Here is a 142,484-nt window from a genome sequence, read left to right on the forward strand (position 1 = left end):
CTGCCTTGGAGGCGAAGGCGAAGAAGCTCCGCCGGCAGCAGCCGAAGAAGGTTCCGGAGCAGGCCGGGTGAGTTCTCTTCTTCTCTCTTGTTTGATTCCTTTTCTTTCCTTACTCTTTATGCTTATCTTTTCCTTGTTTGTCCGGCTAGGGCCCCCATCAAGTTTGCCCAGGGCGGCGGCTCCCGGCAGACTCCGCGCGTTGTGTCGCCGCCTCCGCGCCAAAGGAGGGAGCCGACGCCGCCTGCGGGTACTCCGCCTTCCGCAGGGGCGCCTTCCTTCGCCGTGCCGCTGGCCTCAGCGCCTGATCGCGGCACGCGGGCCGAGCCGACGCTGGATGACATGTTCCCGCGCCGGACTCGTCTTCTGGACCCAGCTGCTGGGGCCGGCCGGGGCATGCCGCCTTCGACCGGAGCCGGAGCCGGCAGGACTGCACCACCCGCGACCGGAGCCGGAGCCGGGCCAAGCGTGGTGGTGCTGGATGAGAGCCCGGAGGGGGCACCTCAGGCGCCGGAGACGGCTACGCCGGCTGGGCCATCTGCTTCGCCCGGAGCGCCGCCACCGCCGGAGCCGATGACGGAGGAGCCGGCCAGGCAGGAGCCGGCAAGGGATGAGCCGGCGCGCACGGAGGGCGCCGACTCGCGCGCGTTGGTGAGGACGGGAGCCCCACCGGCGCCGCAACAGGGCCTGCATGTGGCCAAGGGCGCTCTGCTGCTACACGTGCCGTCCGCCTTCGACTCCAGCCTTGGCTCGGCTGGCACTATGGAGCAGGCGTGGCTCCGCGCCGACTCCTACGAGGTGACCAGCCGGGAGGGGAACCCCGGCCAAGCATCGGTGGAGATGTTCTTCTCCAGCCTGCAGGCCAACCTCAAGGCCAGGGCTGCCGAGGCCGCGGCCAACGTTGCCAAGGTGGAGGAAGCCAACAAGGTAAGCTTCGTCTGTTTTTCGATTTGGTTATCATCCTGGTAGCCCTCCGGGGCATGGGCCGGCTGCTTGGAGCCGGTCCGGGTTTCGCCTAGCATACTGATTTTTCTTTTTTCCTTAGGCTGTGGCGGATCGGCGCACCACTCTGTACAATCGCGCCGTGACCCACTACCACAAGGCCAAGCTGGACCGAGCCGCCTTGGCTCGCGAGCTGGAGGCCGCCAAGGGTAAGATCTTGCTTCTTCCGACTCGATGTCTTCTTTCTTTTTAGTCTTCGTTGGCTGACGTTTCTCTCCGGCTGCCTCGCAGTTGAAGCCGCCAAGGTCCCGCGGCTGGAGGCGGATCTCCGGGCTGCTCGCGCCCAATGCGCCGAGAGCGAGGAGGCGGGCCGATCTGCAGCCGCCAAGCTCAAGGTGGCTGAGGGGGAGCTGGTGCGGCTGCGCCTGCTGGAGCAGAACCATCTCACTGAGCTCGCCTCCCTTAGGACGGCGGAGAAGGAGAAGGTGGAGGATCTGAGCCGGCGGCTGACTGAGGTGGAGAAGCAGCGGCTTGCGCTTCAGGAGGAGGTCACCACCAAGTCCACGGAGCTGACGGCTACTGCCAAGCGCTGGACGGACGAGATTGGCGCGCTTGACCGTGGCTTGTCGGGTGAGTGCATTTCTTTGCTCCTTTCCCTTTGCCGGCTTTCGGCTGTCGGCTGCCGGCTATCGTTGGCAGCCAGCAGCAGAAACTCTGATTTCTTCGCAATCTCCATCTTTGGGCTGGGGGCAGTCGGTTCTTGCCGGCTGCCGCCAGGCTTTTCCTTTTGTCTTAGGACTTCGAAAATTTGCATTTTTCAGCTTATTTCGGCTTCGATGATTTCTGACTTGCTTCTTCTTGCAGCGGCCTTCCCGGAGACGCAGGATGCAGCGTTAGCAGCCGTTGGCGTTGCGCGCGAGTCCAGGAGGCGGGCGACTGGCGAGGGCAGCTCGGAGTACTTCACCATGGAGGACTATATGGCGTCCATGGCTGCCCGCGTCGAGCCCATCACCAAGCTTGGCTGGGAGCTCCGGAAGGCGGCTGAGGAGCTGGTCCCGATGCTGTGGCCCGCGGAGGCGGTGCCGCAAGATATCTCCAGCCTCACCTCTTTGATGGAGCGGGCGCCGGATCGCTTCCTCGACTGGAAGGAGTCTGCCACGCGTGCTGGTGCCGACATGGCGCTGTCCTTTGTCCTCTCCTGGTACAACGAGGTGGACCTGGGGCAGCTCGAGTACCGGCGAGCCGACGTGGAGGACAAGCTCCCAGCCGAATACAAGGCCGCCCGGCTTGCCCGAGCCAGCACCATCGCCGACTTCGTCGACAAGGGCGTCTTCGTCGCGGACCCGAACCCTCACTCTGATGAGGAGTACGAGATGGAAGACGAGGAGGCGGAAGATGCGCCCGAAGACGACCCGGCAGCCGGCTCCGCTGACGCTCCTCCGGCTGGTCCTTCTCCAGCCGCTGCTTAGTTACCTGTCTCTTATGTTGCTTTTGCCAAGACAATTTATTAAATCCCCGGGATGCCGGGTGCATATGTATGAATATTATCATCCTTTTATTATGTCACACTTTAATGTGTTTGTTAATCATTTGTGTGCCGAGTTGCTTTCTTTCGACTCGTTCGCTTTTTCCCATCGGCCCCACTCTTTGGCTGTGCTCTTGCCGGTCGTACGTCCGACTTGCGATCCGTCGCCGGATCAAGAGCGGGCCGCTGGGTGAGGCCGACAATATTTCAGTCGAACGAGCTGAATTCGGCAATCTGGCACTTATATGAAAAGTTGCAAGTCAACTCGTTTTTACTCTTTCCCTTAGTCGTTTTTCGCGTGCCGGCTCCCTAGGCCTTACTCCCGCCAGCCGGACAGCCGGGTTGCGGTCTGTAGCTGGATCGGAAGCCGGCTGTCGGAAACCGGATCACGTTACTGAGCCGACCGCGTGAGAGGGTTCAAGCCAATTGGCGAAACAAAGTAGAGTACGCGAAAAACTTGTCGGAAATGGCGCTCTTGGCGCGTGCTTTTTCATAGCTTACAAAAGGGATACAAGTGATACATACATTCCTGCTCTCATGTGTAAAATGGGCGGAGTAAGTTGACATTCCAGGGACGTTTAGTCTCTTCGTCAGCCTTGTTCGGCTTGTTTTTCTTAGCCTCTTGGGCATCTATGAGATAGTAGGAATCATTGCCTACTGCCTTGCTCACGATGAAGGGACCCTCCCATGGGGATGACAGTTTATGCTGTCCGGCTGTCCGCTGGATCAGCCGGAGCACTAGGTCTCCTTCTCGGAATGCTAAGGGCTGGACCTTCCGGCTGTGATAGCGTCAGAGGCTCTGCTGGTAGATAGTAGATCTGGACGCAGCCAGTAGCCGGGCCTCTTCGACCAGGTCAACTCCATCTTCGCGAGCTTCTTTGGCTTCGGCTTCAGTGTCCAGCTTGATCCTTGGCGCGTCGTGTTCGATATCAGTCGGCAAGACGGCTTCGGCCCCGTATACGAGGAAGAATGGTGTGAAGCCGACTGAGCGGTTTGTCGTTGTGCGCAGACTCCATAGCACATTGGGCAGCTCTTCAATCCAGCAGCCGGCTGCTCGCTCGAGCGGCTCCACCAGCCGGGGCCGGATGCCGGCTAGGACCAAGCCGTTAGCCTTCTCCACTTGTCCGTTGGACTCTGGGTGCGCCACAGAGGCTAGGGCCATCCGGATCCCCATTTCCCCGCAATAGCGAGAGAAGATGCCTTGGGAGAAATTGCTGCCGTTGTCGGTGATGATGCTGTGGGGGTAGCCGAATCTTACAATGATTTCCTTGAGGAATGTGACGGCTGTGGAGCCGTCCAGCTTCTTGATTGGCTTGGCTTCGATCCACTTGGTGAATTTGTCAATCATCACCAAGAGATGTGTCATGCCGCCTCGCGCTGTTCTGAATGGGCCTACCATATCCAAGCCCCATACGGCAAATGGCCATGTGATGGGGATGGTTTTCAAGGCGGAAGCCGGCTGGTGTCTCTTCTTTGCGAAGCGCTGACAGCCGTTGCACTTCTTCACCAACTCTTCTGCGTCTCTGAGCGCGATCGGCCGATAAAACCGTGCCGGAAGGCTTTGGCCACTATGGCTCTGGATGAGGCGTGATGTCCGCACTCTCCTTGGTGGATTTCCCGTAGGAGTTCAATCCCTTCAGCCGGCTCGACGCACCGCTGGAACACCCCACTTACGCTGCGTTTGTACAGCTGGTGGTTGATGATTGTATAGGCCTTGGCCCTTCTCTCAATCTGCCTGGCCTGGACTCTATCATCAGGCAGCACACCGTCGGTGAGGTAGGAGAGGAATTCTTGTGCCCATGAAGGTACGCATCTTATCTCGAATACGCTGACCAACAGGGCCTCCTGCATGGGAGCTTCCGGATTCGACTGCATGGTCGCCGGGTTCGGCTTGCTAGCCGGCGGGTTCGGCTTGCTAGCCCCCGAGTTTGGCGATGAAGCCCCCGGGTTGGACTGAGAAGTCCCCGGGTTCGGCATGGTAGCCGGCGGGTTTGGCTTTGAAGCCCCCGACTTGGGCGATGAAGCCCCCGGGTTCGACTGAGCAGCCCCCGGGTCAGCCGGCACGAATATTGAATCCGAGTCCGGTGACGGTGTGATGGACGGCTTCTTGAGAACCGCCAAGGCGATGCCCGGCGGAATGGCTTGCCGGGTTGAGCCAATCTTGGACAAGGCGTCGGTCGCCTCGTTGTTTGCTCGTGGCACATGGTGGAATTCGCAGCCGTCGAAGAAGCCGGATAGCTGCTGGACATGGAAGCGGTATGAGGCCATGTTGGCGTCCTTCGCGTCCCAGTCGCCAGATGCTTGTTGTATGACCAAGTCGGAGTCGCCGAAGCAGAGTATGCGACGCACGCCAATCTCCTTGGCCAGCTTCAGCCCATGAATGAGCGCTTCATATTCCGCCACATTGTTGGATGCGGCGAAGTGGATCTGCAGGACGTAGTCCAGCCGGTCTCCCTTGGGAGAGGTGATGACGATGCCGGCTCCCAAGCCGTTGCGCATCTTCGAGCCGTCAAAGTGCATCTTCCAATGTGTGGAATCCGGCACAGGCGGCAGGTATTGCATCTCGGCCCAGTCGACGAAGAAGTCCGCGAGGATCTGCGACTTGATGGCTGTGCGTGGCTCGTAGAGGATGGTGTGGGCGGCTAGCTCCAGGGCCCACTTGGCAACCCGGCCATTGGCATCCTTGCTGCCGATGATTTCCGCCAAGGGCGCTGTGGCAACCACCTTGATGGGGTGCTCTTGGAAGTAGTGCTTGAGCTTCTTGGCCGCCATGTAGACGCCGTAGGTGACCTTCTGGTAGTGGGGGTAGTTTTGCTTCGACTGGGAGAGCACTTCGCTAAGGTAGTAGACTGGGCGCTGGACCAGCTGCTCCCTGCCGTCTTCTTTGCGCTCCACCACCAGGACAACGCTAACCACTCGATTGGTGGCTGCGATGTACAACAGCATCGGCTCCATTGAAGCCGGCGTTGCAAGGATTGGCGCGGTTGAGAGCACGCGCTTCAAGTCACGGAAAGCTTCATCCGCCTGCGGTGACCAGACGAATTTGTCCGCCTTCTTCATCAATTGATACAGGGGTAGTGCCTTCTCCCCCATCCGGCTGACGGAGCGGCTCAAGGAAGCCAGGCAGCCAGCGAACTTCTGGACGTCCTTGAGGCATTGCGGCAGTTCCATCTTCTCCAGAGCACTGATCTTCTCCGGGTTGGCTTCGATCCCTCGCTGAGAGACGAGGTAGCCAAGGAGCTGGCCAAACGGCACGCCAAATGTGCACTTAGCCGGGTTGAGCTTCATCCGAAATCTTCTCAGATTGGTGAAGGTTTCTCTCAAGTCATCAAGGAGGGTAACCGTCTCCTTGGTCTTTACAACGACATCATCCATGTATGCGTGAACGTTTCTGCCGATTTGGTCCTGCAAGCATTTTTGCATGCACCTTTGGTAGGTGGCGCCTGCATTTTTCAAGCCGAACGGCATAGTCGTGTAGCAGTAAGCCCCGTACGGGGTAATGAACGAAGTCTTTATTTGATCATCTGGATTCAAAGGAATCTGGTGGTAGCCTGAATAGGCATCTAGGAAAGACAACAGTTCACAGCCGGCAGTCGAGTCTATGACTTGATCTATGCGCGGCAGGGGGAAGGGATCCTTCGGGCACGCCTTGTTCAGGCTGGTGTAGTCGATACACATGCGCCAGGAGCCGTTCTTCTTCAAAACCAGGACCGGGTTTGCCAACCAGTCCGGGTGCAGTACTTCCATGATGAAGCCGGCTGCCAGCAGCCGGGCGATTTCTTCACCGATGGCCTTCCTTCTTTCTTCGGCAAAGCGCCTGAGAGGCTGCTTCACCGGCTTGGCTTCAGGCCGGACGTGGAGGTGGTGCTCAGCCAGCTCCCTCGGCACACCCGGCATGTCTCTTGGAGTCCATGCGAAGATGTCCCGATTCTCACGGAGGAAGCTGGTGAGCTCGCTTTCCTATTTCTTGCTCAAGCCGGCACCGATGGTGACGTACTTGTCCGGCTGCGCCGGGTCCAGCAGGATCTTCTTGGTGTTGTCGGCCGGCTGGAAGTGAGTCGTCCCAGCCGGGTTGCTGCGGCCGGCATGTCCGTCTGCGGCTTTGGCGAGGGCGACGGCGTCGTGGATGAGCTGCTTCTCGGTGGCGATGACCAGCGTCTGGGCCATCTTGGAGCTCTGCGTGGCGCAGTCCATGGAGCGGCGATAGTCGCTGGCTATGGTGATGACCCCCTTGGGGCCAGGCAGCTTCATCTTCAGGTACCCGTAGTGGGGCACCGCCATGAACTTGGTCAGGGCCGGCCTGCCCAGGAGCGCGTGGTAGGGACTCACGAGGTCCACCACCTCGAACTCGATTCTCTCGGTGCGGAAGTGGTCCGGCTTCCCGAACAGCACCTCCAGCGTGATCCGGCCGATCGGCTGGCAGCAGTGGCCTGGCACGATACCATGGAAGACGGTGGGGGTGGGGCGCAACTCGGCCTCCTGGATGCCCAGCTTGCGGGCGGTGTCGCGGTAGAGGATGTTGATGCTGCTGCCGCCGTCAATGAGGACGCGCGAAAAACGCACGCTGCGCCGGGTTGTGCCGATGGTGGGGTCGAGGACCATGGCGTAGCTGCCCGGCTTCGGCAGGACAGCCGGTGTGTCGCGGCGATCAAAAGTGATGGTGCTCTGACCAGTTTAGGTACTGGGGGACCGGCGGTATGACCGCGTTGACCTCGAGGGAACGGCTCTGCTGGCTCGTCTTGTCCTCGGGCTCGGAGGTGAAGATGATGTAGGTAGCATCTTCGGCCAGATATCGGCCGCCATGGTGCACTTGGTTAGCCTCGTGGTGCTCGAGGTTGGCGTTCTCTGCGCCGGCTTGGCCACCCGGCCCGCCAGCTGGTGGAGGCGGGGGTGGAGGCGGGAGGGGTTCACCGCTTGTCAGCCGCTTCATGAAGTGGCAGTCGCGGGTGGTGTGGTTGGAGGGGTTCTTGCCGCTGTGGTACTTGCACGGCGAATCGAGCATCTGCTCGAAGGTGTACTTCGGCTTCCACTGCCGGTCTTGCTTCTGGCGGCGGCTGCCGCCTGCCGCGTTGTCTGCCACGGCGGCTACATGGGCGGAGCCGTACCGGCGGTCCGGCTGGTCGCTGTGACGCTTGCCGCGGTAGTTGTCCCGCCGGCTGCCATGAGAGGCGCCGTCTGCCGGCTTGTGCTCAGCTGACTTATTGTTGTCTCTTCTTGCTGGGGCCGGTGAAATATCAGCCGACGCCTTGCCGGCTTCCTCAGCCAGCGCGTACTTGTCCGCGATGGCCATCAAGGCGGCCATGGACTTGGGCTCGCTGCGGCGCAGCTTGTGCCACAGCATGGTGTTGGGCCGGCAGCCGCCCATGAAGAAGCTGATGGCTTGGATCTCGTGCACACCCTCGCAGGAGTTGCGCATCTCGCACCAGCGCGTCAGGTATGCGCGGTCCGTCTCGTCCGGGCCCTGCTTGCACATCTCAAGCTGTTGGGGCCGGCCCGGCCGGCGGTAGCAGCCGGTGAAGTTGCTGATGAAGGCCGCCTCGAAGTCCAGCCAGCCGTTTATGCTGCCGGCTGGCAAGTTGTTGAGCCATGTGCGGGCGGAGCCGAGCAGCATGAGGGGGGAGTAGCGCACAGCCCAGCGGTTGTTGCCTTTGGCGATGCCGACTGCGGTGGAGTAGTCCTGCAGCCAGTCCTCCGGCTTGGCAGTGCCGTCGTACTTGGGGGTGTCGCGCGGGAGCTGGAAGCCGTCGATCATGGGCTCGTTGATGATGCGTGGCCCAAAGCACTTTGGGCCGGCTGGGGCTTCTTCTTCCGCAATGCGGGATTCGACCAGCCGGTCGAGGCGTTCTCGGGCGTCGGCGGGCTCGATGCGCGGGCCCAGCCGGGAGCGTGCCGGCTGGCGTGCGCCGCTTGCTTCTGGAGCCGGCCGGTGTTGGCGGTGGGGCTCGGAGTCTTGCTCCTGGTTCCGGCTTGGAGGAGGCCGGCTGCGGCTGCTGCCGCCCGGCTGGTGGCTCGGCCGGCTCGAGCTTGCGTGCGTGGCCCGGGAGTCACGGTGCCGGCTTGGTGCTGGGGAGGCGGACTCGGCCGTGTCCCTGGCGCCTTCCCTGTCGTTGCCTGCAGCTCCACGAGCGTGAGAAGCTGGGGGCATTGACATACACAGGGTCGGCCGCCTGCCTGGTGGCTGCGTTGAGCAGCTCAGTTACCCGCTTGGTCTGGCGGCGTAACTCTTCGCCTTGAAGGCGGTTCAGCTCTTCTGCGGCGGCTTGTGCCGCGCGCATGTTCTTGTCGGGGGTGTTGTAGACGGGTAGCTCCGCGGACGGAGCCGGCGAAGGAGCGCCGTCGCGGGCGATCTCGGCGCCAAGGTCGCGGCCCCTGCGGCGGATCTGGCCGGCTCGGCTTGGCTCGTCGCCGCCTGGAGTGAGGCCGTGGGCGCGGTTGTACTCGCGCTGGGTGATCTCCATCTGGCGCTTAGCAGCAGCCAGTTCTTCTGTTTGCTTGAGGAGGAGCTGGCGGTGCGCCTCCAAATCCGCCTCGATGGCGGTGGGGTCGCCGCCAGGCGTGAGCGGGGTGCTCAGTTTTGCCCGGACTTCGTCCAGCCGGGACGGTGGTGGTGGCGCCTTTGGGCCCGAGCCGGAGGCGTTGGGGTCGACGTTGCGCTCCAGGTTGGGGCCGCGGGTGCGCGGGTTCTTGGTGGGGAGCTCCTCGCCAGCCATCATGACTTGCACGACGGCGGGGCTGGCAGGAGCGCTGCTGCCGGCTCGCGGAGGAGGGCTTGCGCAGCGCAGCACCTGCCGCGGGTAGTGCCGCGGGTAGCGCGGCGGTGCGACGGTGGCGACGTAGACGTCGTGGCCGCCGAAGGAAATGACGCTGCCGCCGGCTGGGAAGGGCCGGTCGGCGAAGCAGCCAGCGTTGTCGCTGACGCAGTCGAGGGAGCCGAATCTCCAGATCAAGCCTGAAGCGACTCGCTCGCCGGTGGTGATGGTGAGGCCCGTCCGGATGAAGACACCGGCCGAGGATGCTGAAGGCCCCACGGTGGGCGCCAAATGTCGTGGTATCGTCACGGCATATGCCATAGGGTGGCTAATCGAAGAAGGTTCCTGAGAGATCTCACGGCGGTATCCGGATGCGGGTATGGGAACGAGCGACACGGCGACGTACCCAGGTTCGAGGCCCTCCGATGGAGGTAACACCTCTACTCCTGCTATGAGTGTATATGATGATCACACAATACAATGGTGCTCCTAGAGCTGTGTCCGGCTGCTCCTGGGAGGCTAAGGGAGACGATGGTCTCTCTCACAGGGCAGCGCTAAGGGTGGAGTGAAGTGAGAATGATCGATCCCCTGCACGAGAGGGGGTAGTGCGGCTTATATAGGCGCCGGCACTTTACATATAAGACCCTATAGTCTACTGGCCGGCTTGGCCTGCTCCGGCTTCCGCTCCTTCCCGAGGCGGTGACGTCAGGAGCCGTTGAGGCCTCATGGCCTGTCCCATCCGGCTGCCAAGGTCAGCGGTATGGAGAGGAGGTGTCCCTGTCGCCGTCAGCCACTGTAGCCAGTACGGCTCGACGTAGACCATGATGGCCTGTCCGGCGCGTGGTACTATTGCTCCACAGTGCCCCGCGCTTTACGGAAGATGAAGTCAGCGTGGACTTTGGGAACCCGGATCACCAACCCGGTTCCTTCTAGTGCAAGACTCGCCAGCCTCGAGTCGGTCTGAGGTACAAACCCCCAGTCGGATATGGCTTGTAGAAGCCGGCCCAGCTACAGCATTGGTGGCCGTAGCCAGGCCGACTAGGACCTAGAGCCAGCCGGCTTCCGGACCAGCCGGCCACGGCGCCAGCCGGCTACTCCTCAGCCGGCCTTTGCCGCGAGCCGGCCAGTGGCCAGCCGGCTGCTCCGCGTCCATTGCCCTACCCGGGGTCTTCCCCCCGACAATTGGTTCTTGTGAACTTGAAGATATTGATGTGGTTATTCGGCTAGCTAATAGAGAAACTATCTCTCCAATTGGTATTGTTCGAGATGTGGAAGTTCTATGTGGTAAGATTAAATATCTTGCTGACTTTTTGGTACTTGGTTCTGCTGCTAGTAAGTATTGTCCTATCATTTTTGGTAGACCTTTTCTAAATACTTGTGGAGCTGTTATAGATTGCAAGAAAGAGAAAATTTTGACTAAATTTGCTGGTGAATATTATGAGTTTAATTTCTCTAAATTTTCCAAAACTCCTTATAAAGCTGATTCGCCTAATAATGATTTTAGAGTTGAACAGTGTGCATCTATTGCTCTTGCTCCTAATAATCCTTTGCAACAACATCTGGAGAATAGTGAGAGTGAAGTTTTGAGGGAAGAAAGAAATGAGCTTGATGAAATTTTCCTTCGTCATACTATTCTTAAACATGATTTACCGGTAGAAGATCTAGGTACAACACTGCCACCAAAAGAAGATCCTGTTTTTGATTTAAAACCATTGCCTGATAATCTTAAATATGCTCATATTGATGATAAGAAAATATATCCTGTTATTATTAGTTCTAATCTTTCAGAGATTGAGGAAGAAAGGCTATTGGAAATATTGAAGAAACACCGAGGAGCTATTGGCTACACTCTTGATGACTTGAAGGGGATTTCTCCCTCTATTTGCCAACATGCCATTAATATGGAAGATGATGCAAAGCCTGTTGTTGAACATCAGCGTCGTCTAATTCCTAAGATGAAGGATGTGGTAAGGAATGAGGTATTAAAACTTCTTGAAGCTGGTATTATATATCCTATTGCTGATAGTAGATGGGTTAGTCCTGTGCATTGTGTTCCTAAGAAAGGAGGAATGACTGTTGTGCCTAATGATAATGATGAGCTCATCCCTCAAAGAGTAGTTGTAGGGTATAGAATGTGCATTGATTATCGAAAAGTTAATAAGGTTACTAAGAAACATCATTACCCTTTACCTTTTATTGATCAAATGTTAGAAAGGTTGTCTAAAAATACTCATTTTTGCTTTCTTGATGGTTATTCTGGGTTTTCACAAATTGCTGTTAAAACTAAGGATCAAGAGAAAACCACTTTCACTTGTCCATATGGAACTTATGCTTATAGACGTATGCCTTTTGGTTTATGTAATGCTCCTGCTACTTTTCAAAGATGCATGTCTGCTATTTTTCATGGCTTTTGCGAGAATATTGTGGAGGTATTCATGGATGATTTTTCCGTCTATGGGAATTCTTTTGATAATTGCTTGCGGAACCTTGATAAAGTTTTGCACAGATGTGAAGAAACTAACCTTGTTCTTAATTGGGAGAACTGCCACTTTATGATTAATGAAGGAATTGTATTGGGACATAAAATTTCCGAGAGAGGTATTGAAGTTGATAGAGCTAAAGTTGAAACAATTGAGAAGATGCCCTATCCCAGGGATGTTAAAGGTATTCGTAGTGTTCTTGGTCATGCTGGGTTTTATAGGAGGTTTATTAAAGAATTTTCCAAGATTTCAAAACCTCTTACTAATCTTCTTCAAAAAGATGTACCTTTTGTTTTTGATGATGATTGTAAGGAAGCTTTTGAAATTCTAAAGAAAGCCTTAACAACTGCTCCTATAGTCGAACCTCCTGATTGGAATTTACCATTTTAAATTATGTGTGATGCTAGTGATTTTGCTGTAGGCGCTGTTCTTGGACAGCGAGTAGATAAAAAATTAAATGTTATTCATTATGCTAGTAAAACTCTTGATGATGCTCAAAGAAATTATGCTACAACTGAAAAAAAAATTGTTGGCAGTAGTCTTTGCTTGTGATAAGTTTAGATCCTATATTGTTGATTCAAAAGTTACAATTCATACTGATCATGCTGCAATTAGATACCTTATGCAAAAGAAAGATGCTAAGCCAAGGCTTATTAGATGGGTGCTTCTGTTGCAAGAATTTGATTTACATATTATAGATAGGAAAGGTGCTGATAATCCTGTTGCTGATAACTTGTCTAGATTGAAAAATATTGCTTATGATCCTGTTGCTGTTAATGATAGTTTTCCAAATGAACAATTGGCTGTAATAAAGGTGAGCTCGCGAGATAGCCCTTGGTATGCTGATTATGCTAACTTTATTGTTTCCAAGTACTTGCCTCCAACCTTTTCAGCCCAGCAAAGGAGGAAATTCTTTTATGACTTGAGGCATTATTTTTGGGATGACCCACACTTATATAAAGAAGGAGTGGATGATATTCTGCGAAGATGTGTTCCCGAATATGAACAACAAGAGATAGTGAGTAAATGTCATGGTAGTGCTTATGGAGGACATCACGCCGGAGATAGAACCGCGCAAAAGGTTCTACAATCATGTTTTTATTGGCCAACTCTCTTCAAAGATGCAAGGAAGTTTATTTTATGTTGTGATGAATGTCAAAGGGTTGGTAATATCTCCAGACGCAATGAAATGCCTATGAATTATACTCTTGTTATTGAACCATTCGATTGTTGGGGATTTGACTTCATGGGACCTTTCCCTTCTTCAGAAGGTAACACTCATATACTTGTCGCTGTTGATTATGTTACTAAATGGGTGGAAGCTATACCCACAAAAAGTGCTGATGGTGAGACCTCTTTAAGAATGCTTTTAGATATTATTTTTCCTAGATTTGGAGTTCCTAGATATCTTATGACTGATGAAGGTTCTCATTTTATTCATGGTGGTTTTAGAAAAACTCTTGCTAAATATGGTATTAATCATAGAATTGCTTCTGCTTATCATCCTCAAACTAGTGGGCAAGTAGAACTATCAAATAGAGAGATTAAATCCATCTTGCAAAAGACTGTTAATAAATCTAGAAAGAATTGGGCTAGTAAATTGAAGGAAGCACTATGGGCTTATAGAACTGCTTATAAAAATCCCATGGGTATGTCACCTTATAAAATGGTTTATGGAAAAGCTTGTCATTTACCTTTAGAACTAGAGCACAAAGCTTACTGGGCTGTAAGAGAACTAAATAAAGATCCTAAACTAGCCGGTAAGAAGAGGTTGCTACAATTGAGTTCTCTAGATGAATGGAGAAGTCAAGCTTATGAAAATGCTAAACTCTTTAAAGAGAAAGTTAAGAAATGGCACGATAGAAGAATTATCAAAAGAGAATTTAATATTGGGGATAAAGTCCTATTGTATCGGTCTCGTCTCAGATTCTTTGCAGGGAAATTACTCTCGAAATGGGAAGGACCATACGTCATTGAGGAGGTGTATCGTTCAGGAGAAATTAAAATTAGCTCTCTCCAAGGCGATGCCACACAAGTGGTTAATGGACAAAGACTCAAGCATTATATCTCAGGTGATTCTTATAATGAAGATGTTGATGTTATTCGAGTGGATACTCCGGAAGCTTTCATTAAAGGTCAAATTGACAGTCCGGCAGAGTTCGACTTTGAATAGGTAACAGTTCTGGTAATAAAAAGTTCGCGTTTTACATTCTGAACAATGTTTTTGCTGTTTTTGGAAAATATGAAAAATTACGAGATCGAAACGGAGTGGAGGAGACACACGAGGGCATGCCCTCATAGGCCGGCGCGGGCCCCAGCCTGGCCGCGCCGCCCTATGAGGTGGGTCCCTCGTGGCCCCTCTCCTACTCTGGTTCGACCTGGTACTTTCCTTATGTCGTAAAAATTCCTGCTATATAATCCCCCGGACCCCTGGATGTCCGTATATCGTTTTCTCGACGTGTTTTGTTTCGAGCTGTTTCTGCCAGGATCTATTTTCAATCTAGAAGCATCATGGTCTCCAACAACAAGGGCAAGGGGCTTTCGGATGAAGATATTCAAGATCCCGAGTGGAAAGAGGTGGACGAGAGCGTCAAGGAAGAAGATGAAGAAGAAGTGGAGGAAGACTCGCGTGCATACCCGCGTGCTACCATCGCAAGTATCGAGGTAGTGGAGAACCCTTTCAGTGCCAGGAGGAGCGCAAGAATTCGCACCGGAGGAAAGGTTCCACGACACTACCTAGCTCCAAAGACATCTTCTCCAGGCACCTACAACCCCTTCCGCAATCTAATTTACAATAGTCAAATTGAAAGGACTCAAAGGCAGCATTGCCTAGCAATTGGGATATAGATCGTTCTAACACTGCAGCAAGGATGAAGCCTGAAGCTGAAGAGTGGGGAAATAACTCCAAGAGTTGGGGCTCGCCATCGGACATACTTCTCAACCGCGTCGAGCACAATTCGGAGATGATCCGCAACCTCATGTACAAGATTGATGAGCTTCAGGAGCTTGTTGAGAAGCTTGTCAAGAATTCATCACCACCGCCGAAGGAGTAATTCATCATCGGTATTGGCATCCCCTTGGTTTGTTCCAAGCTTGGGGGAGTGCCGCAGTATCACATCATCACTATCTTTTACTTTTTACTATCAAGTAGCGTCATATCATGAGTAGGGAAGTTATCATATAAGATGGGTTGCAGTGTGGAAGTATCTCTCCGTAGTTGGTTGTTTATGTATCCCTTGGTGTGAGTTATCGTTATGGAATATTAATGAGAAGTCTTATCATTTACATATTGCACATCTTATTTTAGTTTACAATTTCTATTATATGATTGATCTTGTTATTAGTATTGGTATCACTTTGGGAGCATTAAGTAAATCTATTTGGTTTACTTAGCATTGATCAATAGCAACAACACTTTGAGGATTTAGTAGAAAAGAGAAATACATGTAGTTGTTTCATTGTCTTCCTTTCTCGTTAGCTCTTAGCTTATTATTCTGAAGTTAAAATTGTTTGTGCTTACAAGGAAGATGCATGATTGTTTCTATCACATGTATATTTGTTTTTTCCCTCGACTCTTATGCTTGCTAATCAACCTTGCTAGCCAAAAACCTGTACTGAGAGGGAATGCTTCTCGTGCATCCAAGCCTTAACCCAAAACTTATGCCATTTGTGTCCACCAAAACTACCTACTACATGGTATTTCCTGCCATTCCAAGTAAATACTTCGTGTGCTACCTTTAAACAATTCAAAATTTACTACCTCTTATTTGTGTCAATGTTTTATAGCTCATGAGGAAGTATGTGGTGTTTTATCTTTAAATCTTGTTGGGAAACTTTCACCAATGGACTAGTGGCTTCATCCGCTTATCCAATAACTTTGCAAAAAGAGCTGGCAATGGGGTTCCCAGCCCCGATTAATTAACCTTCATAATTTTACAAATAGACACTCCTCCATGGTATGTGATTGTTGGAAGGCACCCGAGGATTCGGTTAGCCATGGCTTGAGAAAGCAAAGGAGGGGAGGAGTGTCATCTAAATAAAACAAAAATAAAAAGGCACTCCTTCATGGTATGAGAATGATTGGAAGGCACCCGAGGATTCGGTTAGCCATGGTTTGTGAAAGCAAAGGTTGGAAGGAGTGTCAACTAAAAATAAAATTTTATGGGAGCCGCTCTTCGAGGGTTTGTTTGGCAAGGGGGTTAGAGAACCCGCTACCATTCGTTGACAACAATAAACACCTCTCAAAATGTTACTTTTATTCTCTTTATATGATTTCAAAACTGAAAAAGCTCTAGCACATGATTTAATCCCTGCTTCCCTCTGCGAAGGGCCTGTCTTTTACTTTATGTTGGATCAGTAAACCTATTTCCCTCCATCTCGAGCAAGTATTTGAGTTGTTGTGATCAAATCATTTATATTGTGATCTATTTAATCATGCCTTTTACTCTTCCTTGTTTAGTACAAGTTTTATCTGAATGAATATAGCTTTGAAAGTTATCAATGATTATGAGGAGATTATTATGATTGAGTATGCAAGTTGTGCCAGATAAACTTTAACATAATCTGTTCTCTGACCAAGAACGAAGTTTGCCATCACCAATTATGATTTCTTATGCACCTTTATTTGTGATTACCCTCTACTTGTTTCAAGTTGAATTATATGAGGAAGTTGTTCACTAGAATGTCTTGTCTGAATTAATATGATGCTTCTTGTCCGTATTTTATTTATCGACTCTTCACTCCATAAACATGTGGTCCTGTTTACCGAGTTCAGTTTCGCTTGGGGACAAGCGAAGTCTAAGCTTGGGGGAGTTGATACGTCCATTTTGCATCACTATTTTATATCATAATTTACTGTTATTCATTGATATATTTCATATTTGGAGATGATACTTATGTTATTTCATCTATTTTGCATGTTTCATGATTATTGGAGGATCGCGCACCGGAGTCAGGATTCTGCTGGAAAAAGCGTCGTCAGAATGCAATATTTCGGAAGATCAGCAATTGACGGAAATTATATGAAAAATCCTATTTTTCCAGAAGACGAAGGGAGCCAAAAGGAGGAGCCGAGGAGGGTCACCATGGGCCCCCCTCATAGGCCGGCGCGGGCCCATGCCTAGCCGCGCCGCCATGTGGAGAGGGGGCCCACAGTCCCCCCCTGGCCTCCTCTCCTTCGCGTACTTCTTCGTCCCGAAAACCTAAGCTCCAGAGGATAGTCGCGAAGAGTCACAGCCGCCTCTGCGGGGTGGAAAACACCAGAGAGAAAAGAGCTCTCCGACAGGCTGAAATCTGCCGGGGAAATTCCCTCCCGGAGGGGGAAACCGACGCCATCGTCACCGTCATCGAGCTGGACATCATCTCCATCATCATCACCATCATCTCCATCATCATCATCGCCGTCTCCACCGCTGCACCTCGTCACCGCTGTAACAATTTGCGTTGGATCTTGATTGTTTGATAGGGGAAACTCTCCCGGTATTGATTTCTACTTGTTATTGATGCTATTGAGTGAAACCATTGAACCAAGGTTTATGTTCAGATTTTTATTCATCATCATATCACCTCTGATCATGTTCCATATGATGTCTCGTGAGTAGTTCGTTTAGTTCTTGAGGACATGGGTGAAGTCTAAATGTTAGTAGTGAATTATGGTTGAGTAATATTCAATGTTATGATATTTAAGTTGTGGTGTTGTTCTTCTAGTGGTGCCATGTGAACGTCGACTACATGATAGTTCACCTTTATGGGCCTAGGGGAATACATCTTGTACTCGTTTGCCAATTGCGGGGTTGCCGGAGTGACAGAAACCTAAACCCCCGTTGGTATATCGATGCAGGAGGGATAGAAGGATCTCAGAGTTTAAGGCTGTGGTTAGATTTATCTTAATTACTTTCTTGTAGTTGCGGATGCTTGCAAGGGGTATAATCACAAGTATGTATTAGTCCTAGGAAGGGCGGTGCATTAGCATAGGTTCACCCACAGAACACTTATCAAAACAATGAAGATTAATCAACTTATATGAAGCGAAAGCACTAGACTAAATTCCCGTGTGTCCTCAAGAACGTTTGGTCATTATAAGTAAACAAACCGGCTTGTCCTTTGTGCTAAAAAGGATTGGGCCACTCGCTGCAATTATTTCTCTCGCACTTTAATTACTCGTACTTTATTCATCTGCTACATCAAAACCCCCTGAATACTTGTCTGTGAGCATTTACAGTGAATCCTTCATCGAAACTGCTTGCCAACACCTTCTGCTCCTCGTTGGGTTCAACACTCTTACTTATTGAAAATACTACGATACACCCCCTATACTTGTGGGTCATCACCTATTCGCCAAAGGTGACAAGGGTTGGTTATGGCATCGCCGACTAGCCCATGTCAACATGAGGACTTTGCAAAGTCTCCACAAGGGTGGCCACATTCTCGGACTAAAAGAAGATGTCTCCTTTTGTAAAGATCGTGTTTGTAGGGCTTGCGTACAAGAAAAAATGCATGGAGCTCCTCACAAGGCCAAGACTATCATCTCTACCACAAGATGCTTTGGAGCTCCTACATGTTGATCTCTTCGGTCCACCGTCTCATGAAAGTCTTGGAGGAAAGAAGTATTGCCTCGTCATTGTTGATGACTATTCACGCTATTGTTGGGTATTCTTCTTCAAGTACAAGAGTGAGACTCAACGGACCATGATGGAGTTTACCAACCAAGTTCAACGCAAGTACGACAACAAGATCCTCGCAATAAGGAGCGACAATGGAACGGAGTTCAAGAACTACACCTTGGATGACTTCCTCGGCGAAGAAGGAATCCAACATCAATACTCCACGCCATATACTCCCCAACAAAATGGGGTCGCCGAAAGGAAGAATCGAACCTTGATCGAAGCCGCTCGAACCATGATGATGGAATACAAGTCTAAATACAATTTTTGGGCGGAAGCTATCTCTACCGCATGCCACGCTACTAATCGTCTCTACTTTCGCAAAGGTCTTGAGAAGACACCATATGAGATCCTCACCGGCAACAAGCCAAATGTGTCATATTGCAATGTCTTCGGATGCAAATGCTATGTGCTTGTCAAAGACACACGCCTATCTAAGTTTGATTCAAGAGCTCAAGAAGGAATTTTCGTTCGCTATGCTACGGATTCTCACGCCTATAGAGTCTTCAACAAGTCAAGTGGGCGAGTTGTAGAATCTTGTGATGTGAGATTCGATGAAGATGATGGATCTTTGGAGGAGCGAAGTGCTTCTTGTGAGAAAGGAGATGTAATTCCCCCGGATACCATAGGAAGGATGGGTGTTGGCATTCGCCGACCTCAAGAGCTACCTTCTATGAGTACCGGGGAAGGACCAAGTTCCACCCAAGTGGAGCCATCCACACCACAAGGCCAAGCTTCTTCCGTTGATCTTACAAGTGCAAGTCAACCTCTACAACAACCTCAAGTTCAACCTCAACCTCTACAACAACCTCAAGTTCAACCTCAACAACTACCACAACAATCAAGTACAAGTTCACCTCAACAAGCTCAAGAACAACATTTACCGCAAGCTCATCTCCCACAATAACCAACATCAAGTGACCAAGGCCAAGCTTCAAGTTCTTCTCCGAGTGGCTCGGGGATGATCTTTATGGATAATACTATTCCTAGTACCCCCGAGTCATCCGGCTCTCATGATGATGATGCCTCCTTCAACAACAATGGAGGTCAAGGCGAGGACCTAAACCGTGATGAAGGCCAAGAGGACTCACAAGAATCTTCTACTTTAGCCGACACTCGCCGTGAAGATCCCAATACAAGACACCTGTGTCTCAAGTCTCATTCCTTGCGTAATATCATTGGTGATCTAAAGAGCAAAGTAACCACCCGGAGGCAGCTAGCAAACTTATGTGAGCACTACGCCTTTGTCTCTATGGTGGAACCACTCAAAGTTAATGAAGCTCTTGAAGATCCTGATTGGTTGAATGCAATGCAAGAGGAACTCAACAACTTCAAGAGGAATGATGTGTGGACTCTCATGAAGCGACCCGATCATTGCCGCAATGTTATCGGCACCAAATGGGTTTTCAAGAACAAGCAAGATGAAAGTGGCATGGTCATACGCAACAAAGCAAGATTGGTGGCACAAGGCTATTCTCAAGTCGAAGGCGTGGACTTTGGTGAAACATTTGCACCCGTTGCAAGGCTTGAGTCCATCTGTATCCTTTTGGCCTTTGCCTCTCATCATGGCTTCAAGTTGCAACAAATGGATGTTAAGAGTGCTTTTCTTAATGGTCCTTTACATGAGGAGGTATATGTGAAGCAACCCCCGGTGTTCGAGGACCCCCATTTCCCGGACCATGTCTTCAAGCTCAAAAAGGCCCTATATGGACTCAAACAATCTCCTAGAGCTTGGTATGAGCATCTAAAGGAGTTGCTTGAAGACCGTGGTTTCGAAGTGGGGAAAATTGATCCCACTATTTTTACTAAGAAAGTCAATGGGGAGCTTTTCGTATGCCAACTCTATGTAGATGACATCATATTTGGCTCGACTAACACAAAATTCAATAATGAGTTTGCTATGTTGATGACAAATAGGTTTGAGATGTCAATGATGGGTGAACTCAAGTACTTTCTTGGATTCGAGATCAAGCAAATGCGAGAAGGCACCTTCATCAATCAAGCAAAATACCTCCAAGACATGCTCAAGCGCTTCGATATGAAGGACGCCAAAGGCATTGGAACTCCGATGCATCTCAAGTGTCAACTCTCCCTTGACGAGACCGGCAAGGCGGTGGATCCCAAGCTCTACCGTTCGATGATAGGTTCGCTTCTTTACCTTTGTGCCTCTCGCCCGGATATAATGTAAGCGTTGGTATGTGTGCACGGCTTCAAGCGAGCCCGAAGGAAAGCCACATTGTGGTGGTCAAAAGGATCTTTCGATATTTAGTTGATACCCAACACTTCGGACTATGGTATCCAAGGGACACGGACTTTGCTTTGGTTGGTTTCACCGACTCCGATTGGGCGGGCGACAAGGTTGATAGGAAGTCTACATCCGGAGCTTGTCACTTTCTTGGAAGATCTTTGGTGTGTTGGTCCTCGAAGAAGCAAAATTGTGTCTCCGTCTCCACTGCGGAAGCCGAGTATGTTGCCGCGGCAAGTAGTTGTGCTCAAATCTTATGGATGAGGCAAACCATGCGGGATTATGGACTCGAGTATAGAAAGGTGCCTCTTTTGTGTGACAATGAGAGCGCAATCAAGATCGCCTACAATCCGGTTCTTCATGGCAAGACGAAGCACATTGAGATACGGAACCACTTCATCCGGGATTACATTGCTCGCGGAGATATTGTACTATCCTTCATTGGTACCAAGGAGCAATTGGCGGACATCTTCACGAAGCCCTTGGATGAGAAGCGTTTCATTGAGTTGAGGCATGAGCTAAATATCATTGATCCATCGAACTTTGCTTGACCGTCGTGCGCACATACCACTCCTAACCTTTATATCTAGATGAAAGGCACGCATGAACATAGGGGGAGTGCGGTTTAAACTTATTGAGCTATCCCTCCCCCCATAATGCATAAAGTAATCCTAAACATATGCTATTTGTCAACTAAGTGACTAATGAGCTTCATGTTGAGCTGTAGTCGTGAGTCCTAGATACGTCTACGCGACCTCACACTACTACACTCTTACACGGTGGCTTCGGCCACCAACCTCCTCTTTGAGGAGTTTTTCAGTTCTTAGTGTTTCTTTGTGACTTTCTTTTTTGTCCTTCTTCTTTTGCCTTCTTTTTAGAACCTCATTCAAGCTTGTTTTCCCTTTTTGGTTTTTGCAAGCTTGGTTGTGTGTTCTTTTTCTCCATCCTTATAGCTTCCTTACCCTCCCTTTTTGGTGTTCCGATGCCAACGGGGGAGAAGTTCCTATGTGGATGGGGACCTTTGTTGTTGTTTGTAGCCTTTTGGTCCTAGTTGCTTACCTTTTCTTGTGGCTACATCAACTCTATGGAGGCATCTTACGGTGAGTTTGGGTATTCTCAAGGCTATGGTATGATAACTTCACCCAATTCTCCTTGCATGATCTTATGTTGCCTCCATATTGTGCATATGCTATTTGAACATGTTAATTATCCGTGTTGCATATGTGCTTGGTTTGTAAAAACTAGGGGGAGTGTTGCCTGTAGAACATGTGTATTTGTATTCAAATACATATTCATAATATGCACATGTTTAGGGGGAGCTCCGTCGAGCTTTTGCAAATCTAAGTATCTCATCATAATATCATATGTTATTGTAAAGTCTTGTGTTGTCATCAAACACCAAAAAGGGGGAGATTGAAAGAGCAAAGTATAAACCCCGGTTTTGTGTGTTTGATGACAACACTTGATTAATCTCAAAGTGTGCCTTGAGTATCATTGTTAGATTTGCAAGTGCACGATGACCTCGCTGGACACGTCAAGATCGGAAGACTGAAGCGTAGTTTATATGTTTTCTGGTTTTGTGTGTGTATCGCGAGGTGACATGGCTGGAGAGAAAAAGGGGAGAAAACCAGTTTTTGCCAGACCGGTACTACCGGTACTAGTAGCGGTAGTACTGCTACCCCTACTAGTACCGCCCATGGTACCGCTCTGAAGTTCTGCGCTGGATTTGACCCACAGTACGAGTTACGGTACCTATGCTGTACTAGGAGCGGTAGTACCGCTCACGATAGTACCGCCCATGGTACCGCCCAGGTACCGTAGCTAGTTACGGCAGTACCGCTTCAGTACCGCTCCGGTACCGCTTTGAGTCCAGTAAGGTTTGGACCCTATTGCGGTACCTCGAGCGGTAGTACCGCTATGTGTCCACGTGGACCAGATCTGTGGGATTTCGAACTCAGAGCGGTAGTACCGCTTACCCAAAGCGGTAGTACCGCTTAGGCAAAAACTGGACATAACGGTTGGATTTGGAGGAGCCTATTGAAGGGGCCCTTCTTCCCCAACTCGTTTTCATCTCTCCTCTCTCTCTCTCCTCCATTGTTGCTGAGCTTAAACCTTGAGGATCTCCCCAACCATCCAACCAATCTTGCCCAAACTTTGAGGAGTGGTGGAGGAGACCCCGATCTATAGTTCTACCAAGAGAGATTTCACCAATACTTGCTATTCCTTAGTGGATCTTGGTGGTAGGGTTCCTATGGTGGGACATTGGAGAAAGTGCAGCTATGGAGGCTAGCTTGGTGTGTACTAGCTCCATAGGGTGTTGGGGGCCTCCTTGTGGTGTGGAGCTCGCCCCAACCTTGTGAAGGAATCACCGCCTCGACCGGGGCCTTAGTGGAGAAGGGGGAGCACCTTCGTGGAGCTCTCTCGAGGAAGAAAGTGAGACCTTCCTTCGTGGTGTGGCCGTCTAGCCTCTTGTGTGAGGCTAGCACCTCCTCAACGCAGACGTACTCCCTTTTGTGGGAGGAACTGCGGGAAACAAACCTCGCCTCGTCTCCGCGCCCTCCGGTTGTCTCGCTCCTTACTCTTACTATCTTGTTGATTCCTTTGCTTGTTGCATTTATCGTAGGATCATTGTAGGAACATCAACACCACTAAAGCTATCACCTTTACCTTCCGTTGCACTAAAACTTGAAAAAGGCTAAAACTTGACGTAGCGTCCATTCACCCCCCCCCCTCTTGTTCGCTACGATCCATTCACACGTACTGCATTGCGCACCCGGAGCACGCTGTGGCCGAGCTGGAGTTCTATGCGCAGCTGGCCACGCAGCAAGCTGCAGCGGTAGTGCTAGGCGCTGGAGCCTCTATGCCATCCTTTGTGCACTCGTCAATGGTTGGTGCATCGACCTCTGCGGCATCCTCGATCACCGCTGCCAATTCGAGCATGAAGATGGAAAACCACTGTTGGGATGATCTCGTCCACGAGGTTGATGGGCAATTATCCGAAGAGGATGATGGTTTCTAGGATTAGTGTCGAGTATCGAGTGTCTAGCGTCTACTGTTCGAGTGTCGAACTGTTAGTATCTAGTGTCGAAGTGTCAACGTCGAGTTATTAGTGTCGAATTGTGTCCAGTGTCGATCTATGGATGTATGAAGTATCTGCGTGAAGCTATGGATGTTTAATTAAGTTTCCAAGGTTTAAATTTCATTTTGAAATATGCCAAAGTTTGAATTTTTATTTGAAATTTTCAGAGAAGAGGTGGTGTATTTTACATCATCTGACTTTTGTAAGAAAAAATAAATAATGTAAAAACAGCAAAGAAAAGCAAAAATAGATGATGTAAAATACTACATCAAACCCGACTCTCATGGTCATGGAGAACTTATTTTGTACGATTTTGCACGGGTAATCTTACTAGTCCACGGAGAAAAAAAGTACTACGCCCGCCGCCCCTGGGCGATTTGCAATAAAATAACCCAAAAGTTAAATAAAAGCACAGACTGACCTTCCGGCGAAACTATTTCACCAATCTAACCCTTTTGTGTGGCGCCCCTCTCATCGGCGCCACACATGCCAGTGTGGCGCCCCTCCTGCCGGCGCCACTCTCACAGCCGACGTGGCGCCCTCGACGCTGAGCTGGTCTGCCGATCCGACGTGGCAGCATGTGTGGCGCCCCTCCCAACGGCGCCACACATGCACTTGTAATTGCCCAAAACATACTGTGAGACAATTCGTCTGGGACTTAGCCGTTTTGGCGAGCCTCTACGTGTGGCGCCGATGCCAAGGGCGCCACACTAGCATGTGTGGCGCCGATGCCACGGGCGCCACACATCCACTTAAGTGTGGCGCCCGCGCCCGCCCCCAGCCCGACCCAGCCACTTCTCTTTCTTCCTCTCTGTTTCTCCTCCCCAACCGTCGCCGCCGCCCGCCTCCCCTTCGGCCCCCCACCAAATCGACCAAGGATTCGTCAGATCTATCCGGCCAACTCCTTCCTTCTCCATTCCTCAAGGTATTCCCCTTCGATTCCCTCCGATTCATCCACTAGTGTTGGTGGATTTGGTAGATTTGGATATGAACCCTAGACATGGAAATTTATGTTGGTGGATTTGGATATGAACCATTGATATGGAAATTAATGTTGGTGGAATCTACATTGTAGTATATGTGTTTGAACCAAAGATTTGTTGGAACCCTAGATATGAAATTTTACATATATGTGTTGAAATCCTGCGTATGTATGCGTTGAAATGTTGGTTGTGTTTGAACCAAAGATGTTTGAAATGGCTATGTATGTGTTGAAATGGGTGTATGTGTGTTGATGACCTAGATTTGTGGAGGAACCCTAGGCATCAAATTTGTTGAATGTGTATGTGTAGGAATAACTCATATGCTGTTCTATCCCTAGATAAGAATGTATGTGTATGTATTTGATGTATTTGTGATGGCTTATTTGGATATATTCTCATGTATGTGTTGCTCATAATATGGTGTATTTGTGTAAACATGTATGATGGTGTGGCTCCTGGATGAAGAGTACGACAGGGAGCACCGGGCTGTTCATATGACGCAGAGGACAACGGATCTTCACCATTTGAAGATTCGTTACTGAACTTACTGAAGCACGCGTATGCTGAGGACATCTTGGACGACCCCATCGAGTTCGATGAGGTTGCGCAAAGCCAGCACGACACCTTTGCTCGCAGAGGGAGATCGACTTCTATTGCTTCGGAGCTGAACTTCGTGGTAATGGATTCTCTCACTAACTAGTACATCATCTAGATTGCCATGTGCTCGCTTCAATTGTGTATGCTATGTTTGTCACAGCGGGAGGAGATCCAAAAAATAGCTCATGAGTGCGAGATTATGTGGGAGCAGAGCGGGAGAGATGAAAAGCCCATCGGACCGTTGCGACATTTCATTAAGGTATGATCACCAACTTTGAATGTACGCTATTATGTTGTGGTGGCTTTGTAACCATGAGTTTCATGAAGCAGAACACTGCACGAAAGATGCGGCGGTTAGCCAGCTTGCTAGGTTGCCGCGAAGGCGAAATCGCTACATCTTCCTCTTCAGAAGAGCGGGAGGTATGGACTATTTTGTTGCTGCCAAACATGTTATTACTAATTTCAACTTTTGTAATCTCATGTGTTCATGTTTGTGAAGATTCCTGACGACGAGCTAATTCTGAGTCAAAGCATACCTCCAAAGCATACCTCCAAGCAAGCCCCACGGTCAGCTTACCAGTTCAAGCCAAGGGGCAAGGCTCCAAACCGGTACACTCCGGAAGATTATGTCAACCGAGGAAAGAAGGTTGTTACTGAGGAGGATGAGGGGCCGCCGCGGAGATCATCTTTGTTGAGGATGAGGAACGACGAGCCGTTCTCTTCAGAGGAGGAGCAGCAGGAGGAGCAGGAGGAGCAGCAGGAGCAGCAGCAACAAGAGCCACGACAGCGGACGAAGAGGATGGCCGTCCGGAAGCAGCCCGCGAGGACGGCACGTCGAGGACGACACTAGGATGTGCTACGTGTTGTTGTGAACTCTTCATAATTATCGAGTTGTGAACCCTATGTCATTTCGAACAATGTCTGTAATGGTACTTGTTGTTTGAATTTACTTGCTACGATGTAGACTACATCTTCTGAGATTGCTACTTGTTCTGAGATTGCTACTTGTTGTTGTTGTTTGAAAACTGTTGGAGTTTGGTAGGATTTTCCATGGTTTTAACACAAGTCAATGTGTGGCGCCCTCCACACTGGCGCCACACTGCACTGTGTGACGCCCATGGCATCGGCGCCACACATGCCAACTTATATCAAGCACTGGGTCGAAAACATCCAGGGGCTCCGGACGATAAGTCCTTAGCCGTTTTCGCGAGCCTCTTTGTGTGGCGCTCGTGGCATCGGCGCCACACATGCTAGTGTGGCGCCCGTGGCATCGGCGCCACACATAGAGCCTCGCAAAACGGCTAAGTCCCAGACGAATTGTCTCACAGTATGTTTTGGGCAATTACAAGTGCATGTGTGGCACCGTTGGGAGGGGCGCCACACATGTTGCCACGTTGGATCGGTAGACCAGCTCAGTGTCGAGGGCGCCACGTCGGCTGGAAGAGTGGCGCCGGCAGGAGGGGTGCCACACTGGTATGTATGGCGCCGATGAGAGGGGCGTCACATAATAGGGTTAGATTGGTGAAATAGTTTCGCCGGAGGATAATTTGTGCTTTTCTTTAAGTTTTGGGTTATTTTTGTCCAAATAGCCCCGCCCCTGCCCTTGCTTTCCGACCAACCGACGGCTCTCTTAGTCTCCCCACGAAATCCAATCGGCGAAAAGCCCAAGCCCTAACAATGGCATTAAATTCAGCCACCATGGCGTCGTCTCTCCGGTGCTGCCCTGCCGTCGCGGCAACCCGCGGAAACTTACGCAGGCGCGCCGATACGCTCCGAGCTGGCCTACCGCTACCGGTAGGCCACAAACTAAACAGTGGAACTTGCTTCAAGCTCTCCTGCGCTCCCCCCACAAACTGGAGCTGCGCCCACGACCTGGACTCTGATTCAGAACTCATGCCGCCTTTGCCGTGGTGGGGGGATGAGCTGCTGGATGAAGATGCCGATTTCTTGCTCCTTGCGGATTTGTTCCCAGTTGGGCAGGGGAGGAAAGAGCTGGATGCTATATGGCACGCCCTCGTCGCCGGCCCCCTCGAATCGATCGTGCTCACGGTGCGTGAGATCATGGCCGCCGGCAACTTATTCCGTTGCCGCAGCTTCCATGCCGGCACCCTCTCCGGTAAGAGAAGAATTTGACATAAATGCAGCCATTATTTCTTTGGGTCAATTTCAGTTTGCAATCCTGTTTGCACACTTATCTGTTCTACTTCGGTTTGCGATCCTGCATAGGGGGTGTGTGGGTTGGGCGATTTTAGTAGACACTGTTAGGTCGTGTACTCGTGTTTATATGGATTATGCAATACCAGTGTGGTGTGCTACCTGAACCCAGTGATACAAAGATGACTTACTCAAGATGTTGTCTTTGATGAATTCAGGTGCTTTATTGGTCGTTGCTGGTTTCTGCCAACTATGCAAATTGTCACCTGCCCTTTTCATGGATATTGTTCTTGGATATATATTCTACAAGTTAAGTATCTTATCAGGGAAGCTGCAAAGGAGTGGCAGGGCATTCGACATATGTGCACGAATACAGCTAGGTGAGTTTTCTAAAGAATTTGGACATTGGAACTGTACTGCAGAGGATCCCCCTGTAATACAGTAGCATGTAGATGGATAAAATACATGGTTTAACCTTTGTATGTTTTTTTATGCTTAGTTTCCATGCTGAGTTTTGCACATGTGCTGACATAACAATGTTTTTCTCCGCAGTTCTGTTACTTATATTAGCTTTCAAGGATAGCAGTGCTTTTCAGGTATGGTGTTTTTTCCACACACAAACTGGCTCCACATACTTCATGTACTCCCTCATTAAGGTTCTACACTTAGATGTTTCACTAATTAACCTTCATCTTTTTTGGTGGGTGGGGGCGGATTATATAGGGCTTCTACGGCTTTCTTGTGGAACAAATCTGGTCAGTATTTTAGTACAAGACTTCGATTGTCTGCTATGTTTTTATCTTCTGATGCTATTTAATTAGGGACTGTTTGTTTATGAAATCCAATGGATGCATTGTCGGAACACTTTCTCCCTATTTTATAAATACTAGTTAAATGCTCATGTGGTGCCATGAAAATTGTTTTTTGCTATGTTGCATCAGTTGTTCAAACACTTGTGGCATCATCATGCATAACTTTGTGAAAAGTATTATTTTCTCAAACAATACATCAATTCAATCAACCCTACGTCCTTCAAATGTGGTGATTTCCTCGTAACTCAAGAGGCAACCCCGATGATGACAGTGAGGGTGAACGGATGACCACCAGTTCAGATCTTTATAGGAGAAAAGATAGTTAATCAATTCAATTGAAATAAAAAGAAGGGACACGTCCTGTGAGCTGCCTAGTTTTTGTGTTAATTCCGTAGGTAACTGTGACTATATACCACTTAGCTTGGATTGAAGAGCTGTGGGGGGTATATAGTAACTTAGTTTATGGTAGGTGGACATACACTTTGAACACCTTTGTAGGGCCACTTTGGATCTCAGAATTAGAAAATGTAAGAATATGAAAAGCACAAGAGGCTCATAGAACCTGGTATGAACAACTGCCAAATCCACCCAAATTCTTTTGGAAATCCTAGAATCGAAAGAGGGTCATAGAGCATGAGCTGTTGTTTTTGGGCATGAACTAGGTGTATTCACCTGATCATTATATGAAGCTGTTTTTTTTAGATGAAATTACATGATCAATTTTTTTTTTGGTGAGTCCTAGTTATCCTAGTTAGTTTGGTCACTATTAAATATTAATACCAGGTAAATAACTGATGTGGATACTGATTTTGGCAGTGTGTGTGTAGGGACTAGTGGGGTTTCACTCCTTGTACAACAAGGAAATGTGCAAATTCCACTGAGAAGTTGTAAACTCTGGAACTTCCCATTCAAAATAAAGCCTGGAACAATAATGAACAATCTGGAAATTTGAGCAACATAATTCCATGTTCAACAAAGGGTTGATCTCCCCGTAGAGTAGAATATTTTGTTTCTGTTATACTTATGTCTTGAAAGCTTGTCTATGCAATCACAAGTTCTTTTCATAACTAACGAACTTATATGTTGGTCTTAGGTGGCTTAATGTTTATCTGTATTCAACGATGGCCTATGATGGAGTCGTCGGTGTGAAGCATACCAGAGGGTACTGGCTTGGGATTTACAGATTACTGCGAGCAAAAGGTGGTCTGATGAAGGTATTCAGGGGTACCTTTCATGATCTAATTGAGAAAGCTAGTGTACCAAGACATCCAAATGCTCGGAAGAAATACAAAGTACCATCAAGAAGACGCAAATAGAGTGGTCACCTCTTGGCTGGTGGTGGTGCTGTGTTAGAATCGTTTGATGTACAAATTGGTGCTCCTCTAGTGAGATTGCTTTGCATGCTTGTGGGTTGGACCTCTGCTTTGTTGGTGAACTGAATTTATAGTGCTGTGGCTGCACTATGAAGAAAATAACCTGGTCTGCTTTGGAAGCTTGTTTGTCCATGTTCTTATTATAGTGAAGTGGCGAATTGGATAATCTCTTTTTGTTGGACTTTTCTTGTTTCATTCCGGCAACTGATGGTATTGCAGTTGCATCCCTAAGAGAAGAATCTTCCCAATACTTGCTGTAGCATGCAAATTCAACCTGTATTTCTGAAGTATAGTGTCATTTGGACATCTTATCATGTCATTTGGACATCTTATCATTCTCATGTAGGCCACATAAAATCGTATTTTTCTTAGAAATTTACACCATTAAGCATCAAAAAAATGTATATGCAAAATTTTATTTGAACTCTTTTAAATAGTATATGTTTTAATTTTAATTTTTGAAAAACCAGGTGCGCCTACACCCAGGTTTCACTAGCACTTTTCGCATGCACGAGACTTTGTTTTGCCTTTTCTACACAGAACACAAAAAATATTGTTTCTTCGCGAAAGTTTATGTGCACACATAGAATGTAGATATTTTGCGAAAAACTGATATTTTTTTGAAAAAAAGGTAACTGTTTTTTGTTTTCTCACCTTTTAAAATATGTTTTTTTAGATGGAGGGAGTATAAGCACCCCATATCGAAAGTGAATTTCGGCTACATTCAGGCTTATATACAGCCCCTCGTCTTTTTCTTGAAACGGGGGAAACAAATTTACCCTAATCTATTTATTGAATTAGAAAGAGTGTTTGGACAAGATAGTCCTTACAAGACAAAAGCTACAAGTGGTTACTCTCACGGCCTTATTTCACCCAAATGATTTGCACCCGCGTACACCCACAAGCGTGCTTCTTTGTTAATTTTATTATCTAACAAGTCTAATGGTGGCATATGCTTGTTGTGAAAGACTCACGCATTGCGTTGGTTTCAAATCTCCGAAGTAACGAGTAGATTGAGAGAGGCCACGGCCTTATGGTTTGGAGTAGATCCACTTGTTATGGTGCTCCACCAATGCTTGATTGTGAAACCCGCTCAAAGGGTTGGTTGAATGTTGGGATGCCCATCCAAACTCTTTTGTAATTTCAAAGACGGACTGTGTAAGGGAAATTCACAAATAGATGGCACACCGATTCCGTCATATGCTTGCAAAGGGGACACAAGCCACAATTTGGCCAACCCCACTTCTGAAGGCAGTTGGCGGTCCAAATCAGATATTGTGTTAGGAGCGAAGTGAAGAATTTCGTTTTGGGTGGAGCCTAAACTTTCCACAACCGTTTTATGCATGATGAAGGTGGTAGGGCCAGGGAATTGCACCTCGTAAGCGGATTTGCCCCAGGATTGCCCATTTGCCACGAGCTTCGAAGAAATGGTGTTCTCCACACCTTCGTCAAGGTGCACATCAAGCAATTTGGTCCAAAGCTCGGTGAATTGGGTGAGATGCTCTATGGTGAAGCATCTCCACTGCCGGTGCCTAAAATCCACCCTAGCTGCGTCCCCTAAATATGATTTTCAGTGGCGCGACCCAAGTTTGCATCCGGCGCCTCAGGCCAATCCAAGTAGAAAGGGAGCCTAGTGGAGACGCCGGCGCGCCGCGTGTTGGCGGGAAAGACGCGGGAAGAAACACCTGGAAACGCCTGCATGGCCATGGACCCGTTCCGTCAGCGTCCGCCGAGTCGTCTTCCACGTCCGTCGAGTCGCGTCGGCGTTAATACGCGTCTACTCATCTTCAGCGGTGGTCAAAGGCTGCTCGCCCTACTCGCCTTCCGTGTCAACTCGCGTCGGTGTTAATGCGCGTCTGCTCGTCTTCACCACCGCCTGCTCGTCTTCAGCGGCGGCGTTAATGCCCGCCAACGGCTCCCTCAGCCGCTATATAAACCGCCGCGCCATTCCACCTCGCCTTGCCTCTCCTCTCCTCTCCAAACCTCCACCGCGTCGTCCATGGATCACCAAGACCGCGAAAGGAAGGCGTCGCCGCCAACGGATTTGGTCGGCGCTCCCTCCATGTCACCGAGGCGCGCGGGCTACCCCGTTCCGCCGGACATGCGCTGTCCGGGGGACTGGGCGCTCAGTCGCGGTGGTATGCCGGTCCTCCCCGTGCCGACGGGGACCGAGCGGGCGATCACGATATACAACCACTACTGGGACCACCTCACAGCGGAGGAGAGGAACGACCCCCAGTGGTCGCCGGACAACGACGACGGCTGGAACGTCTTCTTCGTCTGGTAGCGCGCGGACCGCCTCGCCGCCTACGAAGGCAACGGCGGCGGTTTTGGAGCGCGCCCGGGAGGACCCTATCGTGGGTCCTCCAGTACATCGCCGACTGGAACAACCCACCGCTGCAGATGCCACCACGACACATGCATCTAGCAGCACCATGGGGCAGCGGCAGCCAGTGGGCGTCGCGCCGATGGTCATCGTCGTCGCGCTCCTCCTCCTCTCGCGGGTCCCCGGTGCGCGGGTCGTCATCGAGGTACTCGCCCTACAACACACCGTCGCCAAGGTTCTTGGCGACAGTGAAGGACGAGCCAGTGGAGGTTGCGCCCTCGCGCAGCTGCCACCATTCCTCCTCTCGCGGCGCCCTCGTCATCCGCGACCCCTCTCCGCCGCACCAGCGCGAGTAGACACCACCGCCGGAGTACAATGCGGCGGCCTCCATCGTCAAGGCGGAGGATGACCCGGAGGAGTTCCCTGGGCTGCGCCAAGCCCAGCTAGAGTCCTTCGCGGCGACGGATGCATTCGCCGAAGCATGGAGCGCGGCGGACTACCGCATCGTGGAGGAGGAGCACCGCCGCCACCTTGGCCTCGTCATTGACCTCGACGGCGACGCTAGACCGTACACCAGGCCGTGCGGGAGGCGCGGCGACGCCGGCCAGGGCAGCAGCAGCTACCTGCCGCAGCCGAAGGAGGAGGACCCCGACGACAGCGAAGCGGCGGCAATAGTTAGATTTTTTTAAGTCCATGTTTTAAAATTTGTACAAATATTGGCCATATGTCCGAACTATCAATGAATTTACCTTTTCATCGAATTTTGTTATGTTTTAAAATTTTAAATTTATTTGGTATCGGACGACTGGAAGCTGCCTGGCCTGCCGGGTACCCCACATGGGCCCGAAAACAGGTGCGCCGAAGCCCATATAAGGGAGCCGAGTACCAAAGAAAGGCCCTCTCAACTTTGTCGATGAACTCAAGGGTGGCCGGAGCTGCTCTCATGGACGATATAGGCCATACAGAACCAACCCCACACAAAACAAGGTAGAAGCAAAGCAACGCACGAAATTTACACTGGTACTAATAAAACTGGTACTTTGGGGTAGTGTTCGTGCTGAATAAAACAGTATAGTACTTGTACAATCTTCACATCCTGTAGTTTGACCCCATTCAAACAATCCGGTGGATCTCCTCTTGATGTGCTTGGTGCTTTAATTCTCACTTGTCAAGGTGCCCAATACGGTTCTTGGGATGCCTTTCCGGCGACGAACACCTCTTCCCTGAGAGTTTTACAGTTAAGCCGTTGCAGATCGCGCAGCGCTGAACAGAAGAGCATGCAGAGACGGGCATCAGCTCGGGTTCGCACTTACAGTTAGTTAAGCCGTTGCACGCAGGATCCTGCAGCCGCAGCCGCAGCAGCGCCCATATCCTAGATCCTACCTCAGGATCAAGGTCAACTCATGGATTCGCCAGCCAATAGCCAGGGGCCGGACCCCGTGCCGTGCCATGCCATGCCATGGCACCACCCGTGCACGCATGCTCCACGCATTCATGGCGCTCCCGTGTCCGGCGTACGCTCGCCTGATCGCCGCTGCGCTCACTGAACCCGCCGGTCGCTGACCCTCTCGCTGTGCGTGTTCACGCTGCGCACTGCCACGCCGGATGCTACGCTTACGTCTATGCTAGTATGCTGCACCGGCTTTCCCTTTTTTATTCCTGAAATCTTATGGGCGGGTGTGTGCCAGACGGATGTCCTGGGCACATGCACTAGGCGACAGGAGGTTGCGGTCCGGCTGGTAGGCTAGCTCATGTCAGCTTTCGTTTTTTAAAAAACTATAACCTTTGAACCGTGCGGTGAAATTATAATTCGTTTTCACTTCTAAAATCCCCACGACGAGAGCTTCGAAACTAGACCACATTTTCATATGTTTCGACGAATTTTTTTTCAAGCAACTTTGTTACGCAACAGAGCAATTTTATTATGCAACAAAACAACTTTAGTGTGCGACATAGCAACTTTGGTGTGCAACGAACATATACACTTTTTGGTACACGAAGGCACAACTTTTGTGCCCGAAAATAATTTTGGTGTCCATTGAAGAAATTTCAATGCGTGACGAAGCAAATTAAGTGCCCTGCACAACAACATTGGTGCCTGGCGACACAATTCTCGAACCGAGCAACTTTGGTGCCTGACCGAGCAAATTTAGTTTCCTGTAGAGCAACTTTGGTACTCGACAGAGCAAATTTGATTTGTGATGGCCCAACTTTGGGGTCCAGCGAAGCAACTTTAGTACCCACCGAATAAATTTTGATGGATGGCTGAGCAACTTTGGCGTCTAGCGATGCAACTTTCGTTGTGAATGTAGATTTACGTTGTGCAGTAAAGTTGCTTCGCCCCACACTAAAGTTGCATAATCTTGCATTATAATTGCTTTGTCGCATGTAAAAGTTGCTTTAAAAAAACTACATCAAAATACATAGAAATGAGATCTAGTTTTGAAGAGCTCGTCGCAAGAAATTCAAAAGTGAAAGCGGATCCTAATTTCGACATCTGGTGTAAAAGTTATATGATTTTAAGCATTTGAAAAGAAAAATTAATGTGCATGATGTCATTGTAGTGCATGTGCTACAATCAGTGAATGTCTAGCTATAAATGGTATGTGTTCACACTGACAAAGGTAGCATGTTCCTTTTTTAGTCGCCCGCTCAGATGCACTAATAGGCATGCGGCCGCCCGCTAGACTAATCCTTTTTTATTTATGACAAGTCCATTTACTCGGAGCCAGCAGCAGCAATGGTGATCGGTCTGTCGCAGACCAGAGGATCGATCAGAGACCGGGCGTGGCAGCGTGAACTCTTAATTGACCCCGCTGCAAGACTGCGGCGGCCTGAGCCTGCCCGGCGAGAGGCTGGCTAGTCACGGGAATCCGGTTGGGAGCTGTGAGATGCTACGACGAGCGACCAGCGACGGGGATGCTCTCTTCTGGTTGATACTACATAGAGAGATCAGGGTTGCGAGTTGCGACCAGTAGTTATTGCAGGTTGTTTCGAGATGCTGTGCTGGGGTATATGCTTTGCCACAGTGCCTGTGCGCGCGGCCGCACGCGTGGGCTGTGGGATCGGGTCGGCGGCGTCTACGTCGTGTATGCGGAATTTGGGGTCGGATGCTTCCCGGCCAGTATATTTTTTTCGATAAAAAAAATATACTGGCCAGTTTCGAAATAACTGTAGAAATTACTTTGAAAATACTTAGAAACTCTTTTCATGCGTTTGGCGAGTGTTTACACATGTGCATTTTGATTATGTTGGGCAATGGGGTGCACGTGCACACAAAATCGGGCAGCAAGCAAGGCAATAGAACTCTGAATTTAAAAGGAGATTTTATTTAGCGGAAAGGGGACAGGAACCTCGACAATTCATCTCCGAGCCATGTAGATAGGTAAGGAAGGGTTTTGTGGCGGCAATGATGGCACTCTAGTGAGTAGTGAATAAGCTTTGAGGGCGGACGAATGGTGCCCGGGCTTGGGTGAACCCGATATTTTGCAGGCAGTTTTGTGTGTCAAGTTTGAGTAGCATGGCCATTAAATGAAGTACCGCCGCCGTATGCCTTGGAGATGAATACGTCGTATGGAACCGTTGAACATAATGGCACGCAATAAGTGAATGAAGTTGGCTGTTGCGGTATACCAGGACGCGGTGCATGTCTCGTGGTCGCGGAACAGGAACAGGACCGCCACTGTAGATGGTACAACATGTGCCGGAAGCGGGGGCAGAGTGGTTGCCAAAAATAAGTGCCGCTGGGTGGGCAGCCGTCTTTGTTAATTCCTTCTCCCCAGGCTTATTCGGCGGCACCCCCAAAGCACCTTCCCAAACGTGGGGGCAGGATCCCTGGGGCGATTTTACGCCGGCACTCGACGGCGGCTCGAGAATGGCCACCTTGTTCTTTAGAGATCTGGAGCCAAGGTAATTCCTTGGGAAAATCCCCACCAGCAGGCCGTCTATGCGTTCAAAGGATCCGTTTTAATGCTAAATCTGCACCCCGTGCGCCATTTTTCCTGTGCAGTTTGCAAGCCCTCTTGGGCGATTCGACAGGGGTACTGGGTGAGGTGGAAGCTGTCGTTGGCTGCTCTTCGGTGCCGCCTCCGTCGGCGTCCAGTGTGCCGACTGTGTGGTCATGGGCGATAGCAGCGGAGCCGGCTCAGGGGATTCCGTGATAGGGGCTAGCGGCGAGGCAGGAGGATTGGAAGGGGACCACGGAGAAGCTTCAGTGGCGGATCCACGCGACGAGGGCGACCGCACCGCCGTCTCAGGCTGGAAGAGAAGGTACTTGCTTCCATCGAGAAAAAACCTCCAACAGTCCACAGCTTTCCAAACATTTTTGTACTCTGTTATGCTGATGATATCAGCCTGCTTAGCGCAGGCTCGTTGCTTAGTACGCGCTGGCTTAGTCTGCGAGCGATCAATGTGATATGCTTACGCTGCAGTAATTCAGGCTGGGCAAAAAGTCCGCTTAAAAAACTTTGGCTGCTTGCTTAACTATAAGTTGTTTTGTCAGTTCGTGTCCTTATATTTTCAAGGGTGGCAGGGCGCGTAGCACCAAGGTTCCGCTCCCCTGCAGTACATACATAGAGTTCTCTTTTCAGTATGGCAGACGAAAAATTGCAGCTAGTTAACGGAAAAAAATCTGGACACAGCAGGAGTGTTGTGAAAGGATAAAATATCAAATTTGTTACATCCACGGGTTATGTTTCTATCGAACACTGTGGTACTAGGCGCGTGTAAATAAAGTTTCGGGTTCGGTGTTTTGTGCAGGAATCGTGTTGGGAAGGCGCAGCCGGAAAGGGCGCTAAACTCTGCTCGCGTGTCAGCGCTAGAGAAGACCCTCCGCGAGTTCCCCGCAAGGAATTCGGGCGAAGTTATTGTGCCGGAGGTTGGAGTTACGTTTGATTCGGTTGGCGAGGCTTACGATTTCTACAATCTCTATTCATGGGAACGTGGGTTCGAGTCCGGTATGGCAAAAGCCGGCTAAATGTAGACCGGTGAAGTGTATGCAGGAAATTGTTTGCGGATGTTCGGTGAGCATTTTTTGTCTCGGCACGGCATTTATTCTTCTTTTCTTGGTGCCATTTGTTGGTACACCCTGGATGAGTTTTAGTAATTGGGTAATTTGCCTGGTAATAACCAGCTTGTCCCAGTGCAATCCTAACTAATTTCTTTCCGCAGGGGAGGCCGCGGGCAACTAACTCACACTCCACTCGTTGCCTCTGCCCTGCTCTCATCCGCTTGTTGCGGTCAAAGGACAACGGCTGGTACATATGCGAGCACAGGGACAGGCACACCCACGATCTATGTGCCTCATTTGGAGAACGAGCACACTGGCTGTCGCACAGACATATTGACAGCTACACCAAAGATTTGGTCAAGCAGTTGAGGGAGAACAACGTCAATCTTAGCAAGGTGTACAGCATCATTGGTAGTTTCTTTGGCAAGATGGAAAATATACCATTCACCAAGAGGGCTTTGAAGACTCTATGTGGGAAAATCAGCAGCGAACAAGCGGATGACGATGTCAGGAAGACAATAGAAGTGTTCTCTGAGATGGGGGCTGCAGACCTAGAATTCACTTACAGCGTGCAAATGGCACATACGCCTAAGGCACGAAACACCGCTGGTGCAAATGGCACGTGCTAAGGAAGGCTAAGGAACGGCTAGGGGCCATATACGGGAAGAACAGCCAGTTCAAGGTTGATTTCCACTGCATTGTGAACCAGATGCTGACCAAGGAGGAGTTCGAGGCGGCCTGGGTGCACATGCTGAGCACATACGCCTTGGAGAAGAATCCTTACCTACAGCAGATATACGAGACCAGGGAAAAGTGGGCGAAGCCGTACTTCACCGGTATATTCTGTGCAAGGATGACCAGCACCTAGAGAAGCGAAAGCGCAAATCACATGCTGAAGACCTACGTCCCACCTGGGTCGGCCATGCATGTTTTTGTGAAACAATTCAACAAATTGTTGTACGATAGGGACGCAGAGGAGAGCTTCCAGGAAAAGAGGACACCTCTGGTAAGCCATCCAAACTGTCATGTTTTTTTAGCGCATCTGGCCGCCCGTTGATTTGAAATTTGCCTACGTGCTTACTTTAATCCTGAAACCTATCACTTGGCCATGTGCCTCATTCGTTTTCCCATCATTCTAAAAATGCAGGGTGGAGTGGTTTTTAAGGTCGGCGAACCAATTGAGAAACACGCCGCCAAGGTGTACACTCGCACAATGTTCGAGAAGTTCTAGGAAATATTGTACAAGTCTAGATCTTACTATGTGGATGAAGAGGTGCCCGGCAAGGTGTATGTAGCAAAACACTCTTACAGAGCCGGGAGAAGTGGTGCAATGTGCAATTCAGGGTCGTTGTCAGCGAGGGGTACTACACATGCGAGTGCGGCATGTATGAGCACATGGGGATGCTATGCGGCCATGTTGTCAAGGTAGTAAATTATGCGAGCCCCCTTTTTGCACTTTATTTTTGTTGTGTTGCCATTCAAGGGCTAATGTTCAGCATTTGCATGGACCTTGTAGGTGCTGGTCCATCTACGGTTCAAGGACATCCCTGCGTTTCATGTTATGAAGAGATGGACGATAGACGCCCGTGATTTGTTGCCACTACACTTGGTGCCATACCAAAAAGATCAGGGGCTGGTGACATCATTCAGTTTCCGCCATTCCCAGCTTTACCTCAATTGCATGGAGGTGGTTAGGCTGGGGGATGTGAATGTTGATGCATTCACCATAGCTATGGATTCGATTAAGGTTCTTGTGCCTAGGCTTAAGAAGGTTGCAGTCGAAGGGGATGGATTGGGTCTAGAGCAGAGACTTGTCGCGAAAAAAGCTAGGGTGGAAGGTGCGACAAGCAAGGTTCAATGCGGTGAGGGCGATCGGGTGAGTGTGGAAGGCAATGCACTAAGTTTCGATGCAGGACTTATAGCACCATCGAAGAATAGGAGTAGTGGCAGGCCAACGACTAGCCACGACAAGCCTCCGTATGAGACTACCTCCAAGAGAACGAGGTTCTGCACAGTGTGTCGGCTGCCAGGCCACAAGAGCACAACCTGCCCCGATCGCCCACCGGGTGCGGCGAAGCCTAGGAAAGAAGCAAGGTGCTCCAATTGTGGTCTCACAGGACATCGGAAGACAAGCTGCATAAAAAAAAGATACAATGTTTGAGGTAGCTTGTTCATAGGTGCACCGCCGGCGCAATTTTTCGACAACTAGTTTCATTTTTATTTAACTTGGGAGCTAGGAATTTCATACCTGTAATTATCGATGGAACGGCTCGGAAGGTGTTGTATGGATTTTCTGTAGCAGTGTACTGGTTTGTTATTTGCGATTTACACACGATCCTTCGAGCTGTTTATGTCCGACGTGGCCCCATTTGGCTGCGCCTAATCTTTTTGTTCGGTCTCCATGATAGCAATTCTTCCTTTTTAACACTGCTCAGGGCTTGTTTGGTACTAGTGTTTCAGTGGGAATTAGTGGGGATAATACTTTAGAGTATTGGGTGAATCGCTGCTGTCACCCAATCCCCACAAAACCCTATCCCCAATCCACTAGGTAGGGGTAGAGTATTGGGGATTGAAAAAATTACACTAAAATTTGGGGAAAGTGGGGATAAGTGGGGATTAAACTCGCTTATACTCTAGCACCAAACATGCATTGGGGATAAGTGTGAATTTAAAGTTTGGAGCGGATTATCTCCGCTAATCCCCACTAAAATTCTAGTAGCAAACAAGGCCTCACAGGGAGCCAAGCACGCTTCCCGTTTGAAAATTATCTGGGTGATGGAGCTTTTATTACTGGGCCGTCTCTCCTTGCCATCGTTGGGCGTTGGCCACGGAGGAGCGAGCTGGCGCCAACACCGCGTGCTCCAACCGCGTGGGACTGTTTGCTCGTAGATTCACACTAATACGTTGCACACGTCCGAGTTGGTTGGCTGCCGTCTCTACACGTCCTTGCTGTACATACTTCTACACCTAATACAGCCAGAGTCCTGACGTCACGTACAGAGAAGAACGGTTAGATGGGGAGTGGATATGCGGACCACTCTAGCTCGGGCGCACTTGCGAGTTTTCGATAAGCTTTACCCTACTTCAAGGTCCATCCCAGCCTCGTTGAGGATTATGGTTGTTCTTATCCCTAGTGTCCCTCTAGCACAATGAGAATAGGGCATATGTTTACAATTGCGCCTTACCGACCGATGATTGGGTTTTTCTTCTCGAGGTTTGATCCCGTCTCGGCATATCGCTCCCTCTACCACGAAGGCGAAGCAATGCAGGTATAGCTTAGCCGTAGGGAGTTGTTCCTAGCTCGGAGCTGCGACATCAGACATGGATTGCGGCTTCAAGCTGCGATTGCAATGGCTTATTTTCCGTGACGCTGGTCTAGGTGGCGGGTTTGTGTTGGCGACGTTTATAAATAATATGTCCGTAGGACAAATGTACAAAATCCTCTTTCCGGGCTGATACAGTTGCAAGCACCATCTTGCTCGGCAGTAAGGAAACGTAAATCTTCTTTATCTAAGAAAAATCGTAGTAGCATCTTTGTTTTAGAAATTTAGAACTAAATTAAGCGAATTTCTATCCGTTGGGGAGAGAATTCACAGAGGATGCCGCAGAACCCACCTAGAATACTATTTTACTTTCTTTACCCACATATGTGAATTCCAAAATAACACATGGATGATGCATAACTTATTGATATACTTAACAATGTAAATTTGTTCAAAAAAACAATGCAAATCAACCATATGTAGTCGATTCAAAAAAATGCAGCTTGCAGCTCATTTTTTGCTTAGTTAGAATTTTAAAAAAAAGTACAAGTTATCAATTTCACTAAAACAAAACTTGTATCTTTTGAAAATGGATGACGATTTACAAAAATCTCAAAATAGTTCCATACAGACTCTGGTCTCGACCCACCACACGCATCCGATTCATAAGTACAAGCGTGTGTAGTCCAGTCGCAGTACGAACGGCATGGCGCCCGTGACCTCTACTAATCGTGTAGGCACACAATGACACAAAATATATTCCTTCATATTTTGGTGGGCCCTCACATGCCAGTCACAACAAGATACGTACAGGTGCTGTTGCTCTCCACGGGGGATCGGTGACGAATAACCTGTTGACGTCCGCATCCGATCCCTATCCAACTTTTGACACCAAGATCATTTCCCGGAAGATAATGTTCCAAACTTGCGCGGGAACTCGCGTTGAAGGTTCATGTGTACCTTTCGGGCAATCTATGATGCTTCTTCTCTACTTTCTTCTCGTACGTTTAATGAACTTGACTCCATGACATGTGATTCCTTCTTCCATGTAGATAATGCAGTTTTTATGTTGGTAGAACTCTTCAATAAGTAGCTTTGACCACGTGTTCATAATATGAACTTCATATGTTAGGTACGGAACATATGTCAGATTCACCGGTTTTGCTGCTTTGTGATCCGACGTGTTTCGGAGGTCTAAAATTTATTGGCATGCAACAAAATAGAATGATGATCATCATGCACCATGCACGGAAGATCCCGTGCACATGAGAAATGTCATTTCTTGTTAGCTAGTAATACTTGTGTTTAAAGAAAGAATATTATGACTTGCTCTAGTGGATTACTACTAGTAGCTAAAGAGAAGAGAAATGCAGAACAAAGAGAAGAGTCAAGCAACGAAATTACACATAATTAATCAAGAAGTAACACTATTCATGGTCTCATGGTCATGGATGATCTAATGCGAATTAGCTAGGCGGTACAGAGGATTAAACGTAGCATATCGTGGGGATTAATGGAGGTTGACTAGCTAGCTAGAGACGTAACGGCTAATTATTCGCTAAGCTAGGCGAAGGAGGAGCTCCGTGGGGAGTGGACGGGGAACAGCGGCAGCAGCTTGGGCCTCCCGGAGTCGCCTCCGGCGACCACGGAGCTCCTGGGCGAGGAGTGCAGGTAGAAGGCCTTGGAGGCGATGGCCTTCTCCTCCCTCTCCTCCTCCTCCTTGCTTATGACCACCCCGCAGGAGCACGACGAGGGGGGCGATGGTGACGGCGAAGAGGCGGAGGAGGAGGCCGCCAGGGCGTGGGCGTAGTCCATGGTCGACACCGGCGAGTACTGCATGATGCCGTGGTGGTGGTGGTGGTGGTTGTGATGATGAGGGTGGTAGTAGAACGGCTGCGGCCGCGCGAGCTCCAGCCTGGCCGGCGCCGCGCGCCGCCTCTCCTGCAGCTTCGGCCGCCTCAAAGGCAGCGGCACCGCCGGGAAGATAGTGCCAGAAACCTGCTGCTTCTCGACCGACGCCGCCGGCGCTCCCCCAGGCGCGCCAGTGAGCCTCTGCACGAGCGCGCGGAAGGTCGCCGGGTCGGCCTGCACGAACGTCGTGTTCGGGTCCGCGCATCCCGCCGCCGCCGCTGCACCGCCCCTCGGCGTCGTCGGAGGGCGAGACGAGGACGACGACATGGACACGAGAGGTGGCTACCTAAAGACGAAGCAGCGTGAATGGCGAGGCGGCGTGCAGCACATGCGAGTGTGGAATGGAATGGAGAATACTAGCTTCGATCTCTCGGCCGCTGGCTGGGCGGCTTTTTAAGGGACAGAAAGAAAGGCTGCATTAAAGCGTGTAGGGATGCATCGATCCGTCGCTCGTAGGACGAGGGTCTTTTCTTGCTTTGTTTCTGCGACCTCCGTCTCTTTATTGCCGTGCATGCATGTACATTGTACATTGTACGTGCGTACATGTCACGACGACGGGCGACTGCTCACGGCTTGCCGTCCATCCATCCTTTGGATGCAGCCGCGCCAGGGTTTGTACATGTTCACGCATGTGCGTGCTGCAGCATGATGCATCTTTTCTCCTGGTCCTCTCACACTAGTCCATGAGGCGTGCACATAGCTTGCTAGCTACTGCCTACGTACGAGTGCGAGCATCACACGATACGGCGAACGGTCCGGTCTTATGAACATGGAGGCGTCCCTTCTTCTTCTCCTCTCGTTGGGAATTAATGAATTATCACACGCGCTCAAAAAATACACAACGAAATAAGTTATAAATTTCAACACTAGTATTGCACTAACTCCGTGGACAGGTTGCTCAATCACGGAAAGAAACATATGTATCAAATATGTATATGGATATATGGAGAAACGGATTCTGCTCCAAGGAAAAAAGTCCTCTTACGGCGTGCTTTTAACTATGTCTTCAAACTCTTGGTGATTTTGCAGCAGTGACATTCGTTGTGTAGACATCGGGATCGAGAGTGACTAGATGACATGATACAAGACTTGCTTGAGGCGGCATGCCGTCTCTCCGCTTCGCCCAGTCGTTGAGCTCCATCCACCCTGCATGTGGGGCGTTTCAGTTTTTCTTTTAGTTTGGGCTTGTTTGTGTTGTTACCTCGAGGGATTATTTTCTTTCTCTCTTTATGACTTTATCTTGAACTCTGTATGGTTGTGGTTACATTATTTATAAAGCTGGGTGAAAGTCTTGTTTCGAGGAGGGTGCATGTTCTCAGCACAAAGGTAGTAAACGTGCTAGTTGATATCCTACCTCCGCTCATGCACATAGGTGCAACAACAAGCATCGACATAGAGGGACACCAATTTCTTTTACTAGGAAAACTCCTCATTTTGATAGGAGAAAATCACGGGCCGAATCCACCCAAATCTTCTTCCACTATTACTAGATAGGGATACAACTTGTTTCTTGTTAGACGACATTAGAGGGTTGCATACATCAAGATACATACAGATCCTAGAAACCAACAACAAGATTTGGGGCACAAGGATGGCAATTTTATCGATGGATCCGGGTATGCGCACAGATATCTGGCCCAATGGGCACGAGTATGGAAACTTATGCCCACGGGTTTCATTGGGAGAATATCCGATAACTCATGGGGCAGGCATGGGTAGAGGTTTTGCCTTATGGATAACCAATAGATATCCGCTTGACATGTAGTCCCACATGTCAGTGAGACATGGGATTTCACCTAGTCCTAGCTGCCCCTACCTTGAGGCCAAACTCAGTTAGTCTAACACGTAACCACCGATTACCAGTTTTTTCATGGCCTCCCCTGTGACTCCCTTGCACGCTGTGAGGGAGTGCTTGGCCGGCGGCCCTCCCTTCCACCTCTCCGGCTGTCCGGCTCTCCTCTGAGAAGTTGACGCACTAGTAGGAGTGGGCTTGCTCTCATCCCGTCGTCCTTCCTCCTCCTCATATTCATTGCCTACATAATTATTGCTGAAAATGCTATTCAAATATTGTCGAAATGCTTCTAAAATGTTGGTGTTATGCTCAAATATGTTATGTTCATGCACATAGTGGGCATAGTGCGTAAACACATGGATATCCATGGATATCCGGATATCTAGTGGATCTGGATTTGCAGCGACATCCACACCCATAGATACTTTAATGGGCAGAGCGAGGTTGATGGATTTGGACATGGATCTGATTTTGGTATATCCGTCCAAACCCGTTCCATTGCCATCCTTGGATTAGAGCAACTTCACCAATGATGGTGGAACCTTAGTTTGAAGGACAAGCAAGCCTCGACTTCATAACCTTGTCATGTGTTTGATTTGAGCTTTTTCTATAACCCCCTCTCCTTCCTTTCTCTAATCTTTTTCTTCTCCTTTCTTAATAAGGCCAAGTTAGGGTTTTCGTCACTCCAGCTTGTGATAGCTGAATGGGAGGCTTATTATCTCCCTTTGGTAATGTGCAATGTTTAGAAAAACCCTGAATCATAATCCCAATAGATAGTGAGGTCTTCCTGAAAGGATTTTAATTGGATCTGGCTCAGAGCCCACGTGACGATACCCAACCCTTCTCTTCTCATGAGACTCCACCGGTCAACCCTTCTGGTGTTGTACGTGTGCATGCACTTGATCAGACGCACGCCGACGGAGAGAGGCCGGTGCAGTTTGTGACCGACCGGCCAGCTATGAACCACGGTGTACATGCATGCATGCTTGCGCGAGCGAGGCATATGCAGGGCCGTACGTATAGTACGTTTTCTCAGCGACCAGTTGCTTAGCTTAACCGCTCCGCCGTTCTGAGCTCGTACAGCTAGCGCTGTACCTGAACGTACGTGCCAAGTGCAGCCGAATCCATGGCGGGTGTCTGCGTAAGATCAGCAGAAAAACTTCAGAGAGCACATTAATTATATTGGTACTTCTGTATCTGTTTGGTAATGTGTTGATGTCAATGAGTAACAAGTTAAGCAAGCGTATGATTGTTGCCATATATAGATAGCGCGTCCGTCCATGGCTCACCGCACACATAACCCATCGCTGACACTGATCAATGCAAATTAACGAGCTGAGCTGATTAACGTGTACACGCAAAGCAAAGGCTCCCACCGGATCCTCGGCTCGACGCGTTCTATATATCTTCGAAATATACATCAGTTCATCGACGTTGACGCTGTGACGGGGCGCGTCACGGGCGCGTGCAGGGGATCCGGGGGGACGGGCCAGGGCTTTGCGTGACGGAAACAAGAAGCTATAGCTGCCTGGAGCCCTGGACACGGCTTGCTTTCGCCGCGGATCAGCTGCGCCGCGTGCCGGCGTGCGGCGGGAGTGACCGGTCCGGCGGCCTCACGCCGGTGACCGCCGTGCCACGCGGAGCGCGCCCTCCTGGCCGGCGTCCCTGTCGCGTGTTCCGTGGAATCGTGAGCTGAGCTGGTGCGTGCATGGGATCGAGCTGACCTGTCAGGACGGATGGGCACCTACGATGCTGCGCAGCTCATACGTAAGTTGACGCGGCCGGGGACCCGCGAGGTCCAGTAGTCACACGTAACATCGTTGGATCGATCACGGGGGGACGTCGACTTGTCGGGGCCGGGTTTGCATGCAGCCGATGTGTCGATCCACCATGCAAAGCACCCGGTCAACCAACAACCAGCCTCGACCTCTTGCTTCGCTCCAGCTATTCCCGACGATTTCAAAATCTCAACTGTTCTTTTTATTAATTTTTTGTACTACTAATAATGATGTTTCAAAATGTTTCTCACGCCTAAGTCACTCTAGACATACATGATTATTGTACTTGACGCATATGCATCATGTCCTGCTTTTTTCTTCTTCTACGTATAATAATACACCCTGAAAAGTGAATCACATATCAGTGGACCAAAGAATCTAATCCAGCCCAAATGGAGAAATCATGTCGGCCCAAACACATGTGTGATATGTAATGTTGACTTGTGTTGCAATGTTTCTGGTTAATATGGTTTATTCCTTGTCTAAGGAAAGGAAGCTGATCCCCATCCAGAGTTCCAGACTGCAACTCCCGCAGATTGGAGCATCATGCTGAACAAGTCATACTTAAGGGCAATGTCTATTTTGTGCAATGTCTATTTATTTTTTTGCGAAAATTCCACCGATCCATCAATAATCATCAACAGTAGTACAAAGATGTCTAAAAGTAATAAAAATTACAAATAGGTCGTTGGACCACCTAGCGACGACTACAGACACTAGACGAGCCGAAGGCGCGCCGCCGTCCTCGCCCCTCCATCACCGGAGCCAGGCAAAGCTTGTCGTAGTAGAGCTTGTTGTAGTAGACAGACGGGAAGTCGTCGTGCTAAGGTCCCAAAGGACCAGCGCACCAGAGCAGCAACCATCGCCAATGATGACAACCGTAGATCGGAAGAGACTGGTCTGAAACCACACAATCGAACACGAGAGACGATCGGATCACGGATTGTGCAATGTCTATTTACTTCAATGTTCTAATTGTTGAAGTGTCTCTATTTTTAGACTAAAATCAACAAGTACATCCTTCCACTTCCCGCCAATATACAATCTGATGATGAGGTCCCGGAACCTAAGGAAGCCAAGAGAGTTAAGAGGAGATCCTAACTATCTTAAGTAGTTTAGGAGCAGATCTTAAGTAGTTTAGGAGCAGTTGCATCTGGTGTTCTATTCACAGACCAGGAATTAGCTAAGAAACCCACATCTGGTCATCGTGTCAGTGCCAAGAAATTAGCCAAGAGAATCTCTCATCTGTTATCATTTGGTAGTCAAGAAATTGGGCAAAAAATCTACAATTTCATCATAAATGTGATCATCATCCCAAGGTCCCGTCGTCCCTCTTTGGCACAGTCTTGCCGATCCAGCAGAACATCTGGGGAGAATCTGTCTCGGTGGCACAGTCAAGCAAATGTTGGTACTTGGTTGAGAGGTTCTCTTTTAGTCTCTTGGAAACATATGATGAAGCAATAAGAATTATAAGATCCATCTATCTTTTATGTAATCGTGTCGTGTTTGGTATAAGAGCCTATGCCTCTAATGTTCCCGTTAAGAACAAACCATTTTATTTTATCTTTTATGGAAAAACAGATGATAGGTGAGTGGAAGAGAGTTCATCAAAGCAAAAACTCTCAAGGCTCCCAGAGCCAAACAGAACACAGGCACACCCAGCTCCGGCTGCGCATTCGGTTAATATGGTTAATTCGGTGTGGTTTATTCGGTTATACGGTAAATACGATTTCAATACTTTGGTTAATACGGTTACATATAAAAATACGATTCGGTTTCGGTAATAACCATTAAATTTCGGTTCGGTTTCGGTAATAACCAAACTAACCAAAGTTGACGCGAATTTTAGATTGAAAAGTAACTTTTATGGCCACATATTTTATTTTCTGTATTTTTGTATAATTGTACTAAAGATTTTGCTAGAGAGCAAAACAAAAAAGAAAGAAATTCGAACAAACTAAAATATGGATGTATTTTGTATGGCCGTATGAAAGGTTTTGCCAAAGAGGAAAACAAAAAAATAAATAAAACTAGACCATCTAACATATGCGACCATTTGAGGAATCGAACTAGCAACCAATGGTTACCAGGCGGACAAACAGAAGGACATGACCACCACAGAGAACCACCTTACATGTAAATTTAACAGTTTAAGTGCTATATTAAGGCTATGCGCGAAGCTGGGCTGGCCAGAATTTATGTTGCGTTGTGTGTTCGGTTTCTTTCGGTTTAACCGCGGTTTTTCGGTTAAAAACCGAATTAACCGAAGTTCTTTCGGTTTGATGTTTTACTAACTGAAACCTAACCATAAAACCATAAAAACTAAAAATTGGTTTCGGTTCAATTTTTTTCGGTTCGGTTTTCGGTTTCAGTTCGGTTATGCACAGTCGGACACCCAGCCCACCAGAGTTCAAATCCCAGATTTGACACTTTGGTGTCTCATAAAAGGCGGAATATTCTTCAGTGGGAGGCGACGTTCCCGTCGACAGCGAGGCGCCTGTGGTGACTTCGTCAATCTCAAGACCCGTCGGATCAGTTATTCAACGCAGTCTCTTGGAGGTGCTCATAGGGGTAGGGTGTGCATGTGTGCGTTCATAGGGGTGAGTGTGTACGCGTATGTATGAGCGTCTTTGATTGTACTGTGTTTCGCAAAAAAAAAAACAAGGCCCAAGGGTAGATAAAAACAAGGGGAAACGGTCCGACTGTGCCGTTTTGGAGCTAGGGCTACATGTAGCCCGTTTTAAAAAAAATCAAAAATTGTATTTCATAGTTCTAAAAAATTACTATTTTTTTTAGAGGTAGACAACGATGTACTCTACCATGAAGAAAAATACCAATACGATAGACTGACTATTTTGTGCTGTGCGTAATTCACAAAATTTGTGGATCTGAAGTACTGAAAAGCATAGATTTAAAACCTCCAATATTTGTGAGATTTTTTTAATTTTAGTGTAGCCCAGAATATAACGTTTTTCATCCTGAGATTTTGCAAGTGGTAGAGTATATTGACTACATCTAGAAAAAAAATCAGATTTTTAAAACTTTAAATTGTCAAATTCGAATTTTGAAACAAAAATGCTATGTAGAGTTTTCCGAAACGATCCCCACGTAAGGTTCATTACATGATAGTAGCATAGCAACTTGCTAAAAGGAAAACTTCAAACGAAGACCAGCTACATGTAGCCGTTTATTTTTAAACACGCATAGTTTGTATTTCAAAAGTCTGTAATATAATATGCCAGGTTGCACGCCTGCCGAGCACAACGTTCTTCGTCTTCAGTCAAGATCTTAATTGAGAACGGTCAGGCAAAGCAGCTGATCGTCGGCAATCACCTTAGGATAGAGGCCACATAAGTTGGTTCCTAGGGCACGCATGTTTTTTCCTAGGCCACATATATTTGTTGAAGTGTAACATAATATGGTTATTTATAATCTACTATATCACCATAATGCTAAAATAAACAAAATTGGGCAGAACAAATGGGATTAGCATAATCCACCATAATGCCAAGCACATACTACATATATTTACTTAAATTATAGTTTGAAATGCAAAACACATTTATTTTAATCTAAATTAGTACTGTACACTGTCATGGTGGTTACACAAATAAGTATTTTTTATCTGTGGCTGTTGTGCATTAAGCCTAGAAGGAAATTGAGTATAAAATGAATTTATATAAGTACAAGAAAGAAACATTTAGTTTGGATTTAACCAAAGGGAAGATAAAGTGCGACTCAATGGCTGAACAAAAAGTAACAAAACATACAAAGCAATGGCAAAAACCAACAAGTTGTGCCGAGTGGGATGCTGGATAGAAACGAAGTGATAGAAACGAAGTGAAGCGAACTGCACTAGGCCAGGATTGGACCGGTACTTGTCAAGCACTTCTACTCCGTTCAGAAATAAGTGTCACAGATTTGTCTAGATTTGCATACATCTACACACTAAAACATGTCTAAATACATGGGAATCTAGACAAATCTGGAACACCTTTTTTTAAAACTGAAATCTGGAACACTTATATTTCTGAACGGAGGGAATACTTGTCAAGATAGAAGCAATCTGGAGCTCAGCTTCACTGATGTAGCAGCTATCGTGAGGTATTTGCTGAGAGAAACAAAGTGAAGCATAATGCAGGATTTGACCAGTACTTGTCGAGCACGTATGAGATAGTAAGAAGCAATATAATATATTCAACCCTTACGAAGTCAAGCGAGTTTTCACTGATGTAGCAGCAACAGTGAAAGACTAGGTATCCCCCTTTTCTTTCTCGGATGCTGATATGCGATCATCTTACTAGATGTTCTTGTACTATTATGACGGTGTCAGATTGTGGGCTGAGGCACCTAGCTGGGCTATACTCAGACATTAACTTGACCTAACAAAACAACAGTAATGTCAGTTCTGATTAGCAGAAAAACCTTAACACTTAGATCTACAAATTCCAATGTTACCTTGATAATCTTTGTGGAGGTCCTGAGAGCAAACTCTATTATCATTTATGGTCAGTGATATCCACTTATTTCGTGATGGATTTGCTTCACATTACAGACATGCATTTATATGTCCGAAACTCATGTTATCTTCTCTCTCAAGGCATCTGGTGATTCAAAACAAACTTTAGATAAAAGCGCAATGCTCAGCATAAGTCACTTGGACAAATAGAAACAGGCAAGCTCAGGTCATGCTGTATGCACAAGGATCACATGTCAAATAAGGTCACTTTGATCAAGTAGTTTTTTTTTGTTAATACAAGTATGTTGAGCACATCGCTGTGATGGTGCAAGGGATGACGGCAGGGTTCCAGAAACTGGCACTGCAGGTAACCAGATCTCAGCCAGAAAACGGAATAACCAGTTTTTCTCTTGTGGGATTTACTCCAGAATCATGTTCTCAGAAATTTCAAGTGTGGTGACTTTTCTTTTTTTTTAGATGGAACTTTTTTTTCCATTAACCATACTGCGCAGCAAGATCGCTGGCAACCAATAACTGGGCAAAGGTAGGAACTTGACCCGGCCATACGGCTTGGGGCTCCGAGACCATCTTTGCACCAAAGGTCGCTAAAGCGTCAACCACCTTATAACAAGATCTAGGACAGTACAAAATTGAAAACTAGCTAAGATTTAAAAATGCCAAAGCCTTTAGCTCCCGAAAAAGAACACCATTCGGAGTCAGATCCTGCTCATTTGAATTCACTGCTTGAACGAGAAGTTGGGCATCAGTTTCCACTTGAATCTTGAGTATACTGCTTTGCTGGGCAAAAGACAAGGCCTGAATGCATCCTGTTTAGGAACAGTTTCAGTCAGACATGTGTCGGCGTGTGCCGCTGAGGAAGAAGATAGAGGTGGGAACAGCATGGACTCGGGCGCAAGGGGGCGGCGCGGCAGGTGCTACAACTGCGAAGTTCGTGGCCACTTCTGCCGTGACTGCTGACAGCCGAGGAAGGAGAAGGCGCTTCTCACCGACGTCGACAACGAGCCGACGCTTCTGTAGGTCATGGTTTAGGGGGAGAATGTTAGCAATAAACCGCGAAGAGTGTGTCCGTTGTGTGCATGTGTCGCAGCGGCGTGCGAGTTGGGCTCGCGTTGGAGCCCGCCACGTAGGTCACGGTTTAGGTTTGGTGATATCAATTCTCACATGGATCCTCAAATATTCTCCCATAGCCCAATCATCATCTCCAACTTCCACATCCATTAATGCTCCCACTTTGTTGCCAATTGACTCCCCTGTGGACCTGTTCATCATGCCCAAAGGTAGAAGGAAGACTCGTATCCAGATCGGAATTGAATCAATAGCATACTCGTCAATTGTTTTCATCGGGTCGAACTCCTCTAGAACTACCAGATCATTATTCATCTTCCATGGACCTTCATAAACTGCCTTCCTCTTACCCAAAGCTTGCAGGAAAGTGATCAAGAAAATGTTACTCCCCATTCTCTTACATTGGATCCCCTTCAAAGGACACCAGATCTGACCCAAGGCAGCCTCCATTCCTTCCGTATGCACTGGCTTTTCAGACAAAACCTTCCCCATCGCTTGTGCCTCCAACTCAGCCTTCTTCTTTCCCGACGACCAGTCAAACCTGACCCCCTTTTGCTCCTCTTCTGACAACCGAAGATTTTTCAGCATTTCCTCCATCTTCTCCATGATCACACCACACCCGCACCAAAAAAAACCTATTTCTTCTAGGTTATGTGTATTAGAATCGCAAGCCCTAGAATTTGCTAAGGGCTTATGGTGTTAGGACCAGAAAACTTTGTGGGCAGAAGACCGAAAGGATCCTAAAACCTAGCAGCAGACGTCCGTAGCCTCATCCGGAAGAAATCCAGAGGACTGGGACGCAAAGACGGAAGGCCTAGAAACGAGGGACAACGACGACCGAAACTCGATCGCCTCACGATCGCCAGAGCGTAAAAACCGGAAACCGTAGGACTGAACATATGCTAGATGCATATATATGTCTATTTCAATTGCTAATGATTGCAATAATACATGTGAACTGAAGGTCGCAAAACAAGTTGGGTAACATTGAGGCTTACAGGTTGGCATTCCTCAGTTTCTTGAACGCTGGATGACGGTAATATTATTTCCTGATCAATTTATTCAAATGCCATGTGTCCACATTTCATGCAGGACATGATTGGGGTATTGGCAGGGTAAGTTAAAATCACACTAACAACCCTATGCAGGCTGTTTCACTTACAAGAGTAGCTAGACACACTTCATGGGCAATGAAGGAGAATATGAGATGATGGAAGATTTAAAGGCCTGGAATACAATAAAATGTCCCATATAAGTAGGCGTGGAACTCAGTAGTCTCTGAATTTCTTTCAAATATCATTCTATTCTGTCAGATAGATCACTTCCCGAACTAAATGACTCAATGTTTTATGTTTTTGAATATCTGAATTACTTGAATATCCGAAAAATATGTCACTTACCAGAAAACACAAGAAAATGACGTCTGTGTAAATGAAAAGGCCGAATAACAAGAACAATAATAATTGAAGTATTAACCAATCACACATTCATCAAGGTCAGCAAGGAAAATTTGAAAAATATGAAAGAGGTTATCACATGATAAAAAATTATACTCCCTCGGCCCTAAATACTTGTCGCAGAACCTGCAACAAGTATTTAGGGCCAGAGGGAGTGCATACTTCTTCTGCTAAAGTTAAGAGTAGAAATATCATACTTATTTTTTCTTGCATAAGAGTGACGTAATCCATACTATTGTCCCTCCACATATATGGAAGAACACTTTGATACATGTATAGTGTTGGCCTGACCCCAGCGTCCTCCATCCATTGTAAAACCTACATGTGCCAAAAAGGAGAGGAATAATTAAGTTTCGCACCCATAAACAACTAGCATTTTTTTTATATAACTTCCAATCAAATTAGCATTTTATTGGGACTATATGGTTTGCTGGAGGCAGAAGTCAATCAAGCAAAAATGTAAGGTAAAATCGTTCATTTGACACAGTTTAAATCACCACAACATGACATTGGTGCAGATTTTACAACAAACAAAATAACACAGGTCAACGCGGAAATTTTATTGAAATTCTTGTTCCAAAAAAAAAGCTATATCAGTAAAGCCATCATGCTGACAGACTACGGTTATCAAATTGAATCTAACAGATATGGAAGTCAACTCTCATTCATAAGTTATACAGCTCCCTAGTGAATGCTAGTGATTACCCCCTTTTTACCTCAATGTACTTTCTCCATTTCCCAACAGCTAATAGATTTCTCAGCAGAACCATATAAGTAGAAAGACCCAGAACAGAGCAAGAATTCACCATCTTGTAGAACAGCTGCATGAGGGAAAATACAAATAAACAATCTTAGTCCCGTCCCTCAAAGAACTCAAGGTTTATGTGAAACTGGAAACTTACCGACAATTTAAGCATCTCTACTGAAATTTATTTTCCACGAATGCACTGTATAGATCTGTTTCCTCAATGTATTTTCATGAATGAAAAGGTGGTTGTTTGATAGTCTTAAAACGAGAAAAGTTGCTACTATTTTACTATTCTTAACCATTAAACAATTTTACTCGGTCTGGAAATGGCAGGAATATATTATATAGGCTATGTATGGAAATGTGGAACTATACCTAGTTAATGTGCATTGTTACTTGGGCGTTCAATTTTTTTAAAAAAAAATTAGCAGCGCAGAGGGAATATTGACATACCAAAACAGAAAGTCATCATACAGGAGTAGTTCCTCTTAAATAACACACAGAAAAATATTAAATGATTCTATGTTTGAGGAAAAACATTGACTGCTGCCAATGGCATAACTACCAAGTACCAAGTACCAAGTACTGACTTTCATTCATATAACAGCAGATTGATAGTCCAGTAATGAAATTAAATACTGATGAATTATGTACATACATTGTATAGCGCAGTCAGAAATAACAAAAGGAGTTCTGAATCAGCAGCTATATAGTGGAGACCAATTATACCTTCATCATGCTCTCTGTCTTCCCACATTTTCCAAGAAAATTTAGGAGATGGTTTAGTGTCCCAACGGAAATGGATGAGAGTGACGAATCCAAATATTCAACTATTTCACTTGCTGTTTCCCAATCTCCTAGCCTGTTATAGGGAAGCGACCGATAAGTAAACAAGCAAGACAGCTGAAAAACTATTGTGCATCAAAGATGCGTGAAAAGCTTGTACAACAAATTAACACAAGATACGTTCATGGGCATATGAAATTAGTCGATGTTCAGCACTGGGAAAAACAAATAATACCACAGGTTTAGCACAAATAACATTCCATGATTGCTTACTAAAGGTGTTGAGACTTGCTTTGTAAATTGCAAAACCCAGCAATGCCAAGTGAACTGAAAATGTTACCGTACTACCATCTGAGCGAAATAAGCAAACAAACAAACAAACAAACAAACGAGGCTTATCCAATAACCCCAGGCAACCAACACACCAAATCGGCAATGAAGAAACTGAGCTAACACAAAGTAGAGAGAACCCACTCACATGAAGGTCCTATACTGCTATCTCAATAAGTATAATAATATACAACTCTATTATGTCCCTATTTATAATAATGTGTATATTTGGCATTTTTTACCATATTGTAAATTTGGCATGGTTGCTCAAAAGAAAAGCAGGCCTACTTGCGACTTACTAGAATAATAACCTGATAAACAAACATGATAATTTAAAAGTTCAGCTGTTCATGAGTATATATATGTAACACCACCTTAAGTTTCTGCCACTAAATCCACAAACAATATGGCATTAGTCCAAAGCCCAAATGTACATAGAGAAAGCTAATTACCATAATAGCAGAGGGCAAGCACTTTTCAGGTAATAAACCTAGCTACTAATTCAGAACTGCGTGTTCAACTTAAGACAGTAGATACACATACATGCTGCATGAAGCTATTATCTCAAAATAAGCCTTTTGGTTTAATGGGATGCTTTTTTCCTTCATGAATTCCATCAACTGAAGGACCCTTTCATGTTGGCTTCCATTATTCAATGCTTCCATGAGGGCTGAGCATATAATGGCATCTGGCTGTATAGCATTTCCTTCCATCTCTTTGAATAGGTCCCACGCACTCCTCCAACTCCCTTATGATCCAAAACAAATACATGAGCAGTTCTATTTGGTTAAATGTTATTGCAACCTAAAAGGGTCTTACCATCATCACTATAGGCTTGAATCATTGCAGTATATGTCAAAACATCAGGGAAGCAGCCGGATTCTTTCATTGAGCTAAAAGTTGATTCTGCTTCAGTTAGTTTGCCCTGTACGAGAATCGTCATTAGCATAGCAACCCTTTAGAGATAGCTAGACAGATAATAAAAGCAACACTCACTTACCTGTTTGACATATGAACAAATCAAGGACGAGTAGACCTCCTTGGTTAATGGAATTCTCAAGTCAACCATGTCTTCAAAAAATTTAAGAGATTCTGCATATTTTCCCAATTTACACAATCCACTGATGAGTATATTGTAAGTTACACTATCTGGATTGACATTGCTGGCCATCATTGATGCGTACAACCCCAAAGCTTTCTCGTAATCTCCAAAACTTAAATAGCTTCCAATGCCTGAGTTGTAAGCAACTATATTAAGTTCAATGCCTCGACATTTCGCTGCTTCAAGAACTGTGCCAATTTTTGTTATTTGCCTGCAGCGGCCGCAGGCAGTCAACAGAGTACTTACTGAAACAACATCTGGTGGAATGCCATCCTTCTCCATTTCATGCAGCAAACTAATGCCCTCCTTCAACATCCCAGCCGATCCATAAGCATCAATAAGTGCATTGTAACTAATTTTATTTGGCTTGCATGAGTTCTTCCTCATCTCATTAAAGACCTCCCTAGCCTTCTCAGGCTGTCCAGACCTACCATAGGCATTCAGTAAAGTGGTATAGGAAACTACATCAGGTCGTAAACCATTTTGTTTCAGTAGCTTGAACACTCTCAGGGCCTCAGTATGCATTCCATGTGAGGCGTAAGCACCCAAAAGTGCATTATATGACACAGTATTGGGTTTAACTCCTTCAGCAATCATCATATCAAAGACTGCCTTGCAATTGTCCACTTGCCCACAAACATAATAAGAATGCATTATGCTAGTGTATGTAACAACATCTGGAGGACACTGTGTTCTTTTATCCCTCATCGAGTTTAATATTTCAATAGCTTCCCCATACTGTCCAACTTTCACGAGGCAGTGGATGACAATATTCAATGTGAAAGTATCTGGGGTGATATTTGCTCCTTTCATCATCTCAAAGTAAGCTATGGCTTTTGAATACTGAAATCCATTCTTCAAAGCAGATAGTACAATATTGTGCGTAATCAAGTCTGGCCCCACACCATTTCTTGTCATCTTCTTACAAAGTTCCAAAGATTTTTTCCAGTTACCAGCAGCACCACATGCATTTATCACATTATTATACGTAGTCCGGCTAGGAGGTATCTTCAGGAAGAACAGATGAATAAATTAATAACGCAACTATGACAGTGTTAATTTTTCTAGAATTCGTAATTGTCAAAGTGGTTGCCAGAGCTATGTAGAATATATGTACCAAGACATGCATTTTATTTTATGGTGATCTTATTGATGTTGATCCCTTTCACCAGTAGCTCATTACTATTTGCTAGTGCTGCAGTGGAAAATTGCAGGTATCTGGCACTGACTGCTTAGCAGAAAAGTACTAGCATAGCCATTACTATGTCCTCAGACAGGGAAAACAGTTGAACATAAAATTCATACTTCAGACAAAATGCAAATGGGATTCTAAGTGAAATACTAGCTTAACATAAGCAATGACGTTCACACTGCAACAGGTACGTAGAGATAACGTGCATCCCGATAACCCTACATAGCAATACAGTGGACAGCCAGCACTAGTACATCGTTGTAAATGATACTAAGGATATATGTGGATTAGTACTGTGATGGTTTTAGTCTCCTAGGCAGGGCCAAATATGGATACTACGAGTATGAGTATAACACTGTAAACAAAAAAATAGACTGCTACTTATGTATACATATCATCAGCAATCTATCTACAAACATAACATTACTGGTGCCACCCAGGTGATATTGTATATAGAAAAGGCTTAAACATCTATCCCTTAACATAACAAGAATAGAATTAAATGCCATAGTTTGGAATGTACAGCTCGAAACAACTAAAACACATAAAGCACATATGGCCACTAATATTCAAGAAAACAGAGCATTCAGAACACAATGTGGATCAAAGAACAATACTAACAGCAGCACGAAGCATATCATCCATAATGTTGATGGCCCAGCGCCATTGACCAGCCCGAGCATGCACATGGATTAGAGAGTTGAATATGTCAGCATCTGGAGTGCACCTGCAAATATTCTTAGGTCAAAAAGTCACTGATACAATATTCCAAAAATGTCATATGATCTGTACATAGAGTGATCGAAATAAGTAACATGAGAACTGTTGTGACTTGTTGACTTTTTGGTGCAAATAAAGGGTAGGTAAATAAAATCTTACCGCCATTCTTGCATCTCAAAAAAGAGGCCACGTGCTTGATCAACCAGATTGTGTCTGGCATGTAATCGTATCATCATACCGTAAATGTCATTACGAGCACAGTAATTCTCCTGATTTTTCATCCAGCGGAACACATGTACAGCATGTTGCAAGGACCCGGTAAATGTGATTTCCTACATGTGGTATAAACTATGTAAGTGCTTTATGACAGTGGATTTACAGAGGTGGGAGGTATATTAAAAAAAATTTATGTGTGACTTGTGTAGGTTCAGTAGTTACAGCCTCCTAAGAGAAACTGCAGCACACTGTCTGGTAAGAAGCAAGGTATATATTGCATATAAATGGTAATAACTAATGACTGTTTCCATGAAATAAATAATCAGAATTTTGGAATTATCGGAAAAACTACAAAACAAACACAATGCCATGAGAAACCAATGGGGAAAATCTAAGATTGCAAAGGATCAACAAAGAATACTGAAATCAATAGCTACTACCACAATTTGATAGAACTAGCTAATAGATGCAAGGAAGGACATGGAGGGAAACTTAGAAAAACTGCTCACTTGTCCAATGGAATGGAACTAGAAAATAATACAAGATCTGAATGCTTGAATTAGGCTCAAGATGGCAGGTGATAAAATACCTAGATGGCCAGATTACTACATTATTTGTCCAAAACAGACAGTAAATTAGCTTGGTGCACTCGCATACAGACATGTTCGAGACACCCTAATGGCCAACAGGTGCAATGGTCGCAGCATTTTCTTTCATCTACACCTATATAATAAACCAAATGGATGCCGGGCAACTCATTTCATCGAACACATAGAAGAAAGCCAGCACGGAGAGTCAGACACAGACTAATTTCATCGAACACATTGACTAGGTGGCTCACACGAATAAGGAGCGGGAAGTTACGGCGCGCGAAGCGCCCGGCCCAGCAGTTGAGCACGGCGTCGACGGCATGGGCGTCGGCTGGCGGGAGCGCGAGCACGCGCGCGGCAACTTGGGACACTTTCCAGTCCCGTTGCCACCGGCTCCCCTCCAAGCGTAGGCGGTGCCGCGAGGGAAGCGCGTCGGCGCCGACGCCGTCCACCTCGACCCGGGCGGTGCGGCGGCCGCGGTCGTAGTCGACGGAAACAGAGGGTCGCCGCTCAGCCCACGGCGGCGGTCCGGGCGCCCTCGGGGGACGCCTCGGCGGCGGGCGGACGACACGCGGAGGCGCCTCCGGGTTAGACGACCGCGAAGGTGGTGCCGGAGGAGGGGGAGCCGAGGACATGGCTGTTGTTCCTGCCAAGCTTACGGTTGCGGCTGTGTTGAATTTCTACGGATAAGGCAATCTTACATACTGTAGAATTTTTCTTGACTCAATGACTGGGATGGATTCTCGCAAAAATTAAAAATAGTAAGTGGCTGAGATTTTAGGCGATTTTTTTAAAGTAACACGATTTTTAAAAAATTTAATTCATATTTTTCAAAAAAAAATGCTCAGTCGGCAGGCCGCGGGCTGACCAAGCCTAGTCGGCCCTCTACCTTCCGATCGGCCCTAATTGACCTGGGCAACCTGGCCGACAGGTCGCATGTCGCCTCGTTGGGCGCGCCCGCCCTGCCCTGCTGCGCCCGGCCACGCCCCTGCTACGCCCCTGTCATACCCTGGCGACCGTGCCCCTGCCCAGACGACTGCGCCCCCGCCTGCCGTGCCCTTGCCTAGACGATCGTGCCCCTGCCCAGACGACTGCGCCCCCGCCTGCCGTGCCCTTGCCTAGACGATCGTGCATGTCGCCTCCTCCACTTGAGACCCTTTCCTCTCCCCTTTGTCCCTCTCATCCTGGACGCCCTAGTCTCCTCCTCACCTTCTGCTCCGGTCGTCGCCTCGGTCCCCCTGCAGCAACGTCGTCAGTGTCGCGCGTCCCCGTCGTCGCTAGGAACCGGTGCCTCGCCTCGTGCCTCCGCATGTTGTGTGCCTCGCCCGAGGTCATTTCGCTGCTCGTTCTTTGTGGGGACCCCGGACTAGCTGTCCGAAATTCCCTGTTATGTATACAGTTCACGATCCCATGATCAGTGCGCCGTGAACACATAACCGAACTGATATCAAATTACACCATCCATTACAAAGAGGAATAAGAAAATTACAATGAGATCACATGACCAATACTTGCATAATAGCCTCGAAGGGCCTAACTAAACATCAGAGTAGCAACATCACTTCAGCAGCGCAATACCTCAAGTTATCTGCCATAACCCTACAGGCAACTGACTGGGAAGACGTTCCTAGCTCGCATAGACGTCGCCAACTCCTTCTTCATTCATCGTGTTCCTCCAAGTCTGGCCAAGTAAATAGCCAGGGACAAAGCCGTGAGTACATTTGGAATTGTACTCGCAAACCATCAAGAAGGTACTTTGCAAGAGTGCAAGATAACAAATGCTAATCTAAGATGACAAGAGGGAAGAGCTAATTTCACCAGTGGAAATAGCATGAAGAACAGAAGCAGTTTCTCTTGTGGATATAGCATGTGAAAGAGAAATAGTCGCTCTTGTGGAAATAGCATGAAGGAGAGAAGTAGTTTCTCTTGTGGATATAGCATCCCGACATCGCAATTGATGGAGACACTATAGTGGTACTATGACATCTCTATATCTTTATTGAAGAAGATACTTCAAAAGATAGCTATGACATATCTATATCTTTATTGAAGAAGAGTTAGCATACCGCCATCTCAGGTGATGGGGATACTAGGGAAGTCCTATGACATCTCTATATCTTTGTTAAAGATGAGTTCCTCTACATGAAACACTAGGAAAAAGTTCCCCACTTGGTCTTATTTTTCCACGACCATCTCCATATGGTCGACACACGCTCTTTTTCCGTACCCTTCCGGTACATCCAACACAACACTTTCTTTGCAAAGCATTTACCAAAACAAAACTCAAGCCCAGGTTAAGGTAGGCCTTTGCAACCCGTCCATGACCGCGGACGCGGCTATTCGAATAGATTTGACTCTGCAGAGTTTGCACACTTTCCCCACAACTATCCGGATACCTATCGTGTGGGCATCATCCCCGCATAACAACGTATGCCACGACGGATACCCGAACATAACCTTTCGCTTATCTCCATTGACATGAGTCCTTCCCTGTGGGCTTACCCCTTCCCGGCACCCCGGCAGCATACCTCCTTTTGAGCGTATCTCCGGCGCCATGACAGAAGACCCTCAGTAATCGTCCGGCTATCAGTTAAGACAGTGTATTGCCTCCTCCAGAGCGCAACCCGGCGTCAGAGGTCATCGTGACCCTCCTAGAGAGTTGTGAAGGTGTCTCATGCTAGCTTCAACAAACTAGGGCTAAGCCCCGTGCCCACGTTGGGGTAGAGTGGTTGCGCGATAAAAGTTGGGCTGGCGTACACTTATACGCAGTGCTCCTTTTTGAAAACATTTTACCCACACTTCCTTTACTTGCCAACAACCAACCATATTCCTCCAACATCCTTGTCCAAAGACCTTGTCTTTCCAAAACATACACTTGGGTAGAGTTAACTTACCCAAGGTTTTCACAAACATTTACAACAAGGTAAGCCTTGAGGGGTTCCCATCCTATAGTTTCATGAGTTGAACTAGAATTGCACTATGGCCACGATGAGAGTCATCGTGTCATAGATGGTGTAAAAAGAGTAATGGTTGGATCATACTCGCTTAAGGTAAGCATGTGTAATGACAACACAAAGAGGAATATAATCTCAGATTTGTGGTACTAACTATACAACTTTGATAGTGGAGAATCACTATCCAACCAACTCTCCAATAGGGTACACGTCATACTCCTCTCAAGTTGAGAATTACACCAAGATCATGACATTGATACCTCTAAACTACAAAAGTGGTGGGTGTGGTGTAAGTTACTATCTTGAGAGGGAAGATGCTCAATTTGAGCATACAAGATGACCAAGTGGAATAGCACGGCCATAATACCATGCCTCACATAAACACAAGGGCAAAGGTGGAGTGACACCACTAGGGAGTACCCCACTTGCAACCATACATAGACAACATAAATAGAGAGAACAACACACATAGAATCAAGGTGCTTTGGACATCAACAAATGACATCCAACTAGACACCAAACAGAGATCAAAAGATGGCTTGCCTTGTTTTGGCTTGTTGGTCCCTGGACTTCTTCAACTCCATCAATGTAGAATCCCAACAACATAAAAATCCTCGTCCGATTCCACTTCTTCTTCTTCTTCTCCGAAAATGTTCGCATCTATCGCCGGAAAATATAAAAGTAACAAAATCAATCACATGGCACCAACAAAACAAACATACAACAATCAGAATTTAACCATTCAATTAAGAGCTATCATACAAAGGACCTATAGATACCACAAACAACTTTAAGAGTTTTAAATTTAGAAAACCCCATTTATTTACCTAGTAAAGGTATGAGAGGGCCACGACTAACCAATTGCCTCTCTCGGTATCAACATGGCACAAACTAAGTATCCCCTGGTAGAAAACATCATAAAGAGGACAAGTGCATTAGTTTGGCATCACAAACATTCCTATTATAATTTGAAACATTTTTAGAAAAGCGGGCAATCATTCTCCCTATTTTATAAAGCTTACATAACACTACACAAGAATAGGAAGCAAATGATATGCCCCACCATTTGAAAACTTAAGCAAAACAAAAGAGCTAATGTTAAGTTGCAGAGGTTTTGTTTTGCAAGCATAAAACAAAGGTTGTCCAATTCTAAGAAAAAGAGTTGGACAAGGGTTTTTAAGTAAACCAAAAAGTTTTGATCCAACAACTCATATAGCACACACATGTTAATATCAGTAACCAATATGCATGAACAGAGACTAACAGTATTTTTTCTAGATGGCCAGTACTAATACAAGACTAACCCAATTGGAATCACCCAAAAATATTAAACCTACAATTTTAGAAATTTCTTTAAATCTGACTGTACAGAAAACAAGATCTGTAAGCCATAAATCGTAGAAAAATCCTAAAAATATGAGACCAGTGGCATTTGAAAGATATTTAAACAGAGATGCACACATAATTGGATTTGGGTTCAAATTGTTTCTGAAACTCTCACAAATGGATTGACAAGGTTACTGCATGTCTTTACCATTTGCTTTATCTCTGGATTTACAAAACAGATAAAAGCTTAAAACTTGTTTGAGATGATTAAAAAAGCATCCAGTAGTACTACCAAATTGGAATCACTCAATTAAGATCAAAAATGGATTTTTGGTGATTTAAAAGCTAACAGCCATGTCTGCAGAACACACAGAACAAGTTTAATTCACCAAAAATCGTGCATAACTCATAAAAATATGAGGTCAGCTGCATATGAAAGGTATTGAATAGGTGATTCTTACCCAATTTGTTTCATTCAAAAAATCGTTTCCAAGCTCCTGGTTTAATTAGACAAAGTCAGATCTGACCAGATCTTGATCTGTGAACCATTTCAGTTTCAGGAGGTCATTCGAAGTGAAACCAACGCCAAAATGAAGGCACTGAAGTGGGCTTTCACCCACAGTTGAGTTTGCTCAAAAAGGTTTTGTAAAACGGAACAAATCTAACAAACAGTGATTCTGCATGTTACAGAACTTTATTTACCTAGGAAAATCCGTAACGAATTTGAAGATGAGACCAACGTCAAGTTGTATATCTTTTCAATATCTATCTATGGAAATTTGAATCACTTGATTTGGATCTGCACACGAGTTTTGGCGGATTTTACAAAATCGTACCAGAATCTGAAACAGCAAGATAGCAGAAATTACTGCAGGGATTTGGATGAACTTTGCTCAAGAACTTCAGATCTGAGGATAGCTCAAGCTTCTCCATGCTTGGACCAACATGCACCTGCATCAAGATCCAATCTTAGCAATGGAGGAAGAAGAGGAGGAGAGAAAACCATCTAGGGTTGGGGAGAAGAAGGAGAGGGATGCTCTCATGGTGAGGAGGAGCTTGAGGGAGGAGGGGAGCTTCATCTTGGTGGCTTTCCATGGCCATGGCCGGCCATGGTAGCTAGGTGGAGCAGCATTTCATGGGGGAGAGGTAGGAGAGGAGTGTGAGTGAGTGGTGGAAGGAGTGGAGAGTCAAAAATGAGAAGCAAAGGAGCAGGGGGTGGCCGGCCAAGCTCCTTTTATAGAGGGAGGATGGTTGGCTGCCTCCTCATTGATTGGGTAAGGTGGGTGGCTGCCCATTTAAGATTTGGTTAGGTGGGAGGGCAAGGCTTGTGGAGGAAGAAAGTGAGGAGGGAGAGCTGGCCGAATTTCTTGCCATGACCGGCTCCATTTTTGCCAAACTCAAGTGAACAATGAGAGAGAGTGCACAACATCCATGTGAATAGATCAAAGAATGATGTTGAGGAAATAATGTCAATGAGTGACTTTGATGATAATAAAAATAGGAGTAGATACATAAAAATAGAAAGGAGTATGAGGGTGGCATGTGTCATGTGCCATGAGAATAATCTCCACCACTTTGGTTGAGACCAACTTATGATGAAGATAGTTCCCAAGGTATAGTTGATGAATAAAAGTTTTCATTAGAATCTTAAAATTGAAAAGATTGAGATTGACCACATGCAACAATGCATGAGCATGCCAAGGTAGATGGGGTGGTGATAGTGGTTTAGGCAATGGTAGAGCAAGGTTAAGAGAGATGGTGAGAGAAGTAACCATATACCCACAATGATGAATATGGTGACATAAATTATGAATTCATGAGATCAAAGTGATGATGGAAAAGAATATAAGTTGCTCTACAAATGAGAGGTCAATTGGGAGTGGGTTGAAATACTCCCTGAGTCAAGGGTTTAGTTGAAAGGAGAAGGGAGTCCATTTGGAAGTATCAAATGATCATCCATTTGATCAAGAGTTGAAGGATGAGGGGATACAGTGTGGTAGACCAGAGATGTACACAAGATGTGCAAGAGTTGTCATTTGAAAAAGAACTTATTTGAAAAGTATTTGAAACACCTCAATTGTCTAGGGACAATTTGGAATGAACTGAAGTGGAATGGAATTTTGAAAATGTTGAGAGAACTAGTTGGAACATAGGAGTTCAAAATGTTCTACTTACTTTCTCAAGTGAAGTAGAGTTTTCTCAAATTTAAAGTAAATAAGAAATGGTATAGGTACAATAAACAATCCTTTTGTTAAAAAGAAGGCAAGATAGAAAATAATGTTTTAGAAATCAGTACTTGGGATGAGAAACAAAACCCCTTTCAGTTTCTTGTTTTCTTTGAAGAAAAATCTTGAAAAGATTTAATAAAACTAGAGGTAGTTTTGTGATCAAAACTAGAGAAGGAAAACAATAGGGTTTTTGAGGAGGAAAACTAATTTAGTGAGGAGTGTTCTCAAGGGTAGATGATGGCTACAAAATGTATCTATCATTCCCACTCTTGGTTTTGTGAAGATAACTTGGATGAAACAAAAACAAGAGGTAAAAGAGGAATAAATGATCTGGTACTGGAACATTGGATAGGATACCAGATCAAGTTGAATATATGAGTTGCAAGGATAGTCTGAGACATGCAAGACGTGGAGGTTGAAGAGGGTATTGCACAGATGAGACACATGCATTGAGGTCACTAATAACAGTTGTGGTTGCGTAGAGATTAACTGCCAAGGTTTGGAACTTTTGAGCCTACCAATTTAGATTGCTGACTTAGCCTCACAACATGCAAGGATAAAAGAGTATAGAGGAATTTAGTTCAAGGCAAGGACATGGTTGAGAAGTGCTCAAGATATTGTAGGTTTAGGACCAAGTGCATTGCTTGAGATTACAAGGGAAAGATATGATAAGGGGCAGATGATTCCAAGTTTTGAATTAAGGATGATTTGGGGCTAGATTAACACAAAGAGGAAAATCAAGATGGCACACTCATGTTGCCATCAGGAGAAGAGTTTGATGTAATAAAAAGGAAAACAATTTTTCGTAAGTCACACATGTGTTTTACTAGATGAGTTGTTTGCCTGGCCACTAGAGGTGTTGTTCTTTGAGGTAGCTGAAGACAAAACTCAACAAGCAAAACAAGACAATACATCTACCAACAGATCAAAGCAATTCATCTTAACAGACAGATCAAGGCAATTCATCTTAATTAGTCTGTAGAAAAAGTTTTTGTTCCCCCTAATTTTTGCACTTTGGAAAAATTAAACATGTATGCAAAAGTGGGGCGTTACATTCTTCCCTTCCGCCTCCAACGATGCTCCCATCGTCATCGACCAGCGCATTGTTGTGCACCGACATCCCGGGCGCCCCTCCAGCTCGACGCCCTTCTCCTGCCCTCGCACGTGAGCACACCTCCTCGACGCGGACGTGCTCGACTGCTCGGCACCCTCATGTTGCCGCCAGCACTCCAATGATGCCCATGAGCCTCAAAGTTCTGCTACCATGTGTTGCTTCAAGGACAGGCTCGGTTCCCTCTTGTTTTCATGTCATTGATCCATGTTGATGCTCCTGACGTTATGTTGAAGTTGTCGGAGGTAGTGCCCTAGAAGCTAGAAGACAAATAATAAGGAGTATTTATTGTTTATATCTTAAACGTTCATAATATATAGTTGCATGCCATGCTATAACTATATTAATCCAAAACATTGATACACGTGTAGTATTGTAAACAAACCAGGTCCTAGTGAGCATTCGCGAACAAGTTCATTGTGGTTCGGTGGTCAAGATTTCCCGATCATGGACATACATGTCATTGAGAATGAAGTTATATCATTGAGTGAATGATATGACGGACATTCCCAATATATAAGTATTGTAACACGATTAAGATGATATCAAGTTCAACGTTACGATGTTTACGAAAGCGACATAACCTACTCCTTAGAGCGTGAGACCATATCTAATCACTATGACCGACGGCTGCTTTGGCATCATCAATCGCCACACCGTAACATGGTGGTCATAAGTTGCTGATGTATTCCAATGGGATGGATTGAGGAGTATGAGTCAAGAGCGGGATTTGTTCATCCGCGTGCTAATGGATCCACTTGGTGAGATTACATCCAAGTTGCAACACATGACTAGGTCATGAGAATGAAATCGAACGAAACGAGTTGAATAGCCTTATCGGTAACAAGATTGAACTAGGTATCGTGCTACCGATGATCAATTCTCGGTCAAGTGCATGTATGGTTGTATCAAAGTAACAAAGGGAATGGGATACGACGTAATGGTTCAAACGATCATCACATCTTCGTAGAATACACATGGGTCATTATTGTATCTATAACACTCTGGCGATCATTGATCGGAACTTGTCTCAATCATGTATGTGTCATTCTCTAACCGTAGGGAAACACACTTAAGGGTTCAACAAAACTTAAGATTATTTTTGATTCATCGGAAACACCAGAGAATAGAGAAGAGAGAACCGGAAAGGGTTCCAGGAGAATCCGAAAGATGTTCTGAGTGATATGAGAGGTGTCTCAAATCATTAGGAGTTAAATAATATGTATTATATGTAAGTTAAATGAATTAATATTAAATAAATATATTTAATGATAAAAAGGTGCAACCCACCTTAATGAGCCTCTTCCGGAGGGACGCCCATTAAGTGGCCATCCAATAAGGTCCAGTCGGCCAACCCCCTCCCATGCCTCCTTTTTAGTCCCATATTGGTAAGGGATGAAACTTCACCCCTCCCCTTCTCCTATATATAGTGTATAGATTTGGAGAAGGAGTACACACAATTAGGGTTGTGGGAAAAGGAGAGCCCCTTGGGCACCTCCCTCTCCTATACCCTCTCTCTCGAGTTCTCTCTCCACACGTGGTTCCTCGAAGAGCTGCACACGGAGGGAGTACTTTACCCGGTACGCGGGAGCGTTGCCGGGATTCGGATCCAGAAGATCTTCTTCCACAACTTAGTTGGATCTGAGATCGGAAGTGTCGTTGATCACTGTATGTGTGTGAAACTACGAGGTGTTGCACTTGCGGTAATACTAGTCTCTACAAAGGTTGAGAATTTTCATCATCCGAGGTTCACTACCTACATCCACTAGTTATGGTGATGAGATTGTTCTGTTTGATGACAAACTATTTCAGGATAAGAAACTAATCCGGCATATCGTTCCAGTGAAGGAAAATGAAACATTGGATGTTGGATCAGCCCCTATTTCTGTGGACTTTTCCCTCGAAATAGGCTTTCGCCCCGCTATATTAATATAGCAACCACACGATACAACGAGCACGCTGGGGCCGCAGCACAATCAAGCCCAAAAGAAAAGAAACAAAAAGAAAGAAAAGAGAAACAAAATGCTATCATCGGCAGCTCGACGGAAAAACGAAGACGAGTCGCCACCGCTGCGCCCTCCGGACATGTCCCACCACGCTCCCAGCACTCTGGACTTTTCAGCATAAGCATATTGGCGTTGTTAGCTATCCTAATGACTCTATCTTTGTGTGTGGGGAGTTTTTTTGTGAAGGTGTTCTTTTCTACAAAGGATTCCCACTGAAGCACACCCCCTATACTTCGGCACACCATGATTTCCTAAAACTCATGGAAATATATAAGTCTACAAGTTATCTTATACAGTACTACTGTTCCACTACTGTAATCGAGTGGCATATATGTGTTTCTCTCTGATTTTGTGCGACTAGTTGCCCATGCAATTTATGAATTTCTCTTCGTAACTGAGTAAATAGCTCTTTTATGGTGAAACGCTTAAAATCTTTGGTGTGTTATTATATGGTCTTATGGCGGCTGTGTCCATCTCAGTTATGCAAAGGCCAAATATAATGCTCAAAGTTCTTAAGTAATAAAACGCAATTCGTCAAAAAACATGGTCTAGATGAGTTAACGCTGCTGCATACATGAACGTGTGGTTTATATGCGTATCTGTTTGATTAGCTTTATATTTTCGTGTCCTAGTTTCACACATCGTCTGGTGGTTAGCATCATAAATCGTACGTAGTAAGTCATTTTAATTCAGTCGGCAAGGAAGTAGTGATTAGTACAAATGTGCTTTTCTGACGACGGCATCGCGGTTCTCTGAAAATCGTGCTGCTGGTGGATACTGGATAGGCGTTGAGCCATATTATCGCTCTAACAGTGAAAGGCGATGAGAGGTTAGCTGGTGTATGTACACGCATGGCTGGCCAAGCCGGTCATCGAGACAGCCAGGCGGCGGTCCCGGCATTATCCTGAACCTTCCATCATCCGTTCGGAAGCTTGCAAATAAAGCTGGGTAATATGATGTCCAGATCCCAGCGACGCCAGCCTGATCGCCCGTCGAGGTCGATCGAGCAGATAAGCCACACGTGATGCATGCGCCGCTGCAGGTAGATGTGGCCGGCCGAGCCCTGGCCGTGGTGGAGCGGGACGGCGCGCATGACCCGGCCACCGGCCGCGCGCTCACCGGCTCCTGGCTCTGGGACTCGGCGATCGTCCTCACCAGCCACCTCGCCTCGGCCGAGCCCAGCCAGCTCCACGGCGCCACCGTGCTCGAGCTCGGTGCAGGCACGGGCCTCCCGGGCATCGCGGCCGTCGCTTGCCTTGGCGCCGCGCGCTGCGTGCTCACGGACGTGCAGCCTCTCCTGCCGGGCCTTAGAGCCAACGCCGAGGCGAACGGGCTCTCCGCCGCGCAGGCCGACGTGCTGGAGCTGCGCTGGGGGGAGGAGGATGACCTGGTAATGCTCGATCGTGAGGTCCCATCCGTGGACGTGGTGCTCATGTCGGACGTCTTCTACGACCCGGAGGACATGCCGGCCATGGCGGACACGCTGCGGCGGCTGTGGCGGGACGGCACGGTGTGTCGGGCGGCGAGCGAAGTGCGGTGCGGCGTGCAGGACTGCGTGGACGTGCTGCGGGAAGAAGGCTTCGACTTGGCCGAGGTCGACAGGGTCACCAGGCCGCTGCTGCGCGCCCCCTCGCAGAACGCCGACTTCGCCGTGTATCGCATCGAATTTCGGCGGTCTCGAGAGGGCTGACCGCCTGACCCCGCTTCGTTACACGGGTTTATCATACAGTATTTCTTTTTGACTCACCCAAACGGTAGATTTTTTTTTGTTCGCAAGTGTATGCTTCACTCTTCTTATGTAAAATTTGATAAGCAAATACATTTATTTTTGGACAATAGAAATTAACAAAGGTGTGTTCTATTATAGAGCCACCCTTTTTTTTTACCTTTTGTGTCAATTAATTTGGGCCGGAGGAGGTACCAAAATTTGTACACTTATATATTCCCTCCCTTTAAATTTGAATTAATTGAAGTTCTAATTTTGTCTTAAGTCAAACATCTTTCAGTTGGACCAAGTCTACAGAAAAATATTCCAATATCTACAACTTTACAATCTTAAATTTTAATCTACAATATGCTAATTTAAAAACTAATTTAGGTGCGCGGCGTTTTGGCTCCCAGGAGCATATGCTTCTCATTTTTAAAATGACTTTCGAATATATTTCAAAATAGTGAAAAAGTCGGACAACAAAATCACACGTACATCTTTTCTATGTGCTTGTAAAGTTGTTTCCTAAAAGTTAAACATTTTTTGTGTCATGTATAAAAAAGATAAATTTTGGTGCTTAAAAAAGCTCTTCACAAGGACATATTCTTAGCTTTTTTACACAAGACACAAAAAATGTCAATTTTCTCTGAAACTTGGCGTGCACATATAAATATTGATATGTACGCGTGGAATTTTTGTTCATAATTTTATCGATATTTTAATATGTATTTTCCAATAGCAGGAGCATATGTACCCTAGATCAAAAATGAAATTTCCGCAAGTTAGAATTCAATTTAAGAGTAGGTAACATCTTTTTTTGCGGGTAGAGTAGGTAACATCTAGGAGTATAGTTTTTCTTGCAACTGGTAACATATATAGTTGACAATGAAATACTATCAACTTTAACTCAATCCATCACCAAGTTTGAATGTTCAGCATAGTACTACTGTCCTATTATGGCATGCGCATACTCCAACAAAGTCCATAGATATGATTTTATTTTTAGTTTCTTCGAAATTTTAGTGTAGCTCAACCGGAAATTTAATTTGGCTCCCGGGTGCGTATGCCTCCCTCTACCAACAAAACATATTTCGAACTATGAAAAAAATTTTAAAAAAATTCTGCATGTACATCTTCATAATATATATGTGTGCGTCAAGTTTCACGAAAAAATATTTTTCTGGCTTATGTAAAAAAGAAAAAACTTATCATGTGAAAAGCATTGTTTTTAGCACTGAATTTTTTCTTTGTTTTAAATCTGAAAGCTGGCATGGCATATTTCGTTGAATCAGTCTTTTTCGCCACATCGCGTATAAAGGGAATCGAACCCAACTCTTCCACGAACCCCCCACGAATGGTCCTCCCTTAATTCAATGAACTATGAGAATTCCTTTGCCTAGTTTTTTTGCTTTTCAGTTCTCATAAGTCCTTGATATACTAGCAGTTACACAGGTCACATGATAAGTTTATTTTTTATGAAACGACTTTGTAAGCGCGTAGCACGATGTACGTGTGAATTTTATGTTTCAATTTTTTGAAATTTAAAATATGTGTAAGATGCATTTCAAATATAGGGAGCATATGCTCCCATGTTCCAAAACACCACTCCCTAGCTCAACTGGACATATAACTTTAAGACGTCTCTTATAACTTTAGAGTTTAGAGTGCCTCCATCGACTCGATTCATCATAAGTATGCAATTCATCTTGCAAAAATAACGCATTGACGACTGATGCTGCTGAGAATAACAGCGCTATACAGTATACGTTGATAAAGCATTGTGCAGCAAGCTACTAGATAATTTACAGCGCAATGGTTTGCTACAGCATAATGTGCCTTCGCGTCCTACCTTTACTGTATTCTATTTCATCAGAACAAAATCCTCCATTCTGTGTGTAAAGAGAGCCAAAGGTTGAAGAAAAACAGAGCTGCAGTGCTCGTTCCCCAATCCTTCTGAACATAAGGCCATGGTTGTCTTTGACTAACCAAACCGGATTTCCGAATGTACACTTCATAGCTAATCGATCTGACCTTACAGATGTACACTCCGGTACAACCTTGTAGGTTTCATGACTATAGACCCAGAAAACGTGAAAAGCGATCGGCAAGATTGGCAATGACAAAGCCAGAGAATACCTGCAAAAGCACAAGTAGTCAGAGTCAAATAAGATAGCAAATGCAAATAAGAGTGATCTGCTAGAGGTTCACAGAACATGGGGATGTCACTAGCTGTTACAACTTCGAAAATGACAGCACAAGTTTTGTTTAGTGCAGCTAAGGAGTTTGAAATATAGCTTTTCACATAACCTCAAATAAGGAGATTCAGGGCATCAGTTACCTGTAGAGAACCAATAATGTAGACTGCTGAATAATGTCGACCATGGATGACCATGTCAGCAACCATGGCTAGTGGAATTGTGAGTGACATGCCTAAGGTGGCCACCAGGGGATTAGTCCAAACAACAGATAGAGCCCTGCACAGAAGTTCTGTTGTCAAAACAACGCAGTTCTGCAATATATTAGAAAGAAAGAAAAAACACCAGTCTTCTTTTAACGCGTACCAGAAATAGTCTGATAGCACACTCCCAATAAGGCCATTTGCCAGAACAACTTCATCCACTTTAGCTGAGTGGGGCATTGTAAACTTTGGCTCAATGCCTAGTGCAGTTAATGGCCAGACTGAAAAGATAGAGTACTTAAGCATATATGTATGTTCAGACGAAGAATCAACTACAAATGCATGAGAATTAGTAGTATATGTGGTTGAACCAAACTACAGAAGAACCTCAGACACAAAATGTATTTGCCGACCATTTAGACCAGATTACTGACCATAAATACATGCAAAGCATATATGGTTGAACAAAACTACAGAAGAACGTCCACAGAGGCTATTTGCGACCAATTAGACCAGAATACCCAAATAAAACTTTGACATGCATACTGCACGGAACATTTTGGATCAATGGATAAGTTAATAAATGAATACAGCCACAATAAGTGCATAAGCAATTAGATTTGCAGTTAATGGCCAGACTGAAAGTTAGAAGCACTTCAGCAAGAATGTATATTCATTCAAACCAAGAACAAACTATAAATACAATCAAAGTATATGTGCTTGAAGCCTTGAACTCAACCAATTACCAGAATACCAAATAAAGATTGACATGGATCATAAATAAATGAATACAGCCATGGTCCCTGTAGCTTTCCCATGCAATGCCGTATGGCTCATATGTCAACAGCAGTTTCCATTTTTACAGGCTATTTCTATCAATGAATATTTGAGATTTGAACGTTATTAAGCAACCAAATTTGCAAAAAGGAAAATCTTACCAAGCCACCAGAGAAGAAAAAGAGTGAAAAGTCCGAGAAAGCCAAACAGTTTTTGGACATCAACCTTTTCTGATCCTTCCCCTCCAGCAAACTTTTTGAGAAGCACTGGAATGATGTTGAAACAATTAGGCATTGAATTGAAAACGCTCGAGTATGAACTGAACAGAGAAGTGCAACAACCTACCAGTGAAGAGACCATATGACACAGCTGACAGAAGACCAAACATATCACCTAGAAGAGTCCTCTGTGTGGCCCTGCAGTTGTAATGCTTATGAACGGTTAGCAAGGCGTTGAGTTCTATATACCAAAGTTGCAAGCTGATTTAAAAAATCTCATCGATTTCCCCAGGACATAGAAATGCAAAAGTTTTTAGTTCTCTTTTTTAAGAAAAATAAATTGATTACAGCTAACTATATTACTACAAAGCAAGCAAGTACACGGCTTCATAAGCACATCAAATTAAGTAGTACAAACAATAGACAGGTCACTTGGCAGTTGGCGCCAACCCAACTCACCCTGCATTGCTTACTTCAGATTCATCAGTTGCCCAAGTCTGGCCCATAGTTGTCATTGCTACACCAGCCATGCTAACAAAAACAGCAATAACTTTGGCAGCATTAATGGAATCTTGGCCAAGGAGCACACTAATGAAAAGTGTGAAGAGTCCCGAAGTTGAAGATAGTACAGTAGTACTGGCAACACTTGTTCTTGCAAGGGCTGCATTTGATAAATACTGCATCCATATAAGAGCATAAGGGAAGATGAGTAACTGTATCGATCAAGCTACTGTCTGTATGATTGAAACAAAAAAAAACTACTCAATAGATCAAACAGACAGATAATTGGAAAGTTACCTCTGTGACAAACCAAATGGGGCATAGATACAATCCGTAAATTGCAATCTCCTTGGTGGAAAGCTGTTGCTCCTTCAGAACATCATCACCAAACTCACCGATTCCACAAATAAGTGGCTTCGCCTCTTCTAGCACAGGGAGATCCACATCAGTAAAATCTATCACCACGGTTTTCTGCGGTTCCATTTCCAGCATCTTCTCGAATTCACCACTCTTCAGAGGAGCGCTGCCGCCAAAGGAAGATTTGCTCGCGACCTTTGACGCTCTGCTGCTTCCCGAATGCCTTCTCAACAATTTGTATATGAAATCCTTCAGAAACGCCAAGGGGATGTAAATGACCATAAGGGAGGCCCCCAAGTAAGTGATCGCGAATGGTTGCTTGTAGTCAGCGAATATCTCCTGCGCACACAAGTTCAGTTCAGATACTGAAGCTAGAATTCGATTCATTTGGCAACAGAACTTTTTTGAAAGGAACAAAAAAATGTTTTTTTTTTGGCGAATGAACAAAAAATGTTTTTTAAAAGTAAAAAAGCATATGTTCTACTGATGAACTTGTAGGGTCCATGTAATGCTCTGCAGTCAAATGTAACTAGTTCCTTGTTCCTTGGAGACTACAGCTTTGAAACGTGGGCAGATCATATAAAGGGGCAAACATACCGATTGCCAACAGTAAAGTAAGGTTCCCCATCTAGTATACAATCATGAATTAGGTGAGAGCAAGAATAATATCACAACCACCTAGAAGGCTAGAATCAGCGAGACAGGTATCGGTGATGCACACTGCCGTAACTAACTGATGGGTGATGACAGACGCACAACGATAGCAACTTTTGTTTCTTTTCAGAAAATGAGTATGCAACAATACAATTGCACACATATGCAGGTTTCCACTTCGTGGCAAGACCGCGAAATTGGGATGGAACAGGAATAGAGTAAATTATAAGATTCCTTGTGGTCATTTTTGTCAAGTACAGAAGCCTGTGCATGATATTGAACTATTCAGACGCAGAACAAATGGCGCAGAAAAAGGCTAATGAAACCGTCAGATTGATCGGCTGATAATTAAGCAAGCACCATCCCGAGCCAAGATCCAGGTCTCTCGAATAAAGAATAATTAAACAGAAGGAACAAGGCAGACATTGGAAGAAGAGTGGGGAAAAGCTTGTACCTGCGTGACCTCGGCGGAGGTGACCCATATGAGCACGACGGCGCCGATGAGGACGAGCCCGGCGCGGTACTTCAGGCTGGAACCCATAGCGCGGCAACCCCGTGGTACGTCGTGCTGCCAAAGCGCGGGAGGAGCAGGAGCAGGAGGAAGGCGAGCAATTTAACCGCGCGCGGAGGGCAGTGGGGTGGCGCGGCGCGTCAGCACATGCTTGCGGTGGACTCGGTGGGTGAGCTCCGCGGCCTGGCTCGCCCCGTCGCCCGCCCACGGAAAGAGCGAGGGCGCGGGAGGAGGGGAGGGAGGAGAACGGTTTTGGGGGCGAAGGCGGAGGTGGTGGTGGGTGGGGTTGAAGCCGGGGCGACCGGACCTACCAGCGGAAGTTTCTATTGTGGTTTTAACGGCGAGGAGGAGACGAGGCGGCGCCGCTCGGGTGGGCTCGCGCCGGTTCGGTGTCCAGCGACGGCACGGCGAGTCTTTCGGGGGTTCGACGGAGCGGACTGAGAGGTGGCGCGCGCGTGGGAGGAGTATTTGGCGTGGCCGCGGCGAGGCAGGGTGGCGGTGTGGGTCGGGATACGGAGCGGCGGGTTGCTGTCCGGGCGGACGCGGCCGGGGCCTCCAGCGATCGGTACCGGACACTGGTGGGATTCTTTGGGCGGGGCGGTGCGCGCGTGCGAGGGTAGAGCACCGTGCCGGCCCGTTTGCGGCTTTGGGGTGGAAGCTGTGTCACGCGATGGGAATTGTGATCAGTGGGAAGAGTGCGTCGAGTGGCATGGTGGTGCCGGACGTCCTGGTCACGGTGATGAAAAAAGGACGGGTTAGGCTGTTGGCATTACGTTACCACAGTAGTAAATAATTAATTGTTTGTGTCTTGTAGTAACAAGGTCAAAGGTGTTGGTCAACTAGCTATCGGTCGATAGCTTGGTGGATCACGCTAATGGCGATTCTGTCTTCCACGGAGTCGGAGATACGGGACGGATGTTGAACGAATCGCCCTGCATTTCCATGGAGCTGGAGAAGTGTTAGATATCATAAGGCTGGTAATAGTGGTAAGTATCACGTAGTACTATCATGCATATGATATTTATGTACGCTACTATCTCTAGATTGGGTAGTACCATAGAGCAGTATCATATCCATGCTATATTTATTGATTTTTAGAATCTCAATGCAAATCTGTGTATAAGATTTGTATGGCATTAAATTTCCTCGTGATATGTGCTATGATACAGTATCCACCTATGTTACAGCTACCATATCATTATTTTTGTGGGACCAATATGCATAATACTAGCTATTAAACCCTTGTCGTAACACCTTGAGTGAGTGTGAGTTTAGTTTAACGACCTTTGCTTCCAAGACTAGCAAAGCTGATCAATAGTACCAACTTTTCCTCTCTTTGTGTTGAATATATAAGCAAAGTACCAAGTAAATCTTAATTCGAGTAAATAGAAGATGAAACACGGTCATAAAAGCAATGATTAAACTAGTCATGCGAACTAGTAAAGTAGATGAAGAGATTACATGTAAATAAGGTATTCACACTTAATCTGATTGCCACACCAAGAAAACTCTACCAAGATCTCAAAGAGATAGGACATGATTACATACGGTGCAACCTGAGAATTTATGTCTGCGCTGGCATTGTCACCCAGATCGTCGAAGAGGTGTTGATGGCAAGGAAGAAGTCGTCATCGTCGGGGAAGGAGTCCTCCGACGACGTGGTGTTTGGCGGTAGCCATGCTAGAGCACTTCCCCATAAAATTTATTGCCCCTCACCCGTACGGATCTACGAGACTACGAGAGCCGAGGCTCCGGAGGTCTAATATCCCATCCTTCAGTGATGCAACTTTGGATAAGAAGAAAAATGCTTCAGATTCTCCAACATGTGTGGCATAGGGAAAGGAAACTTGTACACGATGTCTAGGTGGTTCATCGGCCCCGCTCGCAAAGGCGACGTGCGTCGGGATGAGCGGGTGGGCAGCGGATGGAGGAGGAGCACTTGTAGGTCTTCTTTTCTCATGCCTTATACAACATGGAAAAGAGCTTTCCTTATAAGAAGATCCAACTTCTTATAAACTAGCATGTGGCACTAAATTTTAGTCTAACCTCGCATGAATGGGCAAATGGGGCTTTGAGATTTTTAGCTGAAATTATTGTTAATAAATATGTTGGTGTTGGGCCAATAAAGTTCAACACTTTGCTCGTACTGCTCTCCTGCTTGATATAGCTATTGCAAAACAAACTTATGGCCTAGCAATAGCATTGTTGAAGTAAAACGAAACATGATCTTGGCTTCGAAAAGTAATAACAATAGAAAATCTCAAAAGAAGCCAAATCTAGCGCATCATTGGGCGAGACAAAGTTTGTTATCTTTCTTATCTTGTTATATAATTTGGTGGACCATGACGTGCCTTCTACAGCATTAGTTACGTGCGCCTTAGCTATAGCTAGCTTGTAACTTGAATAGGACGGTTTGCTCACTTATACTCCTCCTTTACTTCATTAGACCAACGTATATATATGCTTCCATCGATCAAAGCATTCGACAGCAACATGGCCTCGCCAGTGCTCTCCAAATGGATGCCGACCTCGTGCCCAGTTTGTTCAGTGATATAATTGCAAGACGATTCTGGTACGATGGGCTTGTCAGCGTTACATGAAGATATCATGTGTGCAGTACCCAATCGAACATAAATGACAAGATATGCAGTTATATCGTCAAGTCCTTCTCTTCGATTATGAAGCGTCAACAACTGCCGACTGGTAGGAGAGTAGGACTAGCGTGAAATGTGAGTGCTAGTGTGGACTTTGAGAGCTGCGAGCACACGTTCAGCGTGCACACAAGGCAGAAATGCACGCGGATACAGTCAAGGAATGCAGCTGATAAGCAGCAACTAGCAGGTCGTCGGTGATGTGCCTGCTTCTGTTTATTTAGAAAATGATGGTTGTACGTGCTGGTTGGGGGTGAGATCTGGGCAAAACTTTTCATTCTAGAAGCAACTTGCAATTGCTGGAGCCGATGCTGATAGGCTGGGCCCGGTTCCGGTACGCATTTTGTCCAGAAAATGTACGAAAGCTTGATAAGCAAGCTTAGCACAGCTGTTACTGGCCACTGCACGCGGGCAGACCAGCGAAGCTGGGGTGGAAAGTGGCACGCGTAGAGTGTGTTATCTGTTCCTTCCAGTTTCAGAAAAGGGTCGCCGTTTGATCATTCCCTCACGCTTCGTAGTTAAATTATTATCAGGTCAAATAAGCACAGAAACTCGATTAGATAATCTTCCAAGTACCTGATAAGCTAATAATGCATCGCCACTTTGTGTTCCCTTTTTTTTGACAAAAAAAAAGTGTTTCCTTTTTGTTTTCAGGATCTTATCGTCACAACTCATAGCCCATAGGAATTGATCGGATCTGATCCTGAGCCTTTTCCTTTCAGTTACAGGTGTTCTTCCCAGTAAAGCGGATATAAAGGAATCCGCATGTTGCTCTCTCTTCCAGACTCCTGGAGAAACAACCTTACCCCTCAATGCTGAAAACGACGGCAATTTTGACAGGCTTGCATCTTTGAATGGATGCCGTTCATTGAGAACAACAGTCAACAGGCCGACGGATCTTCAACACGCGTGATCAGTTTGTCACTGACTCAGGCACCTTCACATGCCCAGCAACTAGGATATAGAAGACACTGACCTGACTAATCTGAAACTTGCAAATAAGTCTGCAACACCTACTGCACTTCAAAGAATATAAGATCTCGTCGAGCAATTCTATGAAGATCCGTATCTACAGTTACTCAACCAGGGAATGTACAGTTGAAGGAAAACAAAAAAAACACTGACAGCCATGTCAATAAAAAATAACAGAACAGCCGACGAAAGAAAAAGGATGCAAAAAAAGCTATTTCATCTCATCAGCTATATTTCTTTATTTCCTCTATGAAGTACAAGCAAGAACAAATCAAATGAGGGAGAGACAAAAGGCAGACTGACCTACAGGTGTCAGCAATATAAAACTCTAGCTCCAAGAGAGATGGCATTCAATTACCAAGGAACACATCAAAAATTAGGTTCCCTTTTGTCCCACTTCTACATACTCCACTCTTTGCTTGCGCAAATCAATGTTACATCCAGTAAGATTGGTCAGAACATCACCACCAATGGTGTCAAATAATGAAGTGCTTTCAGTTCACGCCCCCAAGATATCCATTATCAGGATAACAAGACAATCCAACATATATATGTGACCATCTTTCCTTTTGGGTTGCTGGCTGTCGAAAATCACCAAAAAAAAAAAACTCTGATTGATTCTATGGTCAAAGAGAACACAAAACTTGACCATCCACCTTGCTGGCAATGATATGAAAACGGCAGGCATTTTTCTCTGGGCGAAACTATGTTCTATCAGATGATGGCTGTATTTCCTGCTGGTACAGGATAAGGCCCTCAATATTTGTTCAAAATCATTCAGACTGCAGCTGGCTTTTCACAAGCTTTATAGTAAAGCGTCTTCTGCACATAGAAGAGCATATATGCTTGGGAAGTCCTGACAGTATGCTCGTCAACTCTGGTTACCCATGCATCATCGCATCTGTACCACTGATTGTTTAACCTGAGATAAGTCACGTAGTGGCCAGCATCTAGCTTACCACTATGAGTGATCACCGCAAATATTTCAAATTCTGAAGACAATTCCGAAACTGCTTCTGAATCTATGGATTCTGATGGAAATATGCGGTTCCCATATCTGCTTCTGAGAATTGAGGATGACAGGTAAGGTGCCATGTCAAGAGAAAAAGGGAACTGCAAAGAGTGATCAACCTTCCTTGACATCTTCTTAACTGTCGAATGCTCAAATCTCTTGATGTGAAAGCAGGAAACTAGTGGAAGCCTCCGAATGGACATTTGCTTAAGGGACTCTTGCCTCTCCTTGCAACGTTCACAGAAGAACTTCTGGTCAGCATCTAGCCTCTCAGCCCTGGTAAACCGCTCCAAACATCTCATGAGTGTTGATGATACCTTGGGATTCATGCCAACTAAGTTCCTCTCTCCATTGCGTGCTTTTGGGTTTGCAACACCACGAGAACCGTTACATCCAGCATCCAAGTCTAAAGAGAAGTCCATGCAAGGTTCAAAAGTTGTGGATGAGAACCCACAATTTGTGCAGATGACATCTGATCTCAGGATACCAGAAAACACCCGGTGTGCAATGCAACAGTCTCCGTGGCCTATTATGAGCAAAAAAAATAGAAATAAAGGTTAAAACCAAGAACATTAACAGAACATATTTGCAAAGACAAATTGCAGTCCAGCATATAAAGAGCAAGATAAGTAAACTAAATGACAACTGTTCACGGTCAATCATTGCCCAGCATATCAAAACCCAGACCAGTAAAAGATGAAATGCAGGAAGATGATTATTTTTTCACACTTCACTTGTTTGCCTGTCCTAAGAATAGTAGGACAAACAAGTAGAACAAAATTTCAGGAGCCACAAATTATCTCGTAAGAGATGGATCTGGAAGAACTGAACAGAAAGGATGTCCCCAATCATGGCATTCGACGTATACACAATATCTGAATATCCTGAAGAATAATTTTGCAAAACATTTACTGTTTAGTTCATATCTGAACTTATTGCAGTACATGCAAGTCTTTAGTTCGAAAAGTAGAAAGAGAGAAGCTAACTACCTTGTTCATGTGATTTGTGCTCATCATCCTTTATATTTTCATGAATATGGTCAAGGATGGAGATAAAAAATTCATGTGCATCCTGTTGCTCGTAGCTTGCAAGGTTTGTTGCATGCTGCCACCAGCTAACAATTCATAACGATAAAAAATCAGAAGAAAATCAAGTACTTCCATTCATAAAACAGAAGAATGAAGTGCAGTTTAAACATTATTGCTTAAGAAAATGTCTGGGCTGCACTATTTCTCGCTACGATGACAACAGTTTTAAAATAGCCATATGACATTTTTAAAACAAGCAAGTTGTGAGTAGCAAATGCATGAACAGTAGGTAACAAGAGACAAAAGAGACTTTTGATAGGCCATGACAAAGAAACATAAGAGACGTTGTGAGTACCACTACAGATGCTACATACTTGCATACTAACTTGGAAGTAGCAAGACATACTGTTGTAGCACAAAACTGAAATTGGTTACCCAATAAATGACTCAAAATATAGAGTTAATGGAGGCAAATTCAACAGAATCAAAGAACAGAGCAAATGCTAGTGGTACTTTCACATGGACCTCTCAAACAGCTGACTTGAAAGGATTTAATAGGTGCTCATGCATTTTGTCACTTGATCAATAATCAAAGTCCAACGAACATTTAGGTAGGCATGCCAAGAGTACTTGCAGAATCAAATGAAAATATAAGAACTTCACACTACATGCTCTATATACAGTACAATGGGATTTCCTCAAACAGGAACATGCAACCATTTCCCCCAGTAGCGCAACTCCCACTAAGCAGATCCTGCCCCTTTTAGTGATATATCTCTGTTCACATCATTCCATATCATGCTAAGTACACTTGCAATCTGCATGATCTAACTTCAAATAGTTCCATGGCATAGCATAGAAAGATTACACTATCTTTTTGCAGGAGAGAATATACAGTATGCTGTCTCAAATGAGACTTGAAAGGATTTAACAGGTGCTCATGCATTTTGTCACTTGATCAATAATCAAAGTCCAACGAACATTTAGGTAGGCATGCCAAGAGTACTTGCAGAATCAAATGAAAACATAAGAACTTCACACTACATGCTCTATATACAGTACAATGGGATTTCCTCAAACAGGAACATGCAACCATTTCCCCCAGTAGCGCAACTCCCACTAAGCAGATCCTGCCCCTTTTAGTGATATATCTCTGTTCACATCATTCCATATCATGCTAAGTACACTTGCAATCTGCATGATCTAACTTCAAATAGTTCCATGGCATAGCATAGAAAGATTACACTATCTTTTTGCAGGAGAGAATATACAGTATGCTGTCTCAAATGAGACTTGAAAGGATTTAACAGGTGCTCATGCATTTTGTCAATTGATCAATAATCACAGTCCAACGAACATTTAGCTAGGCATGCCAATAGTACTTGCAGAATCAAATAAAAACATAAGAACCTAACACTATATGCTGTATACACAATGAGATTTCCTCAGACAGGAACCTGCAACCATTTCCCCCCCAGTAGCGCAACTCCCACTAAGCAGATCCTGCCCGTTTTAGTGATATATCTCTGTTCACATCATTCCATATCATGCTAAGTACACTTGCAATCTGTATGATCTAACTTTAAACAGTTCCACTATCTTTTGCAGGAGAGAATATACAGTATACTGTCTCAAACAAGACCTGCTGCCCACAGTTACAATACTTGACACAGGCATTTAACTAAGGTCGGCTAACTACCCTAATACGCAACGAACCCAGCATAAAATAGAACAGCAGGCTGCTGAAATGACAGCGCGACATGAACCAATGCAAATAGAGCTTGAGATCCGGACCTATAGAGGAACTTGGCGGGGCTGTATGGCGTACGCTCCCCAGAGAAGGTGGCCGAGTAGATCTCGTCGAGATCGCAGGCGAGGCAGGCGGCCTTGGCGTCCGCATCGGTCGCGCGGTGCCTCATGGGCGTGCGGCGCGGGCAGAGGAATCGGTTGTGGCGATCGCCGAGGAAGTAGTTCCGGAGCGGCGGCGCGTGGAGGAGCGCCTGGAGCACGGAGTTCATGAAGCAGGTGTTGCCGAGGTTGTTTAGCCCGCGCAGGCCCGCTGGATCGGTGGTGGACGCGGAAGTGGTGGGATCGGCGGCCGCGGTGACCAGCGCGGATTCGGCCGGATCTGGCGCCCACGCGCGGTAGTCGACGCGGCGGCGCTTGCGGGGGGCGGGCGTGGGGGTGGAGGTGGATGGGGGGCTGAGCGCGGTGGACTGGGCGAGGACGACGGCGTGGTCGAAGTCCGGGTCGTAGACCTGGTCCCCGCAGGCGGCGCAGAAGAGCTCGGCGCGGTCGACGTCGACCGCGATCTGGTGGCCCGGGGAGGCGGCGTGGGAGGCGGCGTGGGAGGGGCAGAAGACGGAGGCGCAGGAGAGGCAGGCGTAGAGGCGGGAGGGGGGCGGGGAGGTGGACGCGCAGGGGGAGCAGCGGGGCACCTCGCGCGCGTCGCGCCGGATCTCGGGGCGGCCGAGCGGGCGCACGCGCAGGCAGCGGCGGAGGAAGCGGAGCGGGCGCGAGGTGAGGCGGTGCGCGGCGAGGTGAGGGCAGGGCGGCGGCGCGGATGGGCTGGTCATCGGAGAGGGAGGGGCCGGCGGTGGAGTGGCGGCTGGGGCGGTGGGGACAGCGGCAGCAGGCGGCGCGGGGTGACGTAGTGAGGTGGGGTGGTGGTGTCGGGACGGTGGCGGCGGTGGGAGATGGGTGGTATGGGTCATGGAGTCAGAGCCATGGGTCGGGGGAGGCGGTTCTCGTGCACTGCGAGATCACGATCTGGCCAGCAGCAGATTAGGTTCTCCCCAATGTTGTTTACTCCAGTGTAGCAGCACGGCCACGTCACTGAAGAATGTTTTTTTTTTCGAGAGCACGTTAAAGGTTTACATTATTTTTATAGAAGACATATATTTGAAATGCTACCACACGTAGCACGAACTATATACCGGGTAGTCAAAAACTATCACCACCAACAAAGCAAACACAACACGAAAAAGCCTATCCTATGCTAAGCAACAAGAAAACCTAAGTTTCACTTCAGAAGATGATTTAGGACTAGCTCATTCAACTAAGTGTTAAAACTTAGAAACAACTTTCGGTAAACTTATATGTTAGGAAGGGTAGAACTAAGACTAGTAAATAAAAGTGAATCAACAAACAACACACGAGTAATAATTTGATGCTTAACTCATCTTCTCTGAACCTAGGACATTATAGAAAAGGATAGTATCCACCTAGATCAAAGAATATTTATCTTTCTGAGGAACCCTACACTGCTACACTGAGGAATCGGAGGCCGCCACGCCGCTTGGTAGCCTGGGAAACAGCGTCGTCCGCATCTACCTCGACAGGATCCTCCACGGGATCCGAGTGCGCATCAGGTGGTGCATAGGAGGGATCTTCTGCACCAACGTACTCTGTAGCTCAAGCTGCACCAACTGTTCACCGAACAAGATCAAAAACCGCTAAGTAACTCAAAACCAAAAATCTATACATATGGTACCATTCGTTATGGTTTATCTTGTACTAGTAGTGAACCTGAAAATTTACAAGTTACTCTTAGAAACTCAGATTCAAAAAATGCTATAGATGATGAGTATATGTCACTAATGGAGAATAAAGCATGACACCTAGTAACAGAGAAGCAAGGTAGAAATCTTATAAATTGCAAATAGGTATATAAGAGTAAAAAAAGAAAAGCTGATGGCACAATAGATAGATACAAAACTAGACTAGTAGCAAAAGGATTTAAACAAAGGTATGTCATAGACTATAGATACTTTTAGTCCTGCTACTATTAAACTTGTTCTAGCTATTTCGGTTTCAAAAGATGGAGCCTAAAACAACAAGATGTGAAGAATGTGTTTCTTCATGGCGTTCAGAAGAAGAGGTCTACGTGAAACATCCACCTGGTTACGAGGATACACAAGCACCTAATTATGTGTGCAAACTTGATAAGTCATTGTATGGGCTGAAACAAGCACCAAGGACGTGGTTCTCCCAGCTAATGAAGTTTCAAGAGCTTGGTTTCTGGCATCCAAGGCTGATACATCACTATTCATAAATAACAAGTCAGGTATTACTATTTATGTGCTAGTATGTGTTGATGGCATCATTGTTACTAGCTCATCAAACAAAGGAAAGTCATCACTCCCTCAAGATTTTAGCTAGCTCACCATTCGCATTGAAAGATCTCAATGACTTACATTTATTTTTGGGAATTGAAGTAAAACAAGTTAATCAAGGAATTGTTCCAACCCAAGAAAAATATGCTTTAGAGTTGCTTCACAAAGTTGGGTTGAAAGGATGTAAAACTCTACCAACTCCACTCTTAGCTTTAGAAAAACTCTCTTGTCACTAAAGGAGAACTTTTGGGTCCAGAAGATGGTACAAGGTATAGAAGCATAGTTGGTGCTCTTCAATACTTGACTCTTACAAGACCGGATATTGCTTTCTCAGTCAATAAGGTATGCCAGTTTCTTCATGCCCCAACCACTGTACACAGGACAGTTGTGAAAAGAATACCAAGGAATGTCAATGGTACATCAAGCCTTGGTTTGAGTTTCAGAAGATCTTCTTCTACTCTTGTAAGTGTCTTTTCAGATGCTGATTGGGCAGGATGTGTAGATGATAGAAGATCTACACAGTATATTTGGTCCTAGCTACTTGATTTTCTGGAGTGCTAGAAAATAGGCAACAGTCAATCTCTAGCAAATGTTATAGCAGAAGTCATATGACGTGGATACTCAGAGGCCCTGGCATAGATCATTGTCACTGATACTTACATATTCTACTGCGGTGGGTCAATGTAGGCCAGTATACCATAAACTGTTTGCACAACTGTGCAGACAAGCACAATCACAGTCGCAAAAGCAGCTAAGGCTAACCATGGATTCCTGAAATGATTTAGCCACAACCAGGCCATCCACCGATTGATGCGATTCTGATAGTGAGCTTCCATAGTCTGGCAGAGAGATTTTAAGTAGTAGTTACCATTGAAATCAAAGACCACGTCTTTACTAAGCATGGTGAAGAGATCAGATACGTTGTCGTCGCTATCAAGGTGGTGCACAATGATTTCTCTCTGAGCAAGCAGAGTGACATCCTCTGGCATGCTTAGAAGCTGAGACAAAAACACAATATAAGCAGTGAAATCATCGCCAAACTGAGGGCAGGTTTGCTCAAATGCAATAAGGTTCCTAAATAGGGTCCCCGTGAATTCATCAATGGCTAGACAAGGAATTTCCATCAAACTGTTGATAAACTGAATGTCCAATAGAGAATGAGGGTTGACTTTATCATATTTTCGTTTCTTAAAGTTGACTCCAGCTTCAAGATATTGTTCCGCCCGTCGCCAGCGATTTAGGTACTGACCACCTTGTATGAAATCAACCTTGTTGCTATCTGATATGTCCCGTTCATTGTCATCATGCTGCTGCCGAATTCGCAAATACTTAAGCCCGAAGCTAAGAAACCTGTTGATGTATTGGGGAGCGACTTGATCATGATAGTTTTCTTCCTGTTTCACAGTAGGTCTGAAGTACAAGTGACACAAATGAAGCAAATGACAGAAATCATTTGGTCGACAAGATTCTTGAATTGATTTTGGATACCAACGAAGAGCAGTTTCTATTGCCTTAGCAATTTCATTTGTACATGGAGTCACAGTACACTGACCAGCAACCAATTCAAATATCCTCTTGACAACAAAAAACGGAATTTGATTTTCTAGTAGAAGGAGGTCGTGGTGGGCAAAGCTAACAAACCACTGTCCAAATACATCATCATACTGCGCACATTCAGTTACATTGTCATTTTGGTTGCTTCCTTCACTTGATGTCTGAATTCTGTCAGCCCTCTTATCCTCCATATCTGGAGTACCGTGCACTTCATGTTCAGCAGACTTGTTAAGTTTTTGTTGAAAGTTCTCTAATAGTTCTTTGGCTCCTCCCAGAACTGTTAATATAAAACAACCATCCAGTAAGAGCATTTGCAAGAATTCTTCATCATCCATTTTTATGTCCTCAGAGTAGCAATTTCTTGCATGTTTTGCCATCTTTCCAATTTCAGTCAGGTAATCAAACAACCTTACGCCACAATTCAGTTTCAGAATGAAATCTAGATAGCTCCATTTTTCTTTCTCCATAGCCTGCAAAGTCGAAGCTCCATGGTGATATGGACCAACAGACAACATCAGTGGTTGGTAAGAAAATTTGTCAACCTCGCGAATATGTTGTTGGACTCTGCATATAACAAATGAATTTGTTCCTTCATCACCGACCTCACCCAACGACCAATAGTAGTTAAGTTCTTGGGTCATGGATATCACCAACTGACCAATGTCCAAGACTTTAGGCGTACTGCTTGAACCTGGCGACATACTTGCCTGTGCAATGGTATGTCAATCAAAAGTACATTTTGGGAAGCTTAAACAGGCCACAAAAGGTAAGATACGAGGTCTAAAAAGGCGACGTAAAATAAAATGTTTATAGTCCAAACATACAGTAATCCATATAAGCTAGTCATAGCTAGATACTTGCTGCCATTAAATTAACTCGAATAGTGATTCACATCAATTGAGATATCGACATTTAGTATGCACAATTCATCACACTAAAATAACCTCAGACAAAAATAAATCGGAGACTATGTTTGTGGAGTACGGCGAGGGCGAAACATTTGAGTTCAACAATGCTGCGAGAGTAGTCCTTTTATTTTGAGATTTTGCTCCCTTGTAATGTAATGTTCACTAAACTCCTTTCTTAATATACATAATGGGGCAAGGTTTTGCCCTGTTTAAAAAAACTATGTACTGAAAACAGGGTGCCCTCAACTACAGAGTACATATTTGTTTGAAGTGTAGCATACACACGAAGCCTTTGGCTGTGTTCGGCCTAGGTTCAGAGTTTAGGTTGTGCCTAAAGAAGTACAATAAAGATATTTAGAATTTCAAGACTTCTAATCCAGATTGAATTCACGAGCATACTTGGGTAGCATAACATATTCTATGAAATATTTTCTGGATATATGTGCATTCTAGTTCTTCTGTTAACATAACCCCAAACTGAAAGTGCCCCAAAAATATCAGGGTACACATATATAGATGACGAGGATATGAAACGAAATAGATGAAGTGGGTTGCAACCCATCCCAGCCTCTTAACCTCATCTCATCCGCCTTATCAAAAGGCCATTCTGCAAATTGGCCAGGCACATGTAGAAAAGAAAAACTTTACAAGAACGTAGCATCACCTGTACAGTGAGGGTCCAGAGGGCGGGTGTAATTGGCACGCGGGCGGCGGTAGATAGAGATCCGGGCGGAATCAGGCGGGTGCGCGGGACGGCGGCGGTTTGGAGAAGAGTGAGCGACGACGGCGAGGGTTGAATCAGGTTCGTGCGCCTCGTCGATCGGCATCGAGGCGTCCGCTAGTTCCTCCAGAGTCCAGACTCCGTCCGCATTAGTTGTCACATCGCGCACTGCTCGCATCCGTCTCCACGTGGCGGGGTCATTGTAGCCGTTTCGGGGGTGCCCACCATTGGCGGACCCAGCATCTAGAATTCTAGATAATGGGTGTACAGATTCCATTAAAATGACTATTTAACTCAAGTTTCTCATGAAAATATTTAGCACGTTGCTGTATTTGTAAATTACAGCTAGCTATATAAGCTTTTTACTAAAATAGTAGGTGTTCATTTGTACACCCATGTACTTAGTTGGCTCCGTCCATGGTACCCACAACAAACGTTACTTTCTGTATGATCGCAAATTAGCATGTTCGTTTTTTTTTTGAACACACAAGGGGTCCCGAAGGACCCCACAGAACCACTTATATTATGTTAAAGAGAGTACATCTTACATAATGATTCAAAGGAAACAGGAAATTACAAGCTGGTCCTTGTCTTTGCAGAGAAGACCCCAAATAATTGATGGAGAACGCAATCGGATCCAAAGCCAATCCAACACGAGCATTTCGCCGTCACCGGGGACGACACCACTTGGGACAACGAAGTTTCCATGGCTGAACTCCACAGATGTCGTGAGAAAAGACTGCTGCCTCCCATTAGGCTCACATGTCAGGAGGAAATAAGGTTGCCATTCAACCAAAAAAGCAGTGGAGGTAGGAAGACCGCCAATTTACCAAGCCGGTGGGCGGGGTAGTCCCCAAAGGAGACCGCCCTTCGACCACCACCAAGGGTGGCGTCGCTTCCGACGAAGATCCACTGCTGATGAGCTCCTCCAATTGCAGCCTCAACACCAGGTTTGGAATGTACAAGACTTGGAAGTAGGAACACCACCTAAAATCCTTCAGATCTAGGTAGAAGCTGCTTCTCAATATCCTCTTCTCCACCACCACGGTGACCTCGAGTATGCTCCAGGCAGCCAAGCACAACTTGATATACAAGAGGAGGCCTTTTGTTAGTGGAGACTCCAGCAGGCCTCCGACCCGTCGTCTTCAGCTCCGTCCACCGGAGCACCACGCCGAGTAAGAGATCCGCTAGAAGCCGCCAGATCCTGGCCCAAAGATCCAGCAGCCGACGCCTCCCGGCAAAATAGCAACAACCGGCATCACGCCAAAAAATCGGCATCACGCCAACAACCGGCAACACGCCGAAACAACAAAGATCTATAACTACTAAATACAACCTAAATCCGGCACCTTCCCTAGTCCATCTCCAACCAGCTACGCTGGAGGCGAGGACCTCAGGTCGGCCTGGCGGCCGTCGGTGGACTCTCAAGGGAAAGAGGTTTCAAGAGAGAGGGGGAGGGAAAGAGATTGTTATTTATTATTTTGTTAATTAGCATGTTCGTTGGAATATCCCTAAAACAAGAATGTTCGTTGGAATCTATGTGTAATGTTGGGAACCTATTGATTCGACTTTTTTTTCTTTCTAGAACGAAGGTCAAGACCGGGTCTCTGCATAACTACTATATATTAAAGGTGAACAGATTTCTTTTTTCTTAGAATTTCGAGGTCTGCCGTGAATTAACCTGTGTAAATTTTTGGTGCTCTCTAGGATTTTTGGCTTGCAGTTATTATTGTAGACCTAGATCTCGCTCGGGTCGTCCCCCTCCAGGGCGACTCGGGGCGGAACCCTAGCCCCCACCGCCGCCGCCTTCCCCTCCCCCTCCCTCCCTCCTCGTCGTCTCCGGAGGCCGCCACCGGCGAAGCCTGGCGCGGCTGGTGATGGGGGCGGTGGGGATCCTCGCATGGTCCCCTGGTGCGGCGGTAGGAGGCACGCCTCCGCGCGGGGGGGATGGTCCCGGTACTGGTCGATGGCGGCGGGGCGAGCGGTGTTGGGGGCGGCGGCGTGGCCCTGGCCATGGCGGCGCAGTCCTCTCCTCCGTTCCTTGTCGTGGCCTCGCCGGGAGGGCGGTGATAGGGGCGGTGGCGCGGCCCCGGACCCTGGCGGTGCGGTCCTCTCCTCCTTCCTTGCCTTGGTATCGCCGGGCGGGTGGGGATGGGGGCGGATCTCGTGCTGCTCCTCCTCAAGATCTGGGACCACGACACCAAGGGCGGCGGCCCTGGATGGCGATGGCGGTGACGGCGTCGACCTAGTGGCAGGTGGCTGGAGTCAGGTGTCGCTGACCGTGGCACCGCGGTGGTGGTCTTCTCTCTCGCCGGAGGAGATCGGCTAGTTGTGTGGCTAGCCGTGGCGGATCTTTCGATCCGTCGCCTAGCTCCCGATGGCGAGGCGCAGCTGCGGGTGAAAGCCGGCCCGGACTTCGGTCATGGCGGATGATGGCGGCGTGTTTCGTTGTTACCTTGTTGAAGGCATTGTCTCTGCAGTCTGCGTTCTTCGCCTGGGCTGCTCCAGGGGAAACCCTAGACCCGGGTCTCCCGGATCGGACGATGGCGGCGCGCAACGCCGTTCTCCCTGTTAGGTGTATCGTTTTTGGAGCAGTGATGTCTACGCACGCTTCTATTCCTGTAGACAGTGTTGGGCCTCCAAGAGCAGAGGTTTGTAGAACAACAGCAAGTTTCCCTTAAGTGAATCACCCAAGGTTTATCGAACTCAGGGAGGTAGAGGTCAAAGATATCCCTCTCAAGCAACCCTGCAATTAAGATACAAGAAGTCTCTTGTGTCCCCAACACACCTAATACACTTGTCAGATGTATAGGTGCACTAGTTCGGCGAAGAGATAGTAAAACACAGGTGGTATAGATGGTGGTAATATTGCAGGAAGTAAAGATGCAGTAAAACAGTAAACAAGCGATGTTTGCAGTATTTGGAAACAAGGCCTAGGGATCATACTTTCACTAGTGGACACTCTCAACATTGCAATCATAATTGAATATAAATAAGCACTTCATCATACTACTCTCCTGTTGAATAAAGAACTCAAATTCATTGGCAAGTGTGCAAAAGCACACCTCAAAGGCGTATTCCCAAGTACTAATAAACACCCCACACTGTCACTGTGAGCATTCATAGGAGGTACTAACACACCAAAATTTATAAGGGAGTTACACACGGCGCACACACTGTCACCATTACATCGAGGTCACAGTAACTCTAAAGTTATAATAAAACACTTGAATAGCATATGACATCTAGATTGCAAAGCCTATGATCACATAACTGAATAAATAAATGCTACTTTCTACACTCTCTTGTTTGATAACAAACACCATTCATTGTGTAGGGCTACAAGAGCTCCCTCAAGCCGGAGTAAACAAGCTCCACAACATTCGGAATTCATATTTAAGTAACCTCTAGAGTGCATAATAGACCGTTGCAATTTAGACCGAGTACTAACATAGCATACACACTGTCACCAATAGCTATGAAAGGGGGAATAGATCACATCAATACTATCATAGTAATAGTTAACTCCATAATCTACAAGAGATTACAATCATAACCTACGCCAAGTACTACATGATGCACACATTGTCATCTTTACATCATGAAGGAGGAATAGACTACTTTAATAACATCACTAGAGTAGCACATAGATTAATAGTGATACAAAGCTCATCATATGGATCTCAATCATGTAAGGCAGCTCATGAGATCATTGTATTGAGGTACATGAGAGAGAGATTAACCACATAGCTACCGGTAGAGCCCTTAGCCTCGAGGGAGAACTACTCCCTCCTCATCATGGGAGACAGCAGCGGCGATGAAGATGGCGGTGGTGTTGATGGAGATGCCTTCCGGGGGCAATTCCCCGTCCCGGCGGCGTGCCGGAACAGAGACTTCTGTCCCCCGAACTTGGCTTCGCGATGGCGGCGGCTGCGTAACTTTTCTCGTCCCGTGGCTCATCTTTTTAGGGTTTTCACATCTGGGAGCATATATAGGCGAAGGGGCGATGTCGGTGGAGTCCCGAGGTGGGCTCCCCACCAGGTGGCGCGGCCAGGGGGTGGCCCGCGCCCCCCTATGGTGTGGGCTCCTCATGGCCCCCCTTCGTCTCTCCTTCGGACTCCGTGAAGCCCCTGGAAAAATAGGAACGTGGCCTTTTGTTTCGTCCAATTCCGAGAATATTTCCTGTGTAAGATTTCTGAAACCAAAAACAGCAAAAAACATGAATTGGCGCTTCGGCATCTTGTTAATAGGTTAGTTCCGGAAAATGCATAAAATCATTATAAAGTGTGATCAAAACATGTAGGTATTGTCATAAAACTAGCATGGAACATAAGAAATTATAGATACGTTTGAGACGTATCAAGCATCCCCAAGCTTAGTTCCTACTCGCCCTCGAGTAGGTAAACGATAACAAGGATAATTTCTTAAGTGACATGCTACCAACATGATCTTGATCAATACTATTGTAAAGCATATGAGATGAATGAAGTGATTCAAAGCAATGGTAAAGATAATGACTAAACAACTGAATCATATAGCAAAGACTTTTCATGAATAGTACTTTCAAGACAAGCGTCAATAAGTCTTGCATAAGAGTTAACTCATAAACCAATAGATTCAAAGTAAAAGGCATTGAAGCAACACAAAGGATGATTAAGTTTCAGCAATTGCTTTCAACTTGTAACATGTATATCTCATGGATAGTTGTCAACATAAAGCAATATAACAAGTGCAATAAGTAAACATGTAAGAATCAATGCACACAGTTGACACAAGTGTTTGCTTCTAAGATAGAAAGAAGTAGGTAAACTGACTCAACATAAAGTAAAAGAAAGGCCCTTCGCAGAGGGAAGCAGGGATTAAATCATGTGCTAGAGCTTTTTAAGTTTTGAAATCATATAGAGAGCATAAAAGTAAAGTTTTGAGAGGTGTTTGTTGTTGTCAACGAATGGTAGTGGGTACTCTAACTACCTTATCAACCAGAATTTCAAGAGCGGCTCCCATGAAGGACGTTATCTCTACCAGCAAGGTAGATCATCCCCCTTCTCTTTTGTTTACACATGTATTTTAGATTCATTATTGATGACACTCCTCCCAACCTTTTGCTTACACAAGCCATGGCTAACTTAATCCTCGGGTGCCTTCCAACATTCACATACCATGGAGGAGTGTCTATTTGCAAAATTAAGTTGCTTACTGATAGATCAGGGCAAAACACGTGAAGAGAATTATTAATGAAAGTTAATTAATTGGGGCTGGGCACCCGTTGCCAGCTCTTTTTGCAAAAAAATTGGATAAGCGGATGTATATGCCACTAGTCCATTGGTGAAAGTCTGTCAGAAGTAAATGACAAGGTTGAAAGATAAACACCACATACTTCCTCATGAGCTATAAAATATTGACACAAATAAGAGATAATAGCTTTTGAATTGTTTAAAGGTAGCACATGAAGTATTTACTTGGAATGACAGAAAAATACCACATAGTAGGTAGGTATGGTGGACACAAATGGCATAGGTTTTGGCTCAAGGTTTTGGATGCACGAGAAGTATTCCCTCTCAGTACAAGGCTTTGGCTAGCAAGGTTGTTTGAAGCAAACACAAGTATGAACCGGTACAGCAAAACTTACATAAGAACATATTGCAAGCATTATAAGACTCTACACTGTCTTCCTTGTTGTTCAAACACTTCACTAGAAAATATCTAGACTTAGAGAGACCAATGATGCAAACCAAATTTCAACAAGCTCTACGGTAGTTCTTCATTAATAGGTGCAAAGTACATGGTGCAAGAGCTTAAACATGATCTATTTGAGCACAACAATTGCCAAGTATCAAATTATTCAAAACAATATACCATTTATCACATGAAGCATTTTATGTTTCCAACCAAATAGCAATTAACGAAGCGGTTTTCAACTCCGCCATGAACATTAAAAGTAAAAGCGAGGAACACTAGTGTTCATATAAAAAAGCGGAGCGTGTCTCTCTCCCACATAAGCATGAATTTATTCAGAGAATGAAAATAACAAAACGAAAATAAAAGCACACAGACGCTCCAAGTAAAGTACATAAGATGTGACGGAATAAAAATATAGTTTCACTAAAGGTGACCTGACAAGTTGTCGATGAAGAAGGGGATGCCTTGGGCATCCCCAAGCTTAGACGCTTGGGTCTTCTTGAAATATGTAGGGATGAACCACGGGGGCATCCTCAAGCTTAGACTTTTCACTCTTCTTGATCACATTATATCATCCTCCTCTCTTGACCCTTGAAAACTTCCTCCACACCAAACTCAAAACAATCTCATTAGAGGGTTAGTGCATAATCAAAAATTCACATGTTCAGAGGTAACACAATCATTCTTAACACTTCTGGACATTGCCCAAAGCTACTGGAAGTTAATGGAACAAAGAAATCCATTCAACATAGCAAAAGGGGCAATGCGAAATAAAAGGCAGAATCTGTCAAAACAGAACAGTCCGTAAAGACGAATTTTTCTGGGGCACTTAACTTGCTCAGATTAAAAAGCTCAAATTGAATGAAAGTTGCGTACATATCTGAGGATCACGCACGTAAATTGGCAGATTTTTCTGAATTACCTACAGACGGGGCTGCTCAATTTCGTGACAGTAAGAAATCTGTTTCTGCGCAGTAATCCAAATCTAGTATCAACCTTACTATCAAAGACTTTACTTGGCACAACAATGCAATAAAATAAAGATAAGGAGAGGTTGCTACAGTAGTAACAACTTCCAAGACACAACAAAACAGTAGCAAAATAAAAACATGGGTTATCTCCCAAGAAGTGCTTTCTTTATAGCCATTAAGATGGACTCAGTGATTTTAATGATGCTCGCGCAAGAAATAAGAGTTGAAGTAAAAGAGAGCATCAAGAAGCAAGTGTGAAACAAATTTAAGCCTAACCCACTTCCTATGAAAAGGAATCTTGTAAATAAACAAGTCATGTAAGCACAATGCAACAAGCATAGAATGGCAACACAAGCTCAACTTCAAGATTCTCAACATAAAGAGGGGAAACTTAATATTATAAAGATGCATATAACCATGTTTCCCTCTCTCATAATAACTTTCAGTAGCATCATGAACAAACTCAACAATATAACTATCACATAAAGCATTCTTATTCACATGCATAAAAGTATCATTACCCTCCACATAAGCATAATCAATTTTATTAGTAATAGTGGGAGTAAAACTATCACAACCATCATTGTAATTATCATAAATTGCAGGCATGGTATAATCATAATAAACTTTATCCTCCATAGTAGGTGGCACCAAAATACCACTATCATTATAATCATCATAAATAGGAGGTAAAGTATCATCAAAGAAAATTTTCTCCTCAAAACTTGGGGGACTAAAAATATCATGCTCATCAAAACCAGCTTCCCCAAGCTTAGAATTTTTCATAGCATTAGCAACAATGATGTTCAAAGCATTCATACTGATAACGTTCCCATTAGCATGCATATAAAGTTCCATGGGTTTTTTAATTCTCTCATCAAACACATCATGTCCTAATTCAAGATAAAGTTCATAAAGATCTCTAATTTTTTGTTGTTTTCCATTAAGCCTAACTAGTGAAAATAAAAACAAGAAACAAAAAGATATAATTGCAGGATCTAAAGGAGATACCTTCGAGCACTCACACACCGGCAACAGTGCTAGGAAATAGCTTAGTAGTCGGAGGATGTGAATACCTTTTACCTTACCTCCCCGGCAACGGCGCCAGAAAATAGCTTGATGTCTACGCACGCTTCTATTCCTGTAGACAGTGTTGGGCCTCCAAGAGCAGAGGTTTGTAGAACAGCAGCAAGTTTCCCTTAAGTGAATCACCCAAGGTTTATCGAACTCAGGGAGGTAGAGGTCAAAGATATCCCTCTCAAGCAACCCTGCAATTAAGATACAAGAAGTCTCTTGTGTCCCCAACAAACCTAATACACTTGTCAGATGTATAGGTGCACTAGTTCGGCGAAGAGATAGTAAAACACAGGTGGTATAGATGGTGGTAATATTGCAGGAAGTAAAGATGTAGTAAAACAGTAAACAAGCGATGTTTGCAGTATTTGGAAACAAGGCCTAGGGATCATACTTTCACTAGTGGACACTCTCAACATTGCAATCATAATTGAATATAAATAAGCACTTCATCATACTACTCTCCTGTTGAATAAAGAACTCAAATTCATTGGGCAAGTGTGCAAAAGCACACCTCAAAGGCGTATTCCCAAGTACTAATAAACACCCCACACTGTCACCGTGAGCATTCATAGGAGGTACTAACACACCACAATTCATAAGGGAGTTACACACGGCGCACACACTGTCACCATTACACCGAGGTCACAGTAACTCCAAAGTTATAATAAAACACTTGAATAGCATATGACATCTAGATTGCAAAGCCTATGATCACATAACTGAATAAATAAATGCTACTTTCTACACTCTCTTGTTTGATAACAAACACCATTCATTGTGTAGGGCTACAAGAGCTCCCTCAAGCCGGAGTAAAACAGCTCCACAACATTCGGAATTCATATTTAAGTAACCTCTAGAGTGCATAATAGATCGTTGCAATTTAGACCGAGTACTAACATAGCATACACACTGTCACCAATAGCTATGAAAGGGGGAATAGATCACATCAATACTATCATAGTAATAGTTAACTCCATAATCTACAAGAGATTACAATCATAACCTACGCCAAGTACTACATGATGCACACACTGTCATCTTTACATCATGAAGGAGGAATAGACTACTTTAATAACATCACTAGAGTAGCACATAGATTAATAGTGATACAAAGCTCATCATATGGATCTCAATCATGTAAGGCAGCTCATGAGATCATTGTATTGAGGTACATGAGAGAGAGATTAACCACATAGCTACCGGTAGAGCCCTTAGCCTCGAGGGAGAACTACTCCCTCCTCATCATGGGAGACAGCAGAGGCGATGAAGATGGCGGTGGTGTTGATGGAGATGCCTTCCGGGGGCAATTCCCCGTCCCGGCGGCGTGCCGGAACAGAGACTTCTGTCCCCTGAACTTGGCTTCGCGATGGCGGCGGCTGCGTAACTTTTCTCGTCCCGTGGCTCATCTTTTTAGAGTTTTCACATCTGGGAGCATATATAGGCGAAGGGGCGATGTCGGTGGAGTCCCGAGGTGGGCTCCCCACCAGGTGGCGCGGCCAGGGGGTGGCCCGCGCCCCCCTATGGTGTGGGCTCCTCGTGGCCCCCCTTCGTCTCTCCTTCGGACTCCGTGAAGCCCCTAGAAAAATAGGAACGTGGCCTTTTGTTTCGTCCAATTCCGAGAATATTTCCCGTGTAAGATTTCTGAAATCAAAAACAGCACAAAACAGGAACTGGCGCTTCGGCATCTTGTTAATAGTTTAGTTCCGGAAAATGCATAAAATCATTATAAAGTGTGATCAAAACATGTAGGTATTGTCATAAAACTAGCATGTAACATAAGAAATTATAGATACGTTTGAGACGTATCAAGCAGACAACGGATGGCGGTGGTGCTGAGGTGGAGCGGTGTGCTTTTGCTGTGTCGGCGTCGTCGAGTCGCCGCGACATGGTGCAGTGGTGTCTCGGGACGGATGTAGTGTGATGGACATGCGCAGGATGGTGGAGTCGTATGGCACCGTGGCGGCATCGATGGCAGGCCTGGAATGGTCAATGCGATGATCTCTCTTGAAGATGGAGTCGAGGAAGACGGCGGGGAGCAACTTCTATGGCGTGTGCGTTGGCGTATGTTGAGAGTCTGCTTGACTGGATGTGATTCTCATCTGCTATTGGGCGGCCTGGGAAGGCATTTGGTTTTTGGATGATATGAGTTGGTGAATTGTCACCCCTTCATCCATCTGTAGGTTTAGCGAGGTGGCTTCGAGTTTGATCTTTTGTATTGCTCTTCTACGGTGTTGTGAATAATCTAATAAAAAAAGCCGTGTGCATCAACCTATGCAGTTCTTTTCCCCTTCCTTCGAGGGGTGATTGTACCATTTTTACATACAGTCAAAGCGGTGAGACGCTTAACTGTTCATCGTCTCTCGATTCCCCCTATATCTTCTCTTTGTCCGGGCCTGCTCCTCTCCCTAATACCCACATCCAGAGCCGCCGCTGTCGGCTCAGTCATTGGGACAGCTGACGCAGACCTAGCCGCCGCTGTCGGCTCAATCATTGGGACAGCTGACGCAGACCTAGCCGCCGCAGGACATCGGGAGAGAGTTGGGTGGCGGCGCTGTTGTCGGCATGGAGGCGGGCTAGCGAGCAGCCATCGAAGAGGAGGTGACGCCCATGTCGACCATGGGATTGGAGGTCACGAGCGGCTATGCGGCGCCTCGGTCCGTATGTATTGCATGGCCGCTCCTTATCCGTCACCATGTCCCCTCTCTCTCCGTGGATCGCCTCCTCCACCCAGCCTTCCCCGTCGCTTCTCGCGCCCCTCCATGGATGGTGGCAAGGATGAGCACGTGCGGGAAACGGCATGCCACCGTGTGGGTCGCTGAGATCGGCGCCGCCACTCTTCATCGCACGATGTTCGCCGCACAGGGCGTAGCGACCCCACCGCCAATGGTGACAAGGATGAGCACATGCGGGGAAACGGCGGTCGCCGTGTGGGTGTTTGAAGATCGACGCCACCTCTCTTTAGCGTGCGGCGATGGTGGTCGGAGCTCCGCCGTCTTCAGCTCCGGATCAACTTCGTCGCACACGGAAGCCATCCAAGTTCTGCCTCCTCCACCCCACCCCTCTTCTTCGCGCACAAATCTTGGAGGGCTGAATTGGTCATCTGGACTACAGGTACGGCCTGATCCCCACCCCCGCACACAAATTTTGGTCTTCCATTTGGTCATGATTATGTATCATAGCGCTCATATTTTCTTTTTACAGAAATTTGGAGTTAGCCGCCAACGTTGGCTGAATGCGGAAATTTATTGGCATCCTCTCTCGGTATCCTCCTTTATACAAGAAATATGTTTTGGCTAGAAAATTTTGTTAGTTTTACTCATATGCAGCTTTCTTGGCTTTCTCTTTGTATGTGATGGTTCATTTTTAGTTCAGCCATATGTCATTCTTGTGGTCCAATTGCATGTTACACAATGAACACTCCGAGTATGAAAGCTAAACGGGGTATTCCATATTTTCTGATAATTTCTCATGCTATTGTGCAGGTAATTCATTGGACCTGTGGTTCCCAAATTAAATCATACATTTAGGCATTGTCTTCCAATTTCATAACAGTATATGTCCAGTTAGCGTCCACTTATTTTGCACTTGGTGAAAATCACATAGATAAGAGTTGGTTTATGCACGTCTACTAATTTTGTATATTCAGCAGTTGGTTAGCTCAAGGAAATATGGCTTAGTTTAGGTTCCCGCTTTTGATTTATTTAGTGTTCCAGTAGCCTCATTTAATCCATGTAAGGTAAGCAGGTATGTATATGTAGTTTTGCAGCCAAAGAACATGTGAGCCTATTGCAAAAATGGATCTGGCCGTACCAACTTGAGAAAGAAACTGGTGCATGTACAACACAAATTTGACAAATATGTGGCTTGCTGAGTTCAGTTAGCTATTTTAAATATTATTTTCGTGCTCGGATTCAGTTTTGTAGATTGAGTTAGATTTATAGTATGCAACATGTAAGTTTTTCCTACAGGTATTCTCCCCTTAATTTTGGAGCAATCCTCTCCATTCCATGTTGTCATTTTGAACAAATTTTTATCCATCTTGCACAAATAATTTCCTTTTCACATTGTTTTGCTTACAACTCACTATTAAGCTTTTTTTCGAGAACCCGCAGGAGATCTGCGCGTCATTATATTAAGCATCAGAAGCGGACCAAAGAAATGTCCAAGTACAACCAGGCGAGAAGACAACAGGTTATGCACCCCTCTCGCCTGAAAACCACCGGAAAAGAAGAGAAAAACTAATCTATCCCTCCCAAGGATCCACCTCTACAAGCCAACCACGAGGTCCATTCATCCAGAATCTTATCGGCCGTGCCTACGACCTGCAGGCTATTGCCTTGGAAGACACGGTCGTTGCGCTCTAACCATAACGCACGGAGGACAAGCATGACCAAGGAATTGAGTTGCTTGCGCTGTGGTTTGGCTACACGGGTAGATGCCAGCAGCCACCAGTCGTTGATGCCAACATTGGGCGCGGGGACGATGTTCGGCAGGCCAAGGCGAGCCACGACACGCACCCAAACCTCCTGCGCATAGGAGCAGTGCAAGGAGAGGTGGTCAAGCGTCTCCGGCTCGATCCTGCAAAGCGGGCAGAGGAGATGTGTAGGAAGGCCTCGCCGAGTCCTACGATCCGCCGTCCAGCAGCGTCGTCACAGGGCAAGCCAGGCATGGAAGCGATGCTTAAGGGGGACGAAGGAGTCCCAGATAAGCGGGGCCGCCGCCAACCCAATGGTGCCCTGGAAAAGCATGCCATAAGCGGAGCGAGAGGAGAAAACACCATCTTGAGTCCACTTCCACCTGAAGACGTCCGCCTCGTCGGCCGCAAGGCTAGGGCGGGCGACAGTGGCGTGGACCGCCGACCAAAGACGTAGGTATTCCACCGTTGCATCAACGGAAAGCTCCCCGGAGATGTCCAGAGCCCAGCTATTGTGGCGGAGCCCCGCCGCGACGGTTCGCCGCTTACGCGCCGCGGGGGATACCAGCCTGAACAAGGCCGGGGCGATTGCCGCAGCATTGAGTCCCCCAATCCAGGGGTCCTCCCAGAACAGCACAGCGTCGCCATTGCCAAGCTCGACCCGAACGGACGTGTTGAAAAGAGCCTTAGCGTCAGGTCCAATATTAACCTCCAAACCGCTCCAGGGCTTAGAAGGGTCCACCCTGGCTAGCCAAGCCCATCTTGTGCGCAGCGCCACATTCATCCACCTAAGGTTCGTGAGGCCTAAACCTCCCAAGGCTTTGGGCTGCAGACAAGGTGCCATGCCACAGTACACGAGCCACCGTTCGCATCCGCGCTACCGACCCATAGGAAGCTACGCCGCAGCTTGTCGACTGCTTTGTAGAACCAAGGATCAAGGTCGAGCGCGAGCAGCTGGTAGACCACGGAGGCCGACATCACAGCCTGCACGTAGACGAGGCGTCCTTCCTTGGAAAGGAGACGAGCTTTCCAGTGCGGAAGCTTGGCCGCCAGCTTGTCGATAGCAGCTTGGAGATCCGCCTTGGAAGGTTTGCCGAGGGAGAGAGGCAGACCCAAGTACTTGCAAGGGAGGTGCTCGATCGGGCAAGGGAGGTTTGCGGCCACGGCACCCAATTCCGCGGGCGCGCACTGGATTGGGGCGGCTGAGCTTTTGCGGTAGTTCACCAGCAGCCCCGACGCGGCGCCAAAGCAGTCAAGGATTCTCCAAACCGCCGCAAGCTCGGCAGGGTCCGATCTGGCGAAGATCACGACGTCGTCCGCGTATAAGGAGACTCGATGTCGGAGCCCAAGGTCGCCAAGGTTGGAGAGGAAACCAGCATGCTCCGTGGGTTTGAGCAAAGCCGACAACACATCCATAGCAATGACAAAGAGCAACGGCGAGATGGGGTCGCCTTGCCGCAGGCCACGGCCATGGAAGAAAGGGTCACCAGCATAGCCGTTGACGAGAACACGCGTGGACGCTGTTCGGAGAATGAGAGCTATCCACTTGATCCAACGAGGTCCAAAACTGCGCTGCCTGAGCACACTCAAGAGGAACGGCCGGGAAAGACTGTCAAAAGCCTTCGCCATGTCAACCTTGAGGAGGAAAGAGGAGATCTTCTTCCTGTGGAGAAGCCTCGCAGATTCCTTGACCAGCAAGAAGTTGTCCTGGATGCACCGATTCCGAATAAACGCCGTCTGATTCGGGCCCACCAAGTCCAGCATATGGGGGGCCAGACGACGCGCCAGCACCTTCGTGAATAAACGTGCAAAGCAGTGCACTAGGCTGATGGGCCGGAAATCGTTAAGCTCCACCGCCCCAACCTTCTTCGGAACCAAGGTGAGGCTCGAAACCTTGGTCACGGCCAAGCCAAACCGCGTGCATCGCCGCGAGGACATCGCCCTTAACCACAGGCCAGCAATGCTTGAAGAACTCCCACGAGAAGCCGTCGGGGCCTGGCGATTTGTTGGCCGGCATGGCGTAGAGAGCGTCCCAGATCTCGGACTCAGAGAATTGCGCTTCAAGCTCGGACAGATCAAGGGGCGGCAGGGCAATGGCGGCAAGGGAGAGGTCCGATCCACGCGGCTGAGCTGTCCCAAAGATGCTGAGAAAGTGGGCCGTGGCCATGTCCAGCTTATCATCGAGGCTCACCGCGACTCGATCGCCAGAACGCAAAGAGGCAATGGAGTTCTGCTGCCGCCGTCCCGACGCAAGGATACGGAAGAATTGAGCGGAGGCATCACCTGCTTTGATGCCCGCAACCCTGGCACGCTGCCTGGCATTGGTTCGCTCCAACGAAGCGAGACCGAGAAGCTTGAGTTTCAACGATCTCCGCAGCGCGATTTCCGCCGGAACCAAAGACCGAGCTTCTTGAGCCACGTCAAAACGAAGAATAACCTCATGAGCCACCAAGATGAGGTCACGGATGGAGCCTGACTTCCACCTGCTCCAACTTTCGAGGCCACGGCTAGTGTGGCGCAGCTTATGAGCGAGGCGGAGAAGCGGGTTTGCAGGCAGCACGCTAGAAACGCCGACATTCTCCCACAGGTCCTTGACAATATCAAGGAAGCCGTCAAGTTTGAGCCAAAAACGCTCAAACCGAAAGCGCCTCCCCACCTGGGACAGGACCGCCGTGGACATGAGGATTGGGCAGTGGTCCGAGAGGGATGATGAGAGCGCCGTGAGGGAAGCCGCGGGGTATAGCTCATCCCAATCAAGGGACGCGAACCAGCGGTCCAACTTGACGAGAGTGGGCTGACCACGTTCGTTGCTCCACGTAAACCTACGGCCCAGCAAGGTCGACTCCTTAAGCTCAAGGTCATTGAGACAGCGCCGGAACATGCCCAGGTTGCGACGGTTGAGCACTGGCGTGTTCTTGTCCCTGTTGTCCATGATGAGATTGAAATCGCCGGCCACCGCCCATGGGCCAGGCAGCGTCGCGCGAAGCATCCGCAGCTCATCAAGAAACACCCCTTTGAGGCTGTCACAAGTTGGGCCATAGACCGCGGTGAGCCACCAGGAAGTGGTGCCAGGGATGGAGAGCTCGACGGAGACCGAGAAACGGTCGCAGCGACTTTGGAGCACGGCCACATCCTCACTCTTCCAGGCAACAATGACGCCTCCCGCAGAACCGACAGCCGGCAAATAAGCAAACCCGTCGAAGCGGGGCCCAAAGGACTGGGAAATGTCAAAGGCGGTTACAAGCTGGAGTTTAGACTCCGAGACACACACCACGGATGGCGAGGCATCCTCTACAGCAACCCTAACGACGGAACGACGCGCGGGATTATTCAGGCCCCGCGTGTTCCAAACAGCAATGCCTATGTTTTTTGGATCCATCAGAAACATCCTACAACAGCAACCACCAAAGGAGGAACACTAGGCAGACGTGCCCTCCGCTGAGCCTCCATAGGCAGCACCATGGCAATCCAAGCCAAACAAGGCTGCAATGGCTCCCACTTGCTCCGGGCCAAGCGGCGAAGAGAAGATAGCCGCGTAGTCGTCGAGCTGTGTAGCAGAAAGGCGCTCACCCTCGCGACAAACGCCGAGCTTGTCCATGAGAATCCGCTGCGCACGCTTAACGGCCGTGGCGGACGTGTTGAGGCCTTTGGCAGCAAGACGCCGGCTGCGGCGCGCGGAGGACTGCTTGACTGAGAACAAGCGTCGGCGAACCACCTTGGGGTCTGGCAGCGAGAGAAGCGGGTCATCAAGCCTCCGTCGGAATTGACGAAGGAGCTCCGTCAGGGTTTGGGCGTCGTCAGCATCAGCAGGAGGCGAGGCCGCGGCACGTGAGGGAGCCGCTGCATGCACCGGCTCGATCTGGAGCATCGCATGGCGATCGGACGGCGGGAGATCACATGCTGCATCCTTGGAAGCAGGCCCTACCAGCGCAGCAGAAGGGAGGGGCTCGAGCATAGCCTCGTGCGCCTCGACGCACGCGCTGTCGTGGGACGCCGCACCAGGCCTCACATGGTCGGCAGGAGGCGCACCGGGCGACCAAAAAGGCATAGAAGGCGATGCCTCTCCCCGCCCAGCAGATGGATGATGTTGCGACAGGAAGCTTTCTGCCGCCTCGAGCGCAGCACTGTCCCCACGGAGGCAGGCTGAGCTCCCACAGTGCACAGAGCACGACGAGGCCACCGAGCTGGACCATTGACGAGCGCGCTCGCGCAGAGCCACGGGTTGCCTAGGAGGCGTGCAGGCGACCACATGTGAAGATAGCGGCATGGGCGAGCTCTGCCCTGCCGCAGGGCAACCTGGTCTTCGCGCGGAGAAGCGGACGCATGGGCGCAACAAGACAACTGCGCCACATCGCAGCCCGCGCCAGGACATGGGGCCCACGTCGACGGCGCCGGCGCTGCAGGCAGCGGGGCTAGGGCACCACCGGCCGACCCCGTCAGCAAGGGACGGCGCAGCCGTAGGAGCTACCGTCGCATCAACAACAGCGGTACCGCGGCGCGCACGCCGTCGTCTAGGGGCGCGGCGACGGTGGCGGCGCCGGCCACGCCCAGCACCAGCGTCGTCCGGGCGAGAAGCGGCCTTCCCACTCGCATCGGAGCAGGGATCATCGCCGAGGCCTGGGCCGCGGCCGGAGGAGCCTCCAGACGATGGCGGGCCACCGATAAGCCACCGTACCACCCAGAACCGGATGCGGTACCAAAGGACGCGCGGCGACTCCGAGCGCGGGCGGCGCCGCCCCGAAGAAACTTGCAGCCGCAGCCCCGATCCTGGCTCTGGGACAGCTAGCCAACGGACGGCCGGAATGGCTGTCACGTCGTGCGTCCACAAAGACAACCGGAAACAAGACATGTCGCTGCGGCTGGCGGTTGCCGGATCCACCTCGTCGATGATGCCGCAGCCATCAAGGAGCTTGTTGGCCGTGCGTTCAGACCAGGCATGGCCCGGTATGCCACGGATCTCAAGCTTTGAAACTAGGACATCTGTTCTATAGCTAATGTTTGCCATTGTTTACAGGCACCGGTGGAAAAAGGGGCTTTGGTCGCGGTTCGCAACTGCCATTAGTCGCGGTTGCGCAACCGCGACCAAAGTAGCGCGACTAAAGGCCCCCCCCTTTAGTCGCGGGTCCGTACGAACCCCGCCGAAAGGCCCGTCCCCGGGGGCCGCAGGCGAGCGCCAGGGCGGAGGACCTTTAGTCGCGGTTCTTCTGGCCAACCGCGACTAAAGGCCTCCGCAGGGTTTAGGGTTTAGCCCCCCCTCCCCCTAAATCTGGTTTCTTTTTAATTTGTATTGTTTTATTTCTTTTGGGTTTTAATTTTGAAGGAGTTTCACATATTCTACGGCACTACATACATGCATATGAATGTACAATTTCAAACAAATTTGAAATTAGAACCAAAAAGAATTCAAGAGGAATATACAATATATATTCAATATCGGATGACCATATACAATTTTGAACAAGTTTCCATCCATAATTTAGTGCATATGAAGTTCTACGTCATCGTAATGGTGTTCTCCTCTAGGATCGATGACTTCCCTCGCCAACCATCCAGCTAGTTCCTCTTGAAGTGGTCGGAAGCGAGCTTCTGGACTAAGCGTCTTCCGGAGGTTATTCCTCATGATGTGCTTCTCACACTTCTGGTCCCGCTCATTGCAGTATCTCCGGATCCTCTCACAAACATAGTATCCACATAGATTGGTCCCCGGTGGCTGAATATCCCCAGTCGTCCGCACTGCCATTTTAAAATGTAGCTCTTTTTTGAATTCACCGACCTTGGTATCTACGAACCGTCTCCAAACCCTACGAGGCAAAGAAAATTAAATGAACAAGAGAGTTATTAATTAGTTACTTGATATTAGGAAATGATGAACGAAATAGGCCGATCGATATAGAGCGCAAATGAATGAAAATAATTACTTTTGCATCATTTTTCTCATGTCGGCCCAAAGCGTCGGATCCATATTCAGAGAGTCGTGGACGAGAACTGAGGAGGTGTGAAATTGAATTACCATAAGAATCCAGTGGAACCTGCGGACACGATACATGCACGGTCATGCATAACTCATCGATTAGCCACATACCATGCATGGAGTAAACAAAAGAGAATGTGCTCAAGACAGAAACACTCACCCAAAATAGTAAGGAAATAGAATATCACTTTTGAGTTCCTGTTTTCTAAGAAACCGCCACAGGTCTTCCTTATTCGCATTTCCCGCTTCTTCATTCTGCATAATAGCGTACACAACAAGATAGTTAGGACAATATATATATATATATATAGTGCAGGCAATGAACGAGATGGGGTAGAAATTAATAAATCACTTACAGAACGTAGCAACTGATGATAGATTTGTCGAGATCGCGCAGACTGAAAAGCTGGAACAATTCACTCAGATGAATTTGTACATAGTAATGTTTGAAGTGATGCTCATATCTAACTTCCGCATAAATATAGTCTTTGGCGTTTTTAAGTTTTATGTAACCCTTGTACCAATTTAGCAGACCTTTCTTTTGTCGAGGTAGATCCTCTTCCTGCGCAGGCTCGACGAGAGGGCCATTCTTCACATATGTAAATACTACGTCCTTCATTGGCGCCTCATCAAGGCCTAACAGTGCACGAAGAGTGATACCTAAGTCGGCCGCTTGTTCTCTGGCACTCGTTACAGTCAATCCATGTGTTGCCGCAGCTGCTATGATATCGGGGGCATCCGGACCGGCGGCTTGCACTATGAGCGGGGCGATCGATTGTTTACTTTGTTCCCCGAGCTGGGAAACTTCTTTCCCCCTTTCTAATTTTGTCTCGGCCTCCTCCAAGGCTTTCTTCTCCGCCAACTCTTGGTTCCTCTTGAACGCGAGTGCTTGCCTACGAAGTTCACGTAAATAGTCGTCAGGCAGATACTTCGCGGCTTGGGACGGTGTGTTCAAAAATGACTTAGCCCACTGCTTTTGCTTGTCAGAAAATACTGGCTTGGGCTCGCCCTCTCTTTTCTTCTTGCACTCCTCCTTCCATTTCTCATGCTGAGCAGCCACGGCCGCTGCATTTTCCTCGACACTAAGTTCCCAAGGCCTCGGGATGAGAGGCTTCAGTGATGGCTCTGGTATCTTTGTGGTTCTAGGTACATAAGGGTCCGGGTTAATAACCCAGGACTGCTTCTGCTTCTTCGCCGGAGGTGGATTGGGGGGCGGTGTCTGATCATGACCCGCCGGACGAGGACTGGGGGGCGGCGTCTGCTTACCCGCCGGAGGTGAATTGGGGGGCGGCATCGGCTGACGTGAAGGAGGTGTAGGTGAAGCAACACCACCACCACCGCCACCGCCACCGTCACCGCCACCGCCACCGCCACCGCCACCACCACCACCGTACGGGGGTGGACTTGTTGGCGCCTCGCCTGGAAACTTGATAAATTTCTTCTGCCATAGAATGAACTGGCGCTTGACATCTCCAAGTCTTTTCACCCCTTCAGGTGTAGCAATGTCAATGTCCAGGTCCTCAAACCCTTGGACTATCTCCTCCACCGTGACACGAGCATAGCCATCTTGAATGGGGTTGTTGTGGTGGAGTGCTCCAGGTGGTAAAGCACTGCCGATGGCTACCTTCATGGACATGTTCCCGATAGGATAATACAGATGACATGCTTTCATCTCCTTTATATCGTCCACGGGGTAGCGAGGAGGCTCCGGTGCAGTAATTTCGACCACCAGAGGCTCCGGTGCAGTAATTTCGATCGTCGGTGCACCAGCCGGTGAGGCCTCCGTGGAAGCCACGCTGCTTCTTCTCCGCTGCTGGCTTCCGAGATCCATTGGATGATCTTCATGATGCGCCCGAGCTGCATCTCTTTCGGCTACTAGTACACTCACAGTTTTCTTCATCACATCCATTTCCGTTACCAACTTCGCCACAACATCTGCATCCCGATCCATCTTTCTCTTACGGCTTCTGTAACCGTACGGGTCATCGTTCTGGGGGAACCCTACTTTCCACGGAATGGGCCCCATGCCTCGTACACGTCCTCCGTGTTCAGGATTCCCGAGGGCTTTTGTCAGGGCGTCGTTCTCTCTGTTGAACTTGATCCTCCCCTCTTGAGCATCCCTCATTGCCTCAATAAGCTTTTGGGTGGGTGTAATTATTTTGCCCTGATAAACACACTCCCCTGTCTCCGGGTTCAGCGATCCCCCATGCCCGTACCACCAGCTTTTGGCCCTTGGGTCCCATCCCTCCGTACCTGGACAGATTCCTCGCGCCCTCAGCTCGTTCTCCATCTTCTCCCACTTAGGCTGCCAAAAGCGATACCCTCCTGGCCCCATAATATGATTGTACTCCTTCTTGGCCGCATTCTCCTTATTTTTTTCGATATTTCAAGGAACTGCTCCGATTTCTTTTGCTTCACAAATTCTGGCCAATCATGTTGCAGTTTCTCATATTGTCCTTTGAAATCCGGAGTCTTGCCCTGCTTGACAAAGTCATGGGCTAGATTTTGCTTGTATTTCCGGAATGCGTTGGCCATCTTAGAAAGAGCGAACTGTTTGACTAGCTTGCACCTCTCCTTGTTTTCCTGAATCTTATTACCCGCCTCATCGTATTTGCGGTATTCCGGAGGTAGAACGAAATGTTCCATAAGCTTGTTGAAGCAATCTTTTTTTGTTCTCTTATCGACAAAAGTGAAACCAAGACGTGCCTTCTTTGGCTCATTCCACTCCTGGACGGTGATCGAGACGTTGTCTCTAACAACGACTCCGCATTGGCTGATAAACTTGGTGGCGTTCTTGCTGGGCTCCAGCGGCCTGCCGGTTTCTTCATCGACAACCTCGATGGTGCATGTTTCGTTTGGTTTCATCGTCTTGGTTGCGCCACGCTTTGACGACGTACTCGATTTTTTCGACGATCCGGCCGAGGGCTAAAATATGAAAGAGAGTCGCGCGCGTTAGTACACACACATTTATTCAAATCAGTTAGTTTGTATCACCAGACGCTCAATATGTATATATATATACCTCGGCGCCGGAGGTGGTTGCTACTTCCAATTGAAGATCGTCGTTTATCGACGTTTCTTCGGCATCATCTTGCTGACGGCGCCCTTCATCTTCACCCTCAAGGTTCAGATAAGAAGAGATATCATCTTCTTCTTGTCCGGTCGGCACATATAGAATATCGCCTTTTATGATGCCGAACATATGGTCTTCAGCGTCCGGATCATAGTTGTACAGAATCGGGTCAGCTCTATCGTCCGCCATATGTCAGTCCTGAAAACATGTAGTCAAAACAAATTAATTGTGTATATGCCAGCATTATCACATCTCTTCTACATATAAAGAGAGAGGGCGACGAGGGAGGCGAGAGGGGGGAAGCGTGTATTAGATGTGTATATGCGGACGATCGACCTCGCCTCGCAGTGACCGCGTGACCGAGAGACCGGTGGCGGTGGCGAAAGGGCGGTGGCGGTGGCGGTGTCGGTGCCGGTCCTCTCTCTCGTAAAAAAACAAAAAAAACCAGCGCGTATAAGGAGGGGGAGGCGAGGGCCTCGCCGCCCCCTCCGTTTACACGCGGGGTCGGTGACGAAAGGGCGGTGGCGAAAGGGCGGCGGTGGCGTTTTTGGTCAACGAAACGGCATATACTTTGGACGGAATTGCTTCACGTAGGCAAGTCCGATTTCCTTACGACAAGGAATCCAACGGGGTGAGGCAGCTCGCGGCGCTCGGCACAGCGGAATCGCGTGTAGGTGGGTTCGGGATGCAGGAGAGGAGGCGGAGTGGCGCGCTATGGCTCGACGCACTGCTGGGTTGGCGGCGGCTCGATTTGGGGATGAGATTGCCGGGCCAGAAAAAAAAAGATGGAGGGGAAGACGGTGACGTAGGTGGGACCATACGGGGCGGAGGCACGGGACGAAGTGATCCTTAGCGTTTTCTTTACACAATCTTTTAGTTTTTACACAATCTTTTTTAAGTCAAATTTTAGTTTTTTTTAAGTCAAATTTTAGTGTACAATTTTAATTAACAAAATGTGAGATAATTAATAAAAACAAAAAAAACAAAAAAAGGGGCCGGCGCCGGCCACGGCCCCTTCGTCGATCTCGCAAGCACTTGGGAGACGAGACGATGTACAACGACCGGCGGCGGGCGCGCGACAACGACGCGCGGCGAGGGCGACGAGCGGCGACGACGACGACGGCGCGAGGGCGACGGCGATTTAGTCGCGATTTCTTTTAAGTTACAAATTTTTAGTTACAATTTAAATTAATTACAAAGTTTAGTTACACTTTTAATTACAAAGTTTAGTTACAATTTAAATTACAATGTTTAGTTACACTTTAAATTACAAATTTCCGTTACAATTTTAGTTTAAAAAAACTAAAAAAATCCTCTCTCCTCTCTCTTCTCTCTCCTCTCCCTCTCTCTGTGTGTTAGACACACACGCATATATGCGTGGCGGCGCGCGTGCGCCGGCGCGCCGCGGCCATATCGTGGCCGGCCAGGGGAAGGCGCGCGCGGCGGCGAACGGTGGCCGTGGGAGGGCGCGGCGGTGAGCGGCCATACGTGGGCCAGGAGGGCACGGCGGCGAACGGTGGCCGAGGAGGGCGCGGGCGGCGCGCGGCGAAGTGGCCAGATCGAGGGAGGCAGCGGCCGGTACGTGGAGGGCGGCGAGAAGGAAAGGGGGCCGGCGAGACGAATGGCGGTGGCTCTCCTCCGGCGGCGGCATGGCTCCTCCGGCGGTGGCGTTGTCGAGGGCGATGCGGCGGCGTCGAGGGCGACGGCGGCAGGCCTTCGGGGCGCGCGAGATCGATGAGGACGGCCGGCGAATTCGAAGAACTGGAAGAAGATGAAGTGGGCGCACGGCGCGTGAGTATTTATACTCGTCCGACTAAAGGTCACCCTTTAGTCGCGGTTGGTGTCCCCAACCGCGACTAAAGGCTTTTTTCGCCCGTTTTTGCGTTTCCCGCGGAAACGACCTTTAGTCGCGGTTGGGGAGACCAACCGCGACTAAAGGTGCTTTTTCAGATTCATTTCAAAAATTAAACTAATACATTTCAAATTTTTTAAAATACAAATAATATATCAAAAAATCAGAAAAATAAAACTAATTCAATTTAAAATCTTAAAAATACAAATATTATATCAAAAAATTAGAAAAATAAAACTAATTCATTTCAAAATCTTAAAAATACAAATAATATATCAAAAAATTCAGAAAAATAAAACTAATTCAATTCAAAATCTTAAAATTACAAATAATATATCAACAAAAATTAGGAAAATAAAACTAATTCAATTCAAAATATTAAAAATACAAATTATATATCAAAAAAATCAGAAAAATAAAACTAATTCATTTCAATATGTTAAAAATACAAATAATATATCAAAAAATTAAGAAAAATAAAACTAATTCAATTCAAAATGTTTAAAATACATATAATATATCAAAAAATTCATAAAAATAAAACTAATTCAATTCAAAATCTTAAAAATACAAATAATATATCAAAAAATTCAGAAAAATAAAACTAATTCAATTCAAAATTTTAAAAATACAAATTATCAAAAATTCATAAAAATAAAACTAATTCAATTCAAAAGTTCGTTGGCCCCCTCTTCCCGCCTCTTTCCGCCGACCCCCTCTTCCCTCCTCGTCTTCCCGCCATTTCTTCCCTGTCTTCCCGCCTCTTTCTTCCCGCCAATTATTTCCCGCCAATTTCTTCCGGCCTCTTTCTTCCCGCCAATTTTTTCCCGCCAATTTCTTCCCGCCACTTTCTCCCCGCCTCTTTCTTCCCGCCTCCTGTCTTCCCGCTCCCATTTTTCCCGCCATTTGTCACTACATATAGGTAGCCCGGCTTGGCCAGCATTATCACATCTCTACAATCTCTCATCACTCTCTCATGGCTTCCACCGCACCCACTCTAACCTACCAGCATGTGGAGGAGCTTTGCGCCTCGAACTACCCTTGCCCTCCGGCTACCGCGTCCTGGCCGAGTTTGGAGCCTAAGCGCCGGCGGCGTGCTGGTCCCTCCCGTCCCTCAGGGTACTGCGCGCCGGGCGGCCATCACGAACCACTACTACCTCGACCTCACGCCGGAGCAGCGGATGAATCCCCGCTGGCATCCCGATAACCAGCATACTTGGGACGCCTTCTTCATCAATCGGCGTGAGAGGGCGCTCGCAAGGTATGAGGAGGACGGTCTGCCTCCTGGAAACTTCCACGAGGCCGGCCGTCGGCTATGGTGGTACGGCCGGACTGCAGAGCGTCATGGACTACATCACGGCCGGCGATATCCCCCGCCCGCGCTACCCTCGATTCGAGCCACGAGCGCCGCCCGACGACAATGACGACAAGAAGAACGACGACACCGGCAACTTAGAAGGCGACGACTACCGGTACAACGGTGGCGGCTATGAAGACTACGAGTATGCATATTATACGCCTAGGCAGGAGTATGACTAAATCACTCCAAATTTCATGTATGCGGGAGTATGACTTAGTCGGTCCAAATTTCTGTATGCGGGAGTATGACTTAGTCACTCCAAATTTCATGTATGCGGAGTATGACTTAGTCACTCCAAATTTCATGTATCATCGGTGCTATCTCGAGTCAATTGAATCATTCGAAAATGGACACCAAACACATCACGGGTAATATAATTCACATGATTCATTCAACAAAGTTTGGTACAATAAATTATTACACATCATTTCTTCCCTTGTGTCCCCGCTTGCTTACGATTGTGCCGTATCCATGGAGCATCCTCATCATTTAACTTAATGCTTGGGTCGGTGTTCACTTTGAAGGGCGGAATTTCAGCAAACATATTATAATCTTCGACATGTCTGTCTTGTCCTCCACTCCCACGATGTTTCTTTTCCCCGAAAGAACAATGTGGCGCTTTGGATCATCGCATGATGTACCGATCGTTTTCTTATCTTTCCGTTTCCTCGGTTTGCTACTCATGTCCTTCACATAGAAAACCTGAGCGACATCTTTCGCTAGGACGAATGGTTCATCAAGGTAACCAAGATTGTTGAAATCCACCATTGTCATTCCGTATTGCTGGTCCACCTTTACCCCACCTCTGTTAGCTTGAACCATTTGCACCGGAACAAAGGGACCCTAAAGGAGGGTCCATAGTCAAGTTCCCATATCTCCTCTATGTAACCATAATATGTGACCTTTTGCCCATTCTCGGTTGCTTTGCATCAAAGCGGACACCACTGTTTTGGTTGGTGCTCTTTTTATCTTGGGCGATCGTGTAAAATGTATTCCCATTTATCTCGTACCCTTGGAAAGTCGTTATAGTCGAAGATGGTGTCTTGGCCAACATGTACAGCTGATCTACAACATGATCGTCACTCATTAAATGTTTTCTCAACCAACCGCCGAAAGTCTCCATGTGGGCCTTCCTAATCCAGGATTCGGGCTTCTCGGGGTTGTCCGAGCGTAAAATATTCTTGTGTTTCTCAAAGTACGGAGCCACCAAGCTGGAATTGGTCAGAAGCGTGTGGTGTGCTTCGGTCGGAGAATGGCCATCCATACATATCATTGATTTCCTTCCGATCGTGCCTTTTCCACTTAGTCTCCCCTCGTGCCGCGATTGAGGAAGACCAATCGGCTTAAGGTCAGAACAAAGTCAACACAAAACTCAATTACCTCCTCATTTCCATAGCCCTTGGCGATGCTTCCTTCTCGGCCTAGCACGGTTACGAACATATTTCTTTAATATTCCCATGAACCTCTCGAAGGGGAACATATTGTGTAGAAATACAGGACCGAGAATGGAAATCTCATCGACTAGGTGAACCAGGAGGTGCGTCATAATATTGAAGAAGGATGGCGGGAACACCAACTCGAAACCGACAAGACATTGGATCACATCGTTACGTAACCGTGGTAGAACTTCCGGATTGATTACCTTCGAGAGATTGCATTGAGGAATGCACATAGCTTCACAATGGCTACTCGAACATTTTCCGGCAGGAGCCCCCTCAAAGCAATCGGAAGCAATTGCGTCATAATCACGTGGCGATCGTGAGACTTCAGGTTTTGGAACTTTTTCTCCGCCATGTTTATTATTCCCTTTATATTGGACGAGAATCCCGACGGGACCTTCATACCGCTCAGGCATTCAAAAAGATGACCTTCTCTTCTTTGGTCGTAGCGTAGGCCGGCACGACCTTGAAACCGTTCCGGATGCCGGTCATCGTGGTCTTTCAAACTTTGCTGGTCTGCCGTGCTTCCTTTGTCTCATTTGACTTCCCATACACGCCCAAGAAGTTTAGGATGTTCACACAAATATTCTTCGTAACGTGCATCACGTCGATTGCAGAGCGGACTTCTAGGACTTTCCAATATTCTAGCTCCCAGAATATAGATTTCTTCTTCCACATGGCTACGTGCCCGTCAGCTCCCTTCGGAACTGATTGTCCGCCAGACCCTTTCCAAAGATGACTTTCAAATCCTTGACCATATCAAATACCTCAGCACCGGTGTGTTCCGCAGGCTTCGGCCGGTGATCTGCCTTGCCGTTGTAATGCTTGCCTTTCTTTCTTCTTGGATGACCTTTCGGAAGAAATCGACGATGCCCAAGGTACACGTTCTTCTTACAATTTGGCAAATGTACACTTTCGTCTCATGTAAGCGGTGCGTGCATGCATTGTATCCCTTATTTGACAGTCCCGAAAGGTTACTAAGAGCAGGCCAATCGTTGATGGTTACGAAAAGCAACGCTCGTAGGTCAAATTCCTCTTCTTTGTGCTCATCCCACACACGGACACCAGGTCTGCCCCACAGCTGTAAAAGTTCGTCAACTAATGGCCTTAGGTACACATCGATGTCGTTGCCGGGTTGCTTCGGACCTTGGATGAGCACTGGCATCATAATGAACTTCCGCTTCATGCACAACCAAGGAGGAAGGTTGTAGATGCATAGAGTCACGGGCCAGGTACTATGGCTGGAGCTCTGCTCGCCAAAAGGATTCATGCCATCCGTACTTAGACCAAATCTTATGTTCCTTGCGTCGGCAAAATCTTTGAACTCTCTGTCGATCTTTCTCCATTGCGTTCCATCTGCGGGGTGTCTCAACTCCCCGTCCGACTTACGGTCCTCTTTGTGCCATCGCAACAACTTGGCATGCTCTTTGTTCCTGAACAGACGTTTCAACCGTGGTATTATAGGAGCATACCACATCACCTTGGCGGGAACCCTCTTCCTGGGTTTCGGGCCCTCAACATCGTCACCAGGGTCATCGCCTCTGATCTTATAACGCAATGCAGTGCATACCGGGCATTCATTCAAATTCTCGTATTCACCGCGGTAGAGGATGCGATCGTTGATGCATGCATGTATCTTCGTAACCTCTAAACCTAGAGGGCGGACAACCTTCTTTGCTTCGTACGTAGTGGCGGGCAACTCGTTATTCTTTGGAAACATATTCTTTAACATTTTCAGCAAGTTTTCAAATGCCGAGTCAGCTACACCTGCCTGTGCCTTCCATTTCAGCAAATCCAGTGTGCAGCCCAGCTTTTTCAGACCATCATCGCATCCGGGGTACAGCGCCTTCCTGTGATCCTCTAACATGCGATCCAAATTCTCCCTCTCTTTTTCAGTTTCGCAGCGTCTCCGTGCATCAGCAATGGTCCGACCAAGATCATCAACGGGATCATCACGTGCCTCTTCTTCACCTTCCCCTTCACCTTCCCCTTCACCTTCAGCATCCTCCATGAAAGTATCACCGAAATGAGCAAGATAGCTTTCATCGATGAAATCATCCCCTTCTTCATCTTCTTCCATTATAACCCCTCTTTCTCCATGCTTGGTCCAACAATTATAGCTTGGCATGAAACCGTGCCGAAGCAGGTGCATGTGAACATCTCTTGAGGAAGAGTAACCCTTCTGATTCTTACAGTTAACACATGGACAGATAACAAAACCCCCTGCTTGTTCGCATTAGCCACTACGAGGAAATCTTTCAAACCCGTACTGAACTCGCCGGAGAGTCGGTTACCGTACATCCATTGTCGATTCATCTGCATTATTATAATATAAAATATATAATTAACCATCATGCATTTGTTAAACTAACTAGCTACAAACTATATAAATTAAACAATGAACTACACACACATGCATATTTTATCAACGACACATCAAAGGTTCAAGTTGGTAACCGCGATCGAGGAGGAAAAAATAAATGAGAAAGCTCAAGTGTGGCTCCAACACTTCATATCATGTTTGTTTCATGCTCTTGGGGCATTTCATCAAACACCTTATGTGCATAAGAGGAACCAAAAGCAAACCTAACACCCACTTGTGAAGTTTGTGAAGAGAATGGCTCCAAATGGCTAAGTGTTGGCTGCTGACTGGGTATATATAGGGGGGGGCGTTAGTCCCGGTTGGCCTGGTCAACCGCGACTAAAGGCCCTCGGGCACCTTTAGTCGCGGTTGGCCTGGCCAACCGCGACTAAAGCCCCCCACGTGCACCGGCTGGCCACCGAGCGCCCTGGGCCCAGGCCTTTGGTCGCGGTTCGCCTCCCGAACCGCGACTAAAGGTCCCATTAGTCGCGGTTCCTACAGCTTCGCGACTTATGGGGCTCACCGGACTACCAGTGAGGAAATATCAGTTTGTCCTCTCTTTCTACCAAATGCAGGAGATACTGGATTATTGGATTTTCCTAATGATTCTTTCCCAACCACTGTACTTAGATGGTGTTCTTTTAGTTTCTAGCTGCATTTGAAAGTAAGAAACTGATAGAACAGTGTAGCCATTTTAGATTTTAGTTTACACTGTAATTAGAGAAAGGGGAGATTCTAGGATCATGTGTGATGAAATAATGTTGTAGTGATCAAGCTTGGTTTTTGACTCCAGATTGCTACTTCTAAATATATTTGATCACCAATACGGTTGTACGTCTACGGTATGGAATGATCCCCAGGAAGTTATCCATGCTTGATCATACTATAGCTATTTCCTTTACATATGCATTCTGGATTAACTATTTTAATTTGTTACTCATCTTTTATATTGATACGTGAGCCCTCTATGCTGCACAAGGATGTAACTATGCCAATTGGGAGGTGTATATATCTTATTGTATTCGGATTCCATTTAATGAAAACCATCATGAGATCAGCTACTCTGTTTTTCCGCAGGTTCTCCACTCCTCATCAAACTCTTTGTTGTGATGATCAAACTTAGTTATACTAGCAAGCAACAGTCTCAGCTTTGGTCATCCCTAATTGAAAGGTGAATGAGCCATCGTCTCCTACATGTCTTCTGTGCATTTGTGTACATGTAATTTTGCATGTTTCTGTTTTCTTGCCATATGTTATTTGGTCGCTGACAAAATTTGGGTATTTGTACAGGTAGGATTTAGTTCAGGGTCAGGGTGAGGAGGGGATGCATTGCATGTCCCAGTTGAACCGTTAACCTGGAAGGCTGATAACCTTGAATATCATAAGCGAACAAATATGGCAGTGAAGTGATTGCAGACTGCACATGTATCAGCGCTAGGTATCTTCTCCATCTCAAGTACTCCGTCCCAACATGGATTGTTGCCTGCTAATTCTTCATGATGACCAAAGGTAGACAGTAGCATAACTGTGTTAATTTTGCATTTTATCCTTTTTACCTCTTGGTTCGCAACTTTACTGCAGGAAAAATGCTATTTTCTTCGTATTGTATATAACAAGATCTTCCCCTCTGACCTCAAGCTAATTGTTGACCTGCTGCTCCCGGGCAGTTTTATCTAGATGTGGCATGCCATGACATATCCATAGCTGCTAACAGTTTGTGTTTACTTAGTTCAGTAGCTTATTTGATGTTTATATTACGGAGTTTGCCTGTTGTTTTCTTCTGTCATTAAATTGTATTGAGTAATAAAGTTGCCCATAGCTGTAGGAGATGCATTTTTCATTGATAAGCAAGTTGAGTGCTTTTTTACCGGCTGTGTCGCTCCATATGCAACGATTATGTCCAGATCATGCTTCAACTACCTTCACATTAAGACCACGACGTCGGTGCCTGCCTTAGATATCATAATGGAATACACCACATTTTTACTATTTGCATGTTTCTATTTTGCTTTTAGAATTTTTGGTCACCATCTTTTTACTTTCCACTTTTCATGTGTAGTAGTTTTTTTGCTTCAATTGACAGCTAATTGATAGGCATATACAACACTTAAAACTCTCCAGCAGCGTTTGTTATAGACGAGTTCACAAATTATCCTTTCTTTTGTTCCTTATGTGGGCTACTTACTTAACATGCATACACTATACCGAAATTTCAGATATGTGTTGATCGAAATGGCCTTTGATTCATTGGCTGCTATATTTTTGTCCTAGACTGTAGTAATCTTGGAAAGAAAATTCTTTCTCTTGCAGACCATGACATGCAGTTTTTTGAGCTCCTGGATGGTGTTCGGAACAGCTTCGCTACCTTTTGCTTGCTCTTGCGAGTTTCAAATCCTGTTGTCTTCTTGCTCCATTGATACCGCTAGAAGTGTGCTGCACATGTTTGCCGCTTGCAAATATTCTGGATTTTAAAACAATGACCTACACTCATGAAGCTCATGCTAACGTGTTCTATTATATTGTATTGCATGGCTAAGCATGTGCCGGATATGGTTATTTTCCTCATACACTTACATCCAACTTCGTGTTAACTATCTTTCAAACTTGATAATATTTCAGATTATGGTATAATTTTAGTGGACATTTTCATATACCGGTGACAATATTCGCGATGTATTGATCATGTTCTTCAAGTAGAGGGCATTTAGAAGGAGAAAACTTAGCTTACTGTGGCCAGTTCTTATTTTAATTTTTGCAATATTTATTAATATAATTTAGTTTAAGTTACAGCTTATTATCCATTCACTGCCTGCAGCGGATAACATAAGAAGAAAAAGGCAATAGCCAGGTCAAACTCAAGATATATTTCAATCAAATATGAGAAATATTTGTAGACCAAATTAGCATTGCTTTTATAATGTTTACAATTACAATTAGCAATGTGATGTATGCCCCAAGATACATACTGGTTTACTATTATCAACATGCCAAATAAGTCAGAGGTATTTTGGGACTTATTACCATCAAAGATACACATCTTCTGTAGACATCAAAATCAACTAAAGGGCGTGAGGTGGTGTTTGTGGAAATAAGATGATCAGTTTCATGCCTTAGATCTTTCGTTTTAACACATTGCTTATCAGCCATTTACTATGAGACCTCCACATCACATCCTTAATTCAACATGATTTAAAGCATCCCTTATTCTTTAACTCCAGGCCAGCGGGGCGTGCCGCCGCGCCTATCCTTGCTAGTTAATATAAAATGTAGACTACTTTTTTCTATCATATTATTCAGCAAACCCAACTAGGCTGGTTAAGTATTTATTTTTATGTCATATACAAATTTTCTCGATTCCGTTTACCTCCTCCATCATTGTGAAAAGTATATGTATACATGATGTTATAGATTTGGATATATACCTAGGTCTGTGGTTTTGACAATTTCGTACATGGTTATATTTGCAAGAATAAATAATTATTATAGAATAAGGTTAACTGTTCCATCTTATTATTTTATGGTGAAACATCTTAACCTTCTTGATTAGGATTTATGTTGGAAAATTAGGTATAATTTTCATGATTAATTTCATAATATTAAACATGATAATAACTCGAACATACTAGATGTATTAATGTTATCACCAGATTTTGGCCAAATCAGGATATGGGCCGTGATTGAGATGGGCTTGTAGGATGTACACGTGGAGCGTCTCTGAAGCGGCCTTGCACGAAGAGTTTGGGCTGGATTGCCCGTGTATCTGTAAATTATTAGATCGTGTCGGTTAGAATGGAAAGATAGAGTTTAGCTCGTACACGGTTAGGTGTACTCCCGACTTAGAAAGTCCCTTGGACTATAAATATGTACCTAGGGTTATTGAGAAAGGAGGACAATCACGTTCACAACAAACACAAACCAGGCGCATCGCCATCCCTTATTTCGAGGGTTTCTTCCGGGTAAGCATCATGCTGCCTAGATCGCATCTTGCGATCTAGGCAGTATACGTTTATTCGTTACCTGGTGTTACTCGTGCTGAAGCGTTGTTGATGGCGAGTAGCACTATTTATCGTAGATGTTTTGGGGCTTGCATTGATGCTTTTCTTATGCATATCTGCTTAGCAATGCCGTCCCTCGATATCTAGCTGCCCTTACACCTATTTAGGTGTAAGGGCAGCACCTTGCTTGTTCGTTACTTAGTAGATCCGATCCGTTATAGTTGTTCCTTGTTCTTCAAGGATTAGTTTAATATCTGCATGATTAGGCCTTATGCTGGGGTTGGACGATCCGGTGGTGCGTGAGGTGTTGTTTTACCGTTCCTACAAGGGATGTTCCGGGAATTGACTTAATGTTGGTTTTTAGGCCTCTTTTAGGAATAGTTTCCATCATCTTTCGTATCTGCTAGGCCCAACTACGCGTAGGATGTTCCGATTATGCGGTGAAAACCCTAAACTGTCGTAGATTGGTTTAGCTTTGTTTTGATCAAGCAGGATCCCCATGTCATCGTAAATCCAACGTGATCCATGGGGCGATCGGCTCTTTGAGCCGATCCACAGGGCAACCTGAGAGCCGATCGGGCTCGTATTTAATGTTTACGTGTCTACCATGCAGGAGACTAATCGAAGCAATCCAACACCTTCCTGATCAGGTATAGGTCAGATGGCACGCCCTTGCAACCGCCAGGACGTGTGCTGGGACTTTGCGGGACGACGCGAGGCACCAGGGCCCACTTAGCAGTCTTGGGAGTCTCCCAGCTCTTCGTGTTGCTTAACCACTGCTCGCCGGTGGGTTTTGGCAGGCAACACATTCTGGCACGCCCGGTGGGACACTTTCTGCAACAACCACATCCACATCGGCAGCCAAGATGTCGGACGAACTGATCAAGTACGAGGATCTACCTGCAGAGCATAAGAAGAAGTACGATGAGCTGAAGGCCATCTTTGAAGCCGATCTCATCGGCTCTTTTGAGAAGACCCGTTCGCACGGCATCAGGTTCAAAGGATTCACACCCGAAGGCGCGTTCGAGGGATTAGATCTGTCTCTCCCTTCGGAGGAACGTACCAGGGCCCTGCGCCAGGAAATCAACTATGCTGTGGCTCATTCTCTACATCGGCATTCTGAGAATCTCGTGAATACTCTTGAGCGGGTTGCGCTTCGTGTGGTGCAAGAAATCATGAAACATCAGTATTCTCCGTCAGGACCTGCTCTAGGAACTCACCAGGGAGAGATACCATTCCACACTAGGCCACCACTGCCATTCGCAATGGCAGCTCCACATCAACAAGGTTCACCGGCATACGTTGTCTACAAGGTTGGAGGTGATCCTGGCGACTACCAATTCTTGTATGAGCCGCCCAAGGAGATCCCACATGGATACGTGTGCACATACGTGCCGGACTACAACAACTGGACGCACGCGATCCAGACTTCAGCAGGAGGAATTGCCGGAGCAGGAGCGATTGTTACGGCAGGAGGGATTGCTGGAGCAGCGGGGAGTTCTGGAGCAGATGCTGAGAAACAAGCGTGGCTAACTAAATATGCCACTGCAACGAGTCATGAAAGCTCAACCCCTACAGCTCCTACTGTGGATCAGATCAGCGCAATCTTGAGAGATCAGTTCGGCATCATGCCGAAGAAGAGAACAATCGGCTATTCCAAGCCGTACCCCAACGAGTATGACCTGATCCCATTGCCACCTAAATATCGGCTCCCTGACTTCACAAAATTCAGTGGATCAGAAGGGTCTAGCTCCATCGAGCACGTGAGACGATACTTGGCACAGCTGGGCATGGTTTCAGCATCAGAACCGTTACGTGTGAGGTTCTTTGCCCAATCTCTCACGGGTCCAGCCTTTGGGTGGTACACCTCGTTACCCCCAGATTCAGTTCGGACATGGAAGCAGCTGGAAGAGCAGTTTCACGTACAAATATCATTCAGAAGCTACCGAAGCTGGCATTGCCGATCTGACGCAGGTTCGGCAAAGGCGAGGAGAGACGGTGTCTGAGTACATTCAACGTTTCAGAACCGTCAAGAACCGATGTTATTCGGTTCATTTATCTGAGAAAGAAGCAGTCGAGCTGGCCGTGGCAGGCCTCGCAGCGCCACTCAAGGATCTGACGTTCCAAGTGGAGTACAATTCGTTGGCGCACATGGTCCAGAAACTGACATTGTATGAGCAGCGCCACCCAGAATTGTACCAAGACAAGTTCAAGCGCACGATAGGCCTGGTCGACGCTGAAGAGGATGAAGACCCTGCGGAAGATCAGGAAGTCGCAGTGGCTGAATGGACACGGACGGCAGTTCCCGTGTCCTGCAAATGGGTGAAACAACCAGGGCCTCCAAAAGGGTTTGACTTTGACTTAAGCAAAACTGAGCAGATTTTTGATTTGCTGCTGAAGGAGAAACAGCTGAAGTTACCCGAAGGCCACAAAATTCCTACGTCACAAGAGATGAATGGTAGGCCATACTACAAATGGAATCACACGTTCACCCACGCCACCAACGACTGCAAAGTGTTGCGCGCACAGATTCAAATGGCGATAGAGTCAGGCCGATTAATCTTCGGACAATTTGCCATGAAAGTAGACACACATCCGTTTCCTAGCGTCAACATGGTGGATCTCAGTCACTCCCTAAGATGCGAGCCAGGTTTCTCTTTTGGTGTCAACATGGCAGGGCTTGGGAGCCGCCATGGCAAAGATAAAGGTAGCGATCACTCCCGTGGCAAGGAGAAAGAGGAGGCCGATCCACGCGACCGGCCCCAACATGATAACAGACGGTACCTGACAGAAGAAGAAGTGAGAAGCGTGCGGTATCAACGACCACTCTCTGCGCATCTCCTTAACAAATATGAGCAGCAGTATGACCGACGTCGGCGCTACGACGTGGATGACGAAAGACATCGTCGGTCTGATGCAGATGACAGGAGGTATCGTCGATATGATAGAGACGATGAAGGGTACGAGCGCCACGCTAGAGGGAAGTCAAGAGAGCAAGAAGACATGGATAGGCATTGGAACTGTCCTTTCTTTAAACACTGCTGGGACTCAGGAATGAGCCGATTGCCTACAATCGAGAACTGCCCAGAATGTAGACAGCAGAGGAAGGGAACGAATGAAGTTTCAGTGTTCAAGCTTCTCGGGCCTCTCCCACCTCAGGACAAACGAGCTGAGTCGTCTCAAGATGAAGACTTCGAGGAGTCAGATGAAGAAGAGGATAGGTACCACCGGCCAAGGTGGTGCCCTGATGGACTCAGCCATTCTCAGAAGCGTAGGGTGCAGCGGCAACGAAACCTGGAGGAAGCCGAAGCACGCACTGCACACGTTGAGGAAGGCACGGCCCGATCTGGCCGTGAAAATTCAGCAAACGTTGGAGACAGAGATGCGCCCGCCAAAGAAAGTGTGGCGCCCTAAACAGACAAAAGCCGATGCAGAGGCATCGGCTGATACAAACATGGTGTTTATACTCCCGTCAGAGTTTGGTGCTCCAAAAGACGAGGAAGTATCGGTGGCACAATTTGATTGCGGTCCACGGCCAGTGATCTTTGAGAAGCCACGAGAGAGGAGCTACAGGCATTTGAAAGCCCTATACCTGAGAGGTTATATCAATGGGCAGCCTGTCAGCAAGATGTTGGTTGACACGGGAGCGGCAGTCAACATAATGCCGTATTCCATGCTACGACGTTTGGGACACTCCAATGACGATCTGGTCAAGACCAACGTCACATTAAGCGATTTCAACGGCCAAGCATCAGAAGCAAAAGGTGTTCTGAATGTAGATCTGACCGTAGGCCGAAAAACCATACCTACCTCGTTCTTCATCGTCGACAGCAAAAGCAATTACGCTGTCCTGCTAGGAAGGGATTGGATTCACGCTAACTGTTGCATCCCATCCACAATGCACCAATGCATCATACAGTGGGATGGAGATGAAGTGGAGGTCGTTCAGGCAGATGACTCAATCGAGATCTCACTAGCTGCCATGAATATTTGGGATGCAGATGACCAAGAGCCGCTCTCTGGAATCAGTTTGGACGGCTGTGAGCGCATCGAAACTTCAAAAAACGGGGTGAGGCTGGTCTTATCCACCGGCCTGACAGAGTAGCAAGATCTAAATCAGTAGACGTACGTGGCAAGGCCGATCCCTGCGATCGGCCCCAAAAAATAAAAAGCACGAATCTCATCTCGAGCACGTCACGTAGCCATAGTGAAGCACCAAGAAGTTGTAAACCCTCATGGAGCATTGCAATGAAAAAGGGGGCCGATTCTAGCAATCGGCCAAAATTATCCTCGACATGCATTTTGCCTGTGTGCAGCATTGATCTAAGAGAGGATGACTGAAGAGCCGATATCCTCAATCCCTTTGAAAAAATCGGCTCGGGGGGCACTTAAACAGATAAGATACGAGGCTACGAAGTACGAAGTGGCTGTCAATGGCCAGCAGCTCAAGATATATTCCTCGAGGATGACGGACATTGGAATACGGGGGCCGATGCATAAATAAATCGGCTGTAAAAAATATAAATATAAATTTTTAAGCATAGCCGATGTACAGACATCGACTCTAGAATAAAACTGTTGTACAAGCTCAATTGAGCAGTTATCAAGGTACATGGAGAGGCTCTACTGGAGGAATGCCTCAAGGGCATGGAGGGCGTCAGCACGGATACGATCCACCTCGGCGATCTCAGCCTCGTCGTCCTCGTCTTTGCCCGTCACCAGCTGACTGCTCAGGGCACGAATTTCAGCCAGATCGGTCTTCAGATCGGCTGTGAGGCCTTTTGCTTCCTCTTGAGAGCAGGCAATGAGGGTTTCCTTGTCTTGGATAAGCTGCTTGGTCACCCTGACCCTCTCTTCAAGGTTCTCCAGTTCTTTACGCAAGGTCTCGAGTTCGGCACTATTGGCAGAAGTGTCAGTTTTGGCGTCTAAAGCAGCCTTTTTCTCGTTGAGCCGTTGACACTTATCTGCAATATCGGCTCTCAACGGAAGCTGGGCGTGACGAAGGGTAATTCTTTGACGAGCCGACTGCACCCTTGACCTGAAGACCGACAGAGTCACAGCTGGCCAAAGCTTCACCTGCAGTGTCACCGGGAGATGCGGCTGGATGTCTTCAAGGATGCCCTTGACTGCCTCGGGGTTTTCAACTAGGGTCTCAACTGAGGAGGAGAGCAAAGCCTTGAGACGCTGGAGTGGACCATGGACCGTGCTAGGACTTGGCTCTTCACCTGCCTTGGAAGTAGCTGGTTCGATGGATTCAGGATCGAACGTCAGCAAGCTTGAAAGATCACAACCCTGACAGACGAATAAGAGCAGTATTAGTATACAACAAAGGAAAGGGTAGAGCCAAGGGAGTGGAGTACCTCTCCCAAAGTAGGAGGAGCAGCCGATGTTGTGATAATCGGCTTTTCTGTGGACTTGGCTAGGTTAGCCACTTGGTCAGCCACGCTCGTCAAGGTGGCTAGGTCTAGCGTGGCGGATGGCATCAGTACCTCTTCAACGTCCCCGCTAGAGGTCTCATTAGTCTGCAAAAGAAATGGTGAGCCGATCCAAGTAGCAATGGGACGGCATGAAGGATGAACTGGTGAAGTAATTACATTTGAAACCTCCTGGCTTGACGAGGAAACTCGTGGGTCTTTGCGAGCCCTTTTAACGCATCGACGCTTCACGCGTGACCCTGTTTTGATCGGAGCTTGAGGATCAACAGGCTCGGGAGTCAACCTTTTCCTAGAAGCCGACGCTGGCGAGTCCGTCTGATTCTGTGTGGTGGATCTCCCGAAGTTGCCCGGGTTCGAGTCCCTTTGGCTGGACTGTGCCTTCCCGCTGGAGTTCTCTTCGGTGGAAGTCTGTAAAAAGAAGTACAAGCATGTTACAAAAGACTGGGAGGACAGATAAATGTGGCCAAGGCACGAGTCAGCTTACATGCAGGCTTTCTTGGACAGGAGCTTTGCGCTACAGGGTCTTTCTGGCAGCTACTTTCCTCACTGCCTTCCTCGCCTGGGTTGAGGCTCGGGGGGCAACTGGCCCCGAGGATGCTTTACTCTTGGGAGCCGATTCCAGCGAAATCGGCTGGCTCTGCATTATGACCTTCTTCAGGGGTGGGGAGCTCTGGCAGAAGAGAATCACCGGGGCTGGTGGAAGGAATTTGAAAGGGGAGCCGTCGGCTTGCGCGGGCTCTGGGCCATCTTGTTGCTGCCAAGAGATAGAACCAGGTTTCAGACAATCATCATGAGCCATTGCAAAAAAATTATATGTAATGGTACCTGGTGTGCAGGAACATCATATTCGGCATCAAGTTGCTTCAGCAACGGTCCTAGAGCTCTTCTGAAGGCGTGGGTCTTCCACATGGACCACCAAGTCTCGAAACCATCGGTAGTGGTGGCGAAACAGAGGTTGTGAGGAATTGGAATGGCCAGAGCGTCAAAGAAGGTATAGCACCTTTGGCCAGTAAGGATGTCAGGCAGCTCAGCTCTGCTTGCTGTCAGGTGGTGGAGAAAGAAGTGTGGGGGCACTTGCCCGAGACCAAGCTGCCGGGCTACTACCACCGGTTGGTAAGACTCATAACCAGGCTTGATGATCCTGTTAGAGGTACTCATGCCAACTGGGAGGAAGCAAGGACGGATCATGATAGAGTACAAGTGCCGGGTGCTAGCGTCATCGGCAAAACTGTCTAACCGGAAGGAGACTGGATTCTCAAAGTTCTCCGATTCAGTATAAGGGAAGAACAGGGGGTTGCCCAAGCCTTGGAAGAAAATCTTGAACCACTCTGCTGCTTCCTTAGGGGTCAGCCTGCTGCCTGGGAGGCTATACAGAGCTTGGCCATAGCTAGTGCATCGGATCTCCTTCCCATTAGCATTTGGGAAGGTGCAGGTGGCCAAAGGTGGGAAGTTTGGGATCTGGTTCTGAAAGTACAACTGAGCCCATAACTGAATAAACCACCAGGGGCCTCCTGTTTTAACTATCTTTTGGGAGAACAGCTTGACAGACATCAGTTGAAGAGATCGATAGACCTCTCCAAGGAACAGTTTGCCAAGGCCAAGTTGAGTGCCTTTGGCGAGTTCATAGGCCAGGGAAAGGTAATTCTTGGTTGGGGCGAGTGAAGGTCCACAGAATATGAAGTGCTCCAGCCAGAAGTTCAAGAAGGCCGTGTGCTCTTTCTCTGTCACGGGGCCTTTGGTTTTCATATAACGCCCGAGGTAGGCGCCCCAGCTTGTACACTCTGTTTTAGAGGAAAGGGTGAAAGGGACCTTTGGCAACTTAAAAGCAGAGGGACTTGAGGATGCAATGTCCAGGCCTGTGATCATGGCCACGTCCAGCAGAGTTGGTGTCATAGGGCCACGGCCGAACATAAAGCAATTCAGTGCATCCGACCAAAAGTAGCCGATGGTTTTCAGAATGTTCTCATTCTTTTCAAGAGGGGACAGTGATAATGACAAAGCATCGGCTATCCCTATCGTTTCCCAGTGGCATAATGGGTTTTAGACACTCTACTGTACCATGCCACCCAACCTTCAGGAGGATTAGGCCAGGCTCGCAGGCAGTCGGCCCTGGAAGTCAGATCTAAATTCTGGTTCACGAAGGGGATTCTATTGGCCTCGCATGAGATTAAGTGAGCGGGACTCTCGGAAGAACGGGGGCCAAGACACATAGAATTTGGGAGAGAAGGATGCGGCAGCAGGATGTCTGAAACCTAAAATTAATAACGGAATATGACATTAATTCAGGTGTTTGCTGTTTAATCCTAACATTGATTCGAATGGCGAAGCGGCGGTTAAGGATTACCTTCAGACCGGAGACCATGGCGTTGGCGTTGGATGATCCCGCCATTTGATGCGCTGCGGAGTTGGGACGGCGCGGTTGAGATCTGAGATTCGTGGAGCTGCTTGGGCGGCGATTTTGGGGATCTGAGTTTGCTTTCTCAGACGGAGGTCGCAGGTTACCGTTTGGAGGGGCAATTAGGTTGGCCTTACTCGTGTTTTATGGTAGAGGCCGATGCGATGCCATCGGCTCTTTTGGAGATTGTTTGACTTTGACTATCGGCAAAATTAACTGGAAGCACTTCTTCATTAATAAGAGGGGTTTTTTACAATGAGGAGCCGATTGCTCAAGAGAGGAAGAACAAAAGAAGAGCCGATTGCTCAGGAACTACTAATCCAACACTACTAATCCTCGCTGGCCTCGTCGTCGCCACTGTAGCCGCCACCGGTGCTGCTGCTGGCGGGCTCCTCGTCGCTACTGTCGTAGTCCTCAATGGGGGTTTCGTCCTCCTCATCATCGTCGTCTTCGTCATCATCCGACCAGGCCCAGCCGCGGAAGCGCTTCGCTGGCGGCTCGTCGGAGGAGGTGTCGCCATCCTCTTCCTCCTCGTTGGAGGAGGTGTCGTCCTCCTCATCCTCTCCTTCTTCGTCTTCGTCGGAGGGGGCGAAGCTACCCCAGGAGAGGAGGTCATCCTCGCTCTCCGCCACCAGTTCCCCGTCGATGAGGAACCGGAGGTCGTCCTCCCCATCGGTCAGGGGCAGGTCGCCATCTGACCCGACGAGGGCCTCGGGTGGGCCATCTGGCACATAGTCGAAGTCCCACTCCGGCTCATCCCATTGGTCGGGCCCTGGCATCGGCTCGTCTGAGGAGGAAGATTGGAAGGAGAGAGCCGATGCAGCGGAGGAGGAGGATGAGTCCATGGTGGAGGAGGGCTTTTTGATGGCTAGTATGGGGCAAGAGGATGAAGAAGCGAACTGCTCGATGTGGTTAAGTAAAGGGGGATATATATAGTGGAAATTTAATGCTGTGGTGATTTCCGAGGAAGCGGTGCCAAAACTATCAATCGTGCAGAAGTTGAGAAGACAGGGTATCATGACGAAGGATACTGCAACGGTTCTGCTCTGCCACGACATGACCCTTCGAAGGAAAAATATGGTGGTTTTGAAATTATCATTGCCAAAACCAGGGGGGCATGTGTTATCACCAGATTTTGGCCAAATCAGGATATGGACCGTGATTGAGATGGGCTTGTAGGATGTACACGTGGAGCGTCTCTGAAGCGGCCTTGCACGAAGAGTTTGGGCTGGATTGCCCGTGTATCTGTAAATTATTAGATCGTGTCGGTTAGAATGGAAAGATAGAGTTTAGCTCGTACACGGTTAGGTGTACTTCCGACTTAGAAAGTCCCTTGGACTATAAATATGTACCTAGGGTTATTGAGAAAGGAGGACAATCACGTTCACAACAAACACAAACCAGGCGCATCGCCACCCCTTATTTCGAGGGTTTCTTCCGGGTAAGCATCATGCTGCCTAGATCGCATCTTGCGATCTAGGCAGTATACGTTTATTCGTTACCTGGTGTTACTCGTGCTGAAGCGTTGTTGATGGCGAGTAGCACTATTTATCGTAAATGTTTTGGGGCTTGCATTGATGCTTTTCTTATGCATATCTGCTTAGCAATGCCGTCCCTCGATATCTAGCTGCCCTAAGGGCAGCACCTTGCTTGTTCGTTACTTAGTAGATCCGATCCGTTATAGTTGTTCCTTGTTCTTCAAGGATTAGTTTAATATCTGCATGATTAGGCCTTATGCTGGGGTTGGACGATCCGGTGGTGCGTGAGGTGTTGTTTTACCGTTCCTACAAGGGATGTTCCGGGAATTGACTTAATGTTGGTTTTTAGGCCTCTTTTAGGAATAGTTTCCATCATCTTTCGTATCTGCTAGGCCCAACTACGCGTAGGATATTCCGATTATGCGGTGAAAACCCTAAACTGTCGTAGATTGGTTTAGCTTTGTTTTGATCAAGCAGGATCCCCATGTCATCGTAAATCCAACGTGATCCATGGGGCGATCGGCTCTTTGAGCCGATCCACAGGGCAACCTGAGAGCCGATCGGGCTCGTATTTAATGTTTACGTGTCTACCATGCAGGAGACTAATCGAAGCAATCCAACACCTTCCTGATCAGGTATAGGTCAGGTGGCACGCCCTTGCAACCGCCAGGACGTGTGCTGGGACTTTGCGGGACGACGCGAGGCACCAGGGCCCACTTAGCAGTCTTGGGAGTCTCCCGGCTCTTCGTGTTGCTTAACCACTGCTCGCCGGTGGGTTTTGGCAGGCAACAATTAATCAACATAAATAGTAGCAGCGCAAACGGTAAAACATCCATCACTAAATAAATCGAGATATATTGCACGTACAGATCTGGTGGAGGTGGCGGTAGAGGTGTAGCAAATGACGTCGCAGCAGTAACGTTGTTGATGACAACGTTGTTGACGACGGGTCGAAGTAGACGGCGTTGAAGACGACGGTAGGCAGCACCGTCCGACTTGGACGGAAGACGACCCGTGATGAAGAGCTTGAGTAGTCGTGCAGAGCGCTTCCCAAAACCTAATTCGCCCCCTCCCATACAGAATCGCAAAGGCGAGCGGTTTCGGAGACCTGCTCTCCCGTTCGACGGTGCACGTCGGCGGGCGGGATGGCATAGGCTACAATGACGATGCAAGCAGAGAGAGGTGGCAAAACCCTAACTCGTGTATTATATGTATTTCTGTGGTAGCTAGGCAAGAGATTATATAGGCTCAGGAAACCCTAGGCAACGTGGGTCACGCCTACTTCGCACGCACGTTTCAAGTCCCTGAACTGCAAAAAGAAAGGAAAGTCTTGGCTCGAGACTCAATCCACTCACCACGAACGGGTCACGTCTCATCGAGCGAGGAGGAGGAGGAGCGTGCATGTACCGCTCATCTTCTCACTCACTTACTAGTGGTGGAACAACCCATGTTATAAGGTGGCCCAACTTCCTCCCAACTTTACATGTGGGACTAAACTTCCCACCTCCTGCCACTCTGTCTCTAGTGAGCTGCCACCAACTTGGACTCAAACTCACATGGGTTACCACAATGTGAGCTTTGACATTTGTAGAGAAATCTGAAATCTAATTTGACCCACTATATGTGGGCCAATATTTCAACAATTTAAATGGTCAAAATGAAAAGTAGAACATGTAGATTTAGTATGTCATAATAATCTTACCTATAAAAAAAATAAGCTTACCTATAAGATTGTCTAAGAGCTACTATATGGTTTCCACTTTGTAGTAAGAATAGAGAGAAAAAAAAGTGAGACAACCTCAGTAGATTAGGGAAGGGATGTACAACCTAGCCATCTAAGTTTAAGTTCCAACGAACGCTGATTTAGGTTTGAGTTCTTAAAAGATCGTTGTAGAGCTTTCTATACCACATTCCTTTTACAACAACCAAGAAAACTCGTTATACATTCGCCAATGTTCTAGAGTTAATTAAGAGAATAACATTGATCTCATTCATGTTTTTTTTTCTAGTCATCTAACCATACGGCAGGATGATTAGTCAGATGTGAATAATTTTTTTACATAAAATAAATCATCTCTTGTACTAGATTCATACAACGAAAATGATCTTTTCGTGATATTTGGATGCTTGCGTTTCCATGAGAATCCATAATTATACCAACATGCAAATTAGATACCTTAGATTTTACTATCAAAGATTTGTAGCCAATGCCATGAAATGCATATCCCCGAAAAACATAATCTACAATTTGTTACAAGCTTGTACTTCTTGGGTACATTGACTTTCGCCAAACAACCGTGGGTCCATAAGTAGGAGAGTTTGAGTCTTTTTCTTTCACATTCGTCAAATAGAGTCATGGTTTCATTCGTTGTGAGAACTCGGTTTAGACCATGACACACGATGATTATGGCCTCCCCCACCATATCTTGGGTAGATCCGACGTATCTAACATGCCGTTAACTAAATCAGTTGTAGTACAATTCTTTCTTTCGGCTACCCCATTTAACTGAGCTAGGTGAGTGGGGAAGCACTCTCTCATGGATTATACCATGTTTCACGTAGAATCAGATTCAGAAAACTATTCTCCATCACGACTAGACCTAAGCCGTTTAGTATTCCGATTAAGTTGGTTTTCTGCTCCAGCTTTATAGTTTTTAAATTAATTCAAAGCTTTATCTTTTAATTTCAGAAGGTACACGAAATATCTACTGGAGTCATCACTTAAAGTCATGAAGTATTTTTCCTCAAATTTTGTCAACACGTTGTTCATCTCACAATCATCTGAATGTATGAGGTGCCAAACCTCTTACCTCAGCAATTTTAGAGGTTTTGCAAGGTTGCTTAGCTTGCACACACACTTGGCCCTTCTCCTAAAGTATCTTCTGTATTTCCTCCCCTATCCTAGGTTTTGGCCACCTTATAAATTCTTTTCTGGAATATCATTTGAAATACCTCTTGTCAGCTGCCATTACACCAACAATACATCCTGACTTATCTTATCTCTCTATTCCTTCCTCAAATATTTTAAAACATCATTTTTCTTGTAGTGGTTGGTGTCATAAATTGTAGAAAGGTCCAAATCATTGTTTAGCCTGTTTGACAACGTTTTCGATTAGTGGAAGTTGCACACTAGTGCGCACGTGCCAAGAGACTATCCACATCAGCAGCCAAGCATCAGAATATAACATCAACAACTTTCTGAAAAAGTTTAAATATGACCAAAATTTTGCCCTGTCTAACAAAACTGGCAAAATTTGAAAAGGTTTGTAGAAGTATGTATATTAATCAACGGACATTGATTGATTGATAATTTTTCCAGTTTTTAAAAGGAACAAAAATTGGCCTAATATAACGAAACGACCGCCAAAATTTGGAATAGCTAGTCAAAATATACCTAAATTCCCATATTAGTTAGTGAACATCAATTGAATTGTAGGATTTCATTCATAATATTTTGAAAGGTATAAATTTTACCTCAATTTGACTTATTCTAACAAAAATTGCGAGGATGCTCAAAATTGTCTTAATATTTCCCAAGTTAATTAGTGAACATTGGTTGACATACTAGAATGTTTTGAAAAATTGGACAAAAATTGGTTGAATCTAACAAAATGACCAATCTTTAAAATGGGTAATGAAATTTGTCTCAAAATTTGCTACATTAATTAGTGAACATTGTTTGACTTACGAGATTTTTTATATTTCTTTATGAAAATTTGACCAGTTTTTTTGTTAAATTTTTTAGAACATTGTGGACTGGACTGGCTCCAGTAGTTAATTTATTTTCTCACAGCTGATAGGGTCAGTCGTTGCCATGTGAGCACTACCGTGCGGTGCCCACTCGTTATAAACATTTTCAATCAGGCTAAACCGTGATTTGAACCTCCATCCGTGTGCAAAAAAGAAAAAATAAACTCCCCTTAACCTGTAACCTGTAACATCGATGGTGGTGGTCTCTGCAACAAACTAGAATAGTAGGTGATCTGCGTAAAAACAACACCGTTAGATGATGGGTTTGGGGCTTTTGGCAATTTCGTCTGCATGGTGGTGTACATGGAAATCACAATTTCCTCTGCAATTTCTTTCTCAACTTAAGCACCGGTCGACAACGCCTCACGCCCCTACATGTCCACCTCTAGCAGATATTGATTCCACCTAGTGCACATTTAGCATCTTTCATGAGCCCGGTCTATTTTCAGTACCACTGCCACTACAAAATAATTGGGGAAAGGCTTGCATCGCGCATACATATAACAGCTCAGCCATTGCGCGCGTTGATGGCGAAGATGGACACAAGAGCAGCACATGCCTTTGTCATCCTCCTGCTGGTCTCAAGTGAAGTGATTTCCTTCGTGGTGACACATGAAGTTGCATCGCCTCTTCCACCGGATGGTTTCTCAACTCTTCCAACTGAAATAGCAGGTAAATCATCGGTAAAATATTCGGGACACCAACACCATTTCGAGCTCATTTTCATATTCGTTCTTATGTCTTGGCTTTCAGGGCAGGTCACAGGGGTGAACGACCATGAAGAGAAGGCAATATTCGGGTCACCCAATACCCTGATCCGTCCACCACGGCTTCCTCCATGTATGTCACGAGCATGTTAGCCGCAAAAATTATGTAACTGGCGGCTTACCATTTGTTAGGTTGGCAACTTGTTGACGATGTACTGCCGTGCAAACTTCCATTTCGTTATGATGGCTGTACATTTCAATTTGCAACACATGGTGAATAAGAATGATCACTGGGAGGAAATAGTAATTGAGTAACAGTAAAACTCACCTAGCTAGGAGTCACCACAGAGATTTGACCCTCTCAGCCGTCGGATCACATGTTTGGACGTCTCCGATTCGCTGGTCCAGCCGAAGCGTCGCTGCGATCAGCTCTTCCGTCAATTCGCGTGAACAGGCCACCTAAACGTTTTTTAAACATAAGGCTCGAGCAGAGCCCGGCTTTAAATTAATAAAGCCCCAACGGCAGCATTCATACATCATCCATACACGAACCAGACACAACACGACAAGATGGAGGGATGCTCCACACAACCACCAACACAGGTTACAGGACCTGGACCGCACAAGATACAAGGTAAGCGACCAAGATCACCAGATGGATAGGCGACGCCCCAACGCCAAAGCCTGCCACCTAGAAACACCAGACGCCACCAGACACCACTTGGCCCCAGAGGGGAGCACAAGGAACTAAACACTATCTCTGATAGAAGCATGAAGAGCTCGGATCCTGCCAATCACCAGCTCCACCGCATGCCGGTCTCCTCTCCTAGCCAGAAGCTTCCACGCCTGCAGGTAAACAGTCATTTTGTACAAGCCGTTAGCCGGGTCAGTAGGGAAACTACCCTCAATGGTGAATTTGTTTCTAACGTTCCAAAGAGACCAAAGCAGGGCAGCACACGCCAACCAAAGAACTCTCCGAGTCTGGCCGACATGGACGCGCATGTACCGAAAAATGTCGGCAAAGCACGAGGGGTTCCAAGAGCAACCAAGGAGGTCCCTAACCGCACTCCACATGAAGCGCGCCAGAGGACATCTAAAGAAGATGTGGTTGTTATCCTCCACCTCCAAGCAAAGGGCGCAGGTACCATTGGATGGACCCCTACGTTTCCGGATATTGTCGTTGGAGGGGAGTCGATGTTTCGATAATTGCCAAAGAAAGATGCGGACTTTGAGCGGCACCATGATCTCCCACACTATCCCATAGTGTTTGTGGGGAATGCCTTGGCATAGGCTCTTATACAACGAACGCACGGAGAACTTCCCATTTGGCTCCAAGGACCACGAAATCCGATCCTGGGGTTCCGACAGGTGAATGGTATCCACCAGCCGGGCGACGTTGGCCAGCTCCACTCGCTCCCCCAAGCCCAGCTCACGGCGGAACGTGAGCCTGCACTGGTTTCCCAGGAAGAGCGTGGCCACCGAGGCAAGGGGTTCCGACGCAATGGCAAAGAGACCCGGGAACTGGTCCTTGAGGGGGCCCTTCTCATGCCACCAGTCGACCCAGAATCTAGTGGCGCGTCCATTGCGGATAGCATGCCGGGCCCCCATGCCGAAGACGTGCTTGATCTTTTGGATAGCATTCCAAAATTGAGATCCAGGCCGATGATTATCTACAAGGAGGTCCCTCTCCCCTAGATACTTAGCCCTAAGGATCTCCGCCCAGAGGCCTTGCTCCCCAGCGTACAGCCTCCAAATCCATTTGGCCAAGAGGCAAATGTTCATAATTCTCGTATCCACAATACCTAGCCCCCCCAGGCATTTAGGCTTGCACAACGCCGACCATCTGACCCAATGGTATTTGCGTTTAGCCCCATTCGCTTCCCAGTAGAAACGGGACCTGGCCTTGTCAAACAGGCCGTGAACTCCCTCCCCCAAGAGGCAAACCGCCATAGCGTGCAGAGGCAAGCTAGATAAGCAGGCGTTAATAAGCGTCAGCCTCGCCGCTGAGGACATCAGCTTTCCCATCCAGGGATCTGCACGCTTGGCCACTTTGTTAGTCAGCGGACCCCAATCCGAGGCTAGCAAAGCCCGGTCACTCACCGGAAGACCTAGGTAAGTAAAAGGGAAGGTGCCTCTTTTGCAGTTAAGCATATTGGCAATCCTTGTCCCCTCGGTCTCATCCCCGCCAACAACCATGACCTCACTCTTGTGGAAGTTAATCCTGAGGCCCGACATATTCTCGAAGCAGAGAAGAATGTATTTGAGGTTGGCGATGGCCAGGTCATCTGGCTGAAACATGATGATGGTATCATCCGCATACTGCAAATGAGACACCCCCCCAGGTATCAAATGTGGGATCAGCCCAGCAATGTGGCCCGCCTCTCTGGCCCTGTCCAGAATGGAAGCCAGGGCTTCCACCACAAAGTCAAAGAGGAGGGGGGACAGAGGGTCCCCCTGACGCACCCCGCGCCCATTACGGAAGAAGTTCCCTACTTCCCCATTGACAGAGATCGCTGTCTGGCCCCCCGAGACCAGCCCAAGCGCTCTGTGAACCCACCCGGGCTCAAAGCCTTTGCGGAGAAGCACCTCCCGCAAAAAGGCCCAACTCACCCTGTCGTAAGCCTTTTCAAAGTCCAGTTTTAAGAAGACTCCCGGGAGTTTTTTGGACTTGGTCTCATGAATGATCTCCTGCAGAGCCAGGATCCCTTCATGGATATGGCGGCCCCTAATAAAGGCCGATTGGGTCTGGCTGATCGTCCTATGCGCAATTGGAGATAACCTAACCGCGTAAGCTTTGGCCACAAACTTGAAAATAACGTTGATAAGCGCTATCGGCCTAAACTGTCTAATATCGTTCGCCCCAGGAACCTTGGGAATGAGAGATAAGACCCCCATATTGAGTCTGGCAATGTCCACCCTCCCCAGGGCAAAACCGTTGGCGATTGCCAAGATAAGCGGTTTAGCCAGTTGCCAGAACTCTTTGAAGAAGAACACAGGGAAGCCGTCCGGCCCCGGAGCGGTATCCGTCTTCATACTAGCCAAGACCGTGTCCATCTCCTCCCCGGAGAAGGTGAGCATCAAGCAGTCATTATCTCCCTCCGACACCCGCCGAATGGAGTGCCAGATGGAGGGGGAAAGAGTCAGGAAGCTCGGCGCCGCCTGCGCCCCCATCAGACCTCTGTAGAAGTCATAGATGTGAGCCTGTAGCTCCCTCTCGTCAGTAATGATCCCGGAGTCACTGACGAGGCTCGAAATCGCACACTTTCTACGCCGGCCATTGGCGAAAGCATGGAAGAAGGCCGTGTTCGCATCCCCCTGGATGAGCCAATTGGCCCGACTACGCTGCCTCCAATACTCTTCCTCCACCCTGGAGAGGTGAAGGAGTTGGCCCTCAAGATGATAACGCAGCGCCCAGCCATCGTCATCCAGGCCCGCATGGTCCGCGATCCCATCAAGATCCCGGATTTGCGCCAAGATATCAGCCTTGAGGTCCCGTTCCTCCCTCCCAAGGTTGGCCCCCACCTCTCGAGAAGCGCCTAAGGCCTGCGGCAATACGATGCCAGGTTTCAATCGGGTCCTGACACCACGCCACCTCTCGCGCCAACAGTTGCCAACGATGGGCCACCAACGCGTGGAAATCTGGTTTTTCTAGCCAACCCTTTTGGAAGAAAAACCGAGAGCTCCTCTTGCCTAACTCCTCCCCAGAGCTGAGGACAAGAGGGGAGTGGTCCGAGCCAATGATGGTACCCGCCACCAGGGAGCTTAAGGGGAAGAGCCCCTCCCACTCCGGGGTCACCAACACCCTATCAAGGACGCAACGCACGGGGGAGATCTGTCTGTTAGTCCACGTGTATCTCGCCCCCGTCCGACGAATCTCCCGGAGTGCCAGCGAAGCAATGCAATCATTGAACCTCTGGACCCGCGGCTAGTCAATGTTGTCATTGTTTTTATCCTCCGATCCCCTGATCAGGTTGAAGTCCCCTCCCACCACCAGCGGGAAGGGGCAGGCGTTAACCGCGGCCGAGAGCTCCGCCAAGAAGTCTGCGGATCTTCGGTGGTCCGCAGGACCATACACCACGAAGATCGACCACCGGGAAGAGTTGTCCAGCTGCAGGACATCTGCCCGGATGAAGAAAGCACCCCAATGCCACTCCAAGACCTCAAAGGCGTCCTCGTTAACCCCAAGGAGCATGCCTCCCGAGCGCCCCTGCGCGGGGGTGGACTTCCAGGCAAACCGGCCCTGCGGGTCCAAACTAAGCAGCTCCGCGGGGGTGAAGGAGGCCTTGATGGTTTCCTGCAAACCAACAAAGTCCAGCCTCTCTCGGGAAATGAAATCCTTAATCTGCGTTCGTCGTCCCGGCCGACCGAACCCACGGATGTTGTAGAAGCCCGCGCGCATCACGCACAGGCACCTTTCCTCCGCCCCCGGCGGGAAGCCAACACGGCCCTATCGCGCCTCAAGTTGGGCTGGGGCGCAGCCAACACGGGGACATCCACCAACGTGGACTCCACCTCCCGATCCATCGCTGTCGTAGCCCCAGCTACGGCAGACGACGCCGGGGCAGGAGGCGCCGAACGCGCCTCCTCCACCTCCTTGCGGAAAACTGCAAGGGCCAGCGCAGCTTGCGCCTCCTCCTTAGCCCTAATCAGGGCGAGGGCTTCCTGGGGCGAGTGTGTCTCACAAGAAAACGCAAGTCCCGAATCGTGTGTAACCCGAAGAAGGTGAGAATCGGAAACCCTAGGAAGAATGGCAAAGTCGTCGAGCTTACCTGCCGGGTCGAGGTTCCTGGAAGCCGTCCTCTCCTGCGCCCTCTGCAAGACCGGGGTCGCCGCACCCGGCCCAGTGAGGCGCGCGCTCTTGCGCGCCGGCTCCGCCGGGACCGTGCTCGTGCGCCTCCGCCTCGGAACGCCAGCCCCAGGGCCGTCAGACTGGGCCACCGTCGCCTCATCCAGCTCCGACGCCTCCCGCATCATCTCGTCGCTGTCGAGGACCCCAATCGACACGAGCGACTCCGCCCCACCCAGGTCCTTGGACGGCGAGCCCGATGGAGTGGCATCCACCGAGTCCGCGGAGATGAGGGTGGAGGAGTCGAACGGTGGGGAGGCAGGCCGGGCCACCATGGTGCCCGACCCGACCGGCTCCTCCGGCACCAACCGCCGGGCGCGCGCCTGCTCAAGAGCCGCTAGGGGGGCCGGCCAGGGGGCACGCAGGTTGCTGCCGTACTGGTCTAAACCCACCCCCAGCAGCGCCGCCACGGCAGGCGGCACAGGAGCCACGACGGCCTCGGGCGAGCCCTGCAGGGCGCGGGCGCCCGGAGAGGTGGCCTGGCCATGGGAGCCGCTCGGGACCCCCCTGCCGGTGGGGCTGCCACCCTCGTGCTCAACAGCACGGTCATCCCGCTCGTCTGAACCCTTTCGCGAGGGGGAGAGATCGTCCACGTCGTCGTCGTCCTCCTCTTCCTCATCCCGAGGGTGAGGAGGCCGCGGTGGAGAGCGTGGTGGAGCCGACCCGGACTGGCCGGCCAAGGGCTCAACATGGACGCCGATGCTGAAACCCTGCTTCTTGTGGAAAACCTGCACCACACCCTGGAGTTTGTCCGGGTTGCGACAAGCAATGCGCATCCGAACGGGCTGGCGGCATCGAAGCGAGACCTCGTCCACCTCCATCGGCCAGCCCAACATCCTCATCCCGGCCAACAGGCGGCTGGCCCAACGCATCCGCTTGGGGACACCGGTGAGCTTGACCCAAACCTCCTGAAGGAGCTCGACCGGGGCCGGGTCCGCGTCCGCGAGCCTGATGTCCGCCACCGTCCCACTGAGAGGTAGGAAGAGGCGTCCACTGCGGGTGCTGAACTGCAGCGACTCGCGTGAAGGGAACAGCACCGCAAACTCGTTGCGGCCCACCTCCTGGACCTGCCAGTCCCAGTCAGCCTCCACCAGGTGCTGAAGTTCCCGGCTGAGGTCGGCCGCCGAGAACACAACCTGGCGAAAGGAGATGACCGCCCCATTGGTCACCTCCTCCTCTTCATCCTCATCTTCGTCGAAGTCCAGGTAGAAGAAGCTCTCCCCGGGCACCGCCTGACCGAGGATGCGCAGCTCCGGCTGCTTGCCCTTGGACAGACAGGCGTTCGACTTGTGCCCCTCCACCCCACAGAGGAGGCACACCGGCGGGAAGGTGCAGCTCGCTTGGAAGTGCCCCATCCTCCCGCACTTGAAGCACTCCATGTTGGAGGCCGGGGTTGGCACCTCCTCCACAGCAGCGGCACGGCTCGGACCCGAGCCCGTCGCAGGGCGGTCCTGCACCACAGGCTGCTTGCCCGCCGCGGTCTCCGAAGCCCGGCCCCTGCCGAGCTCCGGGATAGAAGGGGGAACCAGCGGCGGTGCCGCCTCGAGAGCCCTCCGGGCCTCCCTCTTCTTTTCTCGCGCCACCCACCAGGCGGGTGGGTCCTTGTTGGCACCTGCGCCGGCACGGGAGCCCCCCTGCCCCTGCCGACGCCGCCCTTGCTCCACCAGGGCACGGTCCCGGAGAGCCGCCTCAGACTGCAGCGGCTGCTGCGGCTGCTGCGCGCGGCCCGCGCCCGATCGCCCCTGCTGCCGCCCCGCCGCGCCGCCGCTGCGAGCGGTCGTCCGTACGCCGCTTCAACCGGCCTGGCCCCGCTGGCCGCCGGCCCCCGCGCCTACTCCCGCACCCGGACCGCTGCCCGACGCCCTCTCCATGGTCACCTGCGCGTACGAGCGCGAGAGCAACGGCGGCGGCGTAGAACGACGGACCTTGCGCGCGGCGCGGTGGTGGCGGCGCACGTCTTGTGCAGAAGCAGGGAACCCTAACTCCAAATTCGAGCAGCCACGCCGAATCCAGAGCCAGATAAGTGACTCAGCCCCCACCGGGCCTTGCACACTCCGCCTGTGGGCCTGGGCTGCCACAACTTTCTCAGCCCACAGCTCCAAAGCCAATTGGCTCTCCTGGGCCTCGGAAGAGAGGGACAAGGAGCAGGCCGGCCCAACATCCAGGCCCAGCCCAGACCGCAGCGGGGGGAACGGCTCGTCCCCAACCTCCCGAGCGGAGCCCCGCCCCGCCGCCAGCGGCGCCACCGGCGCGTCCGCCACGCCAGCCTCGGGGGACGGCCGCCACCGGCGACCCGGGCTCCGGCGACAGGCTCCGAACGGACACCCAGTCCGTCGCCGGGAATCTCCTCCGCCGGCGAGCCTCCGCGCGCGCGAAGCCGCGGGTAGAGCCGCTCCATCCAGGGACGGAGCCAGCCCCTCCTCCACCACCGGAGGGGAACCTAGAGGGACGGCCGCCGGGCGCGAACGCCGACCGCCGGGCCGACCGGAGGGAGCCCCCAAGCGCCTCCGCCGCCCGAAGAAAGAGACCAAAGGAAGGGGAGGGGGAAGGTTTACCTGTGACCGTACTTGGAGAGGAGGGGAGATCGTCGCTGGCCTCGCTCACCGCTTCCGCGTCGTCCTCCGCCGGCGTGAGCGCCCAAAACCGGCCGCCCAACCCACCCCCAACCGGAGACGGCCGGGAGCAGAGGGGCGACGGCAGAGGGCTCGGCTTCGAGGGGGGAAGGGCGCCGCCGCCCCGAGCGTCGCAGGAGCGTTCCATTTCAGCTTCTCACCATCGAGCTTATAAGGGCCGCTGCTCTGCAAATTAACTTGGACTTCATCTGGTTAATTGGGCGGAGAGTACCTTGAAACGGGCTAACAACTATGACATTCCTCTCCGGACGCAGAGCTTTCCTACTCTTTCCACATTAAGCCCTTTCCGATCAAGCAAGCCTACACTGTCTACTCTTCTTGGAAGGGCTCTCTGAATTCAGGAAAAAAAGACGCATGGTGCTACGGGCCTGCGCGGCGATTCAGCCCTCGCCAGCTGATGCGGAAGGGTGACCCAAATTATCTTTTCATCAAGGCGTCGCGAGCGAAGCTGACGCGCCGGTGAGCAGTAATGCATTCGTTCATCATTGCTTTTAGTGGAGGTCGAGCCACATTACTCGCTGGCGACGGGTGGTGGGCTTACGTTACCGTCTTGCTGTTGAATCCTATTTAAGTCCGCGTGCCTATATTGCCCTCTTGCTCCATCCGTCGTTTGATATATTCATCCTTTGTGTAGATTTAGGGGGCCGACAGTCCCCTCTGCTCTGTTATTCTACACTATTTTGTTCGGTATCCTTCTAATTGTCATTCGCAATTTTCAGGTGCCATCAGTTTTAGTGTTCATCCCAATTCGGCCAATTGTTCTGGAATTCTTCGTGGTTGGTAAATATTGGTTCGGTACACGTGCAGCTGACAATTTGTAATGGCCACTATGCTCTACGGCTCGCAGCACCTCTCACCTTTTCTCCCACGCCTGAATTCTTTTCTTTGTGGTCGATATATGCTCCTTCGAGTTGTGGATGGACATGCCTGTTCTGAGCTCTGCCCTGACCGCCCTTGCACTGAAGTCAGACATTT

The 142,484-nt window shown here is 47.6% G+C and overlaps 9 protein-coding genes and 1 long non-coding RNA gene across 11 annotated transcripts; 3 read left to right on the forward strand and 7 right to left on the reverse strand.

Moving 5' to 3' along the window:
- The first annotated feature begins 26,867 nt into the window (after positions 1-26,867).
- LOC127336915 (uncharacterized) lies at positions 26,868-29,717 on the forward strand. Its single transcript, XM_051363782.2, has 5 exons — positions 26,868-27,375; positions 27,632-27,793; positions 27,966-28,009; positions 28,137-28,168; positions 29,319-29,717. Exons 1-5 carry the CDS (start codon positions 26,937-26,939, stop codon positions 29,539-29,541), a joined length of 900 nt encoding a protein of 299 aa, XP_051219742.1. The 5' UTR covers positions 26,868-26,936; the 3' UTR covers positions 29,542-29,717.
- Positions 29,718-41,582: 11,865 nt separating this feature from the next.
- On the reverse strand, positions 41,583-42,561 carry LOC127336914 (VQ motif-containing protein 11-like). The gene has a single exon (XM_051363781.2). The coding sequence runs from the start codon at positions 42,371-42,373 to the stop codon at positions 41,759-41,761; it is 615 nt and encodes a 204-aa protein (XP_051219741.1). The 5' UTR covers positions 42,374-42,561; the 3' UTR covers positions 41,583-41,758.
- Positions 42,562-49,334: 6,773 nt separating this feature from the next.
- LOC127336913 (pentatricopeptide repeat-containing protein At2g41720) lies at positions 49,335-59,040 on the reverse strand. The gene is made up of 11 exons (XM_051363779.2): positions 58,614-59,040; positions 57,716-57,888; positions 57,458-57,563; positions 55,543-56,652; positions 55,362-55,467; positions 55,086-55,290; positions 54,156-54,288; positions 53,395-53,499; positions 52,876-52,996; positions 50,135-50,280; positions 49,335-50,058 (listed from the first exon to the last, which is right to left on the reverse strand). The coding sequence occupies exons 1-10, from the start codon at positions 58,995-58,997 to the stop codon at positions 50,255-50,257; spliced, it is 2,469 nt and encodes an 822-aa protein (XP_051219739.1). The 5' UTR covers positions 58,998-59,040; the 3' UTR covers positions 49,335-50,058; positions 50,135-50,254.
- Positions 59,041-68,899: 9,859 nt separating this feature from the next.
- LOC127330816 (uncharacterized) lies at positions 68,900-69,795 on the forward strand. Its single transcript, XM_051356899.2, has one exon. It carries the CDS (start codon positions 69,012-69,014, stop codon positions 69,675-69,677), a length of 666 nt encoding a protein of 221 aa, XP_051212859.1. The 5' UTR covers positions 68,900-69,011; the 3' UTR covers positions 69,678-69,795.
- A 1,582-nt stretch (positions 69,796-71,377) lies between these two features.
- LOC127336912 (uncharacterized vacuolar membrane protein YML018C) lies at positions 71,378-75,358 on the reverse strand. Its single transcript, XM_051363778.1, has 8 exons — positions 75,055-75,358; positions 73,887-74,285; positions 73,548-73,765; positions 73,216-73,286; positions 73,032-73,136; positions 72,257-72,374; positions 72,034-72,169; positions 71,378-71,831 (listed from the first exon to the last, which is right to left on the reverse strand). Exons 1-8 carry the CDS (start codon positions 75,139-75,141, stop codon positions 71,769-71,771), a joined length of 1,197 nt encoding a protein of 398 aa, XP_051219738.1. The 5' UTR covers positions 75,142-75,358; the 3' UTR covers positions 71,378-71,768.
- Positions 75,359-78,948: 3,590 nt separating this feature from the next.
- Positions 78,949-83,531, reverse strand: LOC127336911 (ubiquitin C-terminal hydrolase 22). Of its 2 annotated transcripts, none has more exons than XM_051363775.2 (3): positions 82,569-83,521; positions 80,736-80,860; positions 78,949-80,272 (listed from the first exon to the last, which is right to left on the reverse strand). In XM_051363775.2, exons 1-3 carry the CDS (start codon positions 83,486-83,488, stop codon positions 79,512-79,514), a joined length of 1,806 nt encoding a protein of 601 aa, XP_051219735.1. In that variant the 5' UTR covers positions 83,489-83,521; the 3' UTR covers positions 78,949-79,511. The 2 variants fall into 2 exon arrangements, with proteins under 2 accessions (XP_051219735.1, XP_051219736.1); XM_051363776.2 differs by lacking the exon at positions 78,949-80,272 and adding an exon at positions 80,288-80,630 and having other exon boundaries at positions 82,569-83,531.
- A 1,564-nt stretch (positions 83,532-85,095) lies between these two features.
- On the reverse strand, positions 85,096-87,079 carry LOC127329628 (UPF0481 protein At3g47200-like). Its single transcript, XM_051356113.2, has one exon. The coding sequence runs from the start codon at positions 86,956-86,958 to the stop codon at positions 85,555-85,557; it is 1,404 nt and encodes a 467-aa protein (XP_051212073.2). The 5' UTR covers positions 86,959-87,079; the 3' UTR covers positions 85,096-85,554.
- A 13,369-nt stretch (positions 87,080-100,448) lies between these two features.
- Positions 100,449-100,997, reverse strand: LOC139835871 (uncharacterized). Its single transcript, XM_071825758.1, has one exon. The coding sequence runs from the start codon at positions 100,995-100,997 to the stop codon at positions 100,449-100,451; it is 549 nt and encodes a 182-aa protein (XP_071681859.1).
- Positions 100,998-133,766: 32,769 nt separating this feature from the next.
- On the forward strand, positions 133,767-134,331 carry LOC127330815 (uncharacterized). The gene is made up of 2 exons (XR_007869439.2): positions 133,767-133,995; positions 134,077-134,331. It is a non-coding gene; the product is annotated as an uncharacterized lncRNA (long non-coding RNA).
- A 164-nt stretch (positions 134,332-134,495) lies between these two features.
- On the reverse strand, positions 134,496-141,636 carry LOC127329627 (uncharacterized). The gene is made up of 4 exons (XM_071825760.1): positions 141,084-141,636; positions 140,764-140,854; positions 138,800-140,643; positions 134,496-134,876 (listed from the first exon to the last, which is right to left on the reverse strand). Exons 1-4 carry the CDS (start codon positions 141,634-141,636, stop codon positions 134,857-134,859), a joined length of 2,508 nt encoding a protein of 835 aa, XP_071681861.1. The 3' UTR covers positions 134,496-134,856.
- Between the last annotated feature and the right edge of the window lie 848 nt (positions 141,637-142,484).

The sequence above is a fragment of the Lolium perenne genome, chromosome 2 (genome assembly GCF_019359855.2).
Source record: "Lolium perenne isolate Kyuss_39 chromosome 2, Kyuss_2.0, whole genome shotgun sequence".
Lineage (NCBI taxonomy): Eukaryota > Viridiplantae > Streptophyta > Magnoliopsida > Poales > Poaceae > Lolium > Lolium perenne.

Bases quoted from the DNA above. Each gene is read 5' to 3' on its own strand.
- LOC127336911 (XM_051363775.2), bottom strand. From the start codon at position 83,488: ATGACCCATACCACCCATCTCCCACCGCCGCCACCGTCCCGACACCAC. The intron at 80,861-82,568 runs GTCCGGATCTCA...ATGAATTGTTAG, and splicing joins CCCGCCAAGTTCCTCTATAG to CTGGTGGCAGCATGCAACAA. The intron at 80,273-80,735 runs GTAGTTAGCTTC...TGCTCATAATAG, and splicing joins GCACAAATCACATGAACAAG to GCCACGGAGACTGTTGCATT.
- LOC127336914 (XM_051363781.2), bottom strand. From the start codon at position 42,373: ATGTCGTCGTCCTCGTCTCGCCCTCCGACGACGCCGAGGGGCGGTGCA.
- LOC127336912 (XM_051363778.1), bottom strand. From the start codon at position 75,141: ATGGGTTCCAGCCTGAAGTACCGCGCCGGGCTCGTCCTCATCGGCGCC. The intron at 74,286-75,054 runs GTACAAGCTTTT...TTGTGTGCGCAG, and splicing joins CCTCCGCCGAGGTCACGCAG to GAGATATTCGCTGACTACAA. The intron at 71,832-72,033 runs GTAACTGATGCC...GTGCTTTTGCAG, and splicing joins ACATTATTGGTTCTCTACAG to GTATTCTCTGGCTTTGTCAT.
- LOC127336915 (XM_051363782.2), top strand. From the start codon at position 26,937: ATGGCATTAAATTCAGCCACCATGGCGTCGTCTCTCCGGTGCTGCCCT. The intron at 27,794-27,965 runs GTGAGTTTTCTA...TTTTCTCCGCAG, and splicing joins ATGTGCACGAATACAGCTAG to TTCTGTTACTTATATTAGCT. The intron at 28,169-29,318 runs GTCAGTATTTTA...TGTTGGTCTTAG, and splicing joins TTTCTTGTGGAACAAATCTG to GTGGCTTAATGTTTATCTGT.
- LOC127330816 (XM_051356899.2), top strand. From the start codon at position 69,012: ATGCATGCGCCGCTGCAGGTAGATGTGGCCGGCCGAGCCCTGGCCGTG.
- LOC127329627 (XM_071825760.1), bottom strand. From the start codon at position 141,636: ATGGAACGCTCCTGCGACGCTCGGGGCGGCGGCGCCCTTCCCCCCTCG. The intron at 140,644-140,763 runs GTACGCGCAGGT...GACCGCTCGCAG, and splicing joins CCGCCGTTGCTCTCGCGCTC to CGGCGGCGCGGCGGGGCGGC. The intron at 134,877-138,799 runs GTAAGCTCGACG...GTTTACCTGCAG, and splicing joins CAGGAACCTCGACCCGGCAG to GCGTGGAAGCTTCTGGCTAG.
- LOC127329628 (XM_051356113.2), bottom strand. From the start codon at position 86,958: ATGTTGTCTGTTGGTCCATATCACCATGGAGCTTCGACTTTGCAGGCT.
- LOC139835871 (XM_071825758.1), bottom strand. From the start codon at position 100,997: ATGAATGTGGCGCTGCGCACAAGATGGGCTTGGCTAGCCAGGGTGGAC.
- LOC127336913 (XM_051363779.2), bottom strand. From the start codon at position 58,997: ATGTCCTCGGCTCCCCCTCCTCCGGCACCACCTTCGCGGTCGTCTAAC. The intron at 56,653-57,457 runs GTTAGTATTGTT...TTCTTCCTGAAG, and splicing joins ATGATATGCTTCGTGCTGCT to ATACCTCCTAGCCGGACTAC. The intron at 55,468-55,542 runs GTAAGTGAGTGT...ATTCTCGTACAG, and splicing joins TTTGTTCATATGTCAAACAG to GGCAAACTAACTGAAGCAGA.